Source organism: Haliotis cracherodii, unplaced genomic scaffold (assembly GCF_022045235.1).
Source record: "Haliotis cracherodii isolate W230 unplaced genomic scaffold, xgHalCrac1.p SCAF_10, whole genome shotgun sequence".
NCBI classification, from domain to species: domain Eukaryota; kingdom Metazoa; phylum Mollusca; class Gastropoda; order Lepetellida; family Haliotidae; genus Haliotis; species Haliotis cracherodii.
In genome coordinates, this window is record NW_027266265.1 from 31,703,250 (window position 1) to 31,819,521 (window position 116,272).

Below are 116,272 nucleotides of genomic sequence, written 5' to 3' on the forward strand. Positions count from 1 at the left end.
AGTTGGCGGTGCACATGTTTAGCAAATCAAGCAATCGACCGAAATCTGCAGGACACTTTACTAACCGGATTTCGATTACGTTGCGCGATTTTGATCAGACTTTGCACAGACTCGTTAGTCCAGCCAAAATGTACCTCCATAAAACCAGCCTAGTTCGTCAAGGGTTAAAACTTGACTTTTGTAGTCAGCTAACTCTCTTGCCTCGAGGAGATGGTGAATCGCCTAAACTGTTTCCTATTTAGATCTATGCATAAAGAGTCAGAAAGATGACAAACTGTCCACAAGACTTTTTGATAAGAGGGGGGATATTCCAGTCGTCAAAGGGGCCGCATTTCTACGAGTGTGCAGAATTGCAGAAACCTTTGATGTGTGTTCGATTTGCCTTGATTATGTTCCAAGGTATGTCACCATACCCATGCTCATAGGTGGTAAAAGTCTAAGAAGTATAAAATAACTGAGACATATAAACTTGAACTTGTTTATAATTTATGACATGAACAATAACCTTACATGAACATCACCAGGGGGGTTAAGATCTGCAACATCAGGGTATGTTACAGGAGTGCAATGATTCAGTTAGGGAAATTATGGGCACAGTTTCAAAATAAAAACGAAACTTTTAAGGCCCCCCTGCCGAAATTGACAATGCAAGTCTTTCGCCTCGATGTCAACTGTATTAAGTAGAATCACTAGGTTGTTGTTATTGTGCAGCAACGTACGTCACATAAAACATTATCAAACAAATACAAAATGTAATTATGTTTGTAAAAGTAATTTTCCGAATTGCTAATGTAATGTCTTCGTTGTTCGGCTCATACTTGGAAAAATATTGTTTTACAACAATGTCAAAATCATGCCGTAAGTGAGGTCGGACGACGTGCAAATGAACTTGTCCCAACAAACAATCAACGGAAACTGTGACCAGTGCGAACTGAATGATAAATACATCCTTTCCACCAAATCATGTTGACAAACAGGTCAATAGACTCCCTCGATCTCGAACTCCTCAATCTCGACTCCTGTCAAGCATGGACATAACAGTCTCTCATGACGCGGGAAAACTGAAATAATTTTTTCTATTAGCACTTAACATGACAGATGCGCCGACGCCCAAGAAACATATTTTAAGCTTTGATGATGTGTCCGTGATGGAGGGAGTCTTATGCACACAGACATGACGCACGGAACTAAATCACAGATACTGATCTTTAACACGTCATATCAAAGATCTTCACACGCGTGCATAGTGAGAATCACTACCTGTACCTAGGATATCTAAACAATAGATTCTAGCAGTATATAGTGTGTGCTAGTCCTGAGTTTTCGAACGCCTCAGTTCCTTTGTTGGCTTGTCGTGACCTTCGACTCCCATGGCGGTTTGCATCTTCGCAAGTTGGCTTTCTATTAGTCGCAGTCGTCGACACACTTGATTTTGTGATACCAACATGGCGTCCACGACGCCGTTGACCCGCGTCATCACTTGACTGATCTCAATCAAACTGATTGAAGTGCCGTCTATCTCGGCCAGTGACGCGCGAGCCAGTCTCATCGTGCGCACAGCGTTGCGTAATTTCCAATTAAGTAGAGTATAAGTTGATATAGCCGTGTTGAAATGCCGCCTTCTTATCCAGATTCTTATGATCAACTTCACAACGTCGGCTGCAGCGTTCTTACGTTTATTCTCCAGGTGTATCCTTGTTAAGAAATTGTAAACATAACGTTCCGATCGGCTTTGCTCCAAACGCCGCGCAATGACAGCCACTAACAAGGCGGTGGAGCCTAATCCCATTAGACCGGTCACCACAGCGATGAAACGTCCACAGTGGGTGCTTGGTGTAAGATCTCCGTACCCAACTGTCAGGAAAGTTATGGCGGACAGCCACATAGATTCTGTAAAGCTTGCGACCTGAGTTGTCTGGGTATAGTACAGTTCACATGTCCTCATTCCCCAGACACTCACTGTGTACATGGTTAACATTATAAAGGTTATTACCAACCCTGGGTGGTTGTTCATGGCGCACTTAAACACAAAGAATGGGTTTATTCTAACTGTACTCACAGCTCCAATACTCTGTGTAGAAGGATCTGTTAGAAGCCGACTATGCACCACCATAAACTTCCCGACAATATACAGCCGGAACATCATTAACACGGACAGAATGCCGTCAATACTGGAAGACGTTTTTATACCGTGTAAAGAGTCCATGCCGACTTTTATATCTCCTGGAAATGGGTGAACGGCGCATACAAGAAGTTCAGCTACCAACATGACCCACGTATATACCGGCGTGACGACGAGGGGGTCATCCACGCCACCATCCACCATCCTGATCTCCATCCCCGTATGGTAATACATGCATATGGCCACCAACAGTACCAGAGTAGAGATGGAGGTCAGAGACTTTAGCACTATAGACACAGCAGTACCTTTCTCGTACATATTGGAGTAGTACAGTTCATTTTCAATCACCATGAACAGGATCCCTGATATAGCCATCACAAATTTGATATCCACGAGCCATCTTCGTCTCTGGATCAGCTTCTTCCTCAACTCAAGCCTCGATCCCAGATTCCTCTCTCTCTTCTCTGTTTCCGGTCTCGGAGGACTCGTCGTACTGGACCTCGAGTTCTCTTCCATGTATTTGTAGCTGTTGGACTTGTCTGTGACCAGGGGAGTTGAAGGGCTGTCATCGTTCATGTCTATCTGGCGAATAGAAAACGTTACAGTACACATTGTCACAAAGGGCATCAAATACATTTAAAAACATGATTACAATTGTTTCCAAACCACTATTGTCAATACTTCTCTTGTGTATACACTACGTTATGGAGGAACGTAATGTGTCAACACCAGTGACGTGTTGAGGATGCCAAATCACCCAAGTATACCTCTCGAATGTTCAGCCTGGTTCGGCTTGGAGATAAAACACGGTGATTGGTGACTTACTCGCAAGACCAATGGTTGAATCAATGAGCCAGGAGAGCTATAAGATGATTAGGTAACGATCCGGGGATAAGGTTGTGGAGGACATAAATCTACAGATAATTCAGTGTGAGCCAGCGCCTACAGGAGGCGGCGCTTTAGGCAGGCGGCAAGGACGGGAAAAGAGTTAAGACAGATGGCGTTAATATACGTGACCTAACGGCCAACATTACAGGGTGCTGGTTCATAGGACGATGAGGAGATTATTCCTTTCAATGAACGAACGTGCTTGCTACTTAACCTACATAGTTAGTGAGTGTGATAGTGTATGAATAATGTTTATAAAGGCATTTATGTACTCGGTTAAAGTTCGCTAAAACAGGACTAAAATGAATTACATGATATCGGTCTTAGGGAGGATGCCGGGTACATGATCTAAAGGAAGGTTGTAGGGTGCACAGTCTAAGGGAAGGATCAATGTATAAATATATATATTTATATATACTGGAAGGTGCGAATGTGCATGATCTAAAGATAGTTGCGGGGTTTATGATCTAACGGATATGGGCAAGTTGCATGGTATCACGGAGGTGTTGGGGTTATAGGCAAAGTGCAAGAAACATGGTTTGAGGGAAGTTGTTGGGGTACGTGGTTATAGGCAAAGTGCAAGAAACATGGTCTAAGGGAAGTTGTTGGGGAACGTGGTTTTAGGCAAAGTGCAAGAAACATGGTCTGAGGGAAGGTGTTAGGGTACGTGGTTATAGGCAAAGTGCAAGAAACATGGTCTAAGGGAAGGTGTTGGGGTACGTGGTTATAGGCAAAGTGCAAGAAACATGGCCTGAGGGAAGTTGTTGGGGTACGTGGTTATAGGCAAAGTGCAAGAGACATGGCCTGAGGGAAGTGTTGGGGTACGTGGTTATAAGCAAAGTGCAAGAAACATGGTCTAAGGGAAGGTGTTGGGGTACGTGGTTATAGGCAAAGTGCAAGAAACATGGTCTGAGGGAAGGTGTTGGGGTACGTGGTTATAGGCAAAGTGCAAGAAACATGGTCTGAGGGAAGGTGTTGGGGTACGTGGTTATAGGCAAAGTGCGAGAAATTGACGCATCTATTCACAGGCCTATTTCAGCAAATCGCTTTAGTGCAAGTACTACTGATGTAAGTCCCGAGTTGAAGCAAAGCACACCCTCTCCAGATATTTAATGTGTACACATATCACCAGTAAGTGGCTGGTTGCAAGATGAGGGCAGCATCAAGTGCGACTACCAACATCTCACGAAACGACCAACGTCACCTCTGTCTGGCTTATGTCTTGACGGATTAAAAAGGCCGACTATAAAATACGGGGTTTTATTCCATATGATATATCGATGAATGAACAATAATTTGCGTTGTGTGATGTCCGACTGTCTTCTGGATAATAATATACATAGATGTTGTACTATGTAATTCTATGGCCAATTGTCGATCAGGTGAATGCTCTTAAGAAAACGTTGAATTACGCTGTCAGATTCACAGATGTATTTTGTGATAAGAAGGCGAATTGTCAGTCAGGTTTATATATGTTGTATCGCGTGGTAATAGTGCATATTGCCACCTAGATATATACACTCTTCAACAAAAGAAACGCTCAGGTACAGTCTTAGTAAATTTATTGTACTTAATAAAGTCGATATATTTAATTGAATATCATAGATACAAATATGAAATGTTGTCGTTGTACAAAGGCATTATAATCTGTTCATTGTCATGTCACATAAGGCCACAAGGTGACGCTGAACTCTCGTGTGACCACCCCGGGCAGCAATCACGGCTCTGCATCTCTTCGGCACTGACTGGATAAGTGTACGAATTCTGTCCTGCGGAATTCTGCGCCACTATGCTTGTAACGCGTTGCCCAGTTGAGGGAAAGTCTGCGGCGTGTTCTGACGTTGACGTACACGTCGATCGAGTTCATCCCAGAGGTGTTCGGTTGGAGTGAGATCTGGAGATCTCGACGGCCTGGGCAAGTGGTTGATGTTGGCATTATGAAGGCAGTCTACCGTGACACGAGCTGTGTGCGGTGGAGGTTTGTGCTGTTGAAACAGCTCTCTCTGGCGGTCAATGATTGGAAGAAGGTTCGGTTGAAGAATTTGATTCATGTAGCGATTTGCTGTCATATTTCCATAGATCTCCTGGTGTAGGATATGGCGCCCCACACTATGACACTACCGCCACCGAAATTGTCGAATTTACGTCCACAATGCGGGTCAAAACGCTCATTTCGACGACGATAAACACGTTGTCTTCCATCTCGCCGGTAAAAAGAAATCGTGATTCATCGCTAAACCACACTCTTCTCCAGTTTCTCAAATTACATGGCTGTAAGGTATGGCACCTACCAATCTCGTTAAAATAAGATCTTAGTTCTCGCTGTCGCTAAACAGCGATTTGGGGACATCCCATTACGGGTCACGTCAGAGCGACCTTTAATCCGACCAATCAAAGCGTCGCTTACCAGATCATGAAAGTGACAGTCGGAATGTGTTTTCTAATCATGCAACCTCGAAAACGTTAACACGGGGTATTCCGTACGACTGATTCCGTCAAAAGTATCGTCTATCTCTCGTTTCCGTGGGATAAACATTTGAACGGAGGAGGCGTTGCACTGTATGTGGGAAGTACATTCCGGAATTTTCGTTTGTTTAGTTTCCAAAATTCTAATCGAGAACTGTCTCAACATATTTTTCAAGCGTAGTCTTGAAAGGAAGCTGCTTTCCAATTGGCTGATGTCGACTTCTTGTTAGTCATTTCAGTGGTCGGATAAAGTTCGCGAAAGGTCGTTCTGACGTGATCCGTAATGGGATGTCCTCAGATCTATTTTTTAGCGGCAGCGAGAACTTAGATCTGAATTTAATGTGATTGGGTACCTATGCAAGCGTCGCTGTCGATGGATCTGTTGCAAAACAGGGACGATAGCTGGTCTTCTGGGTCGAATTCCAGCCTCGCGAAGATGATTCCTGACAGTCTGGTCCAATATCCTCCTCAAACCAGGGATGCGTCCTGCAGTGTCCGTAGCTGTGGCATTGCGATGACGTAGGTGGAACAGTCGAATGTAGCGATCCTGTGCAGGGGTGGTAACTCTTCGTCGGCCGGTTCTCGGATGATCTGCAGCGGAATGGAACTGTGTGTATCGGTCCCAAAGGCGGCAAATGGTGCTATGGTGGACGTTGAAGTGACGTGCAACAGAAGACAGCGATTCCCCTCTTTGGATACGTCCTATGGCGATGATCCGATCGGCAGCGATGAGTCTCGGCATTTTCGAACTTGAAAAATGTTGACAATTGAATGACAAATTATTAGCTATTGCTTGCCTTTTTATAGCAACTACCACGAGTTACGAATGCCATAACTTGCACGTACATTTTACTTTACTGTTTTACTCCATGACATGTTTGAACAAGTTTAAAAACAATGCCGTTTAAGACATTGCAATGGACAGTGGTTGCGTTTTGACGCACCGTTTGTCGAATATCAGGCCAATAACATTTTCCAATAACATATATCCAACTTATATACCGGATTTTTTGTGTAGTCAGTTTTACATGAACTACGAACTACATGTGAGCTTCTTTTTTTGAAGAGTGTATGTTCTGTTGTGCGATGGTATACTGTCAGTTCTTAGGAAGACACGATTATCAACTGCTTCTAAGAAAACATTGTACTGTGACAAAATTGACAAATACCAATGAGGTCCCGAGGTTTTAAAGAAAATTTTGAATTTGTGAGACAAAATGGTCAACTGTCAATCAGGTTTATATATTTTATAAGAAAACCTTGCATTGCGTAACAATTTGTCAATTATTAACCAGTTTTTTTTATGATTTCACAGAACAGCTTGCACTGTGTGACAAAGAATGACCAACTGTCAATCAGGTTCATACGTTTGGAAAATGTGATAAATGTGACAAAATAACCAACTGACAATCTGGTTTATGTATTTGTAAAGCCTATATTGCATTGCTTGACAAGATGGCCAACTGTCAATCATGTTTTGTAAGTTTTTACAAAAAAGCTGTCACCGTAGGACAGAATGGCCAACTGTCACTCAGGTTTATATATGTTGGCAGGTCAATCTTGCATCGTGTGGCAGAATGACCGTCAATGTGTTGTATGTTGTCTTACGAACACATTCAGTATCGTTTGACAAACGTGCCTACTGCCCTTGAGGTCCATATGATGATTTAAAGGAAAATCTTGTATTTGTGTGAAAAAGATATCCGATTGTCATCATGAAAGAGGTTGGAATATACGTTAAGTTCTGATTCTTTGTGAACCACGGAGTAAGAGTTAAACAAACGTTGCCTCTTCGTTGCGCCAACTTGCACCACAACAAGTTGATATTTGGTTATGTGCCAAATTTGTGAATATTGTATACCAGAATAGTTCATGGTGTGCTGGGAAAGAAAGTTGCCGCCAACCAAATAATATTCATCAACAGAATCCATACTGACATAATAACGTGTGCATGGCGACAGTTGGTTCTTCCATATACTCCGTGATACGTTACTCTTTAAAGAGATGTTGCAAATTCCAGAGCACCATAAACCATTATTGGATCTATTGGACACACACACGAGTAGATAGTTGTTAGCCAGATGTTGGAGATATAAAAGTAACTGTTATTATACAGGCATGGTTTAAGCCATATACCTTTTACTTTGAATATCGATTTTCATCTCGCGAGAGGCTATTTCAAGATGACGTGGGAGTCAAGAATGGCACACGAACATGTACAACTGTGCAAGGAGGGAGTAGTCTCCCGTCTCCTGATTACTGAGTGGCAATTTGATCGACGAAAACATCAATTTATACTTTATACTGATAATACTGCACCTTAACAACACATATTTTATATCGTGTGTATATTCTTGTTGTATCTCGTTTCATGGGTGGTCGGTCCAATCAAGGCGCTGGTAGTGGCTGCGCAGAGTTAGTCCCTTGGGCATGCCAGAAACCTTTGACAGTGGGTTCGAATCCTAGATTCGCCTTGCTCATGTTTCTAGGTTTGTCAGCATCTTACGTGGCAAACGTTTAAGACCTACAACACTTCAGATTTTCCGCCCACATCAAGTTGACAGGCCGAGATATGAATTAATACTGTTCAAAGCAGCGTAAAACGGTACTAATCATACTGGCCTCAAAGAATGGCATGTTTAAATCAATCATTTCTTGCGTACACTGTGTCTTGGTCCAGTTAATGGGATATACGTCTTTAGTGTACTAAACAGGGACCGGTATCAGCAGGAATGTAAAAGACTACGTCTGAATAATTTTGGGGTTTTGGGGGAAAGTTATTGAAAGTAATTTTCATATCAATAGACAATAAATCCAGCATATTTCAAGCCTTACCCTTGACCCTAAAACATTTTTATGACATTAGATTGGCCATTGCCTCATTTGTAGAGCCTAATACATGTTCATGCCTAGCCATTCCTGACCACCTTGTTTCATAAAAAGGTGGCACTTGGGTATTGTTAACCTGTAAGGATAACGGTTTAACAGCGAGTGTGTGGCATCATGCTAGTGTCAGTGGATTTGATAGCAACGGTTTTAGAAACATACAATTAAATGTTCACGATTTACCTTAACGATGTCATCCTAGAAATTGATTTCAATCTGTTTAACTCATGTGTCTGACATCCGATCAACGTGCTCCATCCACGTATTACTAATACATACAACACACTCACTGGCTAGGCGCCAAACTCCGACTTTCAAGACGTTTAAAGGTATATGTTAAGAATAAGGACAATGTAAAAATCGATCCTATTTATTCGTTTGTGTAATAAAGTCAGTTCTCATAACCGTCAAAGGATCAGGAACCACACCTTGTGTTCACGGTACGAGGTTAGTCACGGTATCTATTGATCAAGTGAGGTTGCTGAGCCAATAACTTTGAGTACACAAATGATGCGAGATGAGGAGATGAGAGACAAATAACAAACTTACCTTTCGGCATAACCTCAAGTCTTATATCCATGCCATGCCTCTTGGAGATCTTCACACGTAAAACCCGAGCTATGGAAGTCAAATGGTATCCATACCATGTAACTGTTGCTTCAGTTCCCGTAGCGGCACTCCAGCCCACGCTATAGTGATGGCGATTCCTTGACATCGATGTAGGCCCGCCTGTGACGGCACTCGTTGTACGGGCACCAGCTGTTGCGGTCAGGATCAATTATACACTAAGTACAAGCTTGTGCTGCTGGGGGCCGAACCGCGGGGGACTGCCCACCACCCCCTCCCAAGGAGGCTGATCGAGGACAGAGAGTAGTGATTTCTAATTAGCCTGAGAAGTGACCACCAGGTGACCCTCGGCTTCAGACAGCGTTAAATTCAATTTTGTTAACAATTGTTGTGCGTAATTCGGTAATGAAAGGATTCGTATATAGGTTACAGTTTGTTGAAAAAAAAGAAAATATACTGAACAACAAAAGTTCCTGTGACTTTGAAAAAGATTAATGCAAAGATGTTGTTTTTTACCAAATCTGAAACAATTTCGGTTTGCAACACATAAAAGACTGTTCAAGTGTTTAATTTACCATACTGACTTCAGAAAATGCGTGTTTTCATTAAAAAAAACATGAACATGACAAAATGTCAATTTACAAATTAATAGCGTGTGTGTCAACCTCTGGTTGCGATGAAAGCAACACATCTCATAGAATGGACCAGGCGTCGCACAAAGACCTGTGGGATATCTGTCCATATCTGCTGGAGCATGTTTAGAAGTTCCCGGAGTGTCTGTGGAACACGTGGTTGATGTCGAAAGCGCCGATGCATCTCATCCCACATGTGTTCGATTGGTGAGAGATCAGAGGAGAGAGCCGGACAGAAGATGACATTCAAGTTGTTTTGTTGAAGAGAATCCTGAACGTGTCGAGCAATATGAGGTCAGGCGTTGTCATGTTGAAAGGTAATGCCTGGGCCATGACGACGCAAAAACGGTAGAACAACAGGGCCGATGATCTCGTCGCGGTAGTGCTGTCCAGTGAGATTTCCCTCTACCACTATCAAACGGGTCCTCTGTCTTGCTGTAATCCCACCCCATACCATAACGCTGCCGCCCACGAACCGATCTTCTTCCATGACACAATGATTGACGTAACGTTCACCTCGACGTCGGTACACTCGAATCCGTCCATCGCTGTGGCTGAGGTGAAAACGAGACTCGTCAGTGAATAGAACTTGTCCCCACGGCATGGCCGTCCAGCATAGATGCTGTCTTCACCACTGTAGACGTGCTTGATGGTGGTTTCCTGTCAAAATGGGACGTCTGGCGGGTCTTCTGGCGACAATCCCTGCACATCTGAGGCGACGACGTACGGTTTATGAAGATATTCGTCGAAGGCCAGGGATGCTTCTTGCAGTCACTGCTGCTGGCTGGAATCGGTGTGTTGTTCGAATCCAGTTGTCTTGTCGATTACTGGTTACGCGTGGCCTGCCAATCCGAGGATGGTCTCTGACTGCATTTGTCTGTTGCCAACGTTGCCATGAACACCAAATGGTGTTTCTGTGGACGTTAGACTGTCTTGCAACATCACGTTGACTCGATCCTGCTTCAAGCATGCCAATGGCTCGCAGACGCTCATTTTCGGACAGGCTTGGCATTTCGTAATGTTGAATAATTGCGTAATTCTGTTGTTTTTCTAAGGGGTTGTCAGCACGATGCTAAACAATGCATATGGAATCCTGTTAACGCACATGTTTTTTATATCTATTCTTGGGTAGTGAAATGCATTGGGCTTGCATAAAAGTAAACCTTTGCATGGATTGCATGCTTTTCTGTAGCAGTTGCGTTTTTGTGACTTGATTCCATACATGTACTACAATATTGAAAACCAAACTTTACTTGTTTCAAAAATACACTAAAATATTGGTGTCACAGGAACTTTTGTTGTTGAGTATATCTATATATACGATGTTAATTGACATCGTATCAGCGTATCGCATGTATTTAGAACAATATAAAGGCTCTGATAGTTTAAATGTACTAATATGTAGTTATTACAAAGAGTGATTTTAATTAAATTCAACGTAGAGTGACACAAACGTAGGCGAGCGGGATGGGTTTAAGCGCCGCTTTGAAAATTATTTCAGTAATATGAACATGTGTCAGCTCAGGGAGAAAAGCTGTTTTACCACTTCGTCAAACCCACAAGCAGGTGAAATGAGAGACCAAGATGGCTTTTATCTCCACTACATCATTACCTATCTGAAGACCGCCTCCGTGGTCTAGTGGTAGAGTGTCCGCCCGGAGAGCGGAAGGTCCGGTGTTCGATCCCCGAATGCGTCATACCAAAAGACGTTAAAATATGGTACTTGTTGTTACCCTGTCTGGCGCTCGGCATTAAGGGGCTAAAACAAGGACTGGTTGGCTCGGAGTCAGTATACTGTGTCTGAGTGGGGTATTCATGTTAAACTGCGGCATGGTATCTCAGTGAGCTAGCACTATAAATCGGCATCAGTCCGGACTAGTACAAGCAGCCACACAAACACACGCACGTATATGCACGCCGCTATATAAGTGCAATAATCTTGGACGCAACGTTAAACCCCATTTCACCTCGCCTCACCTATCTGGAAGTGGACGGGCGAAGTCAATCTACAAAGCCCTCGTAAAATCTCTCTCCACACAGGAGCTTGATGTGTTTCTGTGAAGTATGGGCCTTACGGGATCACCAAGGATCATTCCGCCAATTATGATCCCATCGAAATAAAATACAGAGACCCAGAGGCCATATGGTCTCTAAGAAACCATTTATCCCCCAACTATTACTATCAAAACTGACTATCACACTGTCGAAATATCAAATGGGTACAGTTTGAAACATTTATGTTTCATACCCCAAACTAAACAGCAACAACATTTATAATGCCGATTGTCGAGGGTCCGCCCATTTGATAGACTGGCCTGGGATTTTTGTATGAAAGGAATATCTTTTCAATCAACATTTCAAGGGTCGAAAGGGGTTTAAACGTCGTGTTCAAGATATTGCACTTGTGTAACCTACGTGCATGCCCGCAATTAGCGACCAGAGTGGGACACGACCAGAACTGGGATAAACACCATAGAGAAGTAAATGTGTCGCATGAAACTATGTATTTAATTGACAAACAGTTAATAAGAGCAAAATCACCTCCACTTCTTGTATTTTTTAATTTTAACTCCGATTTGCAAAGTGCGTCAATGGCAGTGCTACTGACTCGATGGCGGCACACGGTAGCGAAATATAGCAGCGTATAAAAAGTGGTAAAGCGGAACTAAAGCGGAATAATCTCTATGTGTCTCTCTTTGTCCAAATTTAGGGATATGAGGTCCGTTGATTGCACCTGTCACAGTTGATGACCTTTGCCAAACCAAGCTCACATGGCAAGGAGACATAGTATATAGCCGTACATTCATGAGATATTATAAAAAAACCTCACACACGTGGACTCTTGCCAACACCTAAAAGGTTTCCCAGAGTTCAGTCTTCCGATGCTAACCTTCTTCTCTACTGGCATTGGTTCTCTTACCCAGTTGTCAGTTTCAGGTGCTCCTTGATTTCAGCATACCATTCATTGTCAATACCATTATGGTTCATACTTTCGCATATCTCTGTAATACAGATTTGTCATTATATAGGCCAGCCAGTATTGTCAAACCAAGCTGATAAGGAAATAGTCTCCTTAATCTTCTTTAGTTTGAAATAAGTCTTTCCACGTTGAATACTTGCCACCAAATGATGCTGAAGATGCAGCTTGTGCATTTACGGCCCTCAATATACCTGACTAAAACATTGCGAACGCCAAGTAATATTGTTTTTCTTCACGTGTACAAAAATGTGTAATTTTGCAAACGTGAGTAATAGTTGTGCATGAGAACAGGGCTTTAGTGGGTTTTTTCAGGTTCTTCTAACCAGCGGGGTTCAGTTATTACGAAGTATACGGCGTCAACAACTTTATTGGAGGTCCGACTTCTCTTGGAGGCCCGGTGTTTAGATCAAGTGTCTATTGGAGGTCCAACGTCTGTCGAAGGTCCAACTTCTCTTTGAAGAGCAATGTCTTTTGGAGGCCGGCGTCTTATGAAGAATAAGGTGTACTGGAGGCCGGCGTCTGGTGGAGGTCCGGCATCTATTACGGGAGATATGGTAGTCCTCTTCCTCGAGTCTGGACGTGAAAACCAAATGTTGAGTAAATGTAAGTTGATATTTATTTGTTCAACCCTGGATAATGTTTCACAGTCTGCCTTACCTTCGATGATGACGTAGTGCCACCGTACACGTTGCTGGTGGTCACATATGGTTTCACAGAATATGTGTGGGAACCACAATCGCAGAAGAGTTTTCACGCTATGGTGTCTTGGTCATTAGTCTGGCGCTACATGGCTTTGATAAATGTGACAGTGTGGACGCACCTGTACTGAATTCAGTTATTAATTGGGTAACTGGGACATTACGAAACCCGTCTCTGACCATGGGATGAGGGATGATGATTGTATGTTTCTATCAAAGTTCATGCAGCCCACGCGAATTCCGGGGAAGAATGTGTCCCCTGAGTTTCATGCTTGTCGTAAGAGCCTACTGAAGAATGTGGCCTGGCTAGGCTCGGTGACGTGAATGCGTGTCACCCGGACATGGATCGTATGGTATGGATCTATTGTAAGTAACTGAGACGCCAAGACATGGAGTCTAAACTGAAATTTACATACCTAATTTTTCGACACAGTAGTAAATTAAAAGTCAGCTATCAACATATCTCTAATATCGTGTGTAAGCCACAATCAGCATGAGTCCAAGCAACACAAAACTTTCCATAATCATAGTAATCCTTCTGATTTCGTCATTGTGAGATGCGTTGCCATTCTCTGTGCTGTCTCTGAGTGGTGGCTGCTGTCTCAGTCGAATCAGGCGGGCAAGATGCTCAATAGGTGACATGTCTGGACGTTCACGTTATTTAGGGTGAAGAGGTCCTGACAGAGGCGTGCAATGTGGCGTCTGGGGTTGTCCTGTTTGAAAAGGGTTCCCTGTGGCTGTTATTTTAGGATTGGGAGCACAACTGGTCTTAACACGTCATCCCTGTATATAAGAGCAGTTAGAATACCATTACTGATGACGAGTCTGGTTGTCTTATCGCCACATATTCCGCCCCATACCCCGACACTGCCACCTCCGTAAGGCTCACATTCTTGAATGCAACAACGCGCTGTGCGTTACCCTCTACGTCTGAATCCTTGCCCTGCCATCATTCTTGGATAGGCAGAACCTACTCTCGTCTCGAGAAGAGGGCCCTTCGCCAGTTGCGTAATTGCCAACGCTTAACTCGTAAAGTTCTTTGTAACCTTGCCTGACGGGTGTCTGATGTCGTTCCTATGCAAGGTCTGTGTGCTCTCTGACACCACATCCGTGAAGATCCGAGATTTTCATAAAAGGCCATCAACGGGATCGGGTGGTCAGACTCGGTTACTTGGTTGATGCATGTCATCGTACCCCAATTGCGTAGACCCATTCTCATGGTGTCAGTCACTGTCTTGTCTGGTTCAGACTCGATTATATACAGACCACTGTCACGTGGCTGGAATGTTGCTGGAGTGCGGCGTTAAACAACAAACAAACTAACTAAACGAACTCTGATACCACAGCTCGCAAACGTCCTAATACTGTCGGGGCGGTCGGGTAGCCTAGTGGTTAAAGCGTTCGCTCGTCACGCCGAAGACCCGGGTTCGATTCCCGACATGGGTACAATGTGTGAAGCCCATTTCTGGTGACCCCCGCCGTGATATTGCTGGAATATTGCTTTAAAAAAGCGGCGTAAAACCATACTCACTCACTCTTATTACTGTCTGTCGACTCGCGAGATTCACTAATGCCGAGGCAGCGGTGACGCCACCGTCAGAAAACAGGTACGCAAGTGCTACGTTCGCAGGTATCGGTCATTCAGCTGACTTGTGACATGTGGTACACCTGTCCCATTTGTGTGAACCAGATTCATCAACTAACCAACTGTAATTCTAGAGCAGCTGAAGGTTCTTGCAACATGGCTTTTGGATTCCCACATTAGGATGATACCAATTGCTCGCGTCATTTTGTAGTGTGTCTTGCCATTATTTTGGTCGGTTTCTACTGATGTGCATACTCTTCTGTAGTTCTGTGTGTGTGTGTGTGCGTATGTGTGTGTGTGTGCGCGAGTGTGTGCGTGCGTGTGTGTGTGTGCTTGTGCGTGTGTGTGCCTGTGTGTGTATTAGTGTGTGTGTGCGTGTGTGTGTGCGCGTGTGCCTGCCTTGTTTTAAAGCCTTCCCTCGTCACACCTAACACCCGAATTCCTTTCCCCAAAGGGTACAATGTATGAATTCATGTTTCCCCACTCGTGATATAACTGAATTGTTACTTAAATCAGCGAGAAACCTTACACAGTCAATCACTGGTATGAGCACGTCTATCAGGTGCATGTATGTTACAAAATGTGTCGATTCTGTAATATTATTTTAATAAGTTCTTAACTTGAACATCGGCCATGACACGACCTACGGTGATCCGTAACAAAATACCTGGTGTATCGCTTAACGACCTACGAAAGACGGTGTGAACTAAGACCCAGTACTGGTTATCTCCCTTGCATTGATAACATCTCCTGTTGTGACTTGTTTCTCGGGTTCCTGAAGGATTAAGAAGCACATGTAAAATATTTTTATCAACCATCTTCGACACGAATCAGTGAGTGTGTCGGGTTTACTTCGTCGCCGCTTTAACAGTATCAGTCATATCTTGGCGAGTAGCTCCTTGCAGGAAGACGGCCGGAAGTAATGCAGGTCCTAGACATTTGGCGTAGACCACGTGCACGGGTATAAACCTATATTCCCAATAGGGCTAAATAACAAGTGACCAACTCTGCAAAAAGACATTTACCACATTAGTGAAACTCACAAGAACTTGGTAAAGTGGTGATAAATCAAGAGATCCTGGTGGAAGTGATTAGGAACCTAGACCAGCTCGCTTTTTCGCGAACACCTGGTGTCATCGCTTTTTCTTTCTGTAATACAACAGACCTAAATGAAGCAAGTCTAGATTTTCCGGGGTCTGTTATCATCTGTAAATATAACTAGGAGTTATTTGATTCTATCAAAATTATATATTTTCAGAAACTTAGAGTTAGTCTAGGTCTTAACGATGACCAGTGGTGTTCTCTCCTACCCACAAATTCCTCCCCACACCATAACACACCCTCCACAATACGGCACGACCTCCTGAACGCAACATGCCGCCGTTCGTTCTGCTCTTCGGCATGAACCCGATGTTTGCCATCAGCTATGAACAGACAGAACCGGTTTTCATCAGTGAAGACGACCCTCTGCCAGCCCGGGCCCTTCTGAATCTCTGACGACGATGTTGGGCTGTCAATAACTGTCCTCTGTAAGTTTTGAAAGCTCTAACGTCTTGAGCCCTGTGACGTCTGGCCAATGTCTGTCGACTAACTATATGCCCTGTGGCATTCGTCGCTGATGACGTCACTGTCAGGAATCGATTTCGGAGATGCATGGTACGCAAGTACTGCTTTTCATTGGGCGTAGTTACCCTGGGTTTACCTATTCTTGGCCTATCTAATGTCTGCCCGGTCTGTCTGTAACGTTGTATCAGGTAAGTTACAGCAACACAAGAGCAACCAAAAGTTCTAGCAATGTGGCTTCCATCTGTATCATACCCAGTGCCCGCTCCCGTTTTTTAGGCGTCTGTCGTGACATATCTGTCGTGACATTTCTGTGATGTGTGTTTTTTTATCAGTGTGAGTGTCTGACATGCCGCCCGTATAATTTATATACACTTTTTGCACGTGTAGTTTCGGCTGCCCAAGCGACACGTGTTTTTCACTTTTTCGCATTTTCTAGAAAAGCATACCAAAAAAAACCAAACGTGCCGAGGACGTGTATCACTTTCTGCGTTGTTGTATTCGGACGATGTGTTTTGCATTGATTTTGTTTGAAATTGTGTTTTAGAATTGACCAGTACTGGGCTGCAGAGCTTTTCACTGATGAGTTGAGTTATTGTCGAGACTTTAGCATCAACGTTGTGATCCTCAAAATAAAGAAGTTGACATCCATATATTCTCTTCCTTATGTGTATCACTTCATATTGCCCTTCAAAGACCTATATATCAGGTGGTGGTTGCACTATTTTCCAACTTACTAATTTTCAATCTGAGAGCGTCTACTGAACCCAATTTTTGATTATTGGTGATTAACTACTTACTGTAGAAAATCTACATTAACCCCCCTTAATGTAATCTTCAGTTGCATACCTTGCAAATCAGCTGTTTTTGAAGTAATACTGTTTTCCATCAGATCTGCTTGGTAATTTAAATATAAATATATATATATATATATATATATATATATATATATATATATATATATATATATATATATATATATACTAAAACTGAAACATATGGAAATATATTTTTGATTTGAATTATTACTTACTTATTATTTTCAGCTGAGAATGATGGTCACTGTATCATATGTGATCAAGCAGGATGGGACGCTAACTTATCAACAGAGAGCTTCCTATCAATTATTTCTTTGTCGAAGAAAAGACAAGATGGATAACATGAACAACTGCTGCCTCTTTATTTTATGAACACTCTTTGAACAGCCTCAAGAAGACGTCATGGATGAAGATGGTGACAATCGTGAAGATGAAAATGATTCTGTGGGTAGTGGTTCTTTGTCATATATTGAACAGATTGCTAAAGATTTTTCAAGTCGTAAAATTCAATTTGATGACTTTGAAGAAACAGTGGATAACATTGTGGACAAAGTTGACAAAGAAAAAGCAAAACATCTACATTCAAGGAGATCAAAATTATGGATTCAATTCATGGAGTTTGTCTCAACAATGTGTATATTCATTAGGGCTGAAAGAACAGTTGATTGGCTCCTGCATTTGAAAGCTTCACAAGAAATGCTTCCCTGGTACCAAGTTTTGTCGTCTGTACATTCAAGATTTTGTAAATCCATGCCCCTGTCTTCACAAATCACTAGAGGGTGGTGGCATCTTTACAATTCATCGGAGTCAAAAGTTTTTCTTGAGTTGCACTTGGTCTGATATGGTGATAGAATAATGTCTCATGAGGTCAGGGAAGACATGAGGCGGTCTCACAAAGACAGTGCACAAGGACAGTGCACGGACAAGATCGCTTCTTTCAGCACACATTATGGCACAGTACACAGATGAGTTGAGAATGTTGACAAATGCAACATCAAATTCATTGAGTGATCACCATCGAGAACTAAATCCAGTAAGAATGAATCAACACTACATTGATATGAACAAATTCTTAGAGTTCCTACGAAGCCACAATCCATTTACTGGAGTCCAGTCTGAACTTTGTGACATTGCTACTTGTGTTATTGCTGATGACAGAGTCAATGTTGACAGAACAGTCAGAACAATCTCTAATAACAAACCATGTTTTTGGAGATGTTTCAATGGAGAAAAGTCAACAAGTGGTGACATTTGACATCATGAAACGTGCAGTAAGACTAACAAGTGGAGAAAAACTTTAGTTGTATCAGCGACTTCTAGCTATTGCCTCAACGACCACCATCCCCATCTGTGTTCAGCCACGAACTTTCATCTGTGGCACCTGCCTTGTTCCATGATGATGGTAGCATGTGACAATCAACGAAATCACAACTCACCAAATGCATAATGAAGATGACTTCAAATGTTGAAACTGATGTTCCATCTGTATCAACAGTCTATAATGGATGTGCATTACTTCAACAGTTAAAATGGCCAAAGTTTGGGACAATATTTGACGTCTGTGAAATATTCCTCTCTACGATTCATCGCAGGTCATCTACGAATCATAAGGTAATTGTTGTGTTCGACAGTTATGATGTAACAACAACAATTATCAAGAACAGAAGCGCAAAAAGCTCTCAAGAACTGCAATGTCTGATGTCATGCTGCAGTCAAATACTCCAGTTCCAAGTGATGCAGCAAGAAAAACAAACAACAAACAATTAATTTCCTTTCATCATACATAAAAGAGAATTCACGTGTATTAGTAAGTCATGCAGAGGATGAAGGGGACGCTGACATTATTATTGTTCAAAGAGCTGTGGAGTTGGCAGGGAAACATGAACTAGTCCATGTCATTTCTGATGATACTGACATGTTCGTCCTTCTGATACATCATGTGGATTCCCAGAGCAATGTTTACATGAAGACAAGATCAAGAACTATGTCAATAAAGAAGCAAGACGTTGCCTAGGAGAACAGTTGTGTCACAACCTTCCTTTCCTTCATGCAGTATCAGGTTGTGATACAACATCTTCCTTCTTCGGCTTTAGTAAATCTAAACATCTGGATTATTTCACTTCCGCAAAGCAATAACACGAGAAAGTCACAGTTTTGGGGGATTCATCTGTTCCTATCAAAGAAGTGGGAGAACAGTATGTCTGTGGGCTCTCTGGTGGGAAAAAAAACGAGAAACTTGATGAGTTGAGATTCAAAAGTTCACAAGTGTAGAGCGCAGGCCTCCAACAAGCCGGGCATGTTATTTTCATTGTCTAAGGGTTCATCTGCAAGTGTCAACATGGAAATCTCTTAAAAACTGTTTTGGACAAAGAGACACATGGCTTCAAATCAGTTGAAGGGAGTATAGTCCCAATTATAACATGCCTCCAGCCCCTCCAGAACTCTTGAAGGAAATAAAGTGTTCTTGTAAATCATCTGACAGACTCTGGACATCCTGTAGTTGTGTTAAAAGGGGGATTCAATGCAGCATCCACTGCAAATATATGTATGTTTGTCGCTTACAAATTCATAAATACAATGTATGATAGTATGAAAGAAGTATGAGGGAAATAGCATGTCACATTGTAATGTGTCATGCATGAATGTGGTTTTTAGAAATGTATCTACATACATATAAGACTTCTAATAATTTCAATAATATTCATAGTTCCAGTTCATATAGCACACTCAAACATTGTATATGGAAAGCAATGAAGTTTGTCTTTTTATGTGCGTTTCATTAAACTTAAAAACTGCAAAAAATCTGTTGTTGTTATCCTTTTTCTAAACTAAAATATGTAAATTATTAGATAATAACAATAATAGTAATAATAATACAAATTAAAAATGTTTTTTAAACCATAATTATAGCCAGTTTGCTTAGGGGATACAAAAGTTATTGATATATTTTTAAGATTAACAGACATAATTATTAAAATTATGATAAAAACTATTCATAAAGACATGTACATCTAAATTATTACTTTGTTGATCTTTGTAAGCTTTCATGAGTGCATTAAGATTTGTGTAACATTGTGATATGATATCACATTTGTTGCAATTTGGCCGAATACAGGCACAAGTATAGGTATGATAGGCCTATTTTCAAATGGCTGTAGAAAATTTTCCTCAAGTCTGAATTTGTCAGGGTTTTGTGTGTACCATAACTATACGTTAAGGAAACATAAAAACATAAAATTTGGTTGTTCCATAAACTGTCCGGGTTTTCGACCATTTCTACTGGCCTACCTTGCCGAACAAGGCTGAAATTCCTGGGTTCGATCGTAGCGCCACCAGTGGCTGTTATGAGTTATGCCCTTTCTATGCCTCGCCTATGGACCAATCAGATTCCACCTCTTGTATCACTTGCATTTGCTTCAAACAAAATGGCGGCGCCCAGTCAAGACAATCTGATCGACAACCAACATCTATATTGTGATAAAACGGTTCTTACTTCGCCAAAATGCATCAAATCACTTGAGCACCTTGAAAAAACATGAAAAGATTTGGAAAATATCTGTTGACAACGAGTTGGCGGTGCATATGCTTTGCAAATATACAATCGACCGAACTCTGAACTCTGATTTTGATTTCGTTGTGCTATTTTGATTGGACTATGCATGGACTCATTAGTCCAGCCAAAATCTAACTCCATAATACCATCCTAGTTCGGCAAGGGTGGAAACTCTCAGTTAACTCTCTTGCCCCTGGAGGATGCCACTGACCATGGAGGAAGTCTCCAGTTGGTCAGTATTGAAACATGTGGAGAATACAAGTGGTGAAGGTGTGGCTTGAGGTTTTAGTGCAACTTACCAGTAGTTCCGTTGTCATTTCAAATACAATATAGATCACACCATATGGTACGACCAGGGCATATACCTGAGGCCCGCGTATTGGGTCTAGCACATTTTCCGTCCTTTGAAAAACAACATCGGTGATCCTTTAAAACTGAAGTATAATGAAGATTCATAATCCTCGAGAATATAACTATAGAGGCGAAAAGGGAAAGCTAACAATGATGACATAACCAGCATTTTGTTCATTCTGTGCTTTTATTCATAAACTATGGGATAAACATGAACTATAGAATAGTGTATCATGGTGCACTGTCAAGTCGTGGGCTGTGTCGGGGTAGACGGGGTCTACCACAACCTTCGTCTAGTCACCGTCTGGCGTCTACCTTTCATTGCATTCACATATATACAACTTACAGAGTGGGTGCTTTCCAATTGAAGATCGCCGACCCAGCTAGGTCAATTGCAGGTGGGTTTCTAATACAAACGCCATGTTGTGAACATCAGTGTTTATGCTACTACTACACTGTGTATACCACAAAAAAGGCAAACATGTGTTATGTTCCTTGTTTGTATCATTAGTATTATCATTATTATAGTAATGATTATCACCATCATTGTCATCAATACCAGTAGTTGTGGTATCAGAGGTTAAATTATGCCATTCGTGTTTTTGCGAACACATCTAGTTCTATGTGCCTTTGAGTAGTGATACTTCATCTGTAAATGTATGAACGAGTAAATCCCTCCGCACTAAGTTCGTGCAACATGACTGTCAATTTGAAAGCAGGTTATTGAATTAAGTTCAATTTGAAATACTAAGAAACATTTAATAAAACACATCTACGGTTATATTTTGCAATGGGATAGTCACGTGAAAGAATATTTATGGAGTCCTCTCAAAATTGGCAGTGATGAACTGTGAGCTTGAGATGAATGTCAAATATATCAAAAGTTAGCGCCCAAGTGTTCTAAACTCTGTCTAGCAGACCGGCAGATTTTTACAACAGATTTGTGAAAACACATCTGGACTAGGATATGACACTGGCAAAATCAATACATAATAATTCTATAATTTCCCAACATATATAGGATGAGCGGGACACCCAGGCCGATGACCTTGAAAGACAATGGGGGGGGGCGGGTTCGTGAATACATCAATGTAAAAAAACACCCAATGACAAAGTTTTTAATCTTAAAGTAGAAAGTACAGCCCATGACTAGAGAGTATCTATCCATTCTGCCTAGATATCACCCGTCGCTTCAACTTTTTGCTAACTAAAAGGAAAATAGTCTGCTCAAGAAAATGCCATAACAACCTTGTGGCCGAAGGTCGTGTAACCGGAAGTTAAACAAACTGTGACACCTGCCGTCTATTTGCCATTTAATAGAGGTATCGCAGGAACTTTTCTCTATGAGGAATTAGAGCCATTTCTCAAGCATATCACATCAAAATTGTTTGTACAAAAATCAGACCATTTCAAGCCAAGGATTATCGAGAGCAACCGAAGTTTACCGTTCACCTGAATACCACGAGAGTTCCGCTCTGTGTGGCGTAGCCTCATGCCGGGCATTCCCAAAATGAATTTATGTTTTTAATTTAAAGACAACAAACGGCTTCTATCATTGTCTTCCCATCTTATTTAATAAATATTCACTCAATGTCATACGGTTTCAAAACCGTATAAAATCAGGCAAATGTCAATTTTGAACCCCGTCCAGGAATTTTCTTCAACAAAATTTGCCTCAACAAAGATACTCAATCATCTGGTGTCAGCTACTTTGTAAATTCGGCTAGTCTCATTTATCGTCGGTTTTTAACGACCTTTAACAGAACTTAGTGTTCCTACTTGAACAGCTCCGACGTTGGATCGACATTTTCCGTCCAGAGTCAGTAGGTCCGGTGAGACAATCGGAACACCGCATCGCAAGGATTGTTTTCCGAGTTTCTCTGAACGTAACAAGTATCATATCACAGACATAACGATCGGACTAAACATACATTAGCATGCTTGGCGACAGCAGATTCCAGTCATAACGTTCTCGACTCAACGTTGAAGTCATAATTCAAGCTTCACAGTCAAGATATACATTTGTAACATAGTACACTAAGGTAGACATGTACCAAACTCAGTAAAAGTTGAACACGAGGAGCCCTCGCGCTACTCTGATGGTAGTCGCTCGTGCGACATATCTCTTACATTTCTGCATTATTCGTAAATAAAACATTTGTCAAAATATATACTCTGGTAAAATAAATGTTGATATATAACTATATTACACTTTGTTACAACCAAGCAAACACTGCTGTGACGTCATGAGGAACTATCGACATTTACACATGTTGGACTCTCAAAAGATTCCGTTCAAACACACTAAGTTAATAGCTGCGCACTCGAGATGCAAAATTTCTGGCTGAGACCTCTCATGAAGTTTTTCTATTTCTAATAAATAGCTTACATACAGCACGGTACGGGTAGAAAGAAATTAGAAACTTGCAATACAATTATTCTGAATTCAATTCGTTGTTTGTATCATGACAAAAAAGAAACATTTCAAGGATCCGAAGTGCTTTTCACATCAAAGTGCTTATCAAAGGTACCGTACATGCATGTAGTATAGACTTCCTTCAGTCATTAAGTACCAGTCCCAGGCCATAAATATGTATACTGAAAGTTGCTTTGACATTTTTCCTCTGTGAGCGTACCAACTGGAAATTGATGAAAATATAATATTAATTGTCTGAGCATTGAGAGATCACTCGAGTCGCGAACTAATGATTGCTGGTATATGTGAATATACCACGCGACAATCCACTATATATTCTGAACATCCATGGCTTAAGCAACCAAACGAGTATTTATGGTAAACTTCCACCAAGAGTTATCTGCCCCTAAGTGTACATCCTTTGTTGATGTAAACGTACAACTTACAACTTCATACTATCAACTGATAACTATAATTTATATCGCCAAACTTCTTTCATATCATGTCCAGATTCTCCTGAACATACGTGGTTATAATTACGAGGAGCATGGACAACTTGTAACAATGGCCGTTCTCAATGTGGAAGTTCCGCATCAACATGGTCGAGACAAATGAAGTTCCACTGGATAACTCGAACATCCCTATCTATGTACAGATTCCGGATAAGGAATGCTAAGATGATTACCAAGCGGATACTTGGATATTTTCCATACAGCTAGCCTATTGACGCAGCTGATATTCTGATGTGACGTGCGGCCCATATATTGTGAATGCATTGATTAGGGCGGCGACACGCTGCTAAACAGCTGAGAGGCTATCGAGGCACGTGGCGGGCTTATTCACATTGGATCTGACGATCCTGCTTTAACTTAAAATATAAAATCAATTTAAAAAAATCAATTTTGAAACCGCAGAATATTATATTCGACAACATGTTTAGCTTCACAATATTCTTTCTATTTATTATTCGCAATTAATAAAACTTGCATCTCGTTTAGACATTTTTGAAATTCAATAGTAACAAATTACATAACCACCGCGGAACTATCGGTAATGCGGAAGCCATGTCATATCCCACGGCTGTGTTAGTAATAATTATCACCACGTGAAAGCGAATTTGGATGAAACAAATTTACTTTAAAGCTTCATTGGTGTAAGTCATTTCGAAAACTGTGCAGTGCAGGCTATAATATCCTAAATGTAACAAAGAAGTTTCCATTAAAAGACAACTAGGCATTTTAAAATTGTACATCCGGACAATGTACAAAATGTGATTACACGGAGACAACAAGCACAATGTCTATTCATCAATATACATGTACACAACAATGGAGAAATTATACAACACAAACCTGGGCCGTTCCTCAAAAGCAATCTTAGCGCTATGACGACAGCAACTCCCACATGTTAACAGAGACGTACGGCAATCGTAATTCTAAGATCGCTTTGTGAAACTGGTCAAACAAAGTGATCTCAGAGTGACGTAAGGCTATGTTGAACTTTGGAATTACAACAGACTTGGGGCTAAGATAGCTTTGTGGAACCGGGCCCTGGGACCTGTACTCTGTATAATAGCATACCCGTAGGGGTGAACTTGAAATTATTGTGCATTATTGTATTGAAAAGAACCAAAATAGTGTTTGTGATAATTCTATACATATTCAAAGAAATAAAAATGTGCCAAAAGATTATTTACATGCGGTGATATATTACTTCGCGTGGACATATCCCGTCCGAACCTGAGATTGATTGACGTTATATAGGTCATGTGACTGTAATGAAGCAATGCTGCAGGATACTTGTCACGCGATTAGGGTAATACTGAGTGACGTCATCCCATGACGTCACGACTAATTGAGCGCAATATAATCAGCTTTTATGTCGAGAATGCTAGGTGTTTGATATACTATATCATCTTTGGTTTTTTCCAATTGAAAAACGGTCGACTTTCAAATATCACACTCCTTTATCTCGCTATATCGGCCCTATCGAATCTATTTGAAGCATTCCACCTCGATATAGCTGTGTTCATGCTCAACATTGGAAATAACGAACTGTTGAAAATAGCAAAGCACTTTTTACCCCTCAGCTGATGCGATGGTTTCCCTTGATTTTCAGCTATAACCAGGGTTTTTTTCTAAAAGGTTCATGGGAGTTTGTTTGATCGGGAGTACATACTGTGTGTGTGCCGACAAACCATAATCCAGCCACCTCCTCCCCTGTAAAACCAAGCTATTTTATTGAATATGCAAAGCCATTAAAGGATAACATTACAAAAATGAATGCGTTCGTACGTTTAAAATAATTTCCTATTTTTCAGAAGCAATTTATAAAAATCAATATTTCTAAAAAAAACTCCCTTTGTGAGGATGAATGGTAAGTGAATGGCGATGGTTATAGCTTCAGCAACTAATGTGCCAATAGGTGCTTGATTCGAAACACCAAGTGCATTTTATGTGGAAACTCATTAAAGAAGATTATGTCTCCTAGCGAACGGACTATTAACTCTGTGTTGGCATCATTACACAACACTGATGCGGAAGGATAAAACATTTAAACTCGTCCGACTCATTTTTAAGTCTTGGGATGTCTTCTGTCTTAAATCACAGGCACATGGAATCTCCCGCCATGACATGCTCAACCATGTTTCATAACTATACAGTGCAACCCGGCCGGTTATGTCGTCTTTTCTGAAAGAATTCCAGGAATCTCACCACCTTCATCATCATCATCATCATCATCATCATTGGAATGTTATGATCGCTGTTATAGCCGTTCTTAACAAAGTAATCACTATATTCGTCCTCGTCATCATCCTCGTTGGAGTGTTATGACAGCTATCGTCATCACCATCTTCGGAATCTCACTATAACCGTCGTTGATATTAACACCATCATCATCCCCATCATCGAAATTCCATAAACCACCGTCGTCACGGAAATTTTATGACTCACCTAGACATATTCATTATCATCACCCACATAATCTTAGTCGTTGTCGTCGTCCCCTAGAATATCTTCTTTTTGGCTATGATCTCCTTGATCTCCAGAACCTGCGCGCTCATGCTGAGGGACAGTGCTTCAATGGTGGCGATCCTCTGCCCGAGATGCCTCTGCTCCTCTTGGACAGATTTGATGCAAGCCTGCATGTCGTTGAGCCCCGTAGCCAGTTCTACCGGCCCTACCGTACACTCCTGCAGGTGGATCTTCACGAACTGTGCCTCATGCATGGCCCTGATTGCCTTCAACAGCTTCGTCCTATGGAGCAGCACCTGCGAGGACCGTTCGGGCAGCTTTGCCTTCCTCAATTTGTATATCCTGATCATCTGCTTAATAATGTTCGCTGCCGCGTGCTTACGCTTTTTGTCCAAAGCTATTTGCTGAACAAATGTATGCACATACTTCTCTGAGCGAGACTGTTCTAAGTTTTTGGCAAGGACAGCAACAGAGAGTGCCATAATTCCGACCCCCATGAGGCCGGTCCACCCCGCTATAAGGCGGCCACAGTAACTGTGTGGGAAGAGATCTCCATAGCCGACGGTAAGGAAGGTGACAGCTGTTAGCCACATGGCCTGCGGGAAGCTGGCAAGGTCGTCTTCCATGGGATTGGTGTACATCTCACACACACGGAGGTTCCAGCTATTGATGATGAACATCCCAAACATCACCGTGGTCAGCACGACACCCGGCATGGTGGACATGAGCGCACGGAACACAAACTGGGCGTTGATCTTGACGCGACTTAGAGCGCCAAGACTCTGCACTGAAGTATCCAGGAAGAGTTTACTGTGTACAACAATGAAACGCCCGAACAGGTAAAGCCGGAGAAACATGAGGATTGTCAGAATTGCGTTGACTGGGATCGTGGACGTCTTCAGAGTATTCCCTTGCCCGGCGACTGATACGGTCTGTATTGGGATATCTAAGAAGGGCAGTGGGTGAATCATACACACGAACAGCTCGAAGATGAGTTTAATCCATTTGGTACCCGTCATGGCCAGCCTCCAGTCGGAGAATCCCGCGCGGGCCATGTGCAGTCGGAGCCCTATAACATGATAGGCCACCACTGCCAGGAGAAGTGCTCCTGTGGTAGCTGAGGTCAACACACGCAATGCAGTTGATAAACCCGAGTTCACAATGGTCACTTGATTGAAAATAAGTTCTGTGTCTATTATCACAAAAGCTATCCCCAGCACGCCAAGCACAAAGCTGATGTCAACGATGAGCTTCCGCTGGCTGAGGACTTCCTTCCGCCTGCGCAGCCGGTAGCCCAGGTTGTTGCTAAGGTCTGCAGTCATGCCGCCGTAGTTTTTACCCGCATCATCGGAGATGAGCGTCTCTGTGCTGTCGTATTTGGTGTAGTTTGACGTTACCCCCAACGTCAAGGCCGATTCTTCCATCGTCGGCAAACAGTCAACACCTACAACAGACAGATGAACACATCAATCAACAAGTTGATAATGAATTAATCATACACATACATTTGTAGGAAGTATTGAGAGAGTGAGTTGGGTTGGACGCCACTTTGAACAGCATTCCAATGATTCCAAAGTGACGCAGGTTGTACACATTATACTCATTGGGGAAGTCATCGAGCCCGGGTATGTTTGTAACATCCCGAGGATCATAAACAGGACAAATATCAGATTCGAACTCACGACAAGCGGATCCCAGAATGGCTAAGTGAGCTAACTCTGAAAGGAACTACTTCGGTCACTTGGCTACCCGTGAAGAGTGTAGAGAGAACAACAAATAATATAAACATTGAAATAATTTTGGTTATAAAACAACAACAAAATCTAAACGCATAGTAAAAACTCGCCTAAGCACTAACCACCATTGTTTGTGAACGAGTGCTTATCATAATTGTGAATCTACATATCGTTTGCAAATGCAAGCCTAGTGCACTACTTGATTATATAGGTCGAATACATTCAGCGAGAAGCCGAGTTGTGTTTGTGCTGTAGTCAGCATTATGACAGCGTGAATCTCACCACGGCATGTCCTGCATAGATAATAGTGCAGCATAAAACGCACGACGGACACCGCTCTTGTCCAATCGTGTCAGTCCGGGACTAGCCGACTGGAGACTTGTGCCCCTCTCGTAGCCTTTTTAACAACTTGGTTCCTTCTTTGAGCAAACGGGTACCTAAATTAAAGTAACCACCTCATAACATCATTTAGGTTCAAAAACGAGAGAAACACATGTTTTGCAATGTAAGTTTACATGGATATTTGTTAAAATTATTTGTCAAATATTTGTTTTTTGACGGGTGTCATTTAAAACCATATTTTATTCAGTGTGCTGAAACAATTGTCACTAAGGTATATTTTTTAAATACAAACTTTACCTATCAACAAAACAATATTAAGGAGGGATTTTTTTAACCAAAATACTTATAGCCATACGCGCATTCTGACTGATTTAGTGTGTTTTCGCACATAACACTGATCGATAGAGAATGCGTTACGTTAAAGGGCGCGCGTTGTTAATGGGGGCGCTCCTTCTTGCAGGTTACCGAAAGGGGTTAGTGGTGGCAAATTGGCACGCGTTTTCTAGCAGGTTATGGAAAAGGATGAGTGACGACAAGTCACCAGCTGCGGCGTAAGGCGCTGTTCCAGTCAGCTTGACACCCCATTGTCAATCATGTTACTGATACGTTATCAGGAACAGATTTGTTTGTTTTATCTATAACGCCCCAGCTATATTACGGCGGCCTGTAAAACATCGACTCAGGACTAGACAAACCAGAAGTGTTATTTTGAACAACGTGCCACGATGATGGGGTACCATACCACGCCATCTTACGGAGGCAAGATAGTTACCTAACTGTAAAAGTCCAGATTTCACCCTTGCCGAACTGGCCTCGATCTATGGAGTTATATTTTTGCTGGGCTAACGAGTCCATACATAGTCAAATCAAAATCGAAATCGACATCCGGCTCGTAAAATACCGTGAAGATTTCGGTTGACTGCCGGATTTGCAAATCATGTGTACCGCCAACTCGGCGTCAACAGATATATATTTTTAATCAATGTGTTCACGTGATTTGATGAACTTCGCGAAGTCAGACCCGTTTTATTACAACATAGATTTGAATAATCAATCTGGTCGTCTTGACTTGTGGCCGCCATTTTGTTTAAAGCACATGTTGTGAGAGGGGGAATTTGATTGGTCAATAGGAAGGACATGGAAGGGACTTAACTCGCATTTGCCACTGGTAACGCTTTGATCGAGCCTAGAAATTCCAGCCTTGTTCACTTTTTCACTGTATTCCTTTTGAACATTGCTGAGTACCTTGTGTCCTTATATGTTCATTCCGGCTATAGGACGAGACATGTGGCAAATATTACAGCACATTCCTCTATACTGCTGTTTACATCTCTCTGAACAATATGGTGCAGTTCTGTGTTGGATACAAGGGCATAGACCTGTAACATTGCCGCGGTAGACTTAACATTGCGGCGTTAGACCTGAAACATTTCTACGTTAGACCTGTTAACATTGCTGCATTTGACTTGCTAATATTGCTGAGTTAGACCTGTACACATTGGCGTGCTAGACCTGTTAACATTGCTACGTTAGACTTGTTAACAGTGCCGTGGTAGACCTGTTAACAGTGCCGTGGTAGACCTGTTAACATTGTTGCGTTAGACCTGTTAAGATTTCTGCGTTATACCTGTTAACAGTGCTGCTTTAGACCATGCTAGACCTGTTAACATAGCCGTGGTAGACCTGTAACATTGTAACGGTAGACCTGCTTATATCGCCGTGTTAGACCTGAACATTCCTACGTTAGACCTGTTAACATCACCGTGCTAGACCTGTAACAATTCTACATTAGACTTGTTAACATTGCTGCGTTAGTCCCGTGTTTCGAACCAAAATTGCGTTGTTGCTATTATCTCTCTGTATTGAAAGGTACTGCATAGATCTGTGTTGGGCCCTGTAATATTGCTGTGTTGGACCAATACACTGCGCTTTAATCTCTCACGCCTAAAATTATGGTGCAGGCGCGTGTTGTACCCTGTAACATTGCTGTCTTGGACCCTAGGATATTGGCTCGAAGCATTGATGTGCAGCAATCCGGAGAAAGTATTGATAATTCATACAATCGGCCAAATCCTGTTAATTGTCAAACATATATCGTAAAATTGGGATAGTGGTCTGTGTTACATAAACTACACCTTAAACTATAGCACTAATACACTTCCAGGCGGAACAAATGATATGGCACATTTATGTATTTCAAATGTTTGTTTGTAACCTGTCGATATATTGGATTTCGCAAATTTGCTTTTGTCCAATTGCAATATTTCAACATGCCCCAAAACATGCGAGATGCCATGGTGAGCAGGGTGGTCCTTAAAGAAGGCGCGGTCGTTAATTGTTCCTATTAACGGTTGAATAAAAAATGATATTGAGGCAGGTATAAAACTGCGTCTGACCAAGATTCAGCGGGAGAGAATGATTGTTTATATCCAGGTGAGAACTGGTCAAGTGAACGCTAATGTTCGCCCCTCACGCTGTCACAAATGTACCCGTGTGCAAATCAATAAGAAGCCAGGACGTCCGGTCTACTTGGTAGTTCGCCTTGCCAGTAAAAACCAAGGATCTACCTTGGAACAGCATCTTAAACACGTTCTTCATCCGACGCCCCTTAGCTATTCTCGTCGGTATCCATGTTACTCGGAGTTACTCCACCTGTCGTCAGCCTGACAGATCGATCAAAACAATAATTCCTGCCATCAAAGGGTTTCCTTAGTGTGAAAATGTCAGTAGTGTCCCCACTAAAGTAATATTTACCAGGCAAAATTTCTACAAGACATATAAACACTAGTTCTGTTGATATTACCTTGTTTCGCTATTGTATAATACCTGCATTGATAATATATAGATAATACGCTTACATCTAAGATGCTGCTGAACGCTTTCATTTTCACATGTAAAAAAATTCGTTTCTACAAAAGCATCCCGTTAAAATATTTTGTTTAAAACAAATGGATTTTCTTTGGTATCAATTTGAAATTAAATGACATTGCTTAGTACAGATTGTATATTATTCTATCTGAGGGTTATAGTGCAGTACAAGCACTGTTCACATGTATTTGGAGGAACCGATGATACTTCACTATTTTAACTATTGCACTATGTTGAACATCACGTACTGTCATCCTTAAACAAACACGATCAGCTTGCTTATAATCTGATCGGGTAGGTGATTCAGTCAATAACGGTAATTAAGTTTGTTGTTGAGTATTTCTACAAACCTACCTTTGGTGTCGCCATTGTGACATGGAGAACAGCGGCCATGTCCAGATAATGAGCAAGATCCCTATCGCCTAACCTCAATTCTGAAGCACTCATACTGCTGAACAAGAACGAATCATTAAGACATTTTCTATAGGCAGGAGGTGGGAGCCTTGTCTGTGGCGCCAGATGTTGCCTGGGAGGGCTAGCTATTGACGTGACAGAGCGGTGCGGTCGATTACATCTTACCTGTTGTTGTGTGCAACAGGAGATGGGAAACAACTGCACCGAAACCCATGTAGGTAGTGTCTGTATGTACAGGTGGGGGCGAGGATGGGGGCAGGGGTGCGGGATGTCAAACTGATGGGGGATGAGGACTCTAAGGCGCTGTGTAGGCAAGCTCCTTAAAACAGGTGGGGTTGGGATGCGGGGTGGATCTGTTTTAACGTAGCCACTGTAGGTATGGTACGGGTGTACTGGTCGGGTAGTCTAGAGGCAGTCAAACTTGTAGGGGTGGGGAACTGGTTTACTGTACTTACCTGGGGGTCGGTGGGTCGGGGGTTGGTACAGGGACGGAGGTTTGAGGTTGGGGAGGTACTGAGACGGACGGTGGGGAGGTACAGGGACGGAGGTCGGAGGTTGGGGACGTACAGGGACGGAGGTCAAGGTTGGGGAGGTACACGGCCGGCGGTCGGGTTTGGGAAGGTACAGAACCGGAGGTCGGAGGATGGGGAGCTACAGAGACGGAGATTTGAGGATGATACAGCGGCGGAGGTTGGGGAGATAAAGAAGCAGACAATTTGTTCTCACGGTTACGCATAGAGCTCTAGAATAAATGTTATAAATACGGTCATCAAACCAATGTGGATACTTTGCCTTTGTAAAAAAAGGTAAGACCACTCATAGCCTGGTGTCTATTAGTTGCAATGGTTAGGGTCTAACAAGCCATTTCATATGGTGCAAATGGTGGACATATACAACATTAACACACAGGTGGTATGCTTCGCAACGCGTCAGTTTACTTCTACAGGTACAGACTCAACAAACCGGCGACTTGTGTACACCGGAAATGTGTACAGCGCGGCTGCCCTGGGGAGTGCAACACAGTTGGGCAGTTTGTCCGGAATCAAGTCTCTACGCACCCATTCGCCAGAAGACAGCCAGCTTCCTTTTCAGTCCGAGACAATTCCGATTCAGATGATCTATGACGGGGAGATTGCCCAACAAGACATACATGAGGCTGCCGCCGCCCCTTCCAACAGTTCCACGAAGTGTTGACTCTGATGGTGTCCCCCCACTACCCAACAGAGAGACTCATCAGAGGCTTAAGACTTAAAGACCATTTCCGAGCAGGGTTTTAAGACTGTTCTGATCCGCTGCCAGACATTAATCAAGGTAAACTCGTTCTCTTGTTGACCGAGAGTGTGTTATTGTAATGCCAGAAAATATCACATGAATAAAAAAAACCTAAAAGCATCGGCCTTCAACCGTTTTAGCTAATAATATTAGCGAGCGGGTCTGTACCATTTTATTTTACGGTTGAAGGTAATATGACGTGTATGACAATGAACACCATGTTTACTTTGACACTGAAGATTTCTAGGTTGGACGAGTGCTCAACAAAGGCCAGCCTCCCACTCCCACGATTCTGTTTACTCTACTGACTTGCAATTACCTGGTATTCACACCGAATGACAAAACATGCATATTTCACATGGGATTTAGCTTGCTCAGGCTTAATCAATGGCCATTATCATCAACAATAACATCATCAATATATTATTAAGACAGAGTGATAACTAGGTACTGCCCAGTGGCTGGTGGACGTCCGATTGATCTGGTGTGTGAATTAATTAATTCCGCCTTGTCAGGCAGGCTACAGTGGTACGTCAACGACGGCTAATTCTTCCCCTCAGACACAAGGATCTTGCTCTTTGTTAAACTGTCACGAGTCATGAAATTGGTTTGCGTTGCTAAAGCACAAAACGCAATGAGATGAGTTTTTAAAAGAAAATAACCTACGTAACACGTTGAGCTAACAAAGGAAACACAGGTTGATGTATTAACAGCCTTTGGCATCAGAAGAAGAACTTTGCGGTCTGTGATAGTTCCCGCAGGGCGAATATAGCTGCCGTGATTAAATGTCCTGATTATTATTTATGCCATATATGGTTTAATTCTTTGACAGCAAACGTCAACGCCAGAGATTAACCAGTTTCGATTATCCAGCGAAACAGATTCTATTGGGCATATAAGGTAAAATAGCGGACATATACAACATTAACACACAGGTGGTATGCTTCTCAACGCGTCAGTTCACTTCTTATGTTGCTTCTCCTGTGTTTTCACGATAATTCAGGGCCTGGTTTTATCTGGAAATGTTGTAAGAAGTTTTGTTTTATTTGGTTTTCTCAAAGCGGAGAAGGAACTGTACGGCTTTAAAATATGTTTATCGCGAATGTCTTGGTTCAAAACATGGCGAATCCTAAGAAAGTCGAATACTTCACGCCACAGAAAGGTGGTCAACGGATCCTATTAGAAGCTACAGGTGCAGACTCCAAAACCGGCGACTTGTGTACACCGGAAATGTGTACAGCGTGGCTGCCCTGGGGAGTGCGACACAGTTGGGCAGTTTGTCCGGAATCAAGAAGCTCAGTCGACTCGACTATTTACAGGCCGCCGCCATGTAGATGGAAGTAGTCTAATATTGATTGCATGAACAACACCGAGAATGGCAAAATCTGTATTGTAACACCGTGGGTGATAATATTAATAATGAAGTTCGGTTGAGAGTGATAATAACGTGAATGAATGAATGAATATGGTATAGCGCCACAGTCAGCAATATTCGAGCTATATAGCGTCGGAATATGAACCAGACAAACCAGTGATTGATATGATTAACAATAACCCATGCCGTCGTGGTACGTTGACACGCTATCAGCCTAGTCACCTACACCACGACAAGCATGGGTTCCTGGGACCTGATGGAACCAAGAATCGTCACAGGGCGAGAGTGACTAGAACCCAGCTAAGCTTAAAGACTTACAACAGCTATGTATTTGTTGTGATTCTAAATTGTCACTTGTGTTCATTAACTATTGACAAAAAACAGGTTAATCTGAGAGTTGAATCTTTTGCCGACCTCTACCTCTGAGGCACTTGAAGATATATATCTAAAAGCTGATAAGAAAACTGATCGATTGGAACGACTGGGCAGAGATATCACGGCCCCTCAATGCATGCGAAACCAACAAGTGTGAAATCCACATAGAAATGCTGCTGACATTCACCCACTTACACTGATTGAGTAAAGTAATGCGTAGTAAAACTGTTTCTACTGTCTGAATGTACCCATACAGCGTCAGAACAAAGAGATAGAGTATGTGTTTCATAATTTCACGTCTCCCTAAGCTCTGTTACGGTGCATGCTGCGTTGCTCGGCGCCACGAAGTAAAAGCCCAGAAGAAAGACTCGTCGGTGTCATTCAAACTATGGGAAAACCATTACGTTAATAATCGGACAACTTAAAACTCAACATGCAGGAATCTAAGACGTCTGTGTATACGACCGCAAGTGTTCCCTGACAACGAGGCTGGAGGCGCCAAGGAAGAAAGGAACCCACGATTGTGAACGGACACGTCGAACATGTGAACTCGAAGTCGTGAATAATAGCAGGCTGTGCTGAACTCGTCTGCGGTTTTGGATGAGGTGCAGCGTTTGGATGAGGCCGGATATGATTAACATGTTTAAGATGTGACCGGTTAATAATAACAATCATTGGCAACAACGTGGACCAACACGAACCATTTCTAAAAGCAATCGCATTTCAAATTTTCTCCACAATGCAAAGAAACACATGAATACAATCATTAATATGGACACATGGCTCTCTCAGAGGAAACCCCCTTCGCCCAGGACCGCTACATCAGGATTCGTCACCTTCGGCAAAGGACCACCAAGGCAACCTTTACAGCATCCGCCATACCATGTTTGAGTATGCTATAAACCCAGACGGCGAGGAACCGCCTACGAGAACGACCTGTTCGAGATGTCATTTTGGCGGTCTAACGTCGTCGACTTGGACGTCATCGGTGTCATGTCCTTCAGAGTATGACCTCAGCTGCGAAGGAGAATTGTGTGTTTCAGCGACACGAATAGATATTGATTCGTCATGCAGATAGAAGATGTCGGTTGTGTAGACGTTGACGTGAACGTTTTGCGTCAAACTACCTACAGAAAGTCAACAAATTAGGCCGAGATGGTGTGATGGCGTGGGAAGTAATCTCGCTCAGTGGCAGAACTAACATGGCTCCTGTTCAGGGCAACTTCACTGCACAACTTACAGAAGTGAAACTCTGCAGCCATTATGCAGAACGCCAACACCGTGCTCCAGCACGATAGTGCGATACCTACTGTTAAAAGCGGTGTTAAACACAACTCACTCACTCATCTCGATCACCAGAGTTCAAGCCCATCGAACATTTCTGGGGTGAGTTGGATTGATGGGTGCAACAGCGTCAAACACAGCCGCAGACTGACACAGCTGGCACTGGCTATATAGCCCGAGTGGGCCACCTTTTCATTAGGTCTGTTTCGTCCCATCATTACTTCCATGACTACTTCACCATGAGTAGATGTCAGGCAGTTCTGACTGCGTATGACCTTGGCCTTTGACTTTTGGCATGTTATGTCTACGTCAGCGACATAATTATGATAGCGTGAGTCACATGGTAACGATGACCTCCGTGGTCTGGTGGTAGAGCGTCTGCCCGAGAGCGGAAGGTCGGCGGTTCGATACCCGGCCGCGTCATACCAAAAGACGATAAAATTCGATTCGCTCCTACAATGCACATTGTTAATTCCACTCTTAAAGAATTATATGTAGCAGTTGAATCAGCCTTTGGTTCTGTGTGAAAAGAACAACGCCATGTAATTTAATTTAAATGCTTCTTTTTTAGGAATAATGTTGATTGTATAGCTCTCCAGCTGAATGCACGCGAGGCTAACAGATGGGTATTATTGATATGTTCACATTCTTCATCTGGAAATGATTTTTGTGAGTGTTAATGAATGATCTAGTAGTCGATACTTGTTTCTGGTTACTGTCTTGGTCGCCTCTGTGGTCTAGTGGTAGAGCGTACGCCCGTGGAGGGTAAAGTCGAGGGTTCGATCCCCGTCAGTGTCATAGCAAAAGACCTTAAAAGGCGATACTTGTTGTAACCCTTCCTGGCGCACGGCATTAAGGGACTAAAACAAGGACTGGTCGGCTTGGAGACAGTATACTGTGTCTGAGTGGAGTATTCATGTTAAGCTGCGGCATGGTATCTCAGTGGGCTTACAATATAGTTTGGGGATTATAAAAATAATAGAAATAAATGTAAACTCAATGATAACAGCCAAATGTTACGTCAAAACATTAATAACAGCGCTGACAAGTGGACTCATTGATAACACCACAAGCATGTTCAACCATTGATAACACCTCTGACATGCCCAACACGTTGATAACACCTCTGCAATGCCAACCATTGATAACAACTGTGACACACCAACACATTGATAACACCTCTGACATGCCAACCATTGATAACACCTCTGTCATGCCAACCATTGATAACACCTCTGCAATGCCAACCATTGATAACAACTGTGACACACCAACACATTGATAACACCCCTGAAATGCCAAAACATTGATAACACCTCTGACATGCCAACCATTGAAAACACCTCTGGCATGCCATCCATTGATAACACCCCTGACATGTCCAACCATTGATAACACCTCTGACATGCCGAGCCATTGATAACAACACTGACATGCCCAACCATTAATAACACCTCTGACGTGTCGAATCATGGATAGCAATTCTGACGTGTCGAATCATTGATAATAGTTCTGCTGTATAGAACTATTACTTACAGGACTGTCATCAAGCACCACCGATTTAGTTGTTTGACACCGCATCCGCATTATTCCAGGTATATGGTGATGGTCTATAAATAATCGAATCTGGACAAGACAATTCAGTGATCGACACAATTCACATCGATCTACGCATTTTGGGATATGGCGACATGAATCATCCAAGTCACCGAGTCTGACCACCCGATCCCGTTATTCGACTCTTTCGACAAACATGGGTTGCTGAAAATCTAATCTAACACGTTTGTTCTGATGACAGCACTGGCATATCGAACCATTGATAATTGATAACAGCTAATATTTTAGTTACCCACTAAAAACAACACTGACATTTCCAATCCGTAAGTAAGGGTAGACTTTTGACAACAGCAGAGACATGTGCGACCACTGAACCGGCATGTCGAACCATTTATAACATTGCTGGTATGTTGAACTATTTATAACATTGCAGTCAGACGAACCATTTATAATATTGCTAGTCAGTCGAACCATAAATGAAAATGCTGGACAGACGAACCATTGCTGTTCAGTCGAACCATTAATAGCATTGCTGGTCAGTCGAATCATTCATAGTGAATGAGTGAGTATGGTTTTACGCCGCTTTTAGCAATATTCCAGCAATATCACGGCGGGGGACACCAGAAATGGGCTTCACGCATTGTACCCATGTCGGGAATCGAACCCGGGTCTTCGGCGTGACGAGTGAACCCTTTAACCACTAGGCTACCCGACCGCCCGTCGAACCATTTATAACATTACTGGTCAGTTGAACCATTTATAGCAGTGTTTGTCTGTCGAACTATTTATACCATTGCTGTTAGCTGTCAAACGACCCATTAATAATATTGCTTTCAGTCGAACCATTTATAACATTGCTGGTCAGTCGAACCATTGATAACATTGCTGTTCTGTCGAACCATTTATAACAGTGCTGGTCAGTCGGACAATTTATAATTTATAACATTACTGGTAAAACGAACCATTGCTATTTAGTTGAACCATGTATAACATTGCTTGTCAGTCGAATCATTTATAACATTGCTGGACAGACGAACCATTACAACACTGCTGGTCAGTCGAACCATTGATAACATTGCTGGTCAGACGAACCATTGATAACATTGCTGGTCCGTCGGACCATTTATAACATTGCTGGTCAGACGAACCATTAATAACATTACTGGTCAGTCGAACCATTTATAACATTGCTGGTCAGACGAACCATTACAACATTGCTGGTCAGTCGAACCATTGATAACATTGCTGGTCAGACGAACCATTGATAACATTGCTGGTCCGTCGGACCATTTATAACATTGCTGGTCAGACGAACCATTAATAACATTGCTGGTTAGTCGAACCATTTACAACATTGCTGGTCAGACGAACCATTTATAACATTGCTAGTCAGACGAACCATTGCTGGTCAGTCGAACCATTGATAACATTGCTGGTCAGTCGAACCATTTATAACATTGCTAGTCAGACGAACCATTGCTGGTCAGTCGAACCATTGATAACATTGATGGTCAGTCGAACCATTTATAACATTGCTGGTCAGTCGAACCAATAATAACATTGCTCGTCAGACGAACCATTAATAACATTGCTGGTCAGACGAACCATTTATAACATTGCTGGTCAGACGAACCATTTATAACATTGCTAGTCAGACGAACCATTACAACATTGCTGGTCTGTCGAACTATTTATAACATTGCTATTCAGACCAACCGTTTATAACATTGCTGGTCAGACGAATCATTACAACATTGCTGGTCTGTCGAACTATTTATAACATTGCTGTTAGCTGTCAAATGAACCATTAATAACATTGCTGGTCAGTCGAACCATTGATAACATTGCTGGTCTGTCGAACCATTTATAACATTGCTGGTCAGGCGAAACATTTATAACATTCCTTGTCTGTCGTACCATTTATAACATTGCTGGTTAGACGAACCATTTATAACATTGCTGGTCAGACGAACCAGTACAACATTGCTGGTCAGACCAACCATTACAACATTGCTGGTCAGACGAACCATTATAACATTGCTGGTCAGACGAAGCATTTATAACATTGCTGGTCAGACGAACCATTTATAACACTGCTGGTCTGTCGAACCATTTATAACATTGTCCGAAAACAACACCGACATGTTGAGCCTTTGGTAAACGTTCTGGCGCGTTGAACCATTACTGACAGAGCTGGCAGAGAGAAGTTTTGATAACACAGCTGGCACTACGCATGACTACGACTTATGAGCCAATGATCTGCAATGGATAACGACGATTATAGTCACCAGATCATTGGTAATGCTAGATTACCGTTAATATGTCAAAATATATAGTGATTAACCATGAAGGAAAAAATGCGAAACACATATATCCAGTGATCTTTACAAGTACGAACTGGTCAAGGAAATAACGGGTAGGATAGCGTAGTAGGAAAAGCGTTTGCTCGTCACGCCGAAGGAGCGGGTTTGATTCCTTACAGGGGTCTAATGTGTGAAGCCCCTTTCTGGTGTCCCCGCCATGATATTGCTCGAATATTGCGTATATTGAATAAGTGGCGTTTAACACCACATGCTGTGAATTGATAGAAATTCAGTGGGTGTGACCGATACCATTGCAGTTTCCATTCCAATGAGTCGTTTACAACAACGGCAAATGATGAAATCTTCAGATGACTATAACATGAGTGAGATCAGTTAATGTGTACATTTAAATAAAGGTTGATCTTGTCTGAAACTAATCCCCCCACAACGCTGACTGCATATCGCTCGACATTACTACTGATTGTTTGGTGTCGGTTCGTGATCTCATCTCTGTTGGGCGTCACGTCAAGCACACGCTTATAGTGTGCTGATGACATTTTACTGTGAATAATAAGTACGCCATCCCACCATTAACCGCCATTACAGTTGAACCATGTATAAGTAATTGGATTCAACACCATTTATCCCTTGTTTTTCCATTGTAGTTATTTGTATATACTGAACAATATGTTTTTGTAATATTTATTTGTAGTGAAGACTGAACACACACTGTTATGTAATGTGGAGGAAAGACCGAAGTGATGCAGGTCTCAGACGTTTACCACTTCGGTGAAACCCAAAAGCACGGGTATTGTGCTGGCAAACCTAGAAACATAATCGGGGCGAACCGGCATTCGAACCCACAATCATAGGTTTCTGGCGTGCCCAAGGCATGGTGAATGAAGTTTGTTCATAATAACATACATTGGTATAACAATTTTATAAAAGGCAGTACTTTATGTTGTCTTTCTTCTACAAACATTGATAAAAGCCCCTTGAGTGTGTTATTGGGGGTAAAGCTGACCCTGTGGTCTCCAGCGTCACAGGTGTCGAACCCTAGCATTGAAGTCCACGATGGTCCCCAATCATCACTGAGTGAGTGAGAAGGTTGACTGAGTGAGTGTAGACTTACGTCTCTGTCAGCAATATTCCACATATCATAACATCATGGCAGGGCACACCAATAATGGTCTTCACAGAGTGATTTCATGTCGGGAGGCGAATCTGGACCTTCGACGTGACGAGCGAACTCTTTGACCACAAGGCTACCCCAACGCCTCTGCATGCTGGATAGTGTTTTATATTTCCCTTGTGAAAGAAATCCACATAGTCTGTTAATACACGGGTATTGAAGGCAATATCGGTTTTCATTTAGCATCAACGTCCATATCAGCTAAACCACATTCAAATTAGGAACTTGGAATATTGGCTGTTTTTATGAAAGAAGTGCAGGAATTAATCTGTGTTTATGATCAACCTATTGAATACAAAGCAGGTTGCCAAAGACTTCCAACTGTTCGTTGACGTTACATCCCTCCGGCTTAAGCCATATACATTGACGTTAACCGAATAGGGCATGCTTCAAGAATGATCCCCTTTCTGGAATAACAACTGTAGCTGAGCTGGCCGGGCCGCGAAGGATGCGAGTTTTATTGCAGTGCATTATCATAGTTCAAATAACAAGCACACGGCACTGATTAAGAGAATCAGTGAAGTTCAAAGTGCATTTAACTTCGCGGAATTGATCTCGATTATCCATACAGCGTTTTCCATGTTTGGAAAGTTTCTTCAATGAATGTTATAGCTTCAAGGTTTCTGTATCTGGGGCCACGATAAGGTGTTTTGACAAGAACGTTATAAGTGCACATGCTGCAAGATATACGCAGATATATTGGGTTCTGATATATCTGTTACATTATTTGTTCGGTTGTTGTTTAACGCCGCACTCTGCAGTATTCCACCTGTGTGACGACCGCCCGTAAATAAGTAAATCTATCTCCGACATTTCAGTGATCGATATGATGAGCAAGCTCCACACCGTCGGGGTAAGATGACACGCAATTAGCCATGTCACCAAGTCTGACCACCCGCTTCAGTTGGTCGCCTCTTACGATCAGATTGCTAGGGGCCATCTGTGGTATGTAAGGCAATATGTGCCCTATAATACTTGAATGTTAAATTCTAGCAGAGCAACTGTACTTGAGAGAGAGAAAAAGGGCACAGTTTCTGACAACGTACAAGTTAGGTTGTAGCTGCAGCCAATATTTATCTCTGATCTGGTGACCAAAAAAGCTTTTGCTGAATAGATATACTACGACTACATGCATACGGAAAGGATTCAAGCAGAAAAAAGAAGCCCGTCTTGCTGAAATACCACATCTCGAACAAATGCTAACAGTTGGACAAAAACACAATACATGAATGGCAGACGTGTTGATCAAGTCAGGCTTTCTAAAAAATGTAGCAGTGAGTGAGTGAGTGACGCACCCTGACACGTTATCACCTGTCACCGGTACCTCTTTGACTCCACTTTGCCGCCTCCCCCCCCCCCCCCCCCCCTCCCCCCACCACCACACACAAACACACAAACACCAAACACCCTGCAGAAATATGCACATTCTTGTAATAATTGGATAGTCCAATGGTGTGATAAATTTTATTCCAAAAGCAAAATAAATTAAACCATATTTCAGAAATGCTGGTAGAAATATTAATTAATAAATTAATCTAGTATCAAAACACGCGCCTTCCTAGCCATCAACTTGAAATCATTTTGAAGAAACCACTGCCTCACTCTCCATTTAGATATTTTATATTCGTCATCTGTAGATAATAAAACCGTGACGATAAATGGACGCCTGTGACGTCTTGCTGGCTATAAAGGAGCCAATATACCTTTGTGCCTTCGGTAGGGTAACTTATCAAAGCTGACTTTGTTTACGTGTTGCGATATGACCTTTACCAACACAGTATTAATTGTAATACTGACAAAAGCACACACACAGTGACATCTGGCGGTTAGCGGTATGAACGACGAGCGTAGAAGTCCCGTTATGTTAAACACATACATAATATCAAACGTCACATGGAATAACCACGCAAGATTCAAATACAACAGATATGTAACTGAACAGTGCCTATATGTTGGAGGGACGCGGGAACACACTCTAACCCCTCATGTACTATATATAGTTATGTATGCTTGGATCTACATTTATTGGAAATACGGAGGCAGGATTGTGTTATGTATATCGTGAATAGAACAAATAAACGAAGACTTTCTATAACTAACACACACACACACACACACACACACACACACAGGTGGTTCGCTGACCTGAGAAGTGCGTCTCCTGTAGCGACTGTCCGTTAATCTTTGAAACAAGAACATCAACAAACGCTACACCTCTCACTATGTACGTATAGATGGACACGTCTCTGTGAGTAATCGTACTCCAGTAAAACCTTTTAGCAAGTATTGATCCTACTTACCTCGTGTTCTTTCTAGAATTGTCAAGAATAAAGCACGTGTCCGTCTCCATGCGCAGTGTTATAAATAAAGTATCTTATTAACACTGTGTTTCCCTAACCGTTCTGTTCAGTTTATATCAATCAAGAATAAAACAAAAAAAAATTACATTTCCGTAGGAATTGAAATCATGATTAATTCAGCGTGGCGTCACCTATGGCAGTCAATCAAGTAACTAAATTAACACGCTGACTCATATACTAGGAAATAACAGTTTTATGTATTTAAATTCTTAAACGGAAAAAATCTGTTCAAGTATACCCCATCCACACAAGTCTGACACGAAGTCCGTTAATCGTGGGAATTTGTTAAAATTAATAAAATGTTAAACTTTTAATACAATTTTCTATTAATACACATGCGAGTGTCAAGTGAGATTAGTAGGGACTTAATATGATATGTTTAATATCAATTTGAAAAGTAATAAAATTGTATATCTTGAAACCATAATATGGCGTTCATTGTGGACATATTGTGATTTTCCTGCTTACACTGTTAACCCTTCAGTGTTACGCTGCATGATGTATGCTATCGATCATTTTATAAACTAGATATTGATTCATATGAGTTTAGAATTAAATTGAATAAAAACCTGCATCGATGAAGTTGAACTCACTAACGTTATTAAGTTCATGCAAATGATGTATAAATAAAATGAAACTTACCGTATGTAGGTGTGATCCTCGATATCCCCTACCCCCGCGGGAATGATGTCGTACCCCCCAGCGTCTGTCCGCCGAGCCCCTAGCTTCTCACAACCCCTGGAACAGAGAGACCGTGAAGTGAATGTTTGGCCGAATCCTGGCTGAGCGTGAAGGCTCTGCCGGTGTTGAGGTGCTGATGTGGCCTGCCCGCCAGCTGATCGATCGGCCTAACCCCCTCGCCACATCATCGGATTTACATGGCTATTTAATAAACCTCCTCACCACGGCTGACTGACTGCTTCGACGCAGAGAACTGTCGACACTTCGAAATACATGGAAATATGGACATCTCGAAGTTGACGGAACACAACTGTAACTCCTTAGTACTGTTCGAAACAAAGGGTAAATTAAGTGCTGAATTTGTAAGTTGGTCTTATACATGTACTTCCAGTTAAGCGAGTTCGAGTTAGCCAAATTTCCATGTATTTCGAAGTGTCGACAGTTCCTGGACACATGCAGAATAGAACTGTTATGATTGGGGTTGCGAAGGCGAGGAAACACGTGAGATTAAAAGGTAGGATTCATGGAAGTATGCATCATTGAGATGTCTAGATACAAACCATTGAGATGAACGACAACCTCCATTTGGATGACGAGATAGGCAAAAAAGATATGTCGAGCTAAGCAATATCAGGATTTCGAGATAGGTACCATCGGGCTTTCGAGATAGACATACTTAATTTATCGACATATACATCCCTATGGTGGCATAGGCATATAGATAACATGGAACTGTCGAGCAATGCATCATTGTGACGTCGAGATAGTCGTAATTGAGACCTCGAGATGGCCATAATTGAGAGGTGTTTGTTTTATAAAGTTCTGTGAAAAAAATCTTCAAATACCATAACTTGAACGAATCCTTGACGCTTGATATGGTTATATTTAATAAATTTTGAACTTTGTAATCGATTACGTGGAATATGACATATCTCGTTTATGTCAATTCTATCTTATGTCGCAGACATTCGAAGGCAATTAAAGAACAGCAGTCTCATTGGCATCAGCTATGCAGCTACTCGGGGAATTTTCTTGCCTGACATCCCACCTTCAATAATACATCATTATGAATGTCGACGACCAAAGTTTGTTTAGCTGCCAATAGCTATGACTTTAATGGCAACTGTCTGGACCAATATACACAGATGAGTATTGGTAGATTTAGACTCATTGCCCAAAATGTCACCTGGCTATCAACAGACCCATAACCCTTGTCATTCAAAGTCTAGCATGATCGTATCTTCACGTTGTGTTTATGAGGCAGGAGACTCCATGCTAATATGCTGGCTGTGTATTGATTCGTCATAAAACCTAGGATTATCGTCTACTGTCGTAAGATGAGACACATTTTAACATTTAACTGGCGAATAAATGTTAACAAAAACAAAACATTTGAAAAGATGCAGGTAGATAGCTGAAACGAAATATAAAGTGAAATCAAATGTAATCACCCCGATTAAAATAATTCTCAATCAACAAACCATAAGTGCAGTGTAATGTAATTTTGTGTTATATATTCGTTATCGGCAGCCATTGTCGGGAAGGCTTGTGTTCGTATGAACGGGGTCTAGACTAAAGAAGTTTCACTACTAACGGGAACTGATGTTGTGCAGGAAGATGGGAGGATACAACCGTGTACATCACTCGGATAACATTGTGGTCATGAAGATGGATGGTACATACAACTATATTAACAGCTCGAAATGTTGATGATATATTCAACTGTATTAACAGGTCAACATGTTGATCAGACACTTGACTGCTTCATCCTAAATACATGACACACACTGTGCGGCATATTTAACGCTGATGTATCATACTCATGCTTTCATCTGCTTTATATCAACACCAGCTCTCTGATACTTCACTCATAAATTAGGGTAAAATCACTGAAAAAGCATGTTTTGTGAGACACCTTATAGATTATTCGCTATATTACAATGGATGATGAGTGAATTGCATATACAGGAAAAACGTTTATTGCATTGGGTAATAATCTTCCCTTGGCGTCACTGGCTCAGCGTTAAATTTTTCCTGTCATGTTTCTCTTTTCAGGTATTTCCGAAAGTCTTCTGAGTATCTGCCAGCAGCGACGGCAGTGCATTACCGCAATGCCCTATATTACTTCTCAACACAATACGCAATCCGTTACAAAGCTATGCCACATGTTGCTACATCCGCTAACTTACACCATCCTGTGCTCGCCTAAAAGCACAGTGGAGCGCTACGGCAAGAAAGGCCACCACTCATGGCTGGTCGAGCCGAGGTGAAGACGTTGTTATCACGAGTGCCATGTACTTGGAAACAACACTTCAGTTGATCATGCGATATGCTGATCACATCATGACACTGTATTAATACTACACATCACATTCAACTGTATTGTCCTTATCTCGTGATGCAAAATTACATCACGATGTGTGACAAACAACGTCATATCACTCAATGCAATACCATACCGTGAAGTATTATGTCATGTAGTATCCACCAGATATCATTGCTCCATGTAGTACAATTAGCATGCCATTGTAAATGAGTATAATGTTTTCAATTCTATATCTTCTCGACCAACCATGCCATTCAATACTAGTATATCACACTCGCGAAACCAAAATATAGGTAGTAAAGAATTTTACAAGACTTTACCAGCACCGACGTTTGTTAAATTTCATGCCATTGAAAATTAGGAAAGTTTACTAGATAAGACATTTAGTGAAAGGGATTGGCAAAACATATATTGATGGCAAAATGATGTACTCAAAGTCAAGATATTAGATAGTTTCAATTTAAGATTATTCATAACATTCTTACAACTAACAAATATTTTTATAAAATTGGATATGTTGATTCCCCTTTTTGTACTTTGTGTACACATTAACCTGAAACTATAATCCACACGTTATATGATTGTGAACATGTAAAAAAGATTTGGGAGAAGCCTTACATTTGGATAAAAACCGTAGTGGAAGGAACCATTGATTTGAACAGAGAAAATGTTTTATTTGGATTACAAGGCAAACACAACGACCCATTGAATATTGTACTATTGACAACAAAGCAAGTAATATACCGACAATGTAGGAAGAAATTAATGCCACATTCTTAACAATTACAGCATGAGACAATTAGTTATTACAATGCTACTAAGGTAATGTCATTTACAAATTGCAACTATGCAAACTTACTTAGTTTCTGGTCTTCCTTCCACACTTTGTTTAAAAACCAATCTTCAATACATAGTGATACAGACACGTTGACCTTATTGGCAGGAATTTATACGTACGAATAGTTTTAAACTTCTTGTATACCATGTACCACGATATGCTGACATGACATGTATATGCCGTACCTGTTGAAACGAATAAAGAAGGGGAAAACATAAATAAAACAAATAAGCATGCCATACATTCCCACGCCCAAAATATCTTACTATATAATGAAATGGCACATAATATAGTAAAATGTAATATCACACCTTACATATCACATACTTTACTATATCTTCCATACAGTATGATATTGCACAATATCACGCCATACAGTATCATATTGTACAATATCACGCCATACAGTATCATATTTTATTACTTGCCCGTGAAGAGATCACCTGTTTAATAAACATACAGCTGTATTACACATTGTGTAATACCAAAACGCGTGCTTGTGTACTCTCGGAACACGTTTCACGAACAAATATTGAAAGCTCTCGACATCACTAGGCTTATTCAAAGACATTGCGTGTGGAGTTGATAGATCACTGAGAGGAGCTAAGCACACTCGATGACCCCAGCAACCTTGTTGCTAGGGTGACGTCACTAGGCATTGTTTCGCCGATGGGTCTTGCAACAAAATTCCACAAATTACGTCATCGGGTATTGTGACGTTATTGTAAGGTTTGAGGTACAAGGCCCGTTCCACAAGGCGATCGTATTGTAGTGCAACGACAGTCATTAGTCTAAGTTAAAGTATGTGAGTTGCGAATGTCTTAGCCCTACGATAATTTTGTCAATTCTAAAGATGGACCGTTGTATGGTATTAAATTCATACCTTTCAACTTTGACGTGTTTGAAGTATTATTCTGTTAAACTCAATTGGACTTTGCCGTGGATCGCGTAGGTGTCAGCTAGCCTATTCATACTCAACAATATAATTCTAAAAACGTTGTAAATGGCAAGTAATAAATAAAATACTAAACTCGCTCCCGTGTAAAACCAATTTTATGAAACTCGTGAATAGTTGTGGTATCTGACTCGCTTTCGCTCGTCAGATACCAGAACTATTCACTCGTTTCATAAAATTAGTATTACACGGGAGCTCTTTTAGTATTCTATATGTACAATATCACGTCATACAGTATCATATTGTTCAATATCACGTCATACAGTATCATATTGTACAATATCACGTCATACAGTGTCATATTGTTCAATATCACGTCATACAGTATCATATTGTTCAATTTCACGTTATACAGTATCAGATTGTTCAATATCACGTCATACGGTATCATATGGTTCAATATCACGTCATGTAGCATACTGTACAATATCACGTCATATATTATCATATTGCAAAATATCACGTCATACAGTATCATATTTACAGTATCGCGACATATAGTATCATATTGTTCAATATCACGTCATTCAGTATCATATTGTTCGATATCACGTCATATAGTATCATATTATTCAATATCCCAACCTACAATATCATACTGAGGAATCCTGGTGTGTGATATAAACTATGATATACCATGCAAGGATCTTTCGTGCCTAACACCTCATCCATGTAATACTTCTTCACGTCACTTTACGTCACGTAATCCCATCCGAGGTCTGCATCATCATGCAACGCCGGGCTAAATCGAGCCACGTCCCAGCACGCTACGACAGGCCACATCACTCCCAACTACGCTGTGCCACGCCATGCCATAAACCGAGTGTGATAAGTCACGCCGCACAACGTTACGCCGTGCAACGACATGCTAAGCTACGCAATACCCCAGTGTATCACATCACGCCACACTACGTTACGTCAAACAACGCCACGCCCAACTCATTCAAGACATGTCATGCTACACTACCGCGCTTAACACTATACACCAGCACTATCAAACACCATAACAACTTTTTCGCAGAAGTTCTGCAAAATCATACATGGCAATGGCATTATCTCAGACAAAGGGTGACTTGTTTTGAAGCATAATTGCAACTATTTATTCATCGTAATTGCATTATACAGATACAAAATCAAATGGATGGAACGAAAAACGACGATTTTCCTGATAGTGTTCTTTATGAAAATGTTTCGTGAAAGGTCTTTCGCACAAATGAACAGACAATTTAACCATAAAGAGTTTTGCTCCATGTTGGAAGATCTACTTTTGACATTCGGGCGCTGAGGGATTGAAAGTTAGAAATAATCAATGCTGCACAGGAAAATTCCTGGAGGCGATAATGCACTAACATCCTATGATTTGGAGGTGTCAGTGTCGGCATCAACTACAATACCTTTCAGTCGTCGTCTTTGACGTTGAAATAACCTTACCCAACACAGGCGTCGTCCCTGCCTGCGATTTTTGACTGGTGTTCCTAAACATGCCCTTGCCTTGTGTTGACGTGTTCTAATTAACACTGCTCATCGTTTTTAGTTTCTCAGAAGGAAAGATAACATCTTTAATGTCCTTCAACAAGGTCATTATTTGTAGAAACCCACACGGTTAATGTCAAAACAGAAAATTCTTGCTGTTAAAGAAATGGCAGTATGGACTTCTCATCAGAATGTCACACTGTTGTGTATTGCAAAGGCTTTCATTTTGTTTTACGCAACTCTTTCTTCCCAGGGGGTAAATCAGTCGGCTGAATTTGATTTAGATATTTTAGCATTCGTAAAATGTTTGTCCAAATGAATATCAAAGACTCCAACGTCAGTTCGCACTGTTAATGGTCTCCTCCGATATGCTGCTATGTATGCAAGATTGCTACGTGTGCTGCCAATAGATGTTGCCAGTTTGTACTTTTACTGTGCCTCTTGCTGGTCAGCTGGTTGGTGGTCGTGTCCACCGTACCACTATAACACCTGCACACAAGGGGTGGTCAACACCAATATAAAACCTTCCAACTTTGGGCTGATAACACCAGTATACAACCTTCATACTTGGGGCGGTGAACACCAGTATAGAACCCACACACTAGGGGTAGTGATCACAAGTATAGAACCTTTACACTAGGGGTGGTGAACACCAGTATAGAACCCACACACTAGGGGTAGTGATCACAAGTATAGAACCTTTACACTAGGTGTGGTCAACACCAGTATATATTCTTCACACTAGAGGTGGTGGACACCAGTATAGAATATTCACAATCGAGACGGTGAACACAATACAAAACAATAACACTTGGTGCGGTGAAGAACATTCACACTAGGGGTGGTGAACACCAGTATAGAATATTCACAATCGAGACGGTGAACACAATACAAAACAATAACACTTGGGGCGGTGAAGAACATTCACACTAGGGGTGGTGAACACCAGTATAGAACCTTTACACTAGAGATGATGAACACCAGTAGAGAACATTCACAATCGAGGCGGTGAACACAATACAAAACAATAACACTTGGGGCGGTGAAGAACATTCACACTAGGGGTGGTGAACACCAGTATAGAACCTTCACACTAGGGGTGGTGAACACCAGTATAGAACCTTCACACTAGGGGTGGTGAACACCAGTATAGAACCTTCACACTAGGGGTGGTGAACACCAGTATAGATTCCTCACACTAGAGGTGGTGAAAACCAGTATAGAACCTTCACACTAGGGGTGGTCAACACCAGTATAGATTCTTCACACTAGAGATGGTGAAAACCAGTATAGAACCTTCACACTAGAGGTGGTGACGACCAATATACAACCTTCACACTAGGGGTGGTGAACACCAGTATATAACCTACACACTAGAGGTGGTGAACACCAGTATAGAACCTTCACACTAGGGGTGGTGAACACCAGTATAGATCCTTCACACTAGGGGTGGTGAACACCAATATATAACCTTCACACTAGGATGGTGACCACCAGTATATAACCTTCACACCAGTATAGAACCTTCACACTAGGGGTGATGAACATCAGTATATAACCTTCACATTAGGGGTGGTGAACACTAGTATAGAACCTTCACACCAGGGGTGGTGAACACCAGTATATAAACTTCGGACTAGGGGTGGAGAACACCAGTATATAACCTTCACACTAGGGGTGGTGACCACCAGTATAGAACCTTCACACCAGTATAGGACCTTCACACTAGGGGTGGTGACCACCAGTATAGAACCTTCACTGCCGTATAGAACCTTCACACTAGGGGTGGTGAACACCAGTATAGATCTTTCACACTGGGAGTGATGAACACCAGTATATAACCTTCACACTAGGGGTGGTGACCACCAGTATATACCCTTCACACCAGTATATAACCTTCACACCAGTATAGAACCTTCACACTAGGGGTGGTGAAGACCAGAATAGATGCTTCACACTAGGGATGGTGAGCACCAGTATATAACCTTCACACCAGGGGTGGTGACCACCAATATATAACCTTCACACTAGGGGTGGTGACCACCAGTATAGAACCTTCACACTAGGGGTGGTGAACACCAGTAGAGATACTTCACACTAGGGATGGTGAGCACCAGTATATAACCTTCACACTAGGGGTGGTGACCACCAGTATAGAACCTTCACACCAGTATAGAACCTTCACACTAGGGGTTGTGAACACCTGTATAGATGCTTCACACTAGGGATGGTGAACACCAGTATATAACCTTCACACCAGGGGTGGTGACCACCAAAATATAACCGTTATACAAGGGTCTGTGAACACCCGCATAGAACCTTCATACAAGGGTCGGTGAACACCCATATAGAACCTTCATACTACCGGCGGTGAACACCAGTATAGAACCTTCACACTAGGGGTGTTGAACACCAGTATAGAACCTTCACACTAGGGATGGTGAACACCAGTATAGAACCTTCGTACTACCGGCGGTGAACACCCATATAGAACCTTCACACTAGGGGTGTTGAACACCAGTATAGAACCTTCACACTAGGGATGGTGAACACCAGTATAGAACCTTCACACTAGGGATGATGAACACCAGTATAGAACCTTCACACTAGGGGTTGTGAACACCAGTATAGAATCTTCATACTACCGGCGGTGAACACCAAGGCCAGTATAAGATCTTTACACGTAGTGAATGTTCATCTAGTGAAACATCCCACGATGCCAAGTGTACTTCCAACAAATATAGGGCTTGGAAGACGTCTCAAATCACGTCAGTCACTTACACGAAACAATACACAGTATACTAAGTGGTCAATTTCTGAGAAAACCAAACCCAGAAGAGTTAGTTTCAAGTGATTACCGTTGAATAGATATTGGCCCTCCTGGGGGCGCGTTTGAGCGCCCTCCGTCACTCAGTGATTGCTTGTGGCCCCCCACTTGACTGATACCTAATCAATGCTTGCTGCTCAATTACTCCGCTCTAGATACCCCGACATTCGCCGTCCGTCTCCCTATCTTCCAGAGGCCTATCCTCATGTCGAACGCGTTTATCATGTTAGCCACAGACATCGAAAGTGCCAAATTGCTTTAAAGATAGAATTTGTATAACAGTTAATTCCAGATTAACATCAAACAGGAAGGACGTTTATCTTTTTTACATTGGTAGATGCGGTTACAGTTCGATTGTGGTGTCATTGTTAAACGCCATCTTTCAACATCCAGACATCCATGTGAACTTTTAGTACACTTATTACCTCATAGGTCGGTTTGTCGATATACCTTCTCTCGGCAGCACTTCGTTCATGTACATGTATATATTGACACTGTTTAATGACTTGTCAGCTTGGGAAACAGCCAGAACACCTAGCCCATCTGTTGACGTGTACAAACTGAGTAATATTTATTACTACAACATACAATACAATAATCACCACAGAGGATCGTAAAAAGCCGTGACGTCATACACACGGTTGTATCAATGGAAAGCGGCAGTAATAAAAATGGTAAAGTAAGTTTATTGCGAATGTTAACCTTAGCTGGGAAATCGAACCTATTCAAATCTCTGTTATTTATTTATTCACTAACGTAACGGTAAATTAAACATGAATATGAATTTAAAAAATACGAGAGTGGAACACATCATTTCTTGTTGAATTGTTCTATATAAAAACGCTGAATGTCAAAGATGTAACCTCAGTTACTGAAATCTTATTTCTGTTTTTGATGTTTTCTTTTTCTTTTTGAAAGGACTTATTAAACAGGTACAAGATTTAAATACTATCATGTTTGAATCAAGTACTTTCTGTCCCACTTTAACTCATGGATCATTTTCTAACTTGGAACAAGTATTTAATCGTATGATTAAGCTTGTTAGTTTTTACATGTTATTTTCTTCAAGCGCTCGTAAAGGACTTGGTTTGGGTCACAGCTAACGTTTATTCCTCGCCCTGTTTAATATTAATTTTATTACGTTTATACGGCGTCTATATGCAAGGGCCATGCTTTGACTCCTTGCCGATTTCATTGGTATTTGTATTGACTGATGCAATACCAGACAAATGTGCACCGTCACGGCTTTATGACTTGACTTTATCTGAATGCATCGAATTGTGTGCATGTACACCGGCTGAGACATTATATCAACAGCCACTTAATGTGGAGATTGACAACAACTTGATCGTTATGTACAGTTGAACAGTTCACAAATACCAAATATACGATGGTAATAGAATTTGAGTCACGATTAGACGTTATTGCTAGCATTTATTATAAACTTAGTTTAGGGTGATTTGAACAATGTTCAAGGCATGGTGTATTTGAATGTGGGTATTGTTCCTTGGTGAGTAGATTGTGTATGTCCCACACGTGGCATTGCTTGGCGGTGCTAATCAGCTCCATGCAGCGACTTGTCCTGACGCGGTACAGTGACAGTTGTAATGAGCCCTGCGCGGAGTCTGAGTGACATTCTGACATTCTGAACCGACGCTACTGATCATTATCTCGGCGCGAAAACACGTTGAACTAGCTTGTTTCCTACTTTGATATTTCGCATCACATTGGCGACATGGCTTTGAACTTTTGACATTATTTCATACCGCTTCATCGCAGTATACACAACGCGTTACACTAACAGACTGTTACAATTACAATTTCAAAACTAAATTGATTAGTGCGTGTTGTTCTACGTATATCTTACGTGTAGGGACTGGTGGGCGAAATTGCCAAATTAACCAACCACTTGTTGTCATGCCGAGAGAGATCGCGAATGACCATTGTAGCGGTTGGTAGAAAGTAGGATTGAATGTAAACATATTACTGTTTAGAGGGAATTATTTTTTTTCAAAAAGGAATTGAGAATAGAATTTCCTTTCAAGAATCATCTTAATTCTGATGATCCTGCATAATAGTCTTTCCTGTATCACAGGGACGACCAGTGAAGAAACAAGGTAGAATAGGTCTTCAGGAACCTATGCTTGCCGTAAAAGGCGACTATGCTTGTCGTAAGAGGCGACTAACGGGATCGGGTGGTCAGGCTCGCTGACTTGGTTGATGCATGCCATTGTATCCCAATTGCCTGGATCGATGTTCATGGTGTCAATCACTGGATTGTTTTGACCGCCGTCACATAGCTGGAATATTGCTGAGTGCGACCTTTATCAACAAACAAACAATCAAACCACAGGAAAGTGTATTACTGATAGTTATCAAATTTACCAATCACTCAACATTTAACATATAATATTTTCATAACACATTAATTAAATAAATTGAATTACGAGTTTTACTTCAGGTCTATGAAGATGTTTCTTGTAATGCACTTGTAAAAGTCAGTGTAACTGGTGGAAGGTTGTTACAATCCTTTAACTAAATAACTTCTACACGTTATCTTATCTTGTGTGGTCGTAGCAGTGAGAGATATCAAGGGACGTAACTCTATGTAGAATATTACAATCTCTGATGTCTCACAATGTCTGTAACGGGCTAAAATTTGTCTCCCTTCAAGTCCAGTTTAGACAGATACCACTGTACTGTGGGGGATACAATATCTCCAAAGTGAGACACATGCATAACGGGTTTACACAGTGTGGTCACAGCATCATCAACGTTGCCGGATAATATCCTATCGCAGACCTGCCGTCATGTAACTGAAAAACTATTCGAAGCGGCGTTAAACCAAACTCACTCACTCTTTTTTATCATTAAACATATTTTATTGCCCAAAAAAGACAAAAGGATTGGGCACAAGTGCAACACTTATTCCCGCCTTCTCCCTCTTGGCATGCTGAAATACAGCAATCAGGCACACATATCAGATACACAGATCAGACACAGCGATCTGGTACACAGATCAGACACACAGATCTGGCACATACGTCAGACACACATACATACACACAGATCTGGCACATACGTCAGACACACAGACATACACACAGATCTGACATCACTTTGGTGAATCTGACAAGAGCGGCTATGGTGCTGACGAACCTAGGCGAGGCATGCGAACCATTATGACATAGAAAACACATTTCGCTATGAAGAAACAAACCACGTCAATATATCCTCAGTAGTGCTGGTTGTATTCGGTTAGAAAGCTGGATGTGACAGAAGATCCTACTCTGTAAAGGTGAAAGTGTGTTCTGGGATACACTGTGGCTATAATTTGATAGATTGTTGTTAGTGTGAGCCAAAAAACGACGAACAACGCAACTTTTCGATTATCTGAGTAATCCTAACGCATCATGCCACTATATCACAGAGCGTAACAAATTTCATGATAAACATGTACTTATCATAAACACTTTGTTAACAAAACATTATTCAATATTTTTTATTAAATTAAATCCTACAACGATACATCCACGAAGAAAGTAATTCATACGCAAATGTTGTTCCCCAAATCGATAGAATCCTCGTTCTCAGATTCCTGATGTGAGCGTAAACTGCGTTAATGGCAGGGATAACTATGTTCTGCATCGTCTTGAGAAGACCTGATTACACTGATGAAAGTTTCTAGGAGCATCAAGTACAACGGACTATCAAGGATATGCAGATAGGCTGCAGGAAATCGCAGAATGTATGGTTAATGATTGTCTTTTAGAGGTATTAGATGCTTATGAATATTCTAAGTTCAGGCTTAACTGTTACGGCGGTCGAACGTAAACTGATCACACAGGCGAAATAAATAGTGAACAGGCCCAGAAGTTGTTGGTAGGTCGCTACATCTCCAGGTTAGACTGCAAGTTAAGGCACAGGGTGGTTGTGTCGCCACTACCTATGCGCCTGCTAAATGTCAATGAAAACAATATATGAATCAGATTCTACTTAATATTTCGTTTTAACTTATATCTTAAAATTTTCCTTTTCATTAAAAATGATCCGGCTCAGATTTTTTTGTTTTTTAGGTAGGCTCGTGTGCCTATGGCTTTCTCACAGTACATGTAACTCTGGTACCACTCTGGTGATAGTCTTTCCCTCCGCCCAAGTATTAGTTTACTGACGAGGAACAACATTACACTGATTCAAACTGAAAGGTTAAACGTCATTTTGATGTGTATTACAAACACATCGAGACCTACCTTTATACTCGACTTTGAAGCTTCCTTTTACAGACACTTCAACACGCTTTTCTATGTTTTCAAACAGCTGAAGGATTTACCAATGAGCTTCGTGCCGAGACACACTAGAAACGACGTTATCACAATGAAACTACGTCCAAGAAAGCGACGCCATATATATGTGTTGATCCCGCATCGAAACACACACAAATGAAGTACATTGAGCACATTGCATAAGAGGTACGTACCTAGCCACATTGATAAGAAGGGATTATTAATTCAGCATTGTTCATATCCTATAGTGACATCAGTACTGGAAGCCAATGACAGACATGGCATCAGTAGCACTCGCCATCAATCAATGGCAGATAACGAGACATTGGCTGAAATTCTGTTTATTGTCAGCAGTCGTATTAGCACAATATGTTCAAATATTTATTCAAGCGTACTAATGAGATGGAGTGATTTCTAGTTTACCTGTATGACATTATTTGTAATTGGTAGATTGCTGCTACCTGGCCAGGTGTACAATAGTGAAGAGGATAATCAATATTGGATGTGGTAGAAACAAATATTGAACAAACTCTCATACACCGGAGACGCGGTACTCGGCCCTTCTGAATAGAAAATATTGTGTTTTATGAAATATTAACTTTGTTGTGATAAATAAATGTTTTTTGTATTCATAGAAGTTATTGTTAGTTGTTATTTCACGGGAACAAACCGTCGCTTTTCCAATAGCTTTGAAACATTTAATTTAACACGTTTCAGGATAATATTACATAATTTTCTTAGATAGTTGTTTTCATGATTCGGTCGAACTGAATAACATTCAGGATGATGTATCTTACGTTCAGAGTTATAATATAGACACAATCAATACTGTATTGATATTCATCTCAAATATCGGATAGATTACAAAGAGTACATTTATTCCATCTCTCGACTTGGTGAGCGGGGACACGAGCCTATTTAAAATTGTCTGTGTACATGATAACCATTTCAATGAGTTAGAGTCAACAATTGTATCTTTGTAGAGTACAGATGAAAGAATAGAAGAAAATTGCCTGTCTGCCTCCCTCCCTACGTCGGTACCGACCTACCCCTACCTATCTACAGACATCAATAGGTTTGTCGGTATCATTCCCGTGTTCGTGGTTTCATCAAAGTGGTAAACATCAAAAGACCTGTTTCACCTCTGACTTTCCTCCAACATCATGCTGACACACCGTGATATAATTGGAACACTGTTCAAAGCGACATTAAATCCAACTCACTCACGCACATATGTTTCTTTAGCTACTTATCTAGCTCGGGACCAGCTATGTATCCACGCATATACGTGTATGTTTTATCTACTCAACTATCGATCTACTGGCCTCCGATCTATCGACCTCTCTACCACCTGGTTACCAATCTATTTAGCTACATTCAAATATATATATATATCACCCACTTACTTATCGACGTATTTACTGCATGTGCACATACTCTCTAAGTACTGCATGCAGCACTCTACGCAGGCTATATGATTACATGTATCTATAACTGTTGTTTGTTTGGTGTTTATCGCCGCACTCAGCAATAATCCACCGATATGACGTCGGTCTGCAAATAATCGTTTCTGCACCAGACAATCACAATCCAGTGATTGACATCATAAGCATCGATCTACGCAATTTGGATATCCATCAACCAAGTCAGAGAGCCTGACCACCCGATCCCGTAAGTCGCCTCTTACGACAGACATGGGTTGCTGAAGACCATTTTTAACCCGGAATCTCTAAAGGGAATATAACTAACTACATATATCATCTATGTTTCATACAAATTCCAATGTACAGTCGGCCATCACAATAAAGGACTAGCTCTGTAAATAATAAGCAGTGTACCGAGAAAAAATACAAGGCATTTTCATCATAGAAATACATTGAGTAAATCGATAAACAAGTACTGCAGTGGGTAAACACATCTGGAATAACGGAGATCAGTGAGAAAGAATGGAACATATTTAACTAGACCCATGTCATTAAACATACATTCCCTACACATCTGGATGATCTCGGAGGTAGTATGAACATAGGAAGTGGACGGGACGGGATTTTATGTATACCCTTCAAAAAGAGAAACGCAAAGCCAGATTTGTGTGAGGTATGATTTTGGTTTGGTATGTTGTTTTACGCCGCACTCAGCAATATTCCAGCTATATGACGGCGGTCTGTAAATAATCGAGTCTGGACCAGACAATCCAGTAATTGATATCATGAGCATCGATCCACGGAATTGGGATCGATGACATGTATCAACCAAGTCAGCGAGCCTGACCACCCGATCCCGTTTGTCGCCTTTAACGACAAGCATAGTCACCTTTTACGGAAAGCATGGGTTGCTGAAGATCGTGTATTCTACCCCGGAATCTTCACGGGGTGTGTGAGGTATGAAAATACATTTTTACGAGGAACCGTACAAGGTATTGAGCCAGAATGTTGTGGAGAGAACACTTGGTGACTGTAGTCATCTCAGTTATCGGTACATAGGAAAAGTCCAAGGTGAAGGTCAGCTACCATCAATAACGCGTATGTACCCCGTTGGAATTGATAGCGGCCTGACATCGCCTGCCGATGGAAGAGACGAGTATGCGAATCACATCCTGGGGAATGGTAGCCGTTCGGGGTTGTGGTTACCCTTGGTCGTCGCGACCTTTGCCGATCAAGTGTTGACCCGTGCTCATTCGTGACCAACTCGTGTTATTCCGGGACAAGCCGAATAGCGACTCGTGCCCCTCTCATGGCCATTTTTGCGACCGGGTTCCGGCTTAGCGCAAACGGGCTTACCCAAAACAATTGTCAACTCGTTGCGTAATGGTTCACATATTATTTCCCCATGTTTTATATATATTTCAGATGCAATTTATAGCACACTGGGACGTGCGGAATTATACAGTATGATTGAACACATTTAACTGTGTCTTGGGTATATTTGTAGATGCAAGACATATGTAAAATCAAAAATTATTTCTGAGGCATTCTTTGGCGAAGAACTTGAAATCATACGCGCATTCTGATTGGTTTGTCGTATTTTCGCACATAAAATTCATCAATAGGGGGCCGAGTCTTCCTGCAGGTTACGGAAAGGGGCGAGTGGTGACGAATGGACCCATGCTGTTGAAAACGATCCCATAGCTTTGTGATGGTGCTGGGCGCTACATTGAGAAACCCTGGCTACAGCAGATCGGGATTCCCCTGCCTGCAAGCGGCCTATGACGTTGTTTCTTGGCATGTTGTTGAACTGTCACTGTACGATTGACGCAGATGCCAGGCAATCAAAAACCCTGCACTTTAATACCGTTCATAGTGCTGCAGCACGTGCAGTGCGTCTAGCTCCATGGTCCTTTTGTTAATGCACTGGGTGCGTTTTTCCGATTCGTACCTGTTTCCCAACTAATGGTTTGCATGTCCTTGTGATCATTTTGATCTGGGAAATTTGTTACTGACACTATAACACATTAAACCTCTTCATTTTGCAACTCTTAGTCCGCTACTTTTGCGTTTATGGCTAGAAATATCCGTATTGCGTTTCTCTTTAGAAGAGTATATTTTCTTTTTAGGAATATTTATGTGATAATATTTTTCTATATTATTTCTTTGTTTCTTTTTAAAACAAGAAATAGAACGCGAGATTGCTTACAGCAGTAGAAAACATATGTTCCACGTTGACTGAATGCGATAATATTTAACATAAAAAGTATTGCATCGAGATAATATTTAAATGTTTTATCAGATGCTAGTGTTTAGATATCAGCAGTGAAATACCGCTGAATAAACAAGGCTGCAATGTTGTTGGATATTTTACACTTCTATATAGATTAATAAGTCCACAATGTTTTGATAAACCTTTGTCACAATGAAATATGTTCTTATCAGAAAAGTATTTTCTTTAAAAATTTTGCTCGCCAAGGATTTACTCCCTTTTGTCCTAAGTAGACAGTGAAAAAAAACCTAAACTGCGGGACAGAGGAATATATGCACTTGAAAGTTGGATTTGGCCAAACACTTACAAACGTTGTTAAAACAATCGCCGAAACACGGTCAGAAACTGGATACCCGTATCAAATACATCACATTGTTTCATGTTCAACCATCATGGGTGTATACTATCTTTTACCCGACAGTTTTATGGTGACCCTTAACCAGAAACAGCAGACCCTGACGTCTGGTCGGGGATGTCAGTAACATGAAAGTAACGGAAGAATCACTCCAATCTCTTGATTCCGGAAGTAGAATCAACGAGCTTGTGGAACTTACAAACGGAATCAACAGATTCCAGTGATTTCTCCGACTCAGTCTATGGTTGATGTATAATTTCTCTACAATGTTGAATACTAATCAAAAGGTTACGCCAGTTATACTTGTTGTACACGTTCAGAGTGGCCAGGGAATTCCTCGCAGAGAATCAACTGCAGCAACAATACCGTGATGTCATCATAATGGCAGGAAATCAAGAAACAGATTATGACGACGACGACGATGGTGATGGTGATGATACACACTATGCCACACAATATCCACATACAATTACAAAGTAATGCCGGAAAATGATATTCACTTTACATTTCAAATATACTTTCACTGGAAGAATCTCATCAGCAAATATCGACCTAATTTTAAAGCAAACTTCGCAGGTAGAAAACTCATGAACTTTTGCTGAGAGATTCCTGGTAACCCCTGGACTCCGCACAGCATGCTGCCGTGCCCCGGAGCTCTGGGTCACCCGTTTCACACAGTTCCGTTCGATGTTGTTCGGTTCACTCTGTCAAAACTGGACGTTTGGGGAACAGAATAGTATACTGTGAAAAAGCTCTATTATTTTCAGGCAAGGATATCCGAGGCATTGAGTGTCATTATCCAATTATTTGACGCTAGGTTCAAATCAATTGGCCACGTAATAGTTGTAAACTCCGTGAACTACCATCAACAGTAGTTGAGCGACTATGTGTAACAAGAATTATGAGTTATAATATCCTTTATTACGCAATCTGTAAAATCCACGAGAACGCCTATCATGATTATAGAATGTTTGTGACACTTTTATATCATTAGTGAGAGAAAAACACTGATGTGAGAAATACCATATATACATAACGATAGAGAAAAATTGCATTCACCTTTTGTTGTAATGACGTAACTTTGTCCATTTTAGACTTCGTGAAACATAACGTTATTTTGAATGTTCTCAACCATGTAGCATCGTTACGTCATTTTACATCAAATAATTCATCGGTTTTAAGAATTTCTAAAATCCACATTTGAAAATATCGCCCCACACCAATCCTACCCATCCATCCCTGCGTATTATGTATTATGACTGTAGGTGGTGTTTGTGATGCTGGGGCGGTTTACACAGGACTAAAGTCTTAAAAGGCCCAACGTCATGGAAACCTTTTAAACTTTTTATATTCTAATGGTTAAGCTTTGGCAATTTCTTAAATCTAAAAACTGGGTCAGTGAGCTGGCTTTTTTCTAAGTACAGAGAGTGGCTCCAACTAAACCGACTTACATGTAGGTTTTCATCCCTGACTTAGCTCAGTTTCCTACACAGAAGCTTTATAAACAGGGACCGCCTCCGTGGTCTAGTGGTAGATCGTCTGGCCGGAGAGCGGAAGGTCGTGGGTTCGATCCCCGGTCGCGTCATACAAAAAGACGTTAAAAGATGGTACTTGTTGTCACGCTGTCTGGCGCTCGGCATTAATGGGCTAAAAAAAGCACTGGTCGGCTCGGGGTCAGTATACTGTGGGTTATTCATGTGAAACTGCGACATGGTATCTCAGTGGGCTCGCTATATAATCTATGTAATCGGCATTAGTCCGGACTAGCACAAGTTGCCACACACACACACACACACACACACACGTGCATGCACGTCGCTATGTGAGTGCAATAATCTTGAACGCGACGTTAAAACCCTATTTCAGCTCACCTCAAACCGGATATAGGACGAGACATGTTGTGGAAAAAGATTACAGCACATATCTTTCCATTGCTGTTTACGTATCTTTTTTTTAAAGTTTGAAATACAATATAGTACTATAGGGAAGAGGTACAATAATAAAATTAAAATTAACCGCTTTATTAAATTGCAATTCTAGCGAGATATCCATATACAGAGAACCACCTTCAGTACCCACGACTCGTTAGTCCGAAAACGTGTTTACCCGGACGATTAACCGTACGTGGAGGACATTTCCAAATGTAATGGAAATGGTTTTGTCTTTTATATGACATACATGCATATATGAGCCATACATACGCCACGGGGATTCACTCCCCCAATGTACAAACCAGAATCGTGATTTACATTTATCAACCAATTTAACATACCAACTTCTCAAGAAAACCCTTGATATTATTTAAGGGCCAATCCATTTTCTCACCCATTATAACTATAAATCAGTTTGCTGATCAAAGGTCACTTACCCATCAAAGTGGCTTTCTTTAAGGCTTTCTTTACAAAGACATTTCTTATGATTATTGAAAGGGTTTTGTGTTTTTTATTCACTATGTTCCATAACCAGAAAGTTAAGAGATGAACAGGCGATCTAAACCCCAACATACAACGGCAGTATTGATCTGGAAAAAGAAAGCTACATCCAAAAACTATTGATGCTTTTATGATACCACAGGGTATGCATCAGAAAGTGAATTAAATGGCTCTTTCGTAGTGCTACAAGTTTATAAAACGAGTTACACAATGAAATCGCTGTAACTGCAAAAGTACATTCGGAGAAGAGCCACAAGAGGGCTTTCAAAAATACCAATAGATCCCTACAGATGGCTCCGATAAATGCTTCACTAGCGTGTAATATCAACTTATAATCTGGTAAAAATTATTAAAAACGGAATATTAACGATCGTTGGAATCTGCTACAGGTGAAGTTTACAAGAGCCGCTTTGCGATAAGACACGAACCGGAAATGCAATCATCCCGACGACCTAATCGTACCGCGTGATCATTTGCATGAATGACTTCCTGTTACAAGTCAGACCAGGTGCAATATGCGGCACAGGTGCTCTTATGTGCCAATCACGTTTCTTGGCCCAGAAACTCTACATAACGCCACACAAGATGTAAAAAAAAACCCGAAGGGAAACCGAATTTATCGAAGCGAACTCGGCGCACGCTTTTGGTGGTTTCGAATTAACTTATCACAGATGGTTGTGGAATTGTATATATGTGTGGGTGTTGTTGGGTAATCGATGCCCGCCTTCGGTCCAACATGACGTGTCCGGTCATCAAATACGCAATAATATCCGCAGATCTCAGAACACATAATGTTTATCGACATCAACATTTGCAGTAAGGGTTATCGGTAATGTTTTGTTCAACTATCTTTCTATGCACAACCAGACAACAGTGAGATATATACGACGTCTGTATGACTACTGTGACGTCAATATATATTTACACATTAAAGTGGTCGCATCGCTAGCTCTACATACGACTTCGATGTCTGCAGTTCAACCGTACAACGAATGAAAACAAAGGTTAAAGACGCAAATAAAAATAGTTTTCCACATTTTAGGATTATTTTCTCAGTGAAACCAATCAAGAAACCATTTCAAGACAAAGGTTACTATAAGGATGAAAAACATAAATTAAATGTAATTTGTTGAATGGACTGTGTAAGATGTGACACCTCGCTGGCTTGTGGCAGAGGCACTAGGCTGACCGGAAATTAAGGGACTTGGGGAGTGTGATATTATACATATCTGGAACGTATTTAAACAAGACAATTTCAGGGCTTCGAATCCCAAAAAATGTTTTCCAAGCGCATGCACGTGTGTTATTTTCAGCAACATTCTTTCACTACAAGCGTTTCTGTTAGCTTTGTAACGAAAGTGTCTGTCTACCCAGACATCATGGTATTTATACGATACAGGACATGATATGCTCACGGCACTGGTAACAGATGGAATGGTATCGGAGACCCAACCCTAAACAGGTGTAAAAGGCTGGCCGCGAAACCCTAGATGATCCAATGACCCACGAACCGCCCAGGTTGTTTCCAACACAGAGGAATCGTCATTAGATACACAACGACCCCCCCCCACACACACACACACACACACACCCGGGGATCTCAACAACATACGCATCATCTTTTAGGGTGTTTCGCAGAGATGCATGATCCTAATGGGATCTCGCCTACATTTGTCATTGCTCTAAAGGAATGTCCTCCATAGATGCATTGTCCTGCAGGAATCATGGTAACTGCGCAGATAACTACATATGTACGACCTCCCCGTCCTTGTCAGAAGACCCAGCGTGCCATTCTGGTGCTTGTTTGTAACTGATGATAATGTTCCACCATAGCTAGACCGATATCGATTGTCCGCCTTGGCTTGACATATCATCGGATTGGATCTATTACTTACCTCCTTAAGATTTGCTATATCAACAACCAATTTGTTTCACGGTACATTCAAAAGCTTTAAGATAGTCATTGAAAGTGTCCATCCGTGTATGTTGTGCGTGGCATCTCAACTAGAGCGTATAGACCGTTATGCATATCGTTGACACGTGTACTATATTATCAATAACATCAGCTCAAAAGTATCCCAGCTCATACATTCAGCTTTGGCCGAGGAGGATGCAAATAGGAAAGTATTTCCCGGATATGACCAAGTTTGGGTGTCACAGTAACAGAGCCACGACCTTAGTTATTTATCGTTGTTCTTATATTTCATTTGAAGATAGTCCGTGTAACAGTTTATGCATGCACATATGTCTATCTCTTTATATCACATGGTCCTGCTTTGTGATAGATATACATCCATGTGACTCAAGAAACATCTTGCTTCGTCAGCACGTTTTGCTAAATAGATGTGCATACTGTTATTATAGTTATGTGCTTAGCATGACATGTTTACCCTTTCGCGAACATCTGGTGTCATCATCGATTTTCAGTGATCCATTCATTTAATTTTCACAGCTCTTTTGCTTTTCAGGCCCAATGGAATCTGTTTCGTCGGAAAATTAGTTATTCTCTGGCCTTGATCTTTTGCATTCAATATTGTTAATGGTCGACATACTGTGATCAATTGATTAGTGTATGTTTGGTTTAAACAAAGAATATGAGCATGAAACTTAAAATGCCATATGTTGACATATCGATTAATGCCAATTTTTAACTCGGGCTAGGTGACAGATATGCGTCAGGGTTAATGACACATGTGTACTTAGTACCTCATGGCTAATGTCATATACACACATATCGGAAATGTCATACAATAATCCTATCAATATCAAATGCATAAGTTCATTGCATGTAAAGTATAACGTTTTGTACATGAACATAACACCCCGATAATTGACCTAAGACGAAAACCTGATTTAACGTTATGGAATTGTGAACATAAAAAGTCCGACGTTCTAATAACGGGTATCTGATCACGGGGATTAGGAATGAGGAACATGTATAGACAGGGATGTTAGCACGGGGATTAGAAATGAGGAACATGCATTGACAGGGATGTTAGCAAGGGGATTAGACATGAGGAACATGTATAGACAGGGATGTGAGCACGGGGATTAGGGATGAGGAACATCCATAGACAGGGATGTGAACACGGGGATTAGGAATGAAGAACATGCATAGCTAGTGATGTTATTAGGGGGATTAGAAATGAGGATTATGCATTGACAGGGATTTGAGCACGGGGATTTGGAATGAGGAACATGTATAGATAAGGATGTGAGCACGGGGATCAGGAATGAGGAACTGGTATTGACAGGGATGTGAGCACGGGGATTAGAAATGAGGAACATGTTTATACAGGGATGTGAGCACTGGGATTAGGTATGAGGAACATGCATGCATAGACAGGAATGTGAATACGGGGATTAGGAATGAGGAACATGCATAGCCAGGGATCTTACCACGGGGATTAGAAATGAGTAACAAGTATAGACAGGAATGTCAACATCGGGATTAGGTGTGAGGAACATATATATCTGTCTGTCTGTCTGTCTGTCTGCCTGTCTCTCTGTCTGTTTACCCCGCTTCTCTCTGCGCGTCAATCTTGCTTTCCCAGGAGAGGTTGTTCTTTCTCACAAATTGACGGCTGTTTTCCGGCTGTATGGTTAGAGACATCGTTGTTCGGTTACTCCGACCGTACAATCACGGAGTGGACTGATTATCACCCCAGAGAGCCAGCCCGTCCACAGTAAACAACCTTCAATTGTAGGTGGCCAACAACCTTGATTACCGCCATTTCAGAAGAACGGCTAGTTGATCACAAGACAATGGTGTTGGCATCCTGTCACGACTGAATAACCACTGTATTTGTATGAGAGTGTACTTAGCGGAGAATAATAGCCCGAGGTCATGTTGCGGCTACATTGCATGTGGGAATGCCTTTGATCGTATGTGTTGTTCCTGGACACCCCGTGAAGGTCAGGGTTAGAATTGATCTTCGTCAACCCATGCTTGTCGTAAGTGGCGACTAACGGGATCGGGTGGTCAGACCTGGTTGATACATGTCATCGTATCTATGTTGTCCATGGACACGTTGACAGGTATCCTACACTGTGTTTGACTGTATATGTTGTCCATGGACACGTTGACAGGTATCCTACACTGTGTTTGACTGTATATGTTGTCCATGGACACGTTGACAGGTCTCCTACATGGTGTTTGACTGTATATGTTGTTCATGGACACGTTGGCTGGTCTCCTACATTTGTGTTTGACTGTATATGTTGTCCATGGACACGTTGACAGGTCTCCTACATGGTGTTTGACTGTATATGTTGTTCATGGACACGTTGGCTGGTCTCCTACATTTGTGTTTGACTGTATATGTTGTCCATGGACACGTTGACAGGTCTCCTACATGGTGTTTGACTGTATATGTTGTCCATGGACACGTTGACAGGTCTCCTACATTGTGTTTGACTGTATATGTTGTCCATGGACACGTTGACAGGTCTCCTACATGGTGTTTGACTGTATATGTTGTTCATGGACACGTTGGCTGGTCTCCTACATTGTGTTTGACTGTATATGTTGTTCATGGACACGTTGGCAGGTCTCCTGCATTGTGTTTGACTGTATATGTTGTTCATGGACACGTTGACGGGTCTCCTGCATTGTGTTTGACTATATATGGTGTTCATGGACACGTTACCAGGTCTCCTACGCTGTGTTTGACTGTATATGGTGTTCATGGGAACGTTAGCCTGTTTCCTGCAATATCTTATCAAAGGTTAGGATCTTGACATTCAATATAACGATTTCACGGTATCAGATGGGTGACATTGTGACATGTCACGTGGCATCCGGTTGGAACGAAATCCAAATGATTTAGAAATAAATTCTGAAATCCGCCCATAACGTGAATAACAGCATACCCAAGTGCTTGCTGACTGTAGTATTCAGTAGTGGCCAATATTTTACATTTCGTAAACACTTAATTGCCATAGAATTTTTAAAACGTTGGAAAAAGATATGAAGAAAAACGATCTATGACATCTAGGTTAATGTCATAATGTGAAATCGAGGTGAAATGGGGTTTGACGTCGCGTCCAAGATTGTTGCACTTATATAACGACGTGCATGCACGTGTGTGTGTGTGGCTGCTTGTACTAGTCCGGACTAATGGCGATGTTATAGTGCTAGCCCACTGTGATACCATGCGGCGGTTTAACATGAATACCCTCACACAATTTGTGCCAGTGAGTAAAGTGTCAACATTCCATGTAAAGGTCACAGCATGGGACAGCATCGCACATCATAATTGGTATGGCATATTTAGTAAATTCCTCTGAATGTCCACAACAAAAATTATGGAATGTCTTTACCAGGCCTTTATAAAAAAAAGTTTAGTTGTAAGAAATGGTCAAGATGTCTTTACATGTAATTCAAATATAATGTACACACTCTAAAATACATAAGCAGTTGAGACATGTAGACGCCATAAACTGTAGCTGATGACATATTGCTGGACACGAGGGAGAAATTCATAAAAGGAAACATGAAATCACATATGTCATACAGCTTGTTACAGGGGATGCCACCATTTTGAATTTCTATTCACATATCCAGACAAAACACTGAATAAGGCTTTTCAGTTGTTTCTTTGATTTCCACATCTGGTTGATGGAAGGGATGAAGATACTACTTTATTTGGGCAAGGTTGAAAGAAATGAGGTCATCCATATATCTGTGCATATTCATTAACGTCATATGTTTTCATTTCAACGGTCAACTAGATGTCACGAAAGTGGGCCTGCCAAAACTCCTACTCCCACTACAGTACATAAAGTAGGACATATCTGGCATTCTGTACACAATGTACCCTTCCGAAAAACATGTCTTTGATTGTCCGACCTTCTGTAATCACAGTACAACACAGGAGATGAACGTGACGACTGATTAGCGGTTCACTAAGGAGGGAAGATTGGTTGATGATGAGGCGATAGTCGTGTTGACATTCTCGAGTGTTAATGTGCATCTGCTAACTCAAGACCATTTCAACAACAAAGGGAACACTTATACGAACCAATGACATGTAATCACATACTTACCATTCCATGCCCCAAACCTGCAAGCTCTACCCAATTAATGATATTCACTACACTTCTGTGCAAAGGTCTACTTGGATGTATAAAGAATGATACGTTTACCGCAGATGTATGTGATAATGGTGTCTTTTTTTTGATCTCCCTAATTTCAAAATGCATCGATGTGAAATTGATAACATCATAACAACATTTCGGTACGGTAGTGTGGTGTCAAAATAAAAGACCATTAGCTTTGACATAAATCAATGCGTAATATCACAAGATTATTAAATCTGTTGTTTTACATTAAACAACTATTTTGACTGTTTGTCTCTTAATGTATGGTTTTCGACTGATGAAATTGGTGCTTGACCAACATGAAGGTGTGCCGTTGAAGCGCACAGACTGCATGACAGCTCGAACTGCGCACTTAACTCAATATTGTACCAGCAGATATATCACTCGTTTATCTGCCGGGTATGAATATACTAATGGCATGATAGCCAAGGTCTGGACATACGTTTAAGGTCAAGGACATACGGACTGTGAAGTCATCCATCATAGTCTTAGCAATATGATGGGCGTAAGGGACGGTTAACTGGGTTAATATAATGTTACAGTTTGAGCAAGAACCGGATGCAGCAGCGACAAAAACATTTTTATAATCATAAGAATGATTTACTGAAAGCAGTGTCCATTGTACGATTCCGATATATCATAAGCAAGTGTTTATAAATCAGCATCTAATATAGTGGTAATACCTGGTGTGAGCGTATCCTGCTCCGTCGGTGGCACCCGTAACAAACACTTGAGCATGCTCCATTGTACCTCCAATTACACTACAGTCAACACCAGGTGGTTCAAGGTGGGCAGCAAATACAGGTATAAGAAAGGTGTCCTCACATGTTCCTACTGTATATACCGCCTCCGTGGTCTAGTGGTAAATCTTGAACGCGACGTTAAACCCCATTTCATCTAACCTCAAACCGGATATAGGACGAGACATGATGTGGCAAATATGACAGTACATAGCTTTGTATTGCTGTTTCTATCTCTCTTTTTAAAGGTTTGAGTGAGTGAGTGAGTTGAGTAAAGCGTCTGCCCGGAAAGCGGAAGGTTGTGGGTTCGATCCCCGATCGCGTCATACCAAAAGAAGTTAAAAGATGGTACTTGTTGTCACCCTGCCTTGCGCTCGGCATTAAGGGGCTAAAACAAGGACTGGTCGGCTCGGAGTCAGTATACTTTGTCTGAGTGGGTATTCATGTTAAACTGCCGCATGGTATCTCACCATAAAACCGGTTTTAGTCCGGACTAGTACAAGCAGCCACACAAACACACACACACGTACATGCACGTCGCTATATAAGTGCAACAATCTTGGACGTGACGTTAAACCCCATTTCATCTCACCTCAAACCGGATGTAGGACGAGACATGATGTGGCAAATATTACAGAACATATCTTTGCATTGCTGTTTCTATCTCTCTTTTTGAAATGTTTGAGTGAGTGAGTGAGTGAGTGAGTTGGATTTATCGCCGCTTTTAACAGTATTCAAGTTATACGAGTTATACGCGGCGAGTCAGTTTAATGTGGGAGGAAAGCCCGAAGTGATGCAGGTTTCAGACGTTTACCAATTCGGTGAAACCCACGAGCCTGGGTATGGTGCTGACAAACCTAGAAACATAATTGGGACGAAACGGGAATCGAACCCACTATCATAGGTTTCTGGCGTGCCCAAGGGACGCAACTCTGCACAGCGAATCGCGGCGACTTAGACGACTGGGCCACCCGTGCCCCCTTTTAAAAGTTTGAAATACAATATAGTATAAAAGGGAAGAGATACTATAGTAGAATTAAAACCAACCGCTTTATTAAATTGCAATTCTAGCGACATATTCATATACAGAGAACCACCTTCAGTACCCATGACTCGTTAGTCCGAAAACGTCTTTACCAGGACGATTACCGGTACGTGGAGGACATTTCCAAATGTTATGGAAATGGTTTTGTCTTTTATATGACATACATGCATATATGAGCCATACATACGCCACGGGGATTCACTCCCCCAATGTACAAACCAGAATCGTGATTTACATTTATCAACCAAATTTACATACCAACTTCTCAAGAAAACCCTTGATATTATATAAGGATCAATCCATTTTCTCACCCATTATAACTATCAATCAGTTTGCTGATAAAAGGTTACTTAGCCTTTAACGTAGCTTTCTTTACAAGCTTTTTTCACAACCGCTTTAATTTATTGCAATTCTAGCGACATGTTTAGCGAATATAAAGCAGCTTGATCACAATGCTGTTACAATCTACTTCCAAACGTCGCAATATATTTTATTATACGCTGATCATCAGTTTTAGTATCAGTTACATAATATTATACAACTTGTATATGCCACTAACAGATCATCACAGTTATTTTGAGGAGAGATACAACATCCCTTATTCGAAAAGTTCAGCATATAACATAATTTTATATCAATAATATGTTTGCGTACGCACATAGGTTTAGAAAGTAATGCACGTAACAATCAAAGCGGTTATTGTAAAACTGAATATTGATTCCACCTTTGCACTATTTGGTTTTATTAATGGAAACGTGCGCAAGATGCTATATACTAAACCGTAATCAGCCGGACTGGAGACGTTAGTTACCAACCACACACCTTCTCCCCTCATTGCACGAACAAAACGTGCTGATCATATCAAAGGTCACGGACGTTTAGTCATGAGGATGAAGTTCAACCTCCTACACAAAACAACCATTTACTTCCGCTTGCGACTTTGTTCTTTCAACTGTTATCGTTTCAAATGAGAGCATGATTTTCGAAATACGACCAGAGATAAAAGTTCCAACATCCCATGTTAGTCTTTTGTTTGACATTATCGATAAGAGCGTTACTATCACTTACTTAATTGCATCCTATCTCAGCATAGTGCCCTATCTATGCGTCGCCATCGATTGGCTATCACATTTCTGATGGCTGGTCTAACAAGGAACAATTGAGGGATTGATACGTTCAAGATATAGGACGTTGGCCAGATAGAGGGGGGTGATGCATGTTGGCTGGGTAAGAAAAAATCTGCCTTCAGTCAAAATGTTTGAATGCATTCGACAGGTAAAACCCTCGTTTTATGGTTTTACATAATATTAATAAATTTAAATACAAACACAAGGAAGGACAGATTTTTTTAAAACTTGGCTTACGAGGCTGTAGACCTTAAAACATTACATTGTGAAATAAACTGGAAATCCATAAAATGTAACGGCACAAATTCCTTGACTGTCGCTGTCAATATAAATACATTATTTAAAATACAATGATTAAAACATGTTGAATATTTATCTTTAAAACTACTTAACATTGTCAGGGAATGAAAATATATATTTGAATGTTTATTTTTTGTTGACCTACCGATCTGTATTTTTGGGCCAAAAAGTTGTCAACCAAAAAGCAAAAGAAGTAAGGCGTAACGAATGTGAAAAACATGCGTAAGCAGCTAATGGACAATTAAGAATACATTTCTTGTGCTAGCCAATTATGAGGTCTTCGTCCCCATTGGTTGCCATGAATCAAACCATTGGGATGTGTGATGCCTATCGATCCGGCTCAGCAAGCCCCTACGAGAGCTTTGCACACATGCATGATGTGAAAACGATATCCTGTAGGCCCCTGCCTCGGTTAAATACTCTCGTATAAAGAAAGACATTTTAATATATCAACTCCAAGCACCATGTTATGTCCAACATATGATAGGCAATAAGTGTTTTGTTATTCTTGTCCGCTACCGGAAGTTTCGATCCAAAAGCCCCTGTATGATGCTTGATACATGAAAATGTACTCTTGTTCGTGTACCTCATTAGTTATTTTCTCCTCATTCCCCACTAGAATGGCCTCACTCAGATTTTACATTTCTTCCCTTAATCACGTTTCCTAATGATTGATAGATTCAGGAAAACGGTACTAGCATCATACGGGTAAAGGCATAATGTGCGTACCCTGAGAGTGATCTACCTTAAGCATTTCACTGCAGAACAAAGGGGAGAATTGTTGCAGTTATGTAAACAAAGCTGAAATGAAACTTGTTGAAGAAACAGAATAAAATGCATGTGTTCATAGAAAAGAATTCTGATCTTGTGACAATGACATATTACATGTAACAATTTGCATAGCGTGGCTCGGGGATCTAAGGCAACGTTATTCCCTGTGCATGGTTGTGTCCCTTAGACGTGCCAGAAACCCATGAATGTAGGTTCGAATCCAAGATTCGCCCTGATCACGCTTCTATCTTTGTCAGCACCGTACCTACACTTCGCGTTTTCCTTTCACATAAGGCCGATATACGCCTTGATATAACTGAAATATGTTTCAAAGCGCCGTTAAAACAACTCACTCACTCAATGTATACGAGTACCTGAGTATTTCAAGATATGTAATCCATCAAAACACCTACTAGTTTCACCCCAAACAATCAAGGACTAAACTGTCGGGTAAAAGAAAGCAAAAACTTGAAAACTGGATTTGCCCTAAAATTTACAAACGTTATCAAAACGTCACTCGGCTGAAAATACCTTCCGAAACACTGTCAATATAAGTTCTAAAACACACCCATGATACCCGTATTAAAAACATCACCATCGAATTACCATTTCTCTTTTGTTTCATTGTCAGCCACCATCAAACATGGATGTATACTTCCTTTAGCCACCATCAAACATGGATGTATACTTCCTTTAGCTACCATCAGACATGGATGTATACTTTCTTTAGCCACCATCAAACATGGATATATACTTCCTTTAGCTACCATCAAACATGGATGTATACTTCCTTTAGCCACCATCAAACATGGATGTATACTTCCTTTAGCTACCATCAGACATGGATGTATACTTCCTTTAGCCATCATCAAACATGGATGTATACTTCCTTTAGCTACCATCAGACATGGATGTATACTTTCTTTAGCCACCATCAAACATGGATGTATACTTCCTTTAGCTACCATCAGACATGGATGTATACTTCCTTTAGCCATCATCAAACATGGATGTATACTTCCTTTAGCCACCATCAAACATGGATGTATACTTCCTTTAGCTACCATCAGACATGGATGTATACTTTCTTTAGCCACCATCAAACATGGATGTATACTTCCTTTAGCTACCATCAGACATGGATGTATACTTCCTTTAGCCATCATCAAACATGGATGTATTCTTCCTTTAGCCACCATCAAACATGGATGTATTCTTCCTTTAGCTACCATCAAACATGGATGTATACTTTCTTTTGCCGGTCAGTTTATTGATCATAATGAGTTGGCGTAACACTGCTTTGAATTATAATTAGTATACAAGTGATATGACGGCATGTGTATACGCACATCGTCATACATTGAGTTTCTAAAGCCAGGTAACTACTCGACATTTAACATACACATTCATACAGATACTGTCAATACAAACCAATCTTTACCAAAATATGGATACACAATTAATGCCGTCATTATCTTAAACATGTTTATCATTAGCGTTATTAGGTCAACGTCGGTACCAAACCTGATGCACAGTCAACACATCACGCGGCACAATAACTGAATCACAAACACAGAACCGTGAGTGGCACTGTCACAATGGCCATTAACCTGCATTAGCAGAAATGTTCCAACTCTGAAGGAAATAGTTGATGTCCATTGTCTTAGCACCACGACAAAATGCCGGACAAAAATGGTCGCCCGGTCAGAACCATACTGCACAAAGCGTACCAATGTCCAGTGGCCAGTGGTCATTGTCACTGACCATTAAGTTAACGTCAGTGAGATGTTTACTTGTCAGCCTCATGGCCAACAGTATTGTTCTCTGACTATTGTGTCTGGTTGCAAGGATTTGAGGAATTGTATGTCGCTGCTTAATCAAATGCCACAGTTCCTTTGTAAGCCGATAGATATATATTAATTTCCATTTGATATCTTCAAACGTTCATATTATTACGAATACATGGAAATTAGATCGTCATTAATCAATTACAAACCAATTACAATAATGCACTAATTTTATTCCGCCCCTTTTATTACCCCTGTCTAGGGACCAGTGTACATTCAGTTGGCATTCTAGGCTCCTTCAGGAGTATACACTATTAAAACATTATTTTAAGTCTAAAGCTTCCTCGTACTAATTGTCATAAAACGGAGAATTTCTGTAATGGCTAATGTGATTCCCTTCAGACTACTGTCCCACTTGGGACAACAAAAACTGAAAGTTCTAGGAATTGGGTGAGACGTTTATAGCTTCTGGGCCGGTGGATATTCCAAGGACAGAATTGGTCCCGGTACCCCGTGCTTGTCGTATGAGGCAAGTAAGTTGAGTCTGGGAGGGTCAGGCTCTATGTTTTTACGAATTCCCTTTCATTATACGCTGATGGTGGGGATCGCTTCTTATGCGATCTACCACTAGTTTGTGTTATTCATAACCTTTACGGGCCGCTGTGATATTGCTGGAATACTACACAACGGCGTTTAACAACATTCATCCACCCACTTGCTTGTGCTCCCGGATGAGTTCAGATACACCCAACACAGCGCCTGTAAGTACCAAGCAAGAAACAGAACTTCTGTGCAACTTCTACTAGTCCACACGAACCCTTAGATACAACTAATTCCATTCAAACTAATTAATGCCTACAAGATCAAGATATTTCCTATGTGTTTGCTGCAAAGACATCAACCTTCATTACCTTACCTCACCGTGCTTCCCGATCTCAGCCGTCTGTGAAAAGGACATGTGGACGTTTCATTGATATTGAGGAGCATCCAATTTGTAATTAAGCCTGGAACGATCCTGACTCTTACGTCTTATACTCGGCGATGTTGGCACTACGGCGCGAACCTCCATCCAGAACAGAGACAGAGCCGTTCATTGGAGTCATCCACGCGAAATACAATACCATTTGACAAATTCAGCAGAACGAAAAGCAATAACTGGTTTGCTCCACTGCCAGGCGACTAATTGATTACTTATTATGTAAAATACTTATCGTGATTACACATGCGGGCTATCCATTGCGCTGTCTGCTTCCCATCTGGGGCTCAACAACAGATCCAGATGGTTTGGTACAGTTTCTAGACAACGCGACAAGCACGACTGTGGCTTAAATACCCACTTTACATACTAAATGTAGTGGGCTTGGATAGCTGTTGCATGGACATATATGCTTAGCTATTTAACGTGTTGCTATTGATTCCATAGTCCTTACGACGCTATAACACCGTCTACAGATGGATTGGAGAAAATGGGCTATCGGTATAACTTTGTACACAGAGTTATAATGACGTGTTATCCATGATATTTTGTTGACTGTAGTTCTATAGATACTAATTTGGAAAAAAAGCGACAAAAAACTTTTCTATAATTATAAGAAATCGCGGCTGAAAGCAGAGTTCGTTGTACGATTCCGACTATATCATAAGCATGTGTTTATGAATCACTATCAATACGTGATGATACCAGGTGTTAGCTGGTAAGATTATTCTGCCCCCAACTGTGGCACCGTCAAGTAGAATATAAATACAATCTTCAAAAAAAGAAACGCACAGGTAGTATGTAGTTCATTTAACCTGACTAAACATCAAATCCGGTACATAAATTGGATATATATTATTGGAAAACGTTGGTGTCCTGATATTCGACAAACGGTGCGTCAAAACGCAGCCATTGTCGATTTGCAATGTCTAAAACGGCATTATTTTCACACTTGTAAAAAAATGTCATGGAGGTAAACAGTAAAGCAAAATGCACGTGCAAGTTATGGCATTTGTAACTCGTGGTAGTGCCATAAAAAGGCAAGCATAAGCCAATAATTTGGCATTCAATTGTCAACATTTTGTCTAAAGAGGGGAATCGCAGTCTTCTGTTGCACGTCACTTCAACGTCCACCACAGCACCATTTGCCGCCTTTGGGACCGATACACACAGTTCAATTCCACTGCAGACCGTCCGAGAACCGGCCGACCAAGAGCTACCCCTGCACAGGACCGCAACATTCGACTGTTCCACGTACGTCATCGCAATGGCACAGGTACGGAGACTGCAGGGTGCATCTATGGTTTGAGGAGGATATCGGACCAGACTGTCAGGAACCATCTTCGCGAGGCTGGAATCCGACCAAGAAGACCAGTTATCGTCCCTGTTTTACAACAGATCCATCGACAGCGACGCTTGCGTTGGCGCCATACCTTACGGCCTTGGAATTTGAGAAACTGGGGAAAGTGTGGTTTAGCGATGAATGATTTCTTCTTCACCGGCGAGATGGAAGACAACCTGTTTATCGTCGCCGAAATGAGCGTTTTGCCCCAAATTGTCTATGTGCATTCGACAATTTCGGTGGCGGTAGTGTCATGGTGTGGGGGGCCATATCCAACACCACGAGATCTGATCTGGTTGTAGTTCAGGGATATTTGATAGCAAATCGCTACATGAAACAAATTCTTCAACCTCAACTTCTTCCAATCATTGACCGCCGGAGGGAGATGTATCAACAGAACAACGCTCCACCACACACAGCTCGTGTCACGGTAGACTACCTGCATAATGCCATCCTCCACGTCTTGCCCTGGCTGTCGAGATCTCCAGATCTCAACCCAATCGAAAACCTCTGGAATGAACTCGATCGACATGAACACACCGCAGACACTCCCACAACTGGCAAATGCGTTACACGCAGAATGGCGCAGAATTCCGCAGGAAAGAATTCGTACACTTATCCAGTCAGTGCCGTGGAGATGCAGAGTCGTGATTGCTGCCCGGGGCGGTCACATGAGTTCAGCGCTACCTTGTGATCGTATGTGACATGACAATGAACAGTTTTCAATGCCTTTGTACAACGACAACGTGTGACTATCGAGCTCCAAAATTTCATATTTGTATCTAAGATATTGATTTAAATATACTGACTTTATTAGGTACAATAAATTTACTTAAAATCTACCTGTGTGTTTCTTTTTTTGAAGAGTGTGTATGTGTATGGTTGTAAATATGGGGTAAATTTGAAGTCAAATGTTTGGTAGACCATCATTTGAGGATATTCTTGCACTCAATCAATCAATCAAATAAATGAATCTCCTTGCATTTGTCATATCATAATCAAACAAAATTAATAATTACCTTAAAAACAGAAAAACATGGCTTTTCAACAAAAAATATTTTAATATTCATTTGCCACAACATGCCCTCATATTTAACAGAATACAGGACTTCACGTTGACTTTAACATTCATTTGGGTTCACTTGTCAGACATGTGCTGCTATTACAAAAGGATAAAACCATTATACATGATGGCTCATTTCATGAACTTACAACAGTATCTATTGCATTTATACATTATGAAGTTGGCACCCTAAATGAAAGGTTTAGTTCTAAAGCGCACGTGACAAACACGATTCAACAGAACTCAATACATATGACGTAACATTCGGATGAAGAAAAGCGCCAAATTTCAAGCGCCCTGTTGTCCCTTAAATTGAAATGCACTCTCTCCGTCTATTTCTACCATGGTTTTTTTGCCAATAAAATGTATCGCCGCACATACTTTGAATAGTTTAGTTTTTGCAACTCTACATTTTGCAACTATTATTGAAACATAATTATTTCAAAATGCCTACCAACAACGATTGAGCAAGAACTACAAGTATTTGTTTCTATAATCATTTGCTTCGGCGGTGAAACGGCCGTGGAATCAGCTGTTTCAATCAGAAGTGGTTATTCCGATTTGTAATCTCTGATTGACCAATTAGAATCAAGTAGTTTTCAAATGTTAGAATAAATACCAATTGGTGGATATTGATGACATCAAAGAACATACTATATACGTCCCTCACTCTGCATCCCTGGGGGCATTGTGTGGTGACACATCTTGTGTAGTACTGATTTCCATTGTATTATCGTCGTCATTGACAACCTGGCACAGTAGGTCATACTCCAAAATGTTTTATTCATTCGAACATTAAACACAACCATGGACAAAGTGCAACCGTGACAACACATCATGTTTTCAATTAACAGCAATCGAGTACTTATCTCTGTTCATAAACCGATCTACTGGCAGAACTAGTGTGTATCTGGTTCACAGTGTGCTTCCAGCCGTCTTTGTCATCACGCAAGAACTGACACATCGTGTTATGGTAATCAGAATTACACATCGTTCAAGGCCGATGGGATTCCGCTGATGTGTTTCTCACGCCATCATGTCCGCGTTATCTGGGCTGTTGTTTGACCCCCGATGCAACAATTGTGGTGATATGTCCAAAATCTGGCCAAATAGCGGTCATATAAAACTAAACAACGGAAAGATTGGGTTTGAACGTGGGTAGTGCCATCAGCAAGCCATTACGCTGTACGCAGAACATTTACTTCGGGATTATAACGTGACTTCCTGGACAGAATTTATGGTCTGTCCACACGAACTGCACGTGCTCACCACCACCCACGATCCTCAATCCGATTGACGACATGAATGATGCTTGTGCATGATGGAACCCCGTTAGTTGTACTGTTCAATAGCTTGTATGTGATGGTAATCTTAACTCTTTGTTTACAAGAGATGAAGCCCTTCTTATCTTTCACATGAAATAAGAGCGCACTGGCCTTCAACGCTATCATTGGAAGTGAGTACACAGAACAGCAAGATATGCTCAATATGAGTGAATTGGGTCAACGTCGCTTTTAATAACGTTGATGCCAAACCTCGTTAATCCAACGGAAAGAGATGTATTTTTGTAAAATAATAGACGTACCTCAAGGCATGTTACTGAACAAACAGTGTCCCGTTTAAAGAAGTGTTAGTGTGGACAAGAATATGCCCAGGGCAAATTTCTAACAAGAAAGATGTCATTTCATATAGGGAGTTTTCATATTGTTCGGCTAAAGCTAATATTTAGCCTGGTCAGACCAACCCAAAAGGCAACAGAAGCTAAAGCATTCAATGGCTATTTGGTATCTTGTGACTTTTTGACCTGGCATCATATTCACTTGATAACAATAATCAATGCTACTCGTGAATTGTACACGCCACTGCGTTTTCGCTAACTGAGTTTTGGTTGCCAGCTGGGAGTGACAGATGTTCATTTGTGTTATACTTTCGGTGACAAAGGCCTTATTATACACTGGGACGTCAGGTGTCCTAGGCGCTGTTGCCTCATATGACGTGGTGTGATATAGCACACTTATAGAAAACTATTGCGATTAAAAACAACTGGTGACATTTTTGTGCTTCCTATGAGGTAATTAATCGGTTGTTCGGATATATACATAAAGGGTGAGCGATTGGACGTTGCTCAATACGGCACCCAATCATGTCCTAGTTATGATGGCGAATTGAAAAGATTCGGGTCTGGGCCAATATAAAACCCAAACTGCGTGTGAGGCGCCAAAAAATTGAGCAGTTACCATTTTATTCTACCGGGTACCTATTCACTACTTGGGAAACATATGTTGAACAACATCACTTGTTAAGGAGACATCATGTGCTTCACAGTGGACGAAACATGCGGTACTGGGGACATATTCTGACCCGGAATTCCTGCAGAGACATTTATATACGATTACTATTACATTCAGCGACACAAGCGGCACTGTATGTTCTACACTTCTGTACTTTCACAACAGCTGAAACACACGTAGTTGTGAGTGGGACAAAAACTATATGGTTAGAGGAAGAAAAAATATTGGATGATGTGCCGGTTCAAGTTTGGACCGGTGCTTGGAAAATCAATCTTTTTTATTGGTTAATCTGGTCAGTGACTGATACTAATACGTTTGTTTCCAGGGCGACACGTGCATGACATTATTGTGACAGGATAGTGATTGGTTGGTGAGATTGATTGATGGGCTTGATGCGAGTTTGACTAGAAAGTGACGTCAAAGAAAGAGAGGGGATAACTATCTATATCACATTTGGGGGTACGCTATTTCATATACGATCACTACCGTAATGGTTGCTTACCTCAGACTTATCAAATAGACGAGGGTTCCAAACGACAAAGTCACAGAATGCCAACCGAGGAGTAATTACACCTGCCCAGCTCTATTTCAGCAGAAGAATAACAAGATGAAAAAACATATCTTTCTCTATTTACGCATGCCAGGAGCTATGCTAAATTAAGTGAACTGTCGTAAATTTTGCATCCTCTAAAGTCACTCTAACCTGTCAAAGAGTGGAAACACAAATATTGTCCGACTCTGAGAAAAAAATTGACTCTCAAACATATCCCAGAGCTGTGAATCAGTTATAAGCTTTCTTCTTGGTAAATACATACATGTATGTGCCTTGTTCCATAGAGCGATCTTATGTTACGACTGTCGTAACTCCCATAATTTGGCATAGAATTAGAACAGTGACATGTCGCTGTCTGATAGCAAGGACATTGCTGAGTGTGGCGTTGTTCAACAAAACGCCCAACATAGTAGATGTACTTGCCTGTTTCGACAATCCTATCTATGTTCAATAGAGTGAGTGGGTAATAGAGAATTATTGCCTTATTAAAATAAATACGTTTTCTGAATGGATACATACGTGTCTCTGCAAACGAGGTGTAGTTTGTATGACTACGAATAAAACAGAAACCATTAGCTGCATTTTTTTTTCATTTAATTATGCCTATCGATACACTCTATACTTCATTGCAAGTAATGGTACAGTCCGCATAAAGTTCATGCACGAAGTATTGCTCATATGACTCCCTTGAGTTTCAAATGCTCTCATCAATGTAGCTTACAAAAATATGAAACGTCAATGTCAGAGAATAATCTGTATGGCTGATCTGCCGAAACACATTCTATTGAGCGTAAAAAACAAACTAGCATGAATATTATATGAATGGATCACCAGAAACCAATGACAACACCAGGTGTTCACGAAGAGGGTATCAATGACCTGCTCTACCGGAAGCACCCGACGCTCACACAAGTTGCATAAAAAGTTAGTCTTTTGGCTTGACGTTTCAAACGCCTGTAAACAATCGATTCTTCCTCAGACAATCATGTGATGGACCATACAATCCAGTGATTTACAGCACATTTACTGACATTTTTAGACACGCGTCAACCGCTACACGGCCCACAAGGATGATGGAGGCGGTTATTGTATATAACTCTCTCATTTAAGTTTCCAGCTATAACATGAATTGATTGAAGGGAATATCGCGACCTCTGAACTGGTGTCACTCCTAACCAATCCTGTGACTACGACGACGAACCACGTCAAACTTTACATGTTCATGCGATTGTGATGTGACACTAAACCACACTGTCGCTATCTATTTCTAAGTTTCACATTCAATTCTTGAAATATATGTTCCTACTTTTATATTCAGAGGTTCAAGAAAAAGTGTAAAAATCATTACATTGCCTTTTTAATCTAGACAATAACGTGCCAAAAAGAGATAAACATACATAATTTCACATATATGAATATACCAGAATACGTATTTTTGAATAATTCACAAGGGATGGGATTTCAAGTCCTAAATGGAGAACTACAAAGGTTAGCGATAAAATATGCAGAAAGGTATCCGTTATCCAAGAATGATTTTGCTTGCTATTAATGTACATTGACCTAGTTATATATATATATTACATGGCATATCAGGTTTCTCTGTTTCTCCTGTTTGATTCAGACAACATTGTAATGATGTTTTAGGTTGGTTACAAAAGTAGGAACATGATAGAAAATACAGAGATTGTAATGTAGATTGTACCAAGGGCACGTGGCACTCACAACAATGTTTTGGTGAGCCATTTGGTATTAACTGACGCGTATGCCAACAGCTATAATGGTTTTTACTAAAGAAAACACATAAAAAGGTGTGTTTTTAAGTTTGTTACAGTCAGATTAACAAGCACTGCTTCTGTTAAAATGGACTGATCGATTTCATGTTTTTAATAATGAAACTACTTTAAAACAACAACAAATATTTGTGTTTTTAAAGAGCACGGGCATTCCGAAACACACAAGAAATGTTTCAGTGTGTTTCCTATACAGTAAATACTACACTCGCTCTCCCAGAGAAGGAGGTGGGGCAAGGGTGGCGCAGGGTATGTATTCCCGACCCCACCACCCAATCCAACATGTATGTTAACTTGTCATCCAATCCCAAAATACACCCCTTCTTTCCTAAAATCTATCTGCGGGCTCGTACATACCGTTTTCATTATAATGTGTGTATTTAACGTGATTTGATTCCATTATACTCCACTGATGTAACTGCCGGACAAGAAACACAGCAAACCTTAGTTCCAAGCCACAACTAGGATACCCGTGGTACCCTCTGAAATACATCATCATCGAATAGCCATTTCTTGTTTGTTTACGTTTTCGCCACCATTAAACATGGATGTATATTATTTTTTTTCTTTTGCGTGGCAGTTTATATGCTATCTGGTTTAAAACTGTTCAAAGAGCGCATCGTAAACTCACAAACGCTACTCGAACCACAAACTGAGAACACATTCCGTATCAGCATGTAGTTAATCGTTTTCATTGTTCCAACACATCCTCCAGACATACAAACCTACCACATGAACACTCCCATGTAACCAATATAGGCATGTACAAAGAAAGTGACGTTTGTAACATTACTGATCTGGGTATCACACAAACGCGATTGAGTCCATTTGGCGTTGCCAGACCTACGTTAATTAGTGCCAAATTTAATCAGCTACAGCATTACTCGGCCCACTCAACAGCTGACAGTGCGATTTCTGTTCATTGGTGTCATGCTTTGGTCGCTGTCACGGAATTGTTATGCCATTTGCTCACACAGGAACTCCATTCTAATCAATTTAAACCGTTAGTACCTTTGAACCGGACTTTTATTGAGGCCTCAACATGAAGAATTGTGCCAATAAAGAAAATTGAATAAACTTCAATTCACAAATGGAACCCGAGACATCGTCAGTGGAATGAAATACACGGGAGAGTTGCTTTCAACGTCGCTTTGAACAGTATATCAGTTATATCACGACATGTCGGTTTGATGTGGGAGGAAAAACTGTGAGGTATTTAATGTTACCCATTTGGTGAAACCCACCGGTATAGTGCCATACAAACCTAGAATCATTATCAAGGGATTCGAACCCAAGATCACAGGGGAATTGCGCGCCTTAGACGACATGGGTAACTGTGCCCCCAGGAATGAGTGAGTAGGTTTGGGTTCCGTGTTGAGGGAAGTGACTCAGACAATATGCCCATGTGGGGGTAAAGCCTCGCGTCAACTTCTTGCCAAGCGACTGGGCTACCCTGTAGGCGAACAGAAGTCACATCTACTCTATATTAAGTATTTATATCATGTAGAATATGTAAAATAGATCCGCATAGAGGGATAGTCTATGGCTTTTTAACCGTCCATAAATTATTTACGCGTAATTGCTTTCCATTCCGTCGAAGTTCCTAAATTACCCTTCCACTTGCTAGTGAGCCTCGCAGACGTGGAACAACTGTTTTACGTACTTTTGTAACACAGATTTGTATCGAATCTGAATTTTGAGCAGCAGTTCTCTATGTGTAATGTTCAGTAGAACGGGAAGCGACCTTGAGGCATCGACCAAACTCCCTCTCTTAGAATCGCCCACATGATGTGTTTGCCAAGTGCTCTCTATATGCTGATGAGTAGGATCGAAAATGCCCCGCCGATAGAAACAGTTCACTGAAGTTAAGTATGTTAGATATTTCTTATCCAAGCCTGTTTGTAGTGTACTTCTATACACTATTCTATATGTATATCTTCATATATTAACATAGAGCTAGATTTAAATTGAAAACTGTGTGTAAACACCATACACGAACGCCAATACCATGGCTATAGTATGGCAATGCAATCATTGGAACGCTTGAGAGGCATTCTGTCTAAGACAGTGACAATTTAAGCGTCCCTGCATATCAAAGAATGGATAATGATTGATGGCGTTTAGGTGCAGATTTGTGTACGCTGGCGTTTAACGGCACAACTGGAGTGGATGTTATTGAATAAAGATACATGACACATGTCGTAAATTTTTAATTGAAAGGATTTGTGGTCTCTGTATTGATATTTTGACTTTGATTTCAGCTTGCGCACATATAGAATGCACGGTTGAATTGAGATGTGCACACTATTTATATAGAGATATGTTTAATGACAGATCTCGCCATTTCAGTTACATACATATATAGATTAACCAATCAGGCGTGGCACGGTATCGCTTGAAATTGTGTCAACTAATACTATAATTTCGTCTCCATTAGTTAGACGGAGAGAGGACCAAATATATGAATCCAGGATTGTTTAAGTATTCAGTTTACTGTCACGATTGATACCCAATCAAATGAATCAAACGCTAACATACCTTGTTTGTTTTGTCATTACAGATACCCTACGTCAAGCTGAAGGAGAAAAGCAGTTCCCACATTGTACATTCCGAGTGTCACTGTCCGTGTTTACGATGTCAATAATGCGCCAGGTGTGACAAAACTCCACACAGCCCGAGTCCTCCAGCCACCACCTACATGCTACCGTGATCAATACTAAAATAAAGTCTCAGCCTTCCCTTTCTCTGGCTTGCCTTGCTGTGCTATACCATAATGTTTCGATCAATGTCGTTAAACTGGAAACTGCCCATTGGCCGTACGAGGTTGTCTTCTCGGGAGTCCGCGCACCGAGGTTGTTTTCTTCCGTGTCCGCGCTTGTACGAGCGGCACCTTTCATACAATGATTTGATCATATCGACCTTAGATGCATAGATAGAATGTGATGAATGTTTGTACATCGCTGATCGTACACATGAACATTTCAGCTGCATAAACTGGCATTTACTTTGCAGATATAAGGTTCTGTAACTATGACAGCAAACTTGATGTTATACAATCGTGCACTGAACTGAGTAACGTAAAGAAAATATCTGTGCAAGAGCAAAGTTTGTTATTTTAACTGATATATCTTACACTGTTAATATATAAAAAGGACGGAAAGTTCAAGACACCCTCACAATTAGCAACACGTTCATACGGTTGAACTAGAAATAACAGGATGACTGTCACTCAGGACAAAATAGGATAATACTTGCTCCTTTCGGTAGTTGCTAGGAAACGTACAGGTTATTGTCAGATGTGCTGTAAACAAATTGGGGACGACTTTCCCGTGAGTATTTCGTCTTAATGTACTTTATCAACAATTTCTTGCATCAAAGGTCTTTCTGTGTGTGAGGCATTGATCATGTGATGGATTTGTTCCGGGAAAAAGAATTTGCTTGTGGTTTCAAAAGTTGTTGGCTGGACTTGTTTGCAAAATTTCTGTCCCTTACAAAATTGCTGGATTATTGTTAAGAGCGGCGTAAAACAATATTTACTAACTGATTAACTAACTAACTCTAAATGTTGCTAATCACATGACACAGGACGCGCTATCCAACTAGAGACATGACAACCTGCCTACTCAGCCCCATTCTCTGTCATGAACAAGCTGGTAATCGGGGATGTAGACGTTGTACACTCATTGAGATGTCACCATGATTTACGGAACTGTGGCTTCCAATTAGCTGATCAGAAATAACCTGCAATATTATAATGCCACGAAATACGTATCTTAACTGCCGGGGAAAATAAGCAATTCCATGTGTCGAGTGAAATGTGATGTTTCTCTCCTGGAGTCACGGGGGAAAGGAGATATTTTCACGCCTGGCGTATTTCAACAAAAGTAAAAATCATCATCACGAGATGAGAGAAACATGATGTTGTTACAAATGTGAAGCCTTCAAACGTAAACTTACTATTTGTTTTTTTATCATAGAGTGGGATATGATTATGTACAAAATCAACTTCAACAATGAATATTTTTAAATCTACGAGACTGCTGTTTGAAGCGAAATACACGCTGGTCAAGTAACAAAAATGGCGCAGTCTCAATTGACGAGTTAAATGAAAAAGTTACAGTTTATAATGAAACATTTTCAAGAGAATAGGGGGCACGGGTGGCACAGTCGTCTAAGGCGCAGCGATTCGCTGTGCAGAGTTGCGTCCCTTGGGTACGCCAGAAACCTATGATTGTGGGTTCGATTCCCGGTTCGCCCCAATTATGTTTCTAGGTTTGTCAGCACCATACCCGTGCTCGTGGGTTTCACCGAAGTGGTAAACGTCTGAGACCTGCATCACTTCGGGCTGTCCTCCCACATTAAGCTGACACGCCGCGATATAACTGGAATACTGTTAAAAGCGGCATTAAACCCAACTCTCACTCACATTCAAGAGAATAGCTAACGGCAAGAAGCGATATTAACTCCATAAATGACCATTTGTTATTAGTTTGCTTGTCAATGTGACACTAACGTAAAAAGGAAGTCAACAGTTTGTGTACGGGCTCGACACTGGTAAAGGGGAGACAATTTGCGGAGAGATAACTCTTACAAGACAATAGCTATAATGAATAATGTTGCAGGGTGCCAAAAACGAGACAAACAACACATAATTATGCGATGGTGATGTATTTGATACGGGTATCACAGATGTTTTTAGACCTAAAGTTTGCAGTGTTTCGGCGACTTTCTTCAGTCTAGTAATGTTTTGAAATGTTTTTTTCAAATCCAATTTTCAAGTGCATAATTTGTCAACCCAGCAGTTTAGATTACTCGACAATAAATGTGACAACAGCCATTTTGTACTTTACCGTGTCCTTTGTCTCGTGATCACCGAATGGAGCTGAAAATCTAGCATCTAGGCGTAGTAAGCAAATTACAATCTTACCCAATGTCAACGCCTTGTGTCATTTCGTTAAACATAGTTACAGAACCTACATCACAGCTTTGTAATAGTGAATGTACATGAAATGAACAAACTTGACTTCAGCAATAAATTGCCCCTACCTGATGCCATGAATGCAGTCCATGTATCCGCATCCTCCTCACTTGACCTCAGTGATTACAACCTTGTCTCGCTGACCAGTCCACACTGTGGCCTGCTGGAAGTCGACGTTTATCGAGAGAAGTTGGCGAGGTCTAATTGTATAGAAAGTGCCCGTGTAATTACTGGCCGTTCATTAACTTGTTATAATAGCCGAACTTATAATTGTATCAGCAAATGGGATAGATCGGTCGAATACGATTAGATTACTAAGACGCTGACTTGATGAAGGTTGAAGTCAAACACTCGAGCACTCGACACCGTCACTGACTCGTACAGGCGTTCAGATAAAACATCTCGGATAAATATATGTTGTTAGTGTGGCAAACATCCTGTTTTTCCTGTTTCTATACTATTTTGATAACTCCAGATGCGTTATTGATCTTGACAGAAATTCTGCTTGACACACATGTCGTGTCTTGAAATTGAATTCAATGTGAAAATGAATATGATTTTGTTTGAGATATTCGTTTTAGTGCATTTGTTCATTACCTGCTGTCATCAATGTCAAAAAACGAAGTTCTTGGGTTACGATCTGATTATTGGACACTTTACCATTGACAGGAAAGGGTAGGATTAACATCGCCATGGCTAGACGTTTATATTTAACCAAGACCGTCACAAGACACTTCATCCTGCACGGGCAAACGTTAAGTCATATCGTCACTAGGACACATTATCATGGATAGAAATGCCAGTTTAAGTTTGACAGTCACAAGATACATCATAATAAATATATACCTGTATGTTTAAGCCAAACCGCCACGAGGACACATCGCCATGGATAAACACGTTTGTTTAAGCAATAGAGTCACGAGGACACATCGCCACGTATGTTTAAGCAATAGTCACGAGGACACATCGCCACGTATGTTTAAGCAATAGTCACGAGGACACATCGCCACGTATGTTTAAGCAATAGTCACAAGGACACATCGCCACGTATGTTTAAGCAATAGTCACGAGGACACATCGCCACGTATGTTTAAGCAAAAGTCGCGAGGACACATCGCCACGTATGTTTAAGCAATAGTCACGAGGACACATCGCCACGTATGTTTAAGCAATAGTCACGAGGACACATCGCCACGTATGTTTAAGCAATATAGTCACTGGGACACATCTCCACGTATGTTTAAGCAAAGGTCACGAGGACACATCGCCACGCATGTTTAAGCAATAGTCACGAGGACACATCGCCACGTATGTTTAAGCAATATAGTCACTGGGACACATCGTCATTGAAAGACACGTATGTTAATAGAGTCACGAGGACACATCGCCACGTACGTTTAAGCAATAGAATCACTAGGACACATTCCCACGCATGGTTAAGTAATAGAGTCACTAGGACACATCGCCACGCATGGTTAAGTAATAGAGTTACTAGGACACATCGCCACTTATGGTTAAAATAGAGTCACTAGGACACATCGCCGCGCATGGTTAAGTAATAGTTACTAGGACACATCACCACGCATGGTTAAAATTGAGTCACTAGGACACATCGCCACGTATGGTTAAGTAATAGAGTCACTAGGACACATCGCCACGTATGGTTGAAATAGATTCACTATGACACATCGCCGCGCATGGTTAAGTAATAGTTACTAGGACACATCACCACGCATGGTTAAAATTGAGTCACTAGGACACATCACCACGCATGGTTAAAATAGAGTCACTAGGACACATCGCCACGTATGGTTAAGTAATAGAGTTTCTAGGACACATTGCCAGGCATTGTTAAGTAATAGTCACTAGGACACATCACCACGCATGGTTAAAATAGAGTCACTAGGACACATCGCCACGTATGGTATAGTAATAGAGTTACTAGGACACATCGCCACGTATGGTTAAGTAATAGTCACTAGGACACATCGCCACGTATGGTAAAGTAATAGAGTTACTGGGACACATCGCCACGTATGGTTAAGTAATAGAGTTACTAGGACACATCGCCACGCATGGTTAAGTAATAGAGTTACTGGGACACATCGCCACGCATGGTTAAAATACAGTCACTAAGACACATCGCATCGCATGTAGGACATGTATATTTAAGCTAGATCGTCACTAACGTCATCATGGACAGGCATATGTTTCAGACAGAACTTAAAAGTTCAACTGACCATTACTATAGATTGACATAATATATGTAAGTGAAAACAGAATGTACATGGTCAAATGACAGACCTACGTCACAAGGGTCCTATATATAAACGATTATAAGGAAGCACGTACAAGTAAACACAAAGGGACGTCCATTGAAACTAAGACTAGGAAGAGAGCGGGCAATGGTATCGTTCTGGGGAGTAACAGCAAACCCTTTGGTGAAAAAATATGGCAAGACAAAAACACCCTTAAGGAAACCTAGGCTCGAGAAAACCCCTCACTAACTCCATCTGGGATATTAGTACGTGAACTCATCCGAAGTCACAATTGTGATGACATTCAACTACCACTTCAAAGGGCTACAACCTCCCTGGACTTTGAAAAGTTGACACTGCGTTAACATCAGTAGTCACAAAAACAAAACCTAATCCTGCCACCATCATAGGCAATCACAAAATTCAAGAGGGCACGGGTGGCCCAGACGTCTAAGGCGCTGCGATTCGCTGTGCAGAGTTGCGTCCCTTGGGCACGCCAGAAACCTATGATTGTGGGTTCGAATCTCGGTTCTCCCCAATTATGTTTCTAGGTTTGTCAGCACCATACCCGTGCTCGTGGGTTTTACCGAAGTGGTAAACGTCTGAGCCCTGCATAACTTCGGGCTTTCATGCCGCGATATAACTGGAATACTGTTAAAAGCGGCGATAAATCCAAATCATTCACTCACTCACTAAAATTCAAACTACCAGGGTCAGCATGGAAGAATTTTATCAACAACACTTTATTTAAAACAAGAATCGCATCTGTTATATGTCGTAGATCTCCTAAAGCCAAGAGATGCAATAACGAAGGCCAAACTAACTCTATTTCTGAGACATGGTCAGCTAATCGAACAAATATAAACAGAGAAGCCACACATTCTACCAAAATAAAAAATAAAATCATATCAATACGAAAATAGAAATCTTGTCAATACCAAAACAGAAATTAAAAACGAAAACTCCCGATTGATACGTGCACCCAACTCACACACATGTGCCCCAAAGAAGGATGTCAAAGGCAGAAGGCGATCTCTTAAACACTTAAAGCAACAACAACAACAATACGGACGAGGCATCCGTGTTCATAAGCTGATTGAATATGTCGACGCCATAACGTTTCAAAGAGGAAAACATAACGACATACATGAAGTCTGTGCGCTGTTGTAGGCGGGAAGCTTCCTCACAATATGACCTGAGTCTTGTTGCTAGACGACATGAGTATTATCTATAATGCATAAGTATTTGACATTGATGTATGGAGGCTGGAGATATGCATCTGGCATCGGAATTCTCCAGGTCAACTGCTGCCAAGGCTACAACATACTTATTTTCACACAATCACAACAAACCCCTCCTTCAACTGAAAGCAAACATGTCTTGTTTTGGCCACAATGAATGAAGTATTAGAATAAATTTCTAAGGTTATTTCTAAATTTCATTTTTTTAAACAAATTGTTAAAGGCATCCGTATACTTTGTTTGTTTGTTTGTTTGTTGTTTAACGCGCACGCAGCTATGTTCAAGCTATATGACGGCGGTCGAGTCTGGACCAGACAATCCATGATTGACATCATGAGCATCGATCTACGCAATTTCGGATACGATGACATGCATCAACCAGACACTGCCGTTAGCCGCCCCTTACAACAAGCAAAGTCGACACTTACGGCAGGCTGAAGAAGCATCCGTATACAATAATGGTGGAAGGGTGTGATTCATATGAAGCATGAATGTTATGACTACGTATCTTGTATATATCATCATATAGTTAATTATGTAACTGGGACACCTACACATGCTTACAAAATTGATTTTAAACGGATCATTAAAGTTGCGTTGGTTTCAAAAAGCACGCACGATCCGGGTCAAACACAACTATATGACGTCATTATATTGACCTGCGGTGGAGAACGTAACCTTTGCAAGGCTTGCTTACTTTTCTTCGGGGGAGGGGGGGCACCTAATGTTAGCTTACGAAGTTGCCGTGCTACATGCTTTCCGTGCCTGTCATAAGTTCGTGTGTAGCGCTTGAGCATATCGAACGCCATATTTTGTTTAAATGCTGCAGTCGGTGATTCCGTAAATTATGATCGACAGCTCTACATTGAAAACACAGTATGCTTATGTCCTAAATGTATCTATAGAGTAAACAAGAATAAAGGTTTTTAACAGAGATGATAAAGACAACAACTTGAAGAGTTTCTATAATAATGCGATTTGAAACTCCTTAACATGGAAGAATGACTTGGAGGGTTGTGAAGCATGCTAATCTCCATGTGTGGCTTGGTCATTGAGATTATATCAGGGTTCTTCAGAGCAAGCGAGCAAGATGCAACCTTCAGACATGAAACAGCATGGCTTGGTTTGTTTTGGACAAGATGTTTAATTTCTTACTAACGATGTGATTTGTGCTTCAGATGCGGATGAGGTGCAGGAACTCTCTTTTGGGTCTCTCTGTGGAAATGAAAATTTCAGTGGTCTAATCCTCGTGCACAAATCTGAGCCTGATTTCGATGGACAAGAAAGCAAAACACGCGAATGAAGGATTATATTGTCAGAAATCGCTAACATGGATAGTGGATATTATTTGACGAGGGTAAATGAGGTCGAGTAACGCGATGATAGACACTGGGGGCACGGATGGCGCGGGTTGAAAATGCCGCGTTATTTACCAAAATCGCCTCCTTTGGGGCATTCTTGCTATACGCAATTTCATTGATGGGTTATAGCCAAGCAGTGTACTTGGTAATTTACAGATAAACGGGTGATGGTGAGGTACAAGCTGGCCCACGGCGAGCAGTTCTCTGGACAATGGCGCCCCGAGCTGGTGCAGTGGAGATAAAGAATTATTATTATGTCAAGGGAAAGGATTTGATCACAGAGAACCGCGAACATTATATCATGAGACTACATAAAAAGCGAAAAAACATTCCATTATCATAAGAAATCTCTATTAAAAGCAGAGTCCATTGTATGATTCCGACTATATCACTGGCATGTGTCTACGAATAACGATCAAATAGTAACGATACCAGGTGTTTGCGAAAACTTGTATTGCACAAAGAGTGTTAAACGTTCATATCTTTAGCACATTTACACCTAATAATATTTCGGGGGACCTTTTATATTTTTGAAAAGACGAGCGGAACTGTATTGTTTTTCACAACACATTTTCTTTTGGACATTTTTTCTGAACCTGCGGCAACATTAAAACACCTACAATCTTCTTAAAATCAGATCTTAGTTCTCGCTACCGCTAAACAAAGATCTGAGGACATCCCATCACAGGTCACGTCTGACCGACATTGCGCGACCTTTGACCGACCAAAGGAATGACCAATCAGAAGGCAGCTTTCTCGTGCTTTACAGCACCAATTTCAAATTGGCGACTACGCTTCGAAACAAATTTTGACAAATTCTCGATTATAAATTTGAAACCTGAACAAAAAACATTCTGGAATCGCTAATATATGGTCTAGATTGTAAGGATTCAGTCGTTAAACCCGTAACTATTGTTCAGAATACCCCGAGTTAAAATTTTAGAGATTGCATGATTAGAAATCACATTCCGAGTATCACTTTCATAATCTTGTAAGCGACGCACTGATAGGTCGGATGAAAGGTCGTTCTGACATGACGCCTTTTGGGATGTCCTCAGATCTTTGTTTAGCAGTAGCGAGAACTAAGGTCTGATTTTAATTAGATTGCAACACCACCACCCCACCCCACCCCACCCCACACCCATCACATTTAACAACATACAACATGTTGAAAATGACAAATAGTGATAATGTAGCGATGAACAAATAAAGTAATTTCGAAAAGGCTATTACTGTATATTGTTCTCAAGCAAAACCTAAAAGGTTTTCAAGTCAAATCCATTTTCTCATCCATTTAACTGTAAGCAACGTTCTAATGAAAGGTCACTCGCTCATGAAAGTGTTTTTACATTGCTTCAACTGCTGTGCGGTAAATTACAACAGGTGGCAAAAAGTGGATAGCTAGATGTTCTGCATATCATCCACGTTACGAAGAGTAAAGGTTAGGAAATAGTAAGACAACCTATCCAGGATAAGTGGACACATATGATATTGTTTGAAGTGTAAATAGATGGACAATTATCATTTTGCAAAGTACAAGTAACCGCTGGTTAACTGACATATACACTGTTAGGCATGAGCATCTGTGGATGACTTCATCCCACTATCTGACTGCATTACCAATATTAACATAGTTTATGACCATAGATTGCAATCTACGTTATCTTTTAATTCATCATCGGTCTGGTAGCCTAGTGGTTAAAGCGTTCGATCGTCAGGCCGAAGACCCGGGTTCGATTCCCACATGGGCACAATGTGTGAAGCCCATTTCTGGTGTGATATTGCTGGAATATTGCTAAATATTTAACCATACTCACTCACTTTAATTCATCAGGTACATGTGTACCTCCAAGCAGAAAAGAAAAAGAAGTATCACCACCGTCGTCTATCCAGATTCTTACAAACATCTCAACATCAAGTAAACCACAGATGTATTAACAAACAATATATCATAATATACTTTCCACTAAATTCTTTTAACATGACATAAAACATTATTTGACAATATCATTCGCAACTGGTCTATAAATCCATTCTTTAGGTTATTTTTACCCTGCACTGAATCCAAAAAAATGTCTTTAAAGACACGTGGAGGACGTTCCAAAATTTGACACGCCATGTCCAAATTTCGATGATTTTAAATATTTTTTAACTTGTACCAATAATTATCTTCCCTTGTTTGTTCAGGTGAACTCTTGACGTTCCTTTGCATGTGTTTGTCGCGGATGTCACCGGTTGGACAGGGTACGCCCACTTGTTCTGGAACGCCTGCTGTCATTACTATTTGATATTGATTCGTAAACGTGCTTATGATATAGTCGGAATCGTACAAAGGAATCGTACAAGAGATTTTGTATGATATTAGAAATGGGGATGTTATTCATCTGACATATCATATTCCTTTGAGGACAGATTCCTCCACACAAAAGTCACGGTGTTATACCATTCGTTGCTGGATATGTATGCACAGCCGCTATGGGATTCAGTCCATCAAAATTCAAATCAGAATCATAAATTACATTTATCAATGTAATTTCACATACTTAGTTGTGTTCTCATTGTATTCTCAAGAAAGGTAAACCCATTTCCTGATCCATTACAACTGTTTCACTCACCCATCAAAGTGTCTTTCTTTACAACGCTTCATATGTTGTCCTGTAAATGGCAGTAGGTGACTCAGTTATATCAACCTCCATCTGACGGTGAAGATGAACGACAGCATTCCATGTTACGCTCCACACTCCTAAGCTGCCCCTTTATCAATAATCAGCGGGCACGGGTGGCCCATTCGTCTAAAGCGTTGGAGTTCGATGACAAATTACATTCTTTAGTCGTGGCAGAATACGATGATCGATGGTTCGAATCCCATATTCGCCCTGCTTATGATTTGGGTTTGACAGCCGAGCTCGTGGGTTTCACTAAAGTGGTAAATCTATAGGTCATGCATCATTTCAGGCTGTGATAAAACTGGAGAAATTGTCCAATGCCCGTTTCACAAAACTCACTCACAACTTTTCAAAATATCATTTTGCTATTTAACTTATGACAAACAAATTCAAAATGTTATCTTGTATTCTTTTAAAAATCTTCGATGAAACTTCAAAACACGACACATAAGTCAATTGACGGGAAAACTGTGCTTCTCACTTAGGTCCCAGGAATATCCGCCAATGTCTAATTACGCTCAAAGCCATGTGTACTGCTCTACTTGGGCTTTGTCCGCAATTACCAAACGATATGAAAAAGCTGCGCTTGTGGAAAGCTTTGAGAGCTCTTCACAGCGTCTGGTCAGACATGAGAAGCTTAATCAGTAAGGAGATTGTCTGGGAGGATCCGGATGAGAGGGGACAAGCAGATGCGCAAGATGATGCGCGTTGGATTTACATGTCTCATGTGTTAAACAGAAACCGTAGACGGGCTAGATGAGCTTATTTCCAATAATATGTCCGGGACAGACGCCGGTAGTGTTTTACTGATGGAGACTGTTATCACTGGTATCTCAGAGGGAGGTAGGAAGCTTCAGATGCATCAGATACACAGTAAGCTTGATTAATTTGTCTGAACTGGATTGTTAAACTATGGCGAAAGATCGATGTTGGAAACTTTATTTTGGAGTTAAAGAAAGTAATAAAAGACGATATAATTATTTGACTGAATGTGACAGCTTTTGAATCCGTTCTAGAAGACACACTATTTCAATATTCACAAGTCTTTACACTAGGGCACAGTATGACTCATACGTCGAAGAAAGAGTTGCATCCCTCAGTCGTTCCAGGAACATTATATCGTAGTTTCAAATCTCAGATTCGCCCTGATTACTCGTGGCAATGGGCAGGCCACAAGTACATTCAGACTTTCCTTCACCATCTACTGATAACTTCTGGGCCTCACAGAGAAAGACTTGACCTTAAGTAAGTCAGTGAGTGAGTTTGGTTTTAACGAGGCTTTTAACATTATTCCAGTTACATCGCGGCGTGTCCCGGCAACTCTGCACAGGGTCCCCACTTGACCTTAAGACATTAAAATGATATATCTTTACAAAGTAATCCTCTTCCACATTGATACACCTTTTCAAACGATTTGATGCTGAGTCAATCGCCGGTGGGTCATCACTATATTGAGGATTCTCTGGACCATTTCTGTTGTTGCGGACGTGACAGGTCTTCCAGGACTGGTCGGCTTCAAGGCTCTCGCAACCACGCTTAAACTCTGCTGCCCACCTCTTTACATTGACAGAGGAAGGGGCGACCTTCCCTAGTGTTGTACTCAATATCTTCATGGATGGCTTTTTTCTGCAAGTACTTGATCACTGCAGGTTCTTCAAGTTTTGTCCATTTTCCAAAAGTTACAGGCCCCTGCATATTTTACTGACGTGCAGTGAAAGAGTTTGCTCAAGTGACTCGAGTTTGTGCGAGTAGATATACTCCTGTGACATTACATAATGTCCACAACAAAAGATGTCTCTATTACGCAATACCGTCCATGAGAGGCTCAGAGGTAATCAATCAACACTCGTAGATGACTCGCCGTGATATAACTGAAATAATGTACAGAGCGACGTCAACCCGAACTCGCTCACTCTTTGCACTAAAAACGTGCTGTTGCACAATTTATTAAACACTTAAATGACATGGTCACGAGGGTATTCGTGCTTCTTCCTGTCACATGACAATACAAAAAGATCAGTGGAGTGTGCCCTCGAAATGGGCGAACATGTCGCACTCATGCCGGAAAACCAATCACTATTCACCTGTTATATAACCATCGTTAAGTCCATAATAACCTATGAATAATTCGTGCGTGTGCATCACCTCCGTGGTGTTGTGGGTGGGGCGTTTATGCATAGATAGGAAGGTCTTTTGTTCGATCCTCTGGCCGTGTCATACCAAAGGATGTTAAAATATGTTACTTGTTGTTACTCTACCTGATGTTCGGTAGATAAAACAGGCGCTGGTCGGCTTAGAGAACAGTATAATGTGTGAGTGGGGTATACATGTTAAAAAGCGGCATGGTATCTCAGTGTGCGAACATTATAAAACCTTGCCAAAGTCTTGCCATATACACGCACACACTCGCATGTACTTTGCTATAGATGGTCAATAATCTAAAAAAAACATTTTACCCACCTCCAAAAGCGTCTGAAGCCTCAAAGTAACATTACCAACATAACAAGCAAAAACTGCCACACAGATCTATTCATTGTTTAAAAAAGGTAGAGATTCTGTTACGGGAAGTCTGTTTTTTTTAGCATTCAGAACACACCAAGTAAAGGGACAAAATATGCATCTGGTATTTTAATAGTATTCTTTTAAGTCATGTTTGAAACAGGGACTGATTCCACTCTATACATTCTCCTAAAGAAGTTTGAAACCCAGCTAACTCTTAGAAGGAGTTGTCCGATGAGAAGCATTTTATATGGAAAGAAAGATCATTGACGAGGTTTTTAGTGAAAAAAAATATAATGCGTGATTGACATTTTGCAGTTTGTCAAATGTTACCACAGTAAAGAAAATTCGTTCCAAAGGTCAAAACTGGGTGAGCTTCATACTTGTCACTGACCTGTCAAATCTGCAGATTACTCTATGAATCATAAATGCTTTGAACATTTGAAAGAGTCCTTGATCAAATAAATTTTACGAAGCACAATGTGCGGTACACTGAAATCATGTCAGGGGAACTCAAACAATCTTTATAACTTGAAAATGGCAGTAAAGAAGAACGGCAACGTTTTTTACGGAATATGCTCAAATGCAATCACCGTATGGGAAGGAATGGACGATGTATGTATTGCAATACCAGACCATCAGACGTCGGATGATGCCATCGCAGCTTATTGGACCGACCGTCCGTTAAGAAGCATCTGATGACACTGTGATGTGCACTTCAACTCTCATGTGGCGTTAGTTTATACCGCAATTTGGAAATAGCTACTTTATTTCTTTCAGATAATTACTTTATGAACATAATCAAAGCAAGGCGTCTCTGCCCTAAGCTTTGCATCGCCTACACGGAGTACACCCACAGACATTCACTAGAGCCCTTGCTTCTCTGACATTTAGCACAATCATTTACTGAGTACTTTTATTTATGTCTACCGATATAATTTCGGAGCTTCTAAGATTGATGTCTTTTTTTTAACAATCTGTACTTCAGGAATGCACAAAAGTGAGCAATTAGAAGTATGGTATGGAAGCTTTTGGTCAATAACGTTATGTGAAGTTGACATGCGATTGGTGACATATGCTACATCCGGGAACCACACCTATGGGTAGATATAATCTCCGTTTGGTGATAACAGTTCACACAATGGTAAATACACATTTCTCAAATAATTACGTGGTGAACTTAACGAGACGCTTGTTTCTCGATGTTTTGTGTTGAGATAGATCGATGCAAAGGAAGCAGACCGGACATACAAAGTTACAAACAGAAACAAGAAGCAGTGCTGTTTCAGCCTCAGGTGTAGAAGTCGACCAGTAAGTACCCATATGGGATCGTCCAGCTACATACAAAGATGTATTACAGATGAATATACCGTACAAGGAGGTTACAACATTGCAGACATAAGGAAGCGTGCTGTCCGTCCGTCCGTCCGTCTTGCAGCTGTAATTACATGAATGTTGCATATGCGGAGAATTGCACAAATATCTGCGTCTTGTTAACATGTTTAAGTCTCATGGTTATATAATAAGGGGGAATAACCGATACAACTTCCCCTTGTCTTGTGCAGTGGGGTAGCCTTGTGGTTAAAGTGTTCGTTGGAAACATCGAATACACGTGTTCGATTCCCCACATAGGTAAAGTGTGTGAAGCACATTTCTGGTGTCCCCCGCTTTGCTATTGCTGGAATATTGCTAAAACATACTCCCTCACTCCCCCAGTTTTCTTCTTCCACATAGGGTAGCTTAGTGGTTGAGACGCTCGCTCGTCCCGCCAGGGATGAATTTAGGCCGCTATTAGTATATAAGTATATATAAAATGCGGCCTAAATTAACACTCACTCACTCACTCACTAGTCTTCTCTACATATCCTTAACCTCTAGACTCAAAGACATATAAAGACCAACCAAACTCATGCCAATTTGACGAAATCCCCATAAAGCCGTCCAAAACTGGCTTCCACGGAGATATAGCTTGGGTGAGATCAAGAGATATCTCCCTTGAGATATCGCTGCAATGAAATTGCTTCACTTTGCGGGTCATTGTGACGTTTTCGTTACCATGATATCACAACCAAATGACATCACTAGTCTCTCTGACACTGAAGATGCTTAGCAACAATGGAGGTCTAAAACTATATTTCAACGGAAAAGAAATCAGCTCTTTAAAGTGTCACAAGCACTTGGGTGTTATACTTGAAGCCAGTGGCAAATGGTCTTGTCATACAGATTCCATAATTAAAACAACTTCCAAGATGATTTACTTAATGAGAAAACTGAAATATCTACTTAACAAAAATACTATTAACAATATATACTGAACAACAAAAGTTCCTATGACATTGAATAAGATTTAATGCAAACAATTTTGGTTTGCAAAAGATAAAAGACTCCTGTAGGTGTTCAAATGGTTTAATTTGCCATACTGACTTCAGAAAATGCTTGATTTCATAAAAAAAAAAAAACCATGAACATGACAAAATGTCAATTTACAAGTCAATAGCGTGTGTGTCCACCTCTGGTTGCGATGCAAGCAACACATCTTCGTCTCATGGAATGGACCAGGCGTCGCACAAAGTCCTGTGGGATATCTGTCTACATCTGCTGGAGCATGTTTCGAAGTTCCTGGAGTGTCTGTGGAAAACACGTGGCTGACGTCGAAGGCGCCGTTCCATCTCATCCCACATGTGCTCGATTGGTGAGAGATCAGGGGAGCGAGCCGGCCAGGGGATGACATTCACGTTGTTTTGTTTAAGAGAATCCTGAACAAGTCGAGCAATATGAGGCCGGGCGTTGTCATGTTGAAAGGTAATGCCTGGGCCATGACGACGCAATAACGGTAGAACAACAGGGCCGATGATCTCGTCGGGGTGGCGCTGTCCATTGAGATTTTCCTATACCATTATCAAACGGGTCCTCTGTCTTGCTGTAATCCCACCCCATACCATAAAGCTGCCGCCCACGAGCCGATCTTCTTCCATGACACAATGACTGACGTAACGTTCACCTCGTCGTCGGTACACTCGAATCTGTCCATCGCTGTGGCTGACGTGTAAACGAGACTCGTCAGCGTCCCCACTGCATGGCCGTCCAGCGTAGACGCTGTCTGCACCACTGTAGACGTGCTTGGCGGTGGTCTCCTGTCAAAATGGGACGTCTGGCGGGTCTTCTGGCGACAGTCCCTGCGACAATCCCTGCACATCTGAGGCGACGAAGTACGGTTTGTTAAGATATTCGCTGAAGGCCAGTGATGCATGCTTCTTGCAGTCACTGTTGCTGGCTGGAATCGATTTCGTAGGTGTGTTGTTCGAATCCAGTTGTCTTGTCGATTATTGGTTACGCGTGGCCTGCCAATCCGAGGATGGTCTCTGACTGCATTTGTCTGTTCCCAACGTTGCCATAAACACCATATGGTGTTTCTGTGGACGTTAAATGGTCTTGCAACATCACGTTGACTCGATCCTGCTTCAAGCATACCAATGGCTCGCAGACGCTCATTTTCGGACAGGCGTGGCATTTCGTAATGTTGAATAATTGCGTAATTCTGTTGTTTTTCTGAGTGGTTGTCAGCACGATGCTAAACAATGCATATGGAATCCCGTTAACGCACATGCTTTCATACCCATTCTTGCATAGTGAAATGCATGGGGCTTGCATAAAAGTCAACTTTTACATGGAATGCATGCTTTTCTGTAGCGGTTGCGTTTTTGTGACTTGATTCCATATATATATAATGTCCATAAGACCACACTTTGAATACGCATTTGAGGTATGGGATAGTTCGACCGAAGGACAAAGTGAAGAATTAGAACAATTACAATTAGTAGCTGCACGCATTGTAACTGGTCTACCTGAATATGCGTCCCACGTCACCTGCGTACTTCGCTTATGGAAAAAGAAAATATAATATCATACACACAAAACTGAGATACATGTGCAGTCAGTTGAATTATGATTTGTATAGAATTAGTATAAAAGATCACCCGAACTTTACATGTTCATGTGAAAAGGCATATCATTATCTCATGGAATGTACATTGTTTAGTCAGCCTGAAATTAGGTTTAACAGTCTTAAAAATATTGTTCATAACATACTTGTTGATGTACACTTACAGTTATGTAATACGGCAATGCAGATCACGTTGTTACAGAAAATGAAGCTATATTTAAGGCAGTACAACATTATCTATGTACAACTAAAAGATTTGTGTAAAGGACTGTTCATTCAACAATGCATCTCTCCCCTTCAAAAGAACTTGTCCCCCAATCCCGTTCACTCCTTGTGAATAAATATGTTTAAATCAAAAGCTGCTTAGCTCGCTTTCTACACTCAAAACACTGGCTTATACTTTTTACAGATTTGAAAAATTTGGAAGAATGATTTTGGATGAAAAATGATCTCAACCCCGTGTCTTTAAATATAAACACAGTTTAAAACTTATGTTGACACCTTGGTGAGATTCTTTACATATTGTAGATAAGATCGTAGATGAACTAAACCCAAGGCATATAGTGCACAGACGCTGTACACATCACATACAGTTGGGTTAACGCCGCTATCAACAGTTTTTCCGCCCCCGGTTACAAAGCCCAACAACCATCTTCCCGAGGCAAGGGAGTCAACTGACTGTTGAAAAAGGCCAGTTTCCACCCTTGCCGAACTAGGCTGCAATTTTGGAGTAAAGTTTGTCTGGACGAACAATCAAACTCGCGTAACGTAATCGACTGGTTTTCGACATGTTTTTAATGAAGGTGCTCACGTGATTCGAAGCACTTCGCGAGGTAAGACCCCTTTTATGACAATATATATCTTGCTCATCAGATCAAATCGTCTTGACTGGGCCCCACCATTTTGTTTGAAGCAAATGCCAGTTACATGAGAGGTGGAATCTGATTGGTCAATAGGAAGGGCATTTAAGGGACATAACCAGTGGTGGCACTACGACCGATCCCAGAAATTCCAACCTAGTTCGGCAAGTCTACAGACTGGACGTTTAGAGTCAGTTAACACCCTTGCCTAAGGGAGAGGCCCAACAACACGAGATGTATTGTATTACGAATGCAATGTCCAACTCAGGAAGTATAACCAGATCGTATTCTTTCAAATAGGGGTTATTAGCATACTAGACTTCCTTTATTTAACTGCCTCCGTATTGTAGTGGTTAGCGGAAGATGACCGGAGAGGGGAAGGCTGGTGTTTCGAACGCCTGGCTTCGTCATACAAAACGAAGCTAAAATATGGTACGTGTTGCTCTGCCTTGTGCTGGGAATTAAGGGGATAAAACAAGTCAGCTCAGAGTCATTGTCCTATGCCAGAGTAGGTACGCCATGGGGTATCTCAGTGGGCCAGCATTCTAAAACCGGCATCAATCCGGACGAGTACAGCAGACACACACGAGCATGCAGTCACTCATAAGTGAAATAATCTTGTACGCGACGTTAAAACCCCTTCACGTATTGTAACGTGGTTTTATGACCATACACAACCACACTGGACGAGGCTATATATTATTTAGTGACAATTATTTAAGTGTTCCTGCCTTCAACTGATTAGCATTAATCATTCACGTTTATCATTTATAACATAACGTTCACATACACCTACATCTATTTATTTCTGTCATGTTTGTTAACTTCTGGGCGACATTAGCTGTAATACAGGGAGCCGCCAGATACAAATTCATTCACATACAAGACCGTGCATGTGAATAATTGAGAGAATACACAAATCACAAATGTAAAATTCGTCCTGATTATGATCTTTTGCCGAGAATGCTCCATGCATGTGTGCGCTGGTTTCTACTGAGACGCCGTGATACAGCTGAACAGCTAAAAGCAGAGTCCATTGTACTGGTCCGATCATATCATAAGCACGTGTTTATGAATCACTATCAATTACACATGACTGTTACACTACTTTTAGCTTCATGTTCATGTTTATGTTTGTGTTTGAGCAAGAACGGCTATTTTGAAGCCGTAGGATTTCAAATGATTCCCATGGTTAGATATTTGAGTTAGCAACTTCTCTTGTCTCAGTGCGTACCTTTGAAGACATACTTCCAAAAAGTGTTCAGATCTTCCGACGATAACCGATTAAAGGGCGGGGAGTTTCTTCTGCACAAATGGGCTTTCTTTCGTTTACGCTCAATGGAATCTGTTTCGGCAGATAACCGAGACTGATTATTTTCTGGGGTTTAGAAAAAACGTATTGTTTTCAATTGTGTGTGAAGTTTATAAACCACACAGATACACTCGTCCAACATTACACCACACTGTCCATTAGTGTTGTTAGCACTCTGCTTTGTTACCCTCGCAATATGCTATCAGTTGCATCACGCCGGGTATCTACAATGAGGCCGAAGAATCTTTCTTGAGTTTTGGAACTATCTGTGATGGTTCACAATCCTTGGACGGGGCAACTATAAATAGTTTCTTCCCTGGCTTTGAGAATGTCGTCATACATTACATTATCGTCCAATTATTACAGAAAAGGATTTTTTTAGTGAGCATTGACAGCTGTAAAACATTCTAGAGCTAACTAGTACTGAATGCTGTCTGACCTGGCTCTACCGGTAGAACTCGAAAGACCTATTAGCGATCGCGAACGCCTGGTGTCAACATTGTATTTTTACAAGACTCACAAATGTAGGTATTTTGAATGGCACTAAGGCATGACTACATCTAAGGCATACAATTTTAATGAGAGCACCAGTTATGCTTGTTCCCGGGTGGTCAGTAGGACCATGGGTATCCAGTTAGTTGAACGAGCAGTAGAAGCGCCCGGCGTCTCGGGAGATCGATGCACATATATTCAGTGGATTAATCCAACTGATGTCTCATAAGATCGATGAGCACATTTCCAATTGATATTTATCCAAATGTTGTGTGTCAGACAGCTAGGTGCTGAGGAAAACAACGCGAAGCAATCAGACCGTCAGTGTTCGATGCCTTGTGGCCATGCCACATGTTCACAATTTTCGATCTCTGGTTCTGTGTCATAATAATAACCCTATACGTGTCATTGAGAGACAAGTGATAACTGTATATAAGTGTCATCCAGAGTTGATAACTGCATGTACGTGTCATACAGAGTTGATAACTGCATGTACGTGTCATACAGAGTTGATAACTGCATGTTCGTGTCATACAGAGTTGATAACTGCATGTACGTGTCATGCAGAGTTGATATCTGCATGTACGTGTCATACAGAGTTGATAACTGCATGTACGTGTCATGCAGAGTTGATAACTGCATGTACGTGTCATACAGAGTTGATAACTGCATGTACGTGTCATGCAGGGTTGATAACTGCATATACGTGCAATGCAGAGTTGATAACTGCATGTACGTGTCATACAGAGTTGATAACTGCATGTACGTGTCATGCAGAGTTGATAACTGCATGTACGTGTCATGCAGAGTTGATAACTGCATGTACGTGTCATACAGAGTTGATAACTGCATGTACGTGTCATGCAGGGTTGATAACTGCATATACGTGCAATGCAGAGTTGATAACTACATGTACGTGTCATACAGAGTTGATAACTGCATGTACGTGTCATGCAGAGTTGATAACTGCATGTACGTGTGATGCAGTTGATAACTGCATGTACGTGTCATACAGAGTTGATAACTGCATGTACGTGTCATACAGAGTTGATAACTGCATGTTCGTGTCATACAGAGTTGATAACTGCATGTACGTGTCATACAGAGTTGATAACTGCATGTACGTGTCATACAGAGTTGATAACTGCATGTACGTGTCATACAGAGTTGATAACTGCATGTACGTGTGATGCAGTTGATAACTGCATGTACGTGTCATACAGAGTTGATAACTGCATGTACGTGTCATACAGAGTTGATAACTGCATGTACGTGTCATACAGAGTTGATAACTGCATGTTCGTGTCATACAGAGTTGATAACTGCATGTACGGGTCATACAGAGTTGATAACTGCATGTACGTGTCATACAGAGTTGATAACTGCATGTACGTGTCATACAGAGTTGATAACTGCATGTACGTGTCATGCAGAGTTGATAACTGCATGTATATATACACGCAGGGTGCATCTGTATTCATGCATGGCGTATACATATTATCATGGTGCAACTCTCTATTCATGTATGACGTATACATATAATCATGGTGCAACTCTCTATTCATGTACGAGGTATATATATTCATGTTGGTTTGGTTTGTTTTTTTTACGTCGCACTCAGCAATATTCCAGCTATATGACGGCAGTCTGTAAATAATTAAGTCTGGAGCAGAAAATCCATTGATTGATATCATGAGCATCGATCCACACAATTTTGATCATGACATGCTTCAACAAATTCAGCGAGCCTGACCACCCGATCCCGTTGGTCACCTCTTACGACAAGCATAGTCGCCTTTTACGCCAAGTTTGGGCTGCTGAAGACCTATTCTAGCCCAGACTCTTCACGGGTCACATATTCATGTACGACGGGTGCCACTCTATAGACGATGTATGCATTACCCAACTCAAACATTATAGCAACGAATTCATTTGCTTGTACTTCATCATTTTTTTCTTTTCGTAAAATAATTAATGCAATGATTTACATTGGGACCGTTGTTTTCTTTACCCTGCGTTTGGTGTTTGATAAAGAGTTATTATTCCAGTTATATCACGGCGTGTCAGCTTTACGTGGGAGGAAAACCCACTATTTCAGTTTCCTTGTACGTCTAATGGCCGGCACTCTGCATAGTGAACTTCGATGCCTTGAAAGACTGGGCCATCCGTGCCATCCACCTTTGCAGTGATACGTGCAGCTTCAAGCAACCAGTTTATTCCTGCAGCTGTAAAGCAGACACTCTGTAGCTGGAGTACCACAACGTACATCTTTGTTAAATTAAATACAAACCGTATTTATCCCCTGCAGCATTCTTTTTAGAATACGGGGTGCTTTTGTTTCGAATAATTCAGCATTGCTTTCAAAGGTTGATAATATGTTCTTGGCAGATATAATAGAGTCGCCCCTTTCCGTAACCTGCAAGAAGACTCGTCCCCCTATCGATGAATGTTATGTGCGAAAATACAACAAACCAATCATGACTTCACGTTCTTCGTCAAAGAATCCCTCAAGAATAATTTTTGATTTTACATAAATCTTGCATCTAAACTTATACCCAAAATACAGTTAAATGTGTTCAATCATACTGTATAATTCTGCATGTCCGCATGTGCTTTAAATTGCATCTGAAATATATATAATATATGGGGAAATATATGTGAACCATAACGCAACGAGTTGACAATTGTTTTGGGTATGCCCGTTTGCGCTAAGGCGGAACTCGGTCGCGAAAATGGCCACGGGAGGGGCACGAGTCGCTATTCGGCTTGTCCCGGAATAACACGATTTGGTCACGAATGAGACTTACCAAGTGATTAGTTGAGTTTAGTTTGATCCTTAACTTATTTAGCCATATATATATTTAAACAAGATAAATGTTTAAGTAACTTAAAATAGAACCACAGCGTGAAGGAGGTTTTTTTCGTGCCCAAAGCAACCGACGTTTACATCATTATACAAACACGACCCCCTGGATTTTGTCTAAGCTCACTTTAAACTATTTTTCTTGTAAGCATCAACTACAAATATCAATTCTTGACGGATGGAAACGTTTCGCTTTCATTGATGGATCGGTAATCTTAGTCTGAATGGGGAATATAAGTCTAAATGTTAAAGGGCAGAACAATTTTGAAATGCCATATATAATCGGCAATATTTAAGGAAAGAACAGAAATAATCAAAATCCAAGTCACGTCAATTCCTATCAACAATGTCTTCTGTAAACAAGCTCACCATTGTCACATTCGGGGCGAACCAGAAATATATATTTTCGTCTTATGTATTTTAAGCCAAACAGGACGAGTAAACAAGGTGATGTTTGTCTCGGTAATCATTAACACAAATACAGAAATACAAGGCGATAAGAACAACATCCATGATGACAGCTTTAGCCAGAACAGACTCCAGGCTAAGCTACGCACACGGGGGAGAGGAACTAGGTTATTGTTCTAAATGACTCTCCACCATCGGGCCGAGTATTGGGTTACGAGAAAGGAATAGAGGTAAATGGCGGGGATCCTCTGGAATAGGTTCTATTTAAAATAACTGTACTTTCTCGGAATGTTATTTGTGGTGATTTGTTTTCGCAGAGTATTTTGTTATTTAAAACGTTTTGAGTTGTTTTGGGGGCATTTTCGCAGTTTATGTGCTATGCTTTCATTCATCTGCGTTTGTATATGTTGGTAAAGGCCGATGGTCCAGTCGGCAAAGGCACCGTAATTGGCTGTGCAGAGTTGCGTCCCTGAGCCGCGCTAAGTTTTGCTGATCGTGGTTTGAATCCGAGATAGCGTCCTTCGTTCTATGAACTCGTTCTCATAACGAAAACAACGACGATCGCAAACTGCGACATTAAGCTACATTAAGCCGGGGAGGTGAGTTGGTGGGGAGGCGGGGAGGTGAGGTGGTGGGAAGGGGAGGTGGTGGGCAGGTGAGTTGGTGGGGAGGTGGGTAGGTGAGGTGGTGGGGAGGGGAGGTGGTGGGGAGGTTGGGGAGGTGAGTTGTTTGGGAGGTGGGGTGGTGGGTTGATGGGTGGTGAGTTGGTGGGGGAGGTGAGATGGTGGGGATGTGAGGTGGTGGGGAGGGGAGGAGGTTGGTTGGTTGGGAGGTGAGGTGGTTGGGAGGTGGGTTGTTGGGTTGGTGGGGAGGTAGGGAGGTGGGTTGGTGGGTTGGTGGGTTGGTGGTGGTTGCGGGGTTACAGGTACCCAGGAAATCTAATTCGCCATGCAGAGTTGCCGTCCTCAGACGTGCTTGTCTCCGGTGACCGTGGGTTCGATTCCCCAAATTTTGCCCTGTTTCTAGCCCTTGGTTTAACGACTGACATCATACCTGTGCTCATACTCCTCGTCACGCCTGGATATATCTGAAACTATCTAAAGCGGCGTTGAACACAACTCACTCACTCACTCACTCACTCACTCACTCATAAAGACACATAAAAGACAAATATGGATAAGATGTATAATATATATTGAAAACAGATGTGCAAAAAAGATTCACAAGCACTTGCATGACACAAATACCATCAGGACTTGGTACAATATTTAAGCGTACAAATATACTAACCTAGGTTAAGGATGACTAGGAAAACTGACGTTGTCTCTGTAGCACAGATGGTAGTGTGAAAGACTACAAATTAAGAGCTTGCAGGTTCGTATCCCGTCGAGGTTTGAAAAGTGTTGTTCTTAAATGTGTTGTTGCTGTGTGACTGATAGTATTTCTCTCTTACAGTACGCAAGTATGTCTGATTATTACGCTAGACCCTTAACTTGTTTCAGTTAAGCAACCCCAACTCTAACAAACACTCCAAATGAGACCATAACGCATGTCCAGGTGGCGAACTGTCTCCGTGTCATGGCATCGTTGCAACATAACAGAAACATTTCTCAATGCATAAACCAGTCAAACATTGTCTTAGTTGTAATCACCTTAATGCATTTTCAAAAAGTGTTTTGTTGCCTATTTTATATTATGAACATGCTATGTAATTATCGTTTCGAAACTGTCCAAATTATGTACGGCAATACTAAACTCCTGAAAAGCTCGAAAGAAGATAAAAATGAAAAACAAGAGTTTGCCACTAACGTGAGAGTTTGGAACGTAAGTCCATCTTGTTGCCATGGAAACGTAAAAAATAAAAATTGCCACTCACGAAGAGTTTGGAACGTAAGTCCATCTTGTTGCCATGGAAACGTAAAAAATAAAAATTTCTAATATTTCTAAAAATCAAAAGGCACCAGCTCAGCATGTACGTGACAGACCTGCACAGTTTAATGAAAAAAAAATGAACGGTTTCTGAGTTATGCTCCGGAAACGAAATGTGACGGACGGAGCCCGTTTCTATATCCCCGCCAACTTCGTTGGGCGGGCGATAATAAAATCAGTGATATAGTTACACGTACAGTGGTTTGTGAGATGTTAACACTTCATTATAATATACATCGAACTGCTGAACTCGAATTGCTTATAATGAGCAATAAACTTTGCAACCAAATACGTTGCCCGTACTCTGGAACAAAACACGTCACTTCAATCTGTTCTTAGGATGTTTCTCCAATCAGTGTGATTAGCTTTATTCATTGTGTTCTCGTTGTATCCGTGTAGATTATATCTCGATAGGATAAAACGAGACCTTGACGAAACCTTCAATGCTAATCTAAATATTGATACTTGCTTTTATGAGACGTCAGGAAGATTAACCTAAAATTACTTCAGAATAAATGCACAACAGTGTTTAAACGACACATATAAAGCAGCATCAACAACGTGTTTTCATTGACTATGCACAGTCAAAAGCTAAGTGACTTATTGCTACGATATTACCCCTTTCATAAAAGCATGTAAGTAGAACTTAAAGAGTTGACGTGGTGTAAATGTCTGCAGAACGCTGATTCGACATAAAACGTTGCTCTGATCATGTTCGACAAAACGCAGCATCGTGTGACGGCCGAAATCCACAAGCTGTCAATCATGTGCGTCGGCAGAGCACTGCATGTGTTAAATGGAAGCCGATTTCAATAATTTGCCGGACAGAACCGGTAAAGCCGATTACAGGGACTTTATACATGACAATCGCCTTTACTCGCCCCAGCGATGACCCTTCGAGGATGGGCGCGTTTGTGATCAAAACAGGAGAAGGTATTAATGTTTCGGCGTTTGGACAATAGCGGCTTTAAACTCGTAAACTCAATCAATCAGTTGGCAACAAATGTTGGCCGTCTATACGTGCTCGACATTGTTTAATACATAAAGGTGATCGTTTTGTTTTTTTTATGAAAAATGCAATGTGTTAATCTTCAGGATAGACAGAATTTATATTCATTATTCATATTTTAGTTAGCTTTTCGCCCTCGATTATAAATAAACTAAGGGTCATTAGATGCCAAACCTCCCAGTTGTTTTTATCATTTATTGGTGTTTTTATGTTGGTTGTTTAACGCCGCATTCAGCAATATATGACGGCCGTCTGTAAATAATCAATTCTGGACCAGACCATACAGTGATTGACACCATGTGCATCGATCTACGTAATTGGGATAAGATGACATGCATCAACCAAGTCAGAGGACCTGACCACCCGATCCCTTTTATCGCCTCTTACGACAAACATTGTCGTCTTCTCGGGTCTCATACGTTGATTATCAATTAAAGGTATCTACGAATAAGTCTTAAATAAATACTTCTGTCTGTCAATGTGTTCTCATAAATCACAGTCCTGCCTCTCGGTTGCAACCGTCTTGATTAAAGGTCAAGGTCACAAAACAATCGTTCAAAAAACATTCTACGGCCATGTCAGTCAATGACATAGTTTGACCACATTTTCAATGGGTGACACGGTCGAATTAGGGCTTGGCGTCCGTCACAATATTTGTGAATAATCATTTTCTTGATTTGGTCGATGTAGGTTAACTCACAAGAATGTATCTGGTATTGAACACGTGTCATGGCAGCAATCATGGAGACAAAGTGACAGCACATTACGGAGTAAAGGGGGACTTTTCTCCCATCCTCGTTAATCCACGGTATTATACCGCCATTGTAGTATGCTAAATACCCTGGACCACTTAAATCTATCTCTTGCTCGTGCGAGTGATTTGATTGGGCAACTACTTTTTGCATCGTGTCATTCGAATCTGTCTGAAGGCTGTAGTAGCGAGAATGGGTATTTGTTACACTAAACTGTAGATATGTTACTCGATAATCGAGGATGATTTACAACTGAGGTCTAGATGTTCAAATTCATTTTTGTAAGCGAAACTGAGACATTGTCTCCTTGTCATCAGAGTAATCCTTATTTGCCAGATTCATATCTAGTATCAGTTATGTTTGTCTGAGAAACATAGGGATGTTTTATCAAACTAGGACAGCCATGTTCCTTGATTCTGGTCACACCTCTCACAGGATAATCTGCTTTTCAACGTTTAACGTACATCTTTTAATTACAGCCTTATCCTAACACCATTACATCTAGAAATAAGTACATCATCACTCTTCATATATCCTGGCTACCTATACAGGGCTCCGCAGAATGTGTTCAGCCAGTGAGTATTTACTCTCATGGTGTTATTCACAACATTATTCTTAAAACGCTGTGTCAGATGACTTCATATTTGCTGTTCCTGTGATGTCCCAATTGTATGGGATATACGCAGATAGCTATGAGCTCATAACAGCGTCACAAGTCTTAGTTATAATAAGCGAGACGTAGCATTTATTTGCATCAAATCAAGTGAGCACCTGAAGCAACATGAAACGACTCGGAAATTATCTGTTGACAACAAGTTGGCTGTGCACATGTTTTGTTTATTAACCGGATTTAGATTTCGGTGCGCGATTTTGATTGGACTGTGCATGACTCGTTAGTCCAGCCAAAATGTAACTCCATAATTCCTGCCTAGTTCGGCAAGGGTGGAAACTGGACTTTTATAGTCAGTTAACTCCCTTGCCTCGAGAAGATGATGTTAACATGATGCCTAACCATCAGTAAACCGAGATCTGTGAAGACATACAGGCAGGCAAGCGGGAATGGCTACAACGGGAAATTATACACGTCGTTATAAACTGCCGGGAAAAGGAAAGTATTCACTTGAAAAGTGCATTTGACCCAAATATTACAAACGTTATCAAAAAGCTGTTAGGCTGAAACCACGCATAGAAACACTGCACACTTAAGTTACAAACCACAACTATTATATATACCCATATAAAATAAATGTACATTCCATTTCTTGTTGGTTTCATTCTTAGCCACCATCAAATATGGGTGTATACATTCTTTTGCCAGGGAGTTTAATATTGTTTTTTCTCTCGAATTGTTCTCATGCGTACTTGTACGCAAGTAACTCAGAATTAACTGGGATGTGGTGATTTCTTGTGCGCATTTTATCATGTACTCTGTCATGTATCCTTTTGACAAACTACATATCACATTAATCTTACATCCATAAGATACCACCATGCGAAGCGTGTCGAAGCATATGGTGAAGCAAAGAAACAGATGTGAGGGTATCCAAACAGGTATTTCTATGGACCAGTTATATGGTAAGTTCCTGCACGTCAATATGATATGTGACTTTTTAACCAGAACAAATGTATTTCGTCTGATGTTATACATTGGGTTAGTTTTTTTGAAAAAAGATCCATTTTTTATATGGAAATACATGGTAAGCTGTCCCAAATTATGTTCTATAGTTATTGTGTGGGCACGGTCGGCCCAGTCGTCTAAGGCGCCGCAATTCGTTTTGCAGAGTTTCACGCCACAATCCTATGCTCGTGGTGTTCGAATCCCGGTTCTCCCCGATTATGTTTCTAGGGTTTTCAGCACCATTCCGTGCCGGTTGGTTTCACCAAAGTGGTGAACGTCTGAGACTTGCATCACTGCGGGCTTCCTACCACATAAAACTGATATAACTGGAATACAAAGAGACGTTAAACCTAACTCACTCACTCCATGTGTTTTCATTTATGAATGTTTTCAGTGACAATTTAGTGTCTAATATATCATTAACAGGTTTTACTACATCAATGCAACCTATTATAACGGCAATCCCATTAAAGGGAGAATATAACATGAGATAGGAATATGTTAATATGATATTGTGCACAGTAATTTGATCGCTCGGCACAAAGAGTATGTAGACCGAATTTCATTATTGCCTCGTTAATAATACATGCTTGGAATACATTTCCCCAAATATCAATGAAATCTACAGTATCATAGATAGATCTATACTATCAGCAGAAGATACTGATATAAGATAAGAATGTGTTATCTACTTGTGCACGTGAGATAGACACGCGATCGACGGACAAAACTCGCGGATCTAATTTCATGAAGGGTTTAAGTATGCTTATGATGAATCATATTCATTTTCCCAAATATCAATAATATATATATATATATATATATATATATGGTTCTATCCTATTATCAGAGATTACGGATAGGAATATATCACCAGTTGTGCACATGAGAGAGACACGCGTTCGCGACGGACAAACTATATGCAGATCGAGGGTCATTATTGTCAAACCACTGTCGGAACGGTGACAGCCACACTGACAACACCGTTCTCTTATTCAGTTAGCCTTCTATTCAATTGATTTTATGTGAATTATTAAACACCTAGATGCCACGTGCAGTACATGTGTTTGTACAAAAAGAACGTGGGAGTCAGAAGCAGACAGTATATCCGATAGTTTATTTTGTTGGAAGGACACCCATAATTTATCAGGCTAATGCAGTCTAACCGGACTGACTCGTATTGCTCAGAATGGAGTAATAAAGGTATAATAATATTAGTTATCAATGTATCATAAAAGCTATATCTTTCTACTTTGTGTGGGTTATGTGCAGTAATGCGTACAAAATACAAATCGCTTTTGTCCTGAAGTAGGTGTTCAGTTGGATTAATAACATGACAATGAATCGGAGGCCTGGAATGGTTTTCCAAACGAATATCTATCGCCCGATCCGTGGTGGAGAGAGAGAAAAGACAACATCCTTGAATTGTATGCTATTTTCTAATATATTAATATGAAGCATTTTCACCCTGCTGAATAACAGTATTGAAAATTAGACGTCATGGTTTATTATCCATGCATGCTCTATATACAGCAATATGCTATAAGAGCTGGAATTAGATTTTAATTAGATTTCGTGCCTCCTACAGCCTTCTGGAACATTATATAAGGATCATTTGGCTAATTTAATCCGGCTAAGAAAACGCTGACATCCACAAAAATGTGACATTTGATTTTACTGCAACAGTCGTGTGGTAGCTCGCCCCCGCCCGGCTGGCACTGAGTTTCGCCCACCTGCCTCCATCCCACACGGCGGGGGAGATGATAACGCTGATCTGGGAGCGCGCGCGCGCGAGACTGAGAGAGAGAGAGAGAGAGAGAGAGAGAGAGAGAGAGAGAGAGAGAGAGAGAGAGAGAGAGAGAGATTGTTCGCTGAAACGTTGAGAAATGTACAGACAGATACGAGCACAGAGAGACGGGACACGCAGGGAGAGAGAGCTGGACATACAGATTGAGGATACAGAGACACGTTCCATGGCGTTTCAATGAGGAGTCGACGAATTCTTTGCATGCAGAAAGTCAGCTGACGTGTGAAGGGGCATCGGTATTTGTAAAAATAGCATGAAACGTCAGCAATAGAGATGAAATCAGTGTCGAGTATATGTCGATACAGATTCCATTGGGCGTAAAAGAGTGGTGAAAATGACATGAAATTGGACACTGAAAATCACTAACGAAATGAGGTGTTCTAGTAAAGGGTACCTGTCCTACCCGTAGCACTGGACATTATTATAGTCAGTCAATTTGCCCTGGCTAGTTTGGACACCTTCAAAGAAAGATCCGCATTTAATGAAATGTCACGACGACCACGGCCGTGATACCAGGTTTTGCGTATAAACTAAGTGAGGTTAATGATAGCGAGAAAGTCGGGTTCAAAATACGAGGCACTTTGGGCTTTCCTCCCAAATTAATGCTAGTACGCCATAAGATAACTGTAAAAACTAGGGCTAAACCTACCCTAACTTATGACTACGTTATAATCCTTTTCCAGAAGACTTGAGTACTTCTCCGATATTATGCTATCACAGTGCATTCTATTTTTGGTTGGCGCAGGTCAGTGCTTTAACCCAATAGTTGGCGACCTGCGAAATTTACGAGTCTAGCCCATTTCCGGAGATAGGTGTCCTTAAGCGCGTCCTTAATTATCAATGTAAAGAACATATTTACACCTAGAAAGTTTGTTTTGGGCAATTTAAATCGTAGCAAACGGCCCTGCACGTCACAAGTTAATTTCACGTAGTCCGCTATTCGTT

The 116,272-nt window shown here is 41.1% G+C and overlaps 2 protein-coding genes across 5 annotated transcripts; both read right to left on the reverse strand.

The window, feature by feature from the left end:
- Positions 1 to 496: 496 nt before the first annotated feature.
- Positions 497 to 9,077, reverse strand: LOC139449083 (small conductance calcium-activated potassium channel protein 2-like). 3 transcript variants are annotated; one of them, XM_071230549.1, is made up of 2 exons: positions 8,912 to 9,077; positions 497 to 2,700 (listed from the first exon to the last, which is right to left on the reverse strand). In XM_071230549.1, exons 1-2 carry the CDS (start codon positions 9,075 to 9,077, stop codon positions 1,310 to 1,312), a joined length of 1,557 nt encoding a protein of 518 aa, XP_071086650.1. In that variant the 3' UTR covers positions 497 to 1,309. The 3 variants fall into 3 exon arrangements, with proteins under 3 accessions (XP_071086650.1, XP_071086669.1, XP_071086660.1); XM_071230568.1 differs by having other exon boundaries at positions 497 to 2,704; positions 8,912 to 8,991; XM_071230559.1 differs by lacking the exon at positions 8,912 to 9,077 and adding an exon at positions 8,546 to 8,649.
- Positions 9,078 to 21,307: 12,230 nt separating this feature from the next.
- On the reverse strand, positions 21,308 to 86,034 carry LOC139454308 (small conductance calcium-activated potassium channel protein-like). 2 transcript variants are annotated; one of them, XM_071235935.1, is made up of 3 exons: positions 85,870 to 86,034; positions 44,221 to 44,316; positions 21,308 to 27,944 (listed from the first exon to the last, which is right to left on the reverse strand). In XM_071235935.1, the coding sequence occupies exon 3, from the start codon at positions 27,922 to 27,924 to the stop codon at positions 26,533 to 26,535; it is 1,392 nt and encodes a 463-aa protein (XP_071092036.1). In that variant the 5' UTR covers positions 27,925 to 27,944; positions 44,221 to 44,316; positions 85,870 to 86,034; the 3' UTR covers positions 21,308 to 26,532. The 2 variants fall into 2 exon arrangements, with proteins under 2 accessions (XP_071092036.1, XP_071092037.1); XM_071235936.1 differs by lacking the exons at positions 44,221 to 44,316; positions 85,870 to 86,034 and adding an exon at positions 31,801 to 31,878.
- Positions 86,035 to 116,272: the final 30,238 nt, after the last annotated feature.

Coding starts and splice junctions, on each gene's coding strand:
- LOC139449083 (XM_071230549.1), bottom strand. CDS start 9,077: ATGTCAAGGAATCGCCATCACTATAGCGTGGGCTGGAGTGCCGCTACG. Junction 2,701..8,911: donor ACTTGAGGTTATGCCGAAAG/GTAAGTTTGTTA, acceptor TTCGCCAGATAG/ACATGAACGATGACAGCCCT.
- LOC139454308 (XM_071235935.1), bottom strand. CDS start 27,924: ATGGAAGAATCGGCCTTGACGTTGGGGGTAACGTCAAACTACACCAAA.